This window comes from Bufo bufo, chromosome 10, assembly GCF_905171765.1.
Source record: "Bufo bufo chromosome 10, aBufBuf1.1, whole genome shotgun sequence".
In the NCBI taxonomy this organism is placed as follows: Eukaryota; Metazoa; Chordata; class Amphibia; order Anura; family Bufonidae; genus Bufo; species Bufo bufo.
Window position 1 is genome coordinate 5,714,574 of NC_053398.1, and position 144,179 is coordinate 5,858,752.

The window sequence follows — 144,179 nt, forward strand, 5'->3', positions numbered from 1 at the left end:
CGGTGACGTCATCGCAGGTCCTTCTATCTTCATTCAGCAGGACCTGTCAAAGGGCCTGCGATGACGTCACCGCGCTCAGTGACATCATCGCAGGTCCTTTGGCAGGTCCTTCTGAAAGAAGATAGAAGACATTGCGGCAGCGCAATCATTTTATACTGGAAAATAATAAAATGACCCGAACCCAGACTTCAGTGAAAAAGTCCCGGTTCGGGTTCAGGTACCCGAACTCGCAAAGTTCGGTCCGAACCTGAACTTTGCAGTTCGGGTTCCCTCATCCCTAATCAGTCCACCCGTCTCCTGGTGGCCGCTGTGGGGACTTCATGCTCAGCTTCTTCCTGTTATATGAACTTTGTGCTACATTGTATCTTTCCATCATTGACTAGGCAACATTGTTATTAGTGAGATACAAAGAAGATCACATGGAGCAGATGCAGCCAATAAATGAAGAGGATGAAACCTCATCCCAGGAAGGTCAGAGGAAGTGTCAGACCTGGTGAAGGATGAGGAACACCGGCTGTACATGAAGTTCCTAAAGTCCAGCACCAGAACCGTGCTCAGTCCCTCATCCTTGCACCCAAAGTCCAGAGTGTTCTGATTTTAATTCAAAGTTCAGAATTGGTGGGACTGAGCATTGGTCCTCAGTGGGGCCCTGACAATAACCCTCTTCTCCTAGACTGCACAGTATTATCCTTTTTATAGCTGAAGTTTGTGCTTCACAGCTGCTTTTTTTGTTCTGTCAAAGGACACAAGACATTACAACAACCACTGCCCATGGGTCACCTACCTGCATTTAGGTGAGGAGGACCACGAAGGCCCCGTGATGATGTGACTGGCACTGGGGGCACCAGGTGATTCTTGGGGCCCTGAGGTAGTCTCTAAGGGCCACATGTCTGGCAAGGGGTAGATTGTAACTAACACTAGCAGCAAATGTGACTATATCAGTGAAGATCTTTCTTGCTGGCTTTCTTGCTTTGGTGCCATTAATGGACACAATTGTGGGGGCACCAAGTGACCATGCACAGGTCCCTCTGCAGCTCTGCCTGGCACGTGCCCCACTGGGATTGTTGTATGATGCGAAGTAGAAACCAGCATTTAGGCGAAGCGATTTGTGTTTTGGGTCTAAAAATACATTGCAGGAGATTTGTCATCCGGAGGTTTGAGCATCCATCATCCTGTACACAACAATCCCCAGAACTTTGCGCCTCGCCTCCTACGTGACTCTCAGCGACGCCTCGCTATATTATAATGCACTACTTTAAATACATTTTTAATTTGAGAACTATTTTGACAAGTGTCATCCGCCGATTTTTCTTGGCAGGAAAGAGGGGAAAATGTCACAACCGAATCTCGTAAAATTATAATGAAAAAATAAACCCCAGCGTCACCATGGCGAGAAACAACGTGTCCCATAATATAGTGAGGTGTAAGAGGAGGCGCTAAAATACAGACACTTCGAAGTCTGGGACGTCGGCCATAAATTAATAAAGTGTTATATTATTACCGGAATTATAAAGTCATATTACATCCGTGATTCACCCAAGAGCAGCAGACAGATATTAAAACCCTCATCATGTACTTACCCACACGGAGTAGTATTATAGCAGTTATATTCTCATACATAGGAGCAGTATTATAGCAGTTATATTCTTGTACATAGGAGGCGGTATTATAGTAGTTATATTCTTGTACATAGGAGCAGTATTATAGCAGTTATATTCTCATACATAGGAGCAGTATTATAGTAGTTATATTCTTGTACATAGGAGGCGGTATTATAGTAGTTATATTCTTGTACATAGGAGCAGTATTATAGCAGTTATATTCTCATACATAGAAGCAGTATTATAGTAGTTATATTCTCGTACATAGGAGCAGTATTATAGTAGTTATATTCTTGTACATAGGAGCAGTATTATAGTAGTTATATTCTTGTACATAGGAGCAGTATTATAGTAGTTATATTCTTGTACATAGGAGGCAGTATTATAGCAGTTATATTCTCATACATAGAAGCAGTATTATAGTAGTTATATTCTTGTACATAGAAGCAGTATTATAGTAGTTATATTCTTGTACATAGAAGCAGTATTATAGCAGTTATATTCTCATACATAGAAGCAGTATTATAGTAGTTATATTCTTGTACATAGGAGCAGTATTATAGTAGTTATATTCTTGTACATAGGAGCAGTATTATAGCAGTTATATTCTCATACATAGAAGCAGTATTATAGTAGTTATATTCTTGTACATAGGAGCAGTATTATAGTAGTTATATTCTTGTACATAGGAGGCAGTATTATAGTAGTTATATTCTTGTACATAGGAGCAGTATTATAGTAGTTATATTCTTGTACATAGGAGCAGTATTATAGTAGTTATATTCTTGTACATAGGAGCAGTATTATAGTAGTTATATTCTTGTACATAGGAGGCAGTATTATAGCAGTTATATTCTCATACATAGAAGCAGTATTATAGTAGTTATATTCTTGTACATAGAAGCAGTATTATAGTAGTTATATTCTTGTACATAGAAGCAGTATTATAGCAGTTATATTCTCATACATAGAAGCAGTATTATAGTAGTTATATTCTTGTACATAGGAGCAGTATTATAGTAGTTATATTCTTGTACATAGGAGCAGTATTATAGCAGTTATATTCTCATACATAGAAGCAGTATTATAGTAGTTATATTCTTGTACATAGGAGCAGTATTATAGTAGTTATATTCTTGTACATAGGAGCAGTATTATAGCAGTTATATTCTCATACATAGAAGCAGTATTATAGTAGTTATATTCATGTACATAGGAGGCAGTATTATAGTAGTTATATTCTTGTACATAGGAGGCAGTATTATAGTAGTTATATTCTTGTACATGGGAGCAGTATTATAGTAGTTATAGTCTTGTACATAGGAGGCAGTGTTTTAGTAGTTATATTCTTGTACATAGGAGGCAGTATTATAGTAGTTATATTCCTATACATAGGAGCAGTATTATAGTAGTTATATTCTTGTACATAGGAGGCAGTATTATAGTAGTTATATTCTTGTACATAGAACAGTATTATAGTAGTTATATTCTTGTACATAGGAGCAGTATTATAGTAGTTATATTCCTGTACATAGGAGCAGTATTATAGTAGTTATATTCCTGTACATAGGAGCAGTATTATAGTAGTTATATTCTTGTACAGAGGAGCAGTATTATAGTAGTTATATTCTTGTACATAGGAGCAGTATTATAGTAGTTATATTCTTGTACATAGGAGCAGTATTATAGTAGTTATATTCTTGTACATAGGAGCAGTATTATAGTAGTTATATTCTTGTACATAGGAGGCAGTATTATAGTAATTATATTCTTGTACATAGGAGGCAGTATTATAGTAGTTATATTCTTGTACATAGGAGCAGTATTATAGTAGTTATATTCTTGTACATAGGAGCAGTATTATAGTAGTTATATTCTTGTACATAGGAGCAGTATTATAGTAGTTATATTCTTGTATATAGGAGCAGTATTATAGTAGATATATTCTTGTACATAGGAGCAGTATTATAGCAGTTATATTCTCATACATAGAAGCAGTATTATAGTAGTTATATTCTCGTACATAGGAGCAGTATTATAGTAGTTATATTCTTGTACATAGGAGCAGTATTATAGTAGTTATATTCTTGTACATAGGAGCAGTATTATAGTAGTTATATTCTTGTACATAGGAGGCAGTATTATAGCAGTTATATTCTCATACATAGAAGCAGTATTATAGTAGTTATATTCTTGTACATAGAAGCAGTATTATAGTAGTTATATTCTTGTACATAGAAGCAGTATTATAGCAGTTATATTCTCATACATAGAAGCAGTATTATAGTAGTTATATTCTTGTACATAGGAGCAGTATTATAGTAGTTATATTCTTGTACATAGGAGCAGTATTATAGCAGTTATATTCTCATACATAGAAGCAGTATTATAGTAGTTATATTCTTGTACATAGGAGGCAGTATTATAGTAGTTATATTCTTGTACATAGGAGCAGTATTATAGCAGTTATATTCTCATACATAGAAGCAGTATTATAGTAGTTATATTCTTGTACATAGGTGCAGTATTATAGTAGTTATATTCTTGTACATAGGAGCAGTATTATAGCAGTTATATTCTCATACATAGAAGCAGTATTATAGTAGTTATATTCATGTACATAGGAGGCAGTATTATAGTAGTTATATTCTTGTACATAGGAGGCAGTATTATAGTAGTTATATTCTTGTACATGGGAGCAGTATTATAGTAGTTATAGTCTTGTACATAGGAGGCAGTGTTTTAGTAGTTATATTCTTGTACATAGGAGGCAGTATTATAGTAGTTATATTCCTATACATAGGAGCAGTATTATAGTAGTTATATTCTTGTACATAGGAGGCAGTATTATAGTAGTTATATTCTTGTACATAGAACAGTATTATAGTAGTTATATTCTTGTACATAGGAGCAGTATTATAGTAGTTATATTCCTGTACATAGGAGCAGTATTATAGTAGTTATATTCTTGTACATAGGAGCAGTATTATAGTAGTTATATTCTTGTACATAGGAGGCAGTATTATAGTAATTATATTCTTGTACATAGGAGGCAGTATTATAGTAGTTATATTCTTGTACATAGGAGCAGTATTATAGCAGTTATATTCTCATACATAGAAGCAGTATTATAGTAGTTATATTCATGTACATAGGAGGCAGTATTATAGTAGTTATATTCTTGTACATAGGAGGCAGTATTATAGTAGTTATATTCTTGTACATGGGAGCAGTATTATAGTAGTTATAGTCTTGTACATAGGAGGCAGTGTTTTAGTAGTTATATTCTTGTACATAGGAGGCAGTATTATAGTAGTTATATTCCTATACATAGGAGCAGTATTATAGTAGTTATATTCTTGTACATAGGAGGCAGTATTATAGTAGTTATATTCTTGTACATAGAACAGTATTATAGTAGTTATATTCTTGTACATAGGAGCAGTATTATAGTAGTTATATTCCTGTACATAGGAGCAGTATTATAGTAGTTATATTCTTGTACATAGGAGCAGTATTATAGTAGTTATATTCTTGTACATAGGAGGCAGTATTATAGTAATTATATTCTTGTACATAGGAGGCAGTATTATAGTAGTTATATTCTTGTACATAGGAGCAGTATTATAGTAGTTATATTCTTGTACATAGGAGCAGTATTATAGTAGTTATATTCTTGTACATAGGAGCAGTATTATATTAGGTAAATATGTAATTTGTGCTGTATATTAGAACATGATGGCGCTCATATGATGTTCTGTTTTATGGTTGCAAGTTTAGGATGTGGATATAATGAGGCAGGGTAATTGTTCGTCCTGATATAGTTTGTTGAAAATGTACCCACTGGTCTCAGCTTTCTGCTCCTTTTTCAGACTCTTATGGTCACACTTGCTCTTTGGTTAATAAGCTTATTTATCCCTTCAGGGTTCATGAACCTCTATTACCTTCTATGGATATAACTGCAGTGTATATAACGTTACACCTCTTATGGTGATTATAATAATTAATGCTGGTCACTCGTTTACAGCGACTAATTATCTCTTAGTTATTTTGTCTATATCTCTTATCTTTACCTATTGCATCTCCTTAAAGGGCCAGTCCAATCTTCTGTAATAAATATTAATAATTGTATAATTACAATTTTTGCAAATTTCTAATATCTTTTGCGTTTTAACTCCTCAACATCTTTAAGATCTCTGTATGCTGTCAGAGAAAATGCTAAAAATTCTGAGGCTAAAAACCTGCAGTAGATTAAGGGTTATCCGAGTTATGGAAAAAATAAAAACCTTATAAAACTCATCAGGACATACATATACATTAGTTAAGCTTGATTTCTTAAGAGAAAACCCCATACTTATACCTTTGCCTGGTTCTGTTATTCATGCTTTGTTTACATGCTGCAGCAAAGCTGTGGGGGGGCGTGTACCAACGATGCCTGAGCCCGCCCCCATGGATATTTGTAGGTTTGAATAATCTGCCCTTCCCCGCCCCCTGCACTGCACACTGCACACTGCACACTGCACACAGTCACATGATCATCTCCTGGCTCACACAGGCAGAAGATCTTCCTGTCACATTGCAGATCGATCTATAACTCTATATATTCCATATATATCTATATATGTCGCAGGGAAATGATGAAAATGGATGTACCTAAGGTAGATAGAGGCCCATTAGATGGAAATAACATTGTAGGGATCGTATTAGATATAAAAAAAAAATTATACCAAATTGGTCCCTCAGTTGGAATTATAAAAGATTGGCTACCTAGAGACGCTCTTCAAATAGCTGCCACAACATTTACCGAAACAGTTCCCCGAACTAGCCTAAGTCTGCGTGATTATCCTTATTTGAAGGTCAAGGATTTAAGAAGTGTTCTTGTGAACAATCCAAAACACAATGTAAAACAAAAAGATGTGCCTGTAAAAAAAGTAACGTACTTTGTAACTCGAGATGCCACAAAAAATGAATAAACATTATTATTTATTAATTACATTCACTAAAAATGTTTAAATTTCACTAAAAATATCCTTTTTGTTTTTAAAAGTATCAGCTTAAGTACCTATTTCTTACAATATTATTTCATATTATTATTATATAATCAAAAATATTAAACTTTTAACTAAAACAGTTTAGGGATTTGATGATCACTTACTTTCTTTAAGGAACATCAACTTCCGCGAATTGATCATCACCCTTAGGGATTTGATCAAATCTCAATTTTCTTCTTAGGGATTTGATCAAATCTCCATTTTCATCATTTCCCTGCGACATATATATATATATAGAGAGAGAAAGATGTAGATATATCATATATGTACATAGAGATATAGATCAGTAAATATCATCTATATATATATGTATATAGTTACTGATCTATCTCTCTATGTACATATATGATATATCTACATCTTTCTCTCTCTCTATACATACAGTCAGGTCAATAAATATTGGGACATGGACACAATTCTAACATTTCTGGCTCTATACACCACCACAATGGATTTGAAATGAAACGGACAAGATGGGCTTTACCTGCAGACTGTCAGCTGTAATGTGAGGGATTTACATCCAAATCAGGTGAACGGTGCAGGAATTACAGCAGTTACATATGTGCCTCCCACTTGTTAAGGGACCAGAAGTAATGGGACAATTGTCTTCTCAGCTGTTCCATGGCCAGGTGTGTGTTATTCCCTCATTATCCCAATTACTATGAGCAGATAAAAGGTCCAGAGGTCATTTCCCGTCTTCTATTTGCATTTTGAATCTGTTGCTGTCAACTCTCAAGATGAGATCCAAAGAGCTGTCACCATCAGTGAAGCCATCATTAGGCTGAAGAAACACAACAAACCCATCAGAGAGATAGCAAAAACATTAGACGCGGCCAAAACAACTGTTTGGAACATTCTTAAAAAGAAGGAACGCACCGGTGAGCTCAGCAACACCAAAAGACCCGGAAGACCACGGAAAACAACTGTGGTGGATGAGCGAAGAATTATTTCCCTGGTGAAGAAAACGCCCTTCACAACAGTTGGCCAGATCAAGAACACTCTCCAGGAGGTAGGTGTATGTGTGTCAAAGTCAACAATCAGGAGAAGACTTCACCAGAGTGAATACAGAGGGTTCACCACAAGATGGAAACCATTGGTGAGCCTCAAAGACAGGAAGGCCAGATTAGAGTTTGCCAAACGACATCTAAGAAAGCCTTCACAGTTCTGGAACAACATCCTATGGACAGATGAGACCAAGATCAACTTGTACCAGAGTGATGGGAAGAGAAGAGTATGGAGAAGGAAAGGAGCTGCTCTTGATCCTAAGCATACCACCTCATCAGTGAAGCATGGTGGTGGTAGTGTCATGGCGTGGGCATGTATGGCTGCCAATGGAACTGCTTCTCTTGTATTTATTGATGATGTGACTGCTGACAAAAGCAGCAGGATGAATTCTGAAGTGTTTCGGGCAATATTATCTGCTCATATTCAGCCAAATGCTTCAGAACTCATTGGACGGCGCTTCACAGTGCAGATGGACAATGACCCAAAGCATACTGCAAAAGCAACCAGAGAGTTTATAAGGGAAAGAAGTGGAATGTTCTGCAATGGCCGAGTCAATCACCGGACCTGAATCCGATGGAGCATTTCACTTGCTGAAGACAAAACTGAAGGCAAAATGCCCCAAGAACAAGCAGGAACTGAAGACAGTTGCAGTAGAGGCCTGGCAGAGCATCACCAGGGATTCCTGCACCGTTCACCTGATTTGGATGTAAATGCCCTCAAATTACAGCTGACAGTCTGCAGGTAAAGCACATCTTGTTCGTTTCATTTCACATCCATTGTGGTGGTGTATAGAGCCAGGAATGTTAGGATTGTGTCCATGTCTCAATATTTATGGACCTGACTGTATATATGCCGTATATATATATAGATAGTATATGTGTATATATATATATATATATATATATATGTATATAGAGATATCAATTGGTAAATATATATCTCCATATACTTATATATACATTGTCTGTGTGTGTATATATATATATATGTATATAGAGGCGAAGAAAGTAGGACTGCACTCCAGAATAATGGTGAAATAAAGTGTTTAATCACCCATAGTATGGCAAACTTATATCTTTATATACATATACAGATGAAGTATATAGATATATATGTATATAGAGATATAGATCAGATACACATATACAGTATATAGATGATATATATAGATCTATCTATCTCTAATCTAAGCTATATCTAAGCTATACATAAGCTATAGCTTAGATATAGCTTAGGTATAGCTTAGGAATAGCTTAGATTTAGTTTAGGTATAGCTTAGGTATAGTTTAGGTATAGCTTAGATATAGCTTAGGTATAGTTTAGGTATAGCTTAGATTTAGATATAGCTTAGATATAGCTTAATTATAGCTTAGATATGGCTTAGGTATAGCTTAGATATAGCTTAGGTATAGCTTAGATACAGCTTAGTTATAGCTTAGATATAGCTTAGATTTAGATATAGCTTAGATATATTTTAGGTATAGCTTAGATATCGCTTAGGTATAGCTTAAATATAGCTTAGATATAGCTTAGATATAGCTTAGGTATAGCTTAGATTTAGATATAGCTTAGATGTAGCTTAGGTATGGCTTAGATATAGCTTAGGTATAGCTTAGATTTAGATATAGCTTAGATATAGCTTAATTATAGCTTAGATATTGCATAGGTATATCATAGATATAGCTTAGATTTAGATATAGCTTAGATATAGCTTAGGTATAGCCTCAAGTATAGCTTAGATATAGCTTAGGTATAGCTTAGATTTAGATATACCTTAGATATAGATTACTTAAACCTTAGATAAAGCTTAGGTATAGCTTAGATATAGCTTAGATATAGCTTAGGTATAGCTTAGATATCGCTTAGGTATAGCTTAGATAAAGCTTAGGTATAGCTTAGATTTAGGTATAGCTTAGATATCGCTTAGGCATAGCTTAGATATAGCTTAGGTATACAATCACCTAAAGAATTATTAGGAACACCTGTTCTATTTCTCATTAATACAATTATCTAGTCAACCAATCACATGGCAGTTGCTTCGATGCATTTAGGGGGGTGCTCCTGGTCAAGACAATCTCCTGAACTGCAAACTGAATATCAGAATGGGAAAGAAAGGTGATTTAAGCCATTTTGAGCGTGGCATGGTTGTTGGTGCCAGACGGGCCGGTCTGAGTATTTCACAATCTGCTCAGTTACTGGGATTTTCACGCACAACCATTTCTAGGGTTTACAAAGAATGGTGTGAAAAGGGAAAAACATCCAGTATGCGGCCGTCCTGTGGGCAAAAATGCCTTGTGGATGCTGGAGGTCAGAGGAGAATGGGCCGACTGATTCCAGCTGATAGAAGAGCAACGTTGACTGAAATAACCACTCGTTACAACCGAGGTCTGCAGCAAAGTATTTGTGAAGCCACAACACGCACAACCTTGAGGCGGATGGGCTACAACAGCAGAAGACCCCACCGGGTACCACTCATCTCCACTACAAATAGGGAAAAGAGGCTACAATCTGCACGAGCTCACCAAAACTGGACTGTTGAAGACTGGAAAAATGTTGCCTGGTCTGATGAGTCTTGAGTTCTGTTGAGACATTCAAATGGTAGAGTCCGAATTTGGCGTAAACAGAATGAGAACATGTATCCATCCTCTGATGGCTACTTCCAGCAGGATAATGCACCATGTCACAAAGCTCCAATCATCTCACATTGGTTTCTTGAACATGACAATGAGTTCACTGCACTAAAATGGCCCCACAGTCACCAGATCTCAACCCAATAGAGCATCTTTGGGATGTGGTGGAACGGGAGCTTCGTGCCCTGGATGTGCATCCCTCAAATCTCCATCAACTGCAAGATGCTGTCCTATCAATATGGGCCGACAATTCTAAAGAATGCCATCAGCACCTTGTGGAATCAATGCCACGTAGAATGAAGGCAAAATGGGGTCCAACACCGTATTAGTATGGGGGCACTAAGAATTCTTTAGGTGAGTGTAGCTTAGGTACAGCTTAGATATAGCTTAGGTACAGCTTAGATATAGCTTAGGTATAGCTTAGATATCGCTCAGGTATAGCTTCAATTTATCTTAGGTATAGCTTAGGTATAGCTTAGATTTAGATATAGCTTAGGTATAGCTTAGGTATAGCTTACATATAGCTCTATATCTAATCTAAGCTATATCTAAGCTATACTTTGTTTTGCTCCTGGGCCTGGCTTTTGGTTCTGATGGCTAGTGGAATAGGGCAATGCTGATTTGATAAGGCTGCTGGCGGCCACACAGAGCTCTGACGTTTTGTGTACAGAGCCGGGCCGCTCACTAAGGCAGGGATAGCCTGTACACGGGGAGCTCGCTGGATGACGTTGCAGGTCCCGTGAGCCACATCAGCACAGAAGAAACAAGACATTATAGATAAAGAGAGTGATTTACACAGGTAATAGTAGATATGTTATAATGCGTATTGGCCTATATTTATATGACTCGGACAACCCCTTTAACTCTCTATTGCTGGGGGTTTGCTATATTTATATCAGTACTTTGATACAAAGTAATAGGAGAGATTAGTGTTGATCTCAGAGAGGATGGTTTAAACTTTTACATTGTAACAAACCCTCTGCTTTGAGAGCAAGAAGAGTTCAGCGTGGATTGTAAGGCTACTTTCACACTAGCGTTTTAGTTTTCCGCTATTGAGATCCGTCACAGGGGCTCAATACGGTAAAAAAAAACGCTTCAGTTCTGTCCCTATTCATTGTCAATGGGGACAAAACTGAACTGAGCAGAACGGAGCGCTCCAAAATCCATTCCGTTCCGTTTAGTTGCGTTCCCAGACCGAAGAGCAATCCGCAACATGTTGTAGTTTGCTTTCCGTCCTGGGATGCGGAGCGAGACGGATCCGTCATGAACTCCAATAAAAGTCAATGTTGCGGATCCGTTTTCTCTTACACAATTTGTCACAATAGAAAACGGATCTGTCCTCCAATGACTTTCAATGGAGTTCACGACGGATCCGTCTTGGCAATGTTAAAGATAATACAACCGGATCCATAACGGATGCAGGCGGTTGTATTATCAGTAACGGAAGCGTTTTTGCTGAGCCCTGCCGGATCCAGTAAAGACACTAGTGTGAAAGCAGCCTTAGCGTTTTAACATTGCATGTTTCGATTCCCTGATCGGAAGCGGAGATCTTTAATTTGGTGAGAAGTTGGAACCCACAGTCTATTAGATTTTAACCCCAGCACTGCCAGCCGCACCCTATAGGTGTTCTCATTCCTTATAGCCATGGCTGCTGCTCTCTGGGATTTGCTTGAAATACAGCTGGTCCTTGGCACCGCAGGTTCTCACATGCCCACCCCGGCGGCCGCTCTCTGCCTCCATCTTCCTGGCCACCTGACGGCATGGTTGCTATCGTAGTGATGCTAAGGCCTCATTTCCAGACCCCAGATTTTGTATTGGGTGATAAGGTCACATACCCCAATAATCCCAGGTGTGAGGTAGTCAGGTGGGTCCATACACACTTACTTTCTTATAGAATTATACATGTTCCCCTTTAATAGTGGAGCTGACGTGTGAGCAGCAGGACCGGGAGCAGTCGCTTCCCTGCTGTCGCCCCACAACAAGCGTCAGGACCAGACTGCCATCATGTAAACAGTGAGAGCGAGACTTGGACACGATCGCCTCCTCCCACTCGGCTCTGCTACATCCAACTAGAGATCGGAGACCAATGGAACAAAGTCTCCCCTCCAGACAAACAACTATTGGGGGACAGATGTAACCCCTAGAGTGACCCTTGGGTGAGGGAGCTCTGTGCACATTCACCCCATCCATCTAGCAAGAAACTGTTGGCGGACATGTTTCATTTCTTCATTTTACAAGATCTCTTGATTGCTGTAGGTGAATAGGAACATTACTGTTCAGAGGCCGACCCACCCTGAGCCAGTTTTGCTTACAGAGCTGAGGGTTTGTTGCTATGTATCAGTGCAAGTCAGAGCTACATATCAGCCTGGTTTGTCCTGCTGCCATGTATTGGATTGTCTGCGCTGAAACATTGTAACTTGTTATGTTGCTGCATTGAATATGCCACACTCCATAGGCTCCATAGGCGAGGCGAGTGATGATGAAGATGATGAGGGTTATCATCAGGATGAATAGGGTGATGATGCTGTTGATGATGAAGCTGTTGTTAAAGGTGATGATAATGATGATGCCGATAATGTTAACAATGTGATGATTAGGCTGAGGATGAGCAAATCAATTTGTAACAAACCGGGTCCATTACGAGTTTCACAAAAATGTATCCCAAAGCTTATCAGGTTCACTTTGGATGAATCCAGTAAAACAGTGCATGGCAGCATTCTCCTGCACATGCTGGTGGGCAAAACCATGAGGGAGTAAGAAAAAGGAAGCTGACATGACCCTGGAAGGAAGTGGGGGGGGGGGGGGCTTCCCCTGATTGGCTCATAATCTGACAGGGAGAAGCGAGCGCAGCGTCATTCTGTGTTGAGCTGTTGATGAAGGTGGATGTAGTGTCTGACATCTAGTCTTGTGTAACAGCGACAGTATAGGGACAGAATAGAAGGAAATAATTGTGTAGAAAATAGAGGCTTGATCAGGGAAAGCTGTTTGAGGGAGTGAGGGGCTGGGGTGCAGTGCTTAATAATACAGCTGCTGCAGAACCTCATCCTAGCAGTTCTGTGTTACAAAGCCAGCCACATTTCTTTTGTCATTTGAATAGAGAGAAAGCAGTTTTTTTCCCCTTAAAACCTCAGGTTTCTACACAGGCTTATTGCCAGCACAGCACCTCAATAGCATTCTGCTGCTGAGCAACTGCATTCTTTAAAAAAAAAAAAAAAGAAATGTTTTATTTTAAAAGCACATTTTTAAAAAAATGCATTACTTCATAGCAAAAGCATTTTATGGCAATAACATAATTTTTGTACCAGTGAAGTTAAACACAAATTATACCATAGACAGAAATATTAACAGCCTTTCCTACATCGTTATATTGGTGGTGGGGGGAGGGAATAATTACAATAGAGGTTTGCGACTTGTTGAACCCCACTGATTAGATATCTGATCTATCCAGAGCATAGGTAATCACAATTTTTTTTTTTTACAGAAAACAACCTTGCAATTTTTGTAGAACTGTTTCATAACTTTTGTGACTGTACCAAACTTGTGACTATTCATTTAGGAACATTGTGAGTTTTCATGGGACCTCGTAATAAAATATCTGGAGTAAGGAAGGTTTAAAAATGAAAGACCGAGGCCTTATCATCCCAGAGCCAGAATGTGGGTAGCAGCAATAGCCATCTGGCCAGAAATAGTAGCAGCAGCAGGAGTAATAGTAGTAGTAACAACAGCAGCAGTAGTAGTAGTAATAGTAGCAGCAGTAGTAGTAGTAGCAACAGCAGCAGCAGTAGTAGTAGTAATAGTAGCAGCAGTAGTAGTAGTAGTAGTAATAGTAGCAGCAGTAGTAGTAGTAGCAACAGCAGCAGTAGTAGTAGACTGCCGCTGTCTGCCTGACTAACATCATGTTTTATACTGTATGGCTGCTGCTAATCTCCTACTGCAACCACTATAAATGCTACTACTACCACTGCTACCACTACTACTGCCACTGCTACCACCACTACTACTACTACTCCAACATTACTACCACTACTACCAGCACTACTACTACTGCCACTGCTACTACTACTACTACTACCATCACCACTACTACCAGCACTACTACTACTACCACTACTACCACTACTGCTACCACTACCTCTACTACTGCCACATTGCTAACACTAATACTACTACCACCACCACCACTACTGCCAGCACTACTACTACTGCCACTGCTACCACCCCTACTACTACCACTACTACTACCACTACTGCTGCCACTACCACCACTACTACTACCAGCACTACTACTACTACTGCCACCACTACCACTACCACCACTACTACCAGCACTACTACTACTGCCACTGCTACCACTACCACTACTACTACCAACACTACTACTACTGCCACTGCTACCACTACTACTGCTACCACCACCACCACTACCAGCACTACTACTCCCACTACTACCACCACTACTACTACCACTACCACCACCACTACTACTACTACTGCCACTGCTACCATTGCTACTACTACTGCCTTGTATGTTCCATGCTGCTTCTGCTGTCACTACTATTGCGGCCAATGCCTCCTATTACCCCACTCTTTCCACATCTACACTACGCTGCTCCCATTTAAAAGGGAGAATTTTTCCAGGCTTGCTCAGAACAAGCTGCTGTTTCTTTTGACAATTAACACTTGTGTGTATAAATATGGTCATTTTGCCCCCTTAACACATCATTTTTGGATGCTGGTGCAGAATAAGCCACTTCTGACAATTATCACTTGTGGTAGAACAGCATAAAGCAGGAGGAATGGGATAAAATCAGAGAGAATTTCAGAGAATGGGGAGGAATGAGATATGATAGGAGAGGATGGAGATAGAACAAAATCTAATTGGAGGCAATGGGTGAGAACAGTAGAGGTTGGGGCCATTAGAGAACGGTGTGTAATGGGAGATTATGACAGGGAATGGGACATAATGGGAGAGAAGGAGATGGACTGGGAGGGAAAGGGATAGAGTGAGAAGAATGAGAGCAATATTAGGGGAAATAGGCAGTAATATAGTAGTAATGCCTCCTGTGCCCCCTTCACAGTAGTAATTCCCTCTATGTCCCTTCATAGTAGTAATGCCCATTGTGCCCCCTTCATAGTAATAATGCCCATTGTGCCGCCTTCATAGTAGTAAGGCCCATTGTGCCCCCTCCATAGTAATAATGCCCATTGTGCCCCCTTCATAGTAGTAATGCCCATTGTGCCCCCTTCACAGTAGTAATGCCCATTTTTCCCCTTCATAGTAGTAATGCACTCTGTGCCCCCTTCATAGTAATAATGCCCATTGTGTCCTTATCATATTAATAATGCCCATGTGTCCCTTCATAATAATAATGCCGATTGCACCCCCTTCATAGTAGTAATGCCCTCTGTACCCCCTCATAGTAATAATGCCCATTGTGCCACCTTCATAATAGTAATGCCCATTGTGCCGCCTTCACAGTAGTAATGCCCATTGTGCCCCCTTCACAGTAGTAATGCCCATTTTGCCCCTTCATAGTAGTAATGCCCTCTGTGCCCCCTTCATAGTAATAATGCCCATTGTGTCCCCATCATATTAATAATGCCCATGTGCCCCCTTCGTATTAGTATTGCTCATTGTGCCCCCTTTACAGTAGTAATGCCCATTGTGTCCCTTCATAGTAATAATGTCCATTGCACCCCCTTCATAGTAGTAATGCCCTCTGTACCCCCCTCATAGTAATAATGCGCATTGTGCCACCTTCATAGTAGCAATGTCCTCTGTGCCCCCTTCATAGTAATAATGCCCATTGTGTCCCCATCATAGTAATAATGCCCATTGTGCCCCCTTCGTATTAGTAATGCCCATTGTGCCCCTTCATAGTAATAATGCCCATTGCACCCTCTTCATAGTAGTAATGCTCTCTGTGTTAAAAAAAACACAGTAACTACTGACCTTGTCCCGTTCCTGAAGATCACATCCAGCTCTCTCCTACAGACACACATCACTCTGCATTCCTGTGTGGGAGGAGCTTAGGCAGATTCCCAGGCTGCAGGCTCCTCCCACACAGGCCAGCAACGCGATCTGTGTCTGCAGGCTGAATGGTGGAGCAGAAGGCTGGGGGAGGGAAGGAGCGCGGGGGCAGCTCTGTATTGATGGCAGCGCTCATTGCTTCTGGGCTCCGGCACCCCCCTGACAGTGGGCACCCGGGGCAGATCACTACCCCCCTTCCCCTTAGCACAATCCTAGACATATAGCAGCAGGGAGCGGGCACAGCATATCTAGTCATAACTTGACTACTACCACTTCTACTGGCAATCCTCCCCCTACTACTATGATTACTCCTACACCTAATATTACTACTACTTCTACTCTCACTACTGTTATTACTACTACTTCTACATCATTTATAACTACTCTAACTACTACTACTCCCAACACTGCTATTAATATTACTCCTAATACTACTTCTATTATAACTACTACCACTGCATATTATTACTACTACTCCTACTACTTCTATTACCACTCCTTCTACTCCCACCATATTTACTACTACTACACCTACTATTACTCCTCTACTACTATAACTACTACACCTACAAATACTATTACTCAAACTACCTCAACTCTCACTACTGCTATTACTATTGCTCCTACTACTACATCAATTATAACTATTACTACTCCCAACACTGCTACTGCTATTATTCCTACTACTATTTCTACTATAACTACTCCCAACATTGATATTCTTACTACTACTACAACTACTTCTGTTCCCACTATTACTCCAACTGAATATTACTATCACTGCTACAATGAATACTACTATACTACTCCTATTACTACTCCTACTATGATTACTCTTTCTTCTCCTTCCTCTACTACTAATAGTAATAATTGCATGCTTTCCCTCTCAACCTTATCTTTAGGCCTCTTGCTCGCGACCATATGTATTTTGCGGTCCGCAAAAAATACGGATGACATCCGTGTGCATTCCGTATTTTGCGGAACAGAACAGCTGGCCCTCATAGAGCGGAAAGGATATACGGAAATACGGAAACGGAATGCACACGGAGTACCTTCTCTTTTTTTTGCGAACCCATTAAAATGAATGGTTTTGTATACGTTCCGCAAAAGAAAAACGGAACGGAAACGGAATGAAAATATATTTGTGTGCAAGAGGCCATCAGTAGTCCTGACCATGGCAAACTTATTTTTCCCATCCACTGACAGCAAGCAGAGATCTTGATAATGGTAAGGAATGGATGAACAATTTTTAACAGTAGCTTGTGATTATTTACAGGGACGTCCTCCGCTGCGCTTACTGTGAATCCATACGTCCTGACGATCGCACCGCGCCAACGTCCTCCCCTCGGCTTGGCAGCCAGAACGCCAGCTGTCCCCGTCACTTCTCTCACACACAAGGTGCGCTTTGAAGATAATACTCGCCATTGCCAAAAGTGCGACTTCTCTGCTGTCAGCCTCTGTGCGGTAAATCCAGGCGCCCGGATTAAGAAAAATTACTGGGGATTCGAGATTCGTAAGCACAAGACAAAAGGAAAAAATTCAATGTAGCGCAGCAATCCCCGAGCAGAGGAAGAAGAGAACAAAACCAAAAGTGCGCGGGATGAGCAGCACAAAGCCAGCGCGGAGTCAGACCGCTCCTCGGATTAACGGAGGAGGACGCTCAGCCCCAAGAGACGCCCCAGCTCCTCCAAGACAAGGGGACAATTCCTCAGTGTCACCTTAGATTTTATTATGTCGTGTACTATGGGAATTAGAGAGCAGCGTACAACCGAGAGAAAGAGAGAACGACAGAGAGAAATAGAGAGCGAGACAGAAAGGGAGTAAGAAATAGAGAGCAGCGTACAACCGCATCCTGAGAGACAGAGAGAAAGAGAGAGCGACAGAGAGAAAGAGAGAGCGAGACAGAAAGGGAGTAAGAAATAGAGAGCAGCGTACAACCGCATCCTGAGAGACAGAGAGAAAGAGAGAGCGATAGAGAGAAAGAGAGAGCGATAGAAAGGGAGTAAGAAATAGAGAGCAGCGTACAACCGCATCCTGAGAGACAGAGAGAAAGAGAGAGCGACAGAGACAGAGAAATACAGAGCGAGACAGAAAAGGAGTAAGAAATAGAGAGCAGTGTACAACCGCATCCTGAGCGACAGAGAGAAAGAGAGAGCGACAGAGAGAAATAGAGAGCGATAGAAAGGGAGTAAGAAATAGAGAGCAGCGTACAACCACATCCTGAGAGACAGCAAAAGAGAAATAGAGAGCAAGACACAGGCGAGAGATAGAGAAAAATAGAGAGTAGAGTACAACCACATCCTGAGAGGTGGCAAGAGAAAGAGACAGACATAGAAAGAGAAAGAAAATTAGAAATAGAGAGACAGAGAGAACCAGAGATAAAGAGCCAGAAGCAAAGACACTAAGAAACAGAAAAATAAAGAGTGAGAAAAAGAAACAAATTGAGAGACAGAACGAGAAAGAGAAATGAACAAAAAGGAACAGAGAGAGACAGAGAAATAGAGACAGAGAAAGTGAGAGAGCAAGAAACAGATTAATATATATATAGAGAGAGAAATAGACAGATAAATGGAGAGACAGAGTGGGAGATGGAGAGAGCGAAAAAGAGAAAAAGAAATAGAGATACACAGAGAGCAAGAAACAGAGCGAAAAACAAAGAGACGAAGGGCGAAAAATAGAGAGAGAGCGAGAAAGCATGAAATAAAAAGAGAGTGAGAGACAGAGAGAAAGAGAAATTAGAGAGAGAAATAGAGAGAGAAATAGACAGCTGGAGCTCAGATGACATCATTCTGTGACACTGGAGAGTTGCAATCACTTCAATTACTGAGGGCGGCAGAGGGGATCACCGGCCCTTGCTCAGGGGCCACGGGCCCTCCTGCCTCACAGGACGCAGTCATCCTTGACCTGCAATAACTGCAGCCTGATGTCATAACTCTGGGAACGCCATCGTTGTGATCATGACTGTGCCATTGTAACAGCTGATACTCTGTGATGTCATCACATACCCCAGTGATGTCACTGCCCCAGGAGCTTCCAGGAGCACCTTTCCTGGGCTTAGGCTCAAGCAGCCCCTTCTGCATAAGGGGCAGTGTTATAGAGCAGCCCAGATCTCAGCTTCCTCCTCCTGTATAAGAGGAAATGTCATAGAGGAGCTCAGATCTCAGCTTCCTCCTCCTGTGTAAGAGGAAGTGTCATAGAGGAGCCCAGATCTCAGCTTCCTTCTCCTGTATAAAAGGCAGTGTTATAGAGCAGCCCAGATCTCAGCTTCCTCCTCCTGTATAAGAGGAAGTGTCATAGAGGAGCCCAGATCTCAACTTCCTCCTCCTGTATAGGGGCAGTGTCATAGAGGAGGCAAAATCTCCGCTTCCTCCTTCTGTATAAGGGGCAGTGTCATACAGGAGCCCTGATCTCAGCTTCCTTCTCCTGTATAAGAGGAAGTGTCATAGAGGAGCCCTGAGCTCAGCTTCTTTCTCCTGTATAAGAGGAAGTGTCATAGAGGAGCCCTGATCTCAGCTTCCTCCTCCTGTATAAGGGGAAGTGTCATACAGAAGCCAAGATCTCAGTTTCCTCCTCCTGTATAAAAGGAAGTGTCATATAGGAGCCCTGATCTCAGCTTCCTCCTCCTGTATAAGAGGAAGTGTCATAGAGGAGGCCAGATCTCAGCTTCCTCCTCCTGTATAAGGGGAAGTGTCATACAGAAGCCAAGATCTCAGTTTCCTCCTCCTGTATAAAAGGAAGTGTCATATAGGAGCCCTGATCTCAGCTTCCTCCTCCTGTATAAGAGGAAGTGTCATAGAGGAGCCCAGATCTCAGCTTTCTCCTCCTGTATAAGGGGCAGTGTCATAAAGGAGCTCAGATCTCAGCTTCCTCCTCCTGTATAAGGAACAGTGTCATAGAGGAGCCCATATCTCAGCTTCCTCCTCCTGTATAAGGATCAGTGTCATGGAGGAGCCCAGATCTCAGCTTCCTCTTCCTGTATAAGAGGCAGTGTTATAGAGCAGCCCAGATCTCAGCTTCCTCCTCCTGTATAAGGATCAGTGTCATGGAGGAGCCCAGATCTCAGCTTCCTCTTCCTGTATAAGAGGCAGTGTTATAGAGCAGCCCAGATCTCAGCTTCCTCCTCCTGTATAAGAGGAAGTGTCATAGAGGAGCCCATATCTCAACTTCCTCCTCCTGTATAGGGGCAGTGTCATAGAGGAGGCAAAATCTCAGCTTCCTCCTTCTGTATAAGGGGCAGTGTCATACAGGAGCCATTATCTCAGCTTCCTTCTCCTGTATAAGAGGAAGAGTAATAGAGGAGCCCTGATCTCAGCTTCCTCCTCCTGTATAAGGAGAAGTGTCATACAGAAGCCAAGATCTCAGTTTCCTCCTCCTGTATAAGAGGAAGTGTCCTAGAGGAGGCCAGATCTCAGCTTCCTCCTCCTGTATAAGAGGAAGTGTCATACAGAAGCCAAGATCTCAGTTTCCTCCTCCTGTATAAGAGGAAGTGTCATATAGGAGCCCTGATCCCAGCTTCCTCCTCTTGTATAAGAGGAAGTGTCATAGAGGAGCCCAGATTTCAGCTTACTCCTCCTCCTGTATAGGGGGCAGTGTCATAAAGGAGCTCAAATCTCAGCTTCCTCCTCCTGTATAAGGAACAGTGTCATAGAGGAGCCCATATCTCAGCTTCCTGCTCCTGTATAAGGCGCAGTGTCATAGAGGAGCCCAGATCTCAGCGTCCTCTTCCTGTATAAGGGGCAGTGTCATAAAGGAGCCTGGATCTCAGCTTCCTCCTCCTGTATAAGGGGCAGTGTCCTAGAGGAGCCCATATCTCAGCTTCCTCCTCCTGTATTAGGGCTCATGCACATGAACGTATTTTCTTTCCGCTTCCGTTCCATTTTTTTTGCGGAACCATTCACTTTAATGGGACTGTAGAAAATACGGAAGTTAGTCCGTGTGCATTCAGTTTCCGTTTGTCCGCATGGCCGTTCCGCAAAGAAGTAGTGCATGTCCTATTATTGTCCGCAAATCACGGTCCGAGGCCCCATTCAAGTAAATGGGTCCACAAAAAATACAGAACACACATGGAACACATCCGTATGTCATTCGTATTTCATCCGTATTTTGCGGATCCATACTGTAGAAATGCTATGACCCGCCCATATTGCTCATGTGTTTGGTGATTAATAAGTTACTGTTTCCGACCTGAAAAAAAAGGATCAAATACTGAAACTATACGGATATGTTTTGTGCAATAACGGAACGGAAGAGGACTTAAATCAGAGAAAAAAAACTCAGATACGGAACAACGGATCCGTAAAAAACAGACAGCAAAACAACAATGGTTGTGTGCATAAGCCCTAAGAGGCAGTGTCATGGAGAAGACCAGATCTCAGCTTCCTCCTCCTGTATAAGGGGCAGTGTCATACAGGAGCCCAGATCTCAGCTTCCTCCTCCAGATCTCAGCTTCATCCTCCTGTATAAGGGGCAGTGTCATACAGGAGCCCAGATCTCAGCTTCGTCCTCTTGTATAAGAGTCAGTGTCATAGAAGAGCCCAGATCTCAGCTTCATCCTCCTGTATAAGGGGCAGTGTCATACAGGAGCCCATATCTCAGCTTCCTCCTCCTGTATAAGAGTCAGTGTCATAGAAGAGCCCAGATCTCAGCTTCATCCTCCTGTATAAAAGGCAGTGTCATACAGGAGCCCAGATCTCAGCTTCCTCCTCCTGTAAAGGGAGCCCAGATCTCAGCTTCCTCCTCCTGTATAAGAGCCAGTGTCATAGAGGAGCCCATATCTCAGCTTCCTTCTCCTGTATAAAAGGCAGTGTCATACAGGAGCCCAGATCTCAGCTTCCTCCTCCTGTATAAGAGCCAGTGTCATACAGGAGCCCAGATCTCAGCTTCCTCCTCTTGTATAAGAGTCAGTGTCATAGAAGAGCCCAGATCTCAGCTTCATCCTCCTGTATAAGGGGCAGTGTCATACAGGAGCCCATATCTCAGCTTTCTCCTCCTGTATAAGAGTCAGTGTCATAGAAGAGCCCAGATCTCAGCTTCATCCTCCTGTATAAAAGGCAGTGTCATACAGGAGCCCAGATCTCAGCTTCCTCCTCCTGTAAAGGGAGCCCAGATCTCAGCTTCCTCCTCCTGTATAAGAGCCAGTGTCATAGAGGAGCCCATATCTCAGCTTCCTTCTCCTGTATAAAAGGCAGTGTCATACAGGAGCCCAGATCTCAGCTTCCTCCTCCTGTATAAGGGGCAGTGTCATACAGGAGCCCAGATCTCAGCTTCCTCCTCTTGTATAAGAGGCAGTGTCATAGAAGAGCCCAGATCTCAGCTTCACCCTCCTGTATAAGGGGCAGTGTCATACAGGAGCCCATATCTCAGCTTCCTCCTCCTGTATAAGTCAGTGTCATAGAAGAGCCCAGATCTCAGCTTCATCCTCCTGTATAAAAGGCAGTGTCATACAGGAGCCCAGATCTCAGCTTCCTCCTCCTGTAAAGGGAGCCCAGATCTCAGCTTCCTCCTCCTGTATAAGAGCCAGTGTCATAGAGGAGCCCATATCTCAGCTTCCTTCTCCTGTATAAAAGGCAGTGTCATACAGGAGCCCAGATCTCAGCTTCCTCCTCCTGTATAAGGGGCAGTTTCATACAGGAGCCCAGATCTCAGCTTCCTCCTCCTGTATAAGGGGAAGTGTCATACAGGAGCCCAGATCTCAGCTTCCTCCTCCTGTATAAGAGGCAGTGTCATACAGGAGCCCAGATCTCAGCTTCCTCCTCCTGTAAAGGGAGCCCAGATCTCAGCTTCCTCCTCCTGTATAAGAGCCAGTGTCATAGAGGAGCCCATATCTCAGCTTCCTTCTCCTGTATAAAAGGCAGTGTCATACAGGAGCCCAGATCTCAGCTTCCTCCTCCTGTATAAGGGGCAGTGTCATACAGGAGCCCAGATCTCAGCTTCCTCCTCCTGTATAAGGGGAAGTGTCATACAGGAGCCCAGATCTCAGCTTCCTCCTCCTGTATAAGAGGCAGTGTCATATAGGAGCCCAGATCTCAGCTTCTTTCTGCCCCTGGGGTAATTAGTGTCCTTGCAGTTAAATAATCCTCAGACCCGGAGCTCAGCCAATTATGTTTGTGTATTGAATAATTGATTCCGAGGAAGGGGGGGGGGGGGGGGGGGGGGGGGGGATAATCAGATCCCGGGATAATGAAGTGATTTAATTAACGAGGATCTGAGGGTCTCTGGGAGGAAAAGCATTTCTCCGGCAGCAGCAGTACAAGCAGAACCAGCAGCACAGGCAGCAGAACCAGCAGCACAGATAGCAGGACAAGCAGAACCAGCAGCACAGGCAGCAGAACCAGCAGCACAGATAGCAGTACAAGCAGAACCAGCAGCACAGGCAGCAGAACAGATAGCAGAACAAGCAGAACCAGCAGCACAGATAGCAGTACAAGCAGAACCAGCAGCACAGGCAGCAGAACAGATAGCAGAACAAGCAGAACCAGCAGCACAGATAGCAGAACCAGCAGCACAGGCAGCAGCACAGATAGCAGAACAAGCAGAACCAGCAGCACAGATAGCAGAACCAGCAGCACAGGCAGCAGCACAGATAGCAGAACAAGCAAAACCAGCAGCACAGGCAGCAGCACCAGAACCAGCAGCAGAACAGATAGCAGAACAAGCAGAACCAGCAGCACAGGCAGCAGCACAGATAGCAGAACAAGCAGAACCAGCAGCTCAGGCAGCAGCACAGATAGCAGAACAAGCAGAACCAGCAGCTCAGGCAGCAGCACCAGAACCAGCAGCAGAACAAGCAGCTCAGGCAGCAGCACCAGAACCAGCAGCAGAACAGATAGCAGAACAAGCAGAACCAGCAGCTCAGGCAGCAGCACCAGAACCAGCAGCTCAGTCTCCGGGAGATCATTTACTATTATTGCTCCTCAGAATAGGAGCAGCGGCTCCTCACATGACAGGGGGGCCCCGGCTGTAGTTTCCGCGGCGGAGCGGACGGTCTGTGGATGTGATCCGGCTCCGTCTTCTCTCCTCTCCGTGTTGGAGGCTCCCGGTGACGGCGGAGCGGCCGGGCTCCCTGCAGCCCCCGGGGGGATGGTGCTGGACAAGGAGGACGGTGAGTGCACGGACGCTTCTTCCTTTCTACCGCTGTGTGTATTGGGGGGCTCTGTACCCTGCTCCGGACTGTCTCTGCTGACTGCTCTCCTCTGTTCCCCGCTGTCTCTGCACTCCACTGTGCTGCTCTGCTCACCTCTCTGTTCCCTGGCTGCACACCTCTTCACAGTGCTCTGTACTCCAAAATGTTCCCTACTTTTCCATCACTTTGCTCTGCACCCTGCTGTGCACCCCACTCTGTGCATATCTATGCACACCATTTTGCTCTCTACTCTCTCTGCACTCAATTCTTCCCCCTGCTGTGCACCCCTCTCTGCACCCTGCTGTGCACCCCTTTTTGTACTTCTCTGTGCACCCCTTTTTGAACTTCTCTGTGCACCCCTCTGCGCACCCCTCTCTGCACCCTGCTGTGCACCCCTTTTTGCACTTCTCTGTGCACCCCTGTCTGTACTTCTCTGTGCACCCCTTTTTGAACTTCTCTGTGCACCCCTCTGCGCACCCCTCTCTGCACCCTGCTGCACACTCCTTTTTGCACTTCTCTGTGCACCCCTGTCTGTACTTCTATGTGTTGCCCTCTCTGCACCCTGCTGCGCACTCCTCTCTGCACCCTGCTGTGCACCCCTCTCTGCACCCTGCTGCGCACCCCTTTTTTACTTCTCTGTGCACCCCTGTCTGTACTTCTCTGTGTTGCCCTCTCTGCACCCTGCTGCACACTCCTTTTTGCACTTCTCTGTGCACCCCTGTCTGTACTTCTCTGTGTTCCCTTCTCTGCACCCTGCTGCGCACTCCTCTCTGCACCCTGCTGCGCGCCCCTCTCTGCACCCTCCTGCGCACCTCTCTCCGTACACCTCTCTGCACCCTCCTGTGCACCCCTCTCCATACACCTCTCTGCACCCTCCTGTGCACCCCTCTCTGCACCCTGCTGCGCACCCCTCTCTGCACCCTCCTGCGCACCCCTCTCCATACACCTCTCTGCACCCTGCTGCGCACCCCTCTCTGCACCCTCCTGCGCACCCCTCTCCATACACCTCTCTGCACCCTCCTGTGCACCCCTCTCTGCACCCTCCTGCGCACCCCTCTCTGCACCCTCCTGTGCACCCCTCTCTGCACCCTCCTGTGCACCACTCTCCATACACCTCTCTACACCCTCCTGTGCACCCCTCTCCATACACCTCTCTGCACCCTCCTGTGCACCCCTCTCTGCACCCTCCTGTGCACCCCTCTCCATACACCTCTCTGCACCCTCCTGTGCACCCCTCTCCGTACACCTCTCTGCACCCTCCTGTGCACCCCTCTCTGCACCCTCCTGTGCACCCCTCTCTGCACCCTCCTGTGCACCCCTCTCTGCACTCCACTTTCCCTACTTCCCTAGCCTTGCACAGATGGCGGTGCTGTGATTGCAGCGTGACTCTGTCTCTCCGGGGCTGCGGGCTCCTTCGCTCTCTCAGCTCTGGGTTTTTTGGGCTCATTGATTCCCGGTGTCTGCAGATTCCTCCTATTAATAGACTGGAGCAGGAGGCATCAGACGCCGCTGAGGGAGAAATCCTTGGGCTGTAGCGGAACTAATTTACTTTTCAAATGAGACATGTGAAGGACGGGAAGCAAGTTTGGGGTTGTCGGCAGATCTCGTCTGGCTGCAGGGACTGGGAAGGGCCGAGGGGGGGCAGACGATTCTCAGGGAGAGATGCAAATTATTTCTTAATTGAAGAATAGGAAATTTTGCAAAGGTTGAAAATCCAGGGTTGAAAGAGGCGACAATGAGACAGAATGGGCGACGTTGTGTGGAGAGTCATGGCTTGTGCACAACCGGACATCCATTCTCACGATGAGCTGTGCGCCTGACACTTGGTTTACTGTAGTCAGATATTAGGGGACCTGCGGACAAGGAAGGGTTAATGGAGTTGAGTCAACAGTTATTGGCCTTAGTTTGTCATCACCCTCATCATCCATGTCCCTCATCATCCTCACCACATTCCGAGTTGTGTACTTGCAGACGCTGGGTTTACTGTAGTCAGATATTAGGGACCTGCAGGCAGGGAAGGGTTAATGGAGTTGCCGGTTCCTCGGTTTCGGCCTCGGCAGCTGGTGAGGGGCATTTCACCTTTCAGGATCAGTGTCAGCGCCAGCACTTTACTTAAAATCTTTCCAATCCATCTCCAAAAGAGGCTTCTGTGGCTGCAGCCGTCGCTTTTAATGGCCGGCCAGATGTCTGACATTGATCTCCTGTTAAAAAGGTGCAATTATCGGAGAGTAGAGAGCGGCGGCTTCAGATCTGAGAGGGTCGTTATTTGCACTTTAGGATAAGACGGGGGCAGGTGTCTCCAAGACGACAAATGCACGAGAAGGATGAGCTGTGCGCCTGGTGATGGAGTGTGCACCGTATGCTACATCAGGGGGAGCGGGGGGTACGGTGCTTCGCCCCCTCCAGCGGCTCACTATAAGTTCTGGAGATGGTCTCTCCAGTTCTACTGGTCTCCAAAGTCCAGAACTGGACAGAGAAACTCCATCCAAGAACTGTGTAGAACTATATGTAACGGTGCGGGACTGTATGTAACGATGTGGGACTATATGTAATGGTGTGGGACTGCATGTAACGGTGTAGAACTATATGTAACGGTGCGGGACTGTATGTAACGGTGTGGGACTATATGTAATGGTGTGGGACTATATGTAACGGTGTAGAACTATATGTAACGGTGCGGGACTATATGTAACGGTGCGGGACTGTATGTAACGGTGCGGGACTGTATGTAACGGTGCGGGACTGTATGTAACGGTGCGGGACTGTATGTAACGGTGTAGAACTATACGTAATGGTGTGGGACTGTATGTAATGGTGTGGGACTATAAGTAACAGTGTGAGACTGTATGTAACGGTGTGGGACTGTATGTAACGGTGCGGGACTGTATGTAACGGTGCGGGACTATATGTAACGGTGCGGGACTGTATGTAACGGTGCGGGACTGTATGTAACGGTGTGGGACTGTATGTAACGGTGCAGGACTGTTTGTAACAGTGCGGGACTATAAGTAATAGTGTGAGACTGTATGTAACGGTGCGGGACTGTATGTAACGGTGCGGGACTATATGTAACGGTGTGGGACTGTATGTAATGGTGTGGGACTGTATGTAACGGTGTGGGACTATATGTAACGGTGTGGGACTATATGTAACTGTGTGGGACTATATGTAATGGTGTGGGACTATATGTAATGGTGCGGGACTATATGTAAAGGTGTGGGACTGTATGTAACGGTGTAGAACTATACGTAATGGTGTGGGACTGTATGTAACGGTGCGGGACTGTATGTAACGGTGCGGGACTGTATGTAACGGTGCGGGACTGTATGTAACGGTGTGGGACTGTATGTAACAGTGTGGGACTGTATGTAACGGTGTGGGACTATATGTAACGGTGTGGGACTGTATGTAACGGTGAAGAACTATACGTAATGGTGCGGGACTGTATGTAACGGTGTGGGACTATATGTAACGGTGCGGGACTGTATGTAACGGTGTGGGACTGTATTTAACGGTGTGGGACTGTATGTAACGGTGTGGGACTGTATTTAACGGTGTGGGACTGTATTTAACGGTGTGGGACTGTATGTAACGGTGTGGGACTGTATGTAACGGTGCGGGACTGTATGTAACGGTGTGGGACTATATGTAACGTTGTGGGACTGTATGTAACGGTGTGGGACTATATGTAACGGTGTGGGACTGTATGTAACGGTGAAGAACTATACGTAATGGTGCGGGACTGTATGTAACGGTGTGGGACTATATGTAACGGTGTGGGACTATATGTAACGGTGTGGGACTATATGTAACGGTGTGGGACTATTTGTAACGGTGTGGGACTATATGTAACGGTGCGGGACTGTATGTAACGGTGTGGGACTATTTGTAACGGTGTGGGACTGTATGTAACGGTGCGGGACTGTATGTAACGGTGTGGGACTATTTGTAACGGTGTGGGACTGTATGTAACGGTGTGGGACTGTATGTAACGGTGTGGGACTGCATGCAATGGTGCAGGGCTATATGTAACGGTGCAGGGCTGTATGTAACGGTGCGGGACTGTATGTAACGGTGTGGGACTGTATGTAACGGTGTGGGACTATATGTAACAGTGTGGGACTGTATGTAACGGTGCGGGACTATATGTAACGGTGTGGGACTATATGTAATGGTGTGGGACTATATGTAACGGTGCGGGACTGTATGTAACGGTGCGGGACTGTATGTAACGGTGTGGGACTGCATGCAATGGTGCAGGGCTATATGTAACGGTGCAGGGCTGTATGTAACGGTGCGGGACTGTATGTAACGGTGTGGGACTGTATGTAACGGTGTGGGACTATATGTAACAGTGTGGGACTGTATGTAACGGTGCGGGACTATATGTAACGGTGTGGGACTATATGTAATGGTGTGGGACTATATGTAACGGTGTGGGACTGTATGTAACGGTGTGGGACTATATGTAATGGTGTGGGACTATATGTAACGGTGTGGGACTGCATTCAATGGTGCAGGGCTATATGTAATGGTGCAGGGCTGTATGTAACGGTGTGGGACTATATGTAACGGTGCGGGACTGTATGTAACGGTGTGGGACTATATGTAACGGTGTGGGACTATATGTAACGGTGTGGGACTATATGTAACGGTGTGGGACTATATGTAACGGTGCGGGACTATATGTAATGGTGCGGGAGTGTATGTAACGGTGAAGAACTATACGTAATGGTGCGGGACTATATGTAACGGTGCGGGACTGTATGTAACGGTGCGGGACTATATGTAATGGTGCGGGAGTGTATGTAACGGTGAAGAACTATACGTAATGGTGCGGGACTATATGTAACGGTGCGAGACTATAAGTAAAACGCTTGTGAGAGCCTTCAAACGGAACTCACAAGCGGAGCCCCGAACGCTAGTGTGAAAGTAGCCTAACAGTGCAAGACCATAAGTAACAGTGTGGGACTATATGTAACAGTGTGGGACTATATGTAACGGTGCGGGACTATATGTAAAGGTGTGGGACTGTATGTAACGGTGTAGAACTATACGTAATGGTGTGGGACTGTATGTAATGGTGTGGGACTATAAGTAACAGTGTGAGACTGTATGTAACGGTGTGGGACTGTATGTAACGGTGTGGGACTGTATGTAACGGTGCGGGACTGTATGTAACGGTGCGGGACTATATGTAACGGTGCGGGACTATATGTAACGGTGCGGGACTGTATGTAACGGTGTGGGACTGTAAGTAACAGTGTGGGACTGTATGTAACGGTGTGGGACTGTATGTAACGGTGCGGGACTGTATGTAACGGTGCGGGACTATATGTAACGGTGCGGGACTATATGTAACGGTGCGGGACTGTATGTAACGGTGTGGGACTGTATGTAACGGTGCGGGACTGTTTGTAACAGTGCGGGACTATAAGTAATAGTGTGAGACTGTATGTAACGGTGCGGGACTGTATGTAACGGTGCGGGACTATATGTAACGGTGTGGGACTGTATGTAATGGTGTGGGACTGTATGTAACGGTGTGGGACTATATGTAACGGTGTGGGACTATATGTAACTGTGTGGGACTATATGTAATGGTGCGGGACTATATGTAAAGGTGTGGGACTGTATGTAACGGTGTAGAACTATACGTAATGGTGTGGGACTGTATGTAACAGTGCGGGACTATATGTAACAGTGTGGGACTGTATGTAACAGTGTGGGACTGTATGTAACAGTGCGGGACTGTATGTAACAGTGTGAGACTGTATGTAACAGTGTGGGACTGTATGTAACGGTGCGGGACTATATGTAACGGTGTGGGACTGTATGTAATGGTGTGGGACTGTATGTAACGGTGTGGGACTATATGTAACGGTGTGGGACTATATGTAACTGTGTGGGACTATATGTAATGGTGCGGGACTATATGTAAAGGTGTGGGACTGTATGTAACGGTGTAGAACTATACGTAATGGTGTGGGACTGTATGTAACAGTGCGGGACTATATGTAACAGTGTGGGACTATATGTAACAGTGTGGGACTGTATGTAACAGTGCGGGACTGTATGTAACAGTGTGAGACTGTATGTAACAGTGTGGGACTGTATGTAACGGTGCGGGACTGTATGTAATGGTGTGGGACTGTATGTAACAGTGTGGGACTGTATGTAATGGTGCGGGACTATATGTAAAGGTGTGGGACTGTATGTAACGGTGTAGAACTATACGTAATGGTGTGGGACTGTATGTAATGGTGTGGGACTATAAGTAACAGTGTGAGACTGTATGTAACGGTGTGGGACTATATGTAACGGTGCGGGACTATATGTAACGGTGCGGGACTGTATGTAACGGTGTGGGACTGTATGTAACGGTGCGGGACTGTATGTAACGGTGTGGGACTATAAGTAACAGTGTGGGACTGTATGTAATGGTGCGGGACTATATGTAAAGGTGTGGGACTGTATGTAACGGTGTAGAACTATACGTAATGGTGCGGGACTGTATGTAACGGTGCGGGACTATATGTAACGGTGTGGGACTGTATGTAATGGTGTGGGACTGTATGTAACGGTGTGGGACTATATGTAACTGTGTGGGACTATATGTAATGGTGTGGGACTATATGTAACGGTGTGGGACTGTATGTAATGGTGCGGGACTGTATGTAACGGTGCGGGACTATATGTAACGGTGTGGGACTGTATGTAATGGTGTGGGACTGTATGTAACGGTGTGGGACTATATGTAACTGTGTGGGACTATATGTAACGGTGTGGGACTATATGTAACTGTGTGGGACTATATGTAATGGTGCGGGACTATATGTAAAGGTGTGGGACTGTATGTAACGGTGTAGAACTATACGTAATGGTGTGGGACTGTATGTAACAGTGCGGGACTATATGTAACAGTGTGGGACTGTATGTAACAGTGCGGGACTGTATGTAACAGTGTGAGACTGTATGTAACAGTGTGGGACTGTATGTAACGGTGCGGGACTGTATGTAATGGTGCGGGACTATATGTAACAGTGTGGGACTGTATGTAACAGTGCGGGACTGTATGTAACAGTGTGAGACTGTATGTAACGGTGCGGGACTGTATGTAACGGTGCGGGACTATATGTAATGGTGTGGGACTGTATGTAAAGGTGTAGAACTATACGTAACGGTGTGGGACTGTATGTAACGGTGCGGGACTATATATAACGGTGCGGGACTATATGTAACGGTGTGGGACTATATGTAATGGTGTGGGACTGTATGTAACGGTGTGGGACTATTTGTAACGGTGTGGGACTGTATGTAATGGTGTGGGACTGTATGTAACGGTGTGGGACTATATGTAACGGTGTGGGACTATATGTAACGGTGCGGGACTGTATGTAACGGTGTGAGACTGTATGTAACGGTGCGGGACTGTATGTAACGGTGCGGGACTATATGTAATGGTGTGGGACTGTATGTAACGGTGCGGGACTGTATGTAACGGTGCGGGACTATATGTAAAGGTGCGGGAGTATATGTAAAGGTGCGGGACTGTATGTAATGGTGCGGGACTATATGTAACAGTGTGGGACTGTATGAATATACGTAACAATCTGACACTATATATATACATATATATGAGCCTACGTACGTGTAATATGAGGTATATTATGTGTATCTATCTATGACTTTGCAAGACTGCATATAACATGAGACTATATATAATCTAGGTGGGACTATGGGGGGTATTTATTACAGGCAGCGTTTTACGCACCCACCTTTATCCGTCTCCCGCTGGTGTCAGATGCACCGCAGTTATTTACAGCTGTACAACTCTATAGGGGCCATCCGAGCACCAGACCTGAACCTCGGCCAGGAGGTGGCGGGTGTACATCTTGGTTATGGTTTGTCAGTCTTCTGATGTAAATTATAATACATGTGCTGGGCTGTCTGTCCCACGCCGCCCACTTTCTGCCTCGTGCTGCCCACTGCATTAGTTTAAGTCGCTCCAAAATTTGTGAAGTGGAGGGACTGACATTTCCTCTATATATATATATATATATATATATATATATGTCAGATTCTATATAACGTGACAAGGATATTATGTAGGACATTATGAAACAATGGGGGTCATTTATGAAACTGGTGTTATGTAGAACTGGCTTAGTTGCAACCAGTCCGATTCCACATTTTATTTTTGACAGCCCCTTCGGAAAATGAATGGTGGAATCTGATTGGATGCTATAGGCACCTAAACCAGTTCTACTTCATAATGGCCTCCATTACTTCCAGGGGATGCAGGTAGTGGGCTCGGAATGCATGTTGGTACCTGCATCCCCTTGAAGTAATGGAGGCCATTATGGCACCATAAATGGTAAAAGGCAGCGTGGACCCAACATGCACGTGGAACCAACACTTTCTGAACTTTATGGCGGCCATTATGGCGCATAACAGGTAGTATTTTGTGTTAGGTTCCCGTCTTACAGAGATCGCCTTGACGTTTGGCAGACGGGCCAAAATGGTTTTGTACAAAATGCATTTGCCAAGCATCTCACTTGATAAATAAGCGCAGCATTAGCACTATAATATTTTTTGTGACTATGGCATTATTGTACTTTATCTGGTTTGCAGGCTGCTGTTGCATTGTCTTTTTTCTCTATGTTTCTAGCCATGGCAGCGTGCACCTGCGCATTGGGATGTGCTGACTAACCCCCTTTTGTTTTTGCAGTAGACCATATGTAACATTGTGGGACTGTACATAGCGACAGTAAACTGTATGTAACATTGTTGGACTGTATATAGTGATTGTAGATTAAATGTAACATTATGGGACTGTATATAGTGACAGTAGACTATATGTTACATTGTGGGACTGTATATAGTGACTATAGACTATATGTAACATTGTGGGACTGTATATAGTGACTGTAGACTATATGTAACATTGTATGGCTGTATATAGTGATAGTAGACTGTATGTAACATTGTGGGACTATATATAGTGACAGTAGACTGTATCTAACAATGTGGGACTGTATATAGTGACTGTAGACTATATGTAACATTGTGGGACTGTATATAGTGACAGTAGACTATATGTTACATTGTGGGACTGTATATAGTGACTATAGACTATATGTAACATTGTGGGACTGTATATAGTGACTGTAGACTATATGTAACATTGTATGGCTGTATATAGTGATAGTAGACTGTATGTAACATTGTGGGACTGTATATAGTGACTATAGACTATATGTAACATTGTGGGACTGTATATAGTGACTATAGACTATATGTAACATTGTGGGACTGTATATAGTGACTGTAGACTATATGTAACATTGTATGGCTGTATATAGTGATAGTAGACTGTATGTAACATTGTGGGACTATATATAGTGACAGTAGACTGTATCTAACAATGTGGGACTGTATATAGTGACTGTAGACTATATGTAACATTCTGGGACTGTATATAGTGATTGTAGACTGTTTGTAACATTGCAGGACTGTATATAATGACTGTAGACTATATGTAACATTGTGGGACTGTATATAGTGACTGTAGACTACATGTAACATTGTGGGACTGTATATAGTGACTGTAGACTATATGTAACATTGTGGAACTGTATATAGTGACTGTAGACTGTATGTAACATTGTGGGACTGTATATAGTGACTATAGACTATATGTAACATTGTGGGACTTTATATAGTGACAGTAGACTATATGTAACATTGTGGGACTGTATATAGTGACAGTAAACTATATGTAACATTGTGGGACTGTATATAGTGACTGTAGACTGTATGTAACATTGTGGAACTGTATATAGTGACAGTAGACTATATGTAACATTGTGGGACTGTATATAGTGACTGTAGACTGTATGTAACATTGTGGGACTGTATATAGTGACAGTAGACTATATGTAACATTGTGGGACTGTATATAGTGACAGTTAACTATATGTAACATTGTGGGACTGTATATAGTGACTATAGACTATATGTAACATTGTGGGACTTTATATAGTGACAGTAGACTATATGTAACATTGTGGGACTGTATATAGTGACTGTAGACTGTATGTAACATTGTGGGACTGTATATAGTGACTGTAGACTGTATGTAACATTGTGGGACTGTATATAGTGACAGTAGACTATATGTAACATTGCCGGACTGTATATAGTGACTGTAGACTGTATGTAACATTGTCGGACTGTATATAGTTACAGTAGATTATATGTAACATTGTAGGGCTGTTTATAGTGATAGTAGACTGTATGTAACATTGTGGGACTGTATATAGTAACTGTAGACTGTATGCAACATTGTGGGACTGTATATAGTGACTGTAGACTATATGTAACATTGTAGGGCTGTATATAGTGACAGTAGACTATATGTAACATTGTAGGACTGTATATAGTGACTGTAGACTGTATGTAACATTGTGGGACTGTATATAGTGACAGTAGACTATATGTAACATTGTAGGGCTGTATATAGTGACAGTAGACTATATGTAACATTGTAGGACTGTATATAGTGATTGTAGACTGTATATAAATTTGCAGGACTGTATATATTGACAGTAGACTATATTTAACATTGTAGAGCTGTATATAGTGACAGTAGACTATATGTAACATTGTAGGACTGTATATAGTGACTGTAGACTGTATGTAACATTGTGGGACTGTATATAGTGACTGTAGACTGTATGTAACATTGTCGGACTGTATATAGTGACAGTAGACTATATGTAACATTGTAGGACTGTATATAGTGACTGTAGACTGTATGTAACATTGTAGGGCTGTATATAGTGACAGTAGACTATATGTAACATTGTAGGACTTTATATAGTGACAGTAGACTATATGTAACATTGTAGGACTGTATATAGTGACTGTAGACTGTATGTAACATTGTAGGACTTTATATAGTGACAGTAGACTATATGTAACATTGTGGGACTGTATATAGTGACTGTAGACTGTATGTAACATTGTGGGACTGTATATAGTGACTGTAGACTGTATGTAACATTGTGGGACTGTATATAGTGACAGTAGACTATATGTAACATTGCCGGACTGTATATAGTGACTGTAGACTGTATGTAACATTGTCGGACTGTATATAGTTACAGTAGATTATATGTAACATTGTAGGGCTGTTTATAGTGATAGTAGACTGTATGTAACATTGTGGGACTGTATATAGTAACTGTAGACTGTATGTAACATTGTGGGACTGTATATAGTGACTGTAGACTATATGTAACATTGTAGGGCTGTATATAGTGACAGTAGACTATATGTAACATTGTAGGACTGTATATAGTGACTGTAGACTGTATGTAACATTGTGGGACTGTATATAGTGACAGTAGACTATATGTAACATTGTAGGGCTGTATATAGTGACAGTAGACTATATGTAACATTGTAGGACTGTATATAGTGATTGTAGACTGTATATAAATTTGCAGGACTGTATATATTGACAGTAGACTATATTTAACATTGTAGAGCTGTATATAGTGACAGTAGACTATATGTAACATTGTAGGACTGTATATAGTGACTGTAGACTGTATGTAACATTGTGGGACTGTATATAGTGACTGTAGACTGTATGTAACATTGTCGGACTGTATATAGTGACAGTAGACTATATGTAACATTGTAGGACTGTATATAGTGACTGTAGACTGTATGTAACATTGTAGGGCTGTATATAGTGACAGTAGACTATATGTAACATTGTAGGACTTTATATAGTGACAGTAGACTATATGTAACATTGTAGGACTGTATATAGTGACTGTAGACTGTATGTAACATTGTAGGACTATATATAGTGACTCTAGACTGTATGTAACATTGTGGGACTGTATATAGTGACTCTAGACTGTATGTGACATTGTGGGACTGTATATAGTGACTCTAGACTGTATGTAACATTGTAGGACTGTATATAGTGACTCTAGACTGTATGTAACATTGTGGGACTGTATATAGTGACTCTAGACTGTATGTGACATTGTGGGACTGTATATAGTGACTGTAGACTGTATGTAACATTGTGGGACTGTATATAGTGACAGTAGACTATATGTAACATTGTAGGGCTGTATATAGTGACAGTAGACTGTATGTAACATTGTAGGACTGTATATAGTGACAGTAGACTATATGTAACATTGTAGGGCTGTTTATAGTGACAGTAGACTATATGTAACATTGTAGGACTGTATATAGTGACTGTAGACTGTATGTAACATTGTGGGACTGTATATAGTGACAGTAGACTATATGTAACATTGTAGGACTGTATATAGTGACAGTAGACCATATGTAACATTGTAGGGCTGTTTATAGTGACAGTAGACTATATGTAACATTGTAGGACTGTATATAGTGACTGTAGACTATATGTAACATTGTCGGACTGTATATAGTGACAGTAGACTATATGTAACATTGTAGGACTGTATATAGTGACTCTAGACTGTATGTAACATTGTCGGACTGTATATAGTGACAGTAGACTATATGTAACATTGTAGGACTGTATATAGTGACAGTTAACTATATGTAACATTGTAGGGCTGTATATAGTGACTGTAGACTGTATGTAACATTGTAGGACTGTATATAGTGACAGTAGACTATATGTAACATTGTAGGACTGTATATAGTGACAGTAGACTGTATGTAACATTGTCGGACTGTATATAGTGACAGTAGACTATATGTAACATTGTGGGACTGTATATAGTGACAGTAGACTGTATGTAACATTGTCGGACTGTATATAGTGACTCTAGACTATATGTAACATTGTAGGGCTGTATATAGTGACTCTAGACTGTATCTAACATTGTAGGGCTGTATATAGTGACTGTACACTATATGTAACATTGTAGGACTGTATATAGTGACAGTAGACTATATGTAACATTGTGGGACTGTATATAGTGACAGTAGACTGTATGTAACATTGTCGGACTGTATATAGTGACTCTAGACTATATGTAACATTGTAGGGCTGTATATAGTGACTCTAGACTGTATCTAACATTGTAGGGCTGTATATAGTGACTGTACACTATATGTAACATTGTAGCACTGTATATAGTGACTCTAGACAATATGTAACATTGTAGGGCTGTATATAGTGACTGTAGACAATATGTAACATTGTAGCACTGTATATAGTGACTCTAGACTGTATGTAACATTGTGGGACTGTATATAGACATATATAAGGAGTAGTAATACACATATAATATACACCTCCATCATCAGAGCACAATGCTATAAACCAGGCACAGACATTATGAGGAAACTCCACAATAAACTTGACAGCGACAATCTCCCCAGACAGCCCTTGACCCAGGAGCTTACACTCTTTTGATAGTGATGTCTATACATAGAAATCCCTGGCAGCTTTATAAGATATGGAGCTGATAATCACGACACTTTCAGGATCTCTGTTTCTGTCCTTTGGTCGGAGTGCCACCTGTGGTATTACTCCAGTCCATGACTCCAGGTGGAGTTCCCCTTGATTTCCAGTATCGGCCACACCTTCACCCCGGCTCCATCTTGTCTGGCGGCGGCAGAGGTCACCTTGCTGCTCCATTATAGCTGGAGTGGACATGATTGCACCTCCACTAATGCCACTTTACATTCTGTGCCAATCTGTTCTTTCCGGTAATAAAAATTTATACAGACGGCGAATCCTGCATGGCGGCCGCGCTGGAAGTAATTGGAGATTCTGTTTTAAGTAGCATATTTTTCATTACGCCGCAATGAAATGACTTAAAAAGATTGCAGGCCGCGCTGATCAATACTCCTGTGCGTAACGCTTCCTTTAATCATGCAAAGTAAGTGACATTTTCAGTACGTGTAGCTGAGGGCTACGAGCGGAGGGCGCGCTGCCGTAGAGCCTGTCAGGAGCCCAGCGGGGAGCCTCCCCAGCCAAGAGCAAAGCCGCACATCTGACGGTCAGCTCGCAAGAGTTCCTACTTTCTTTCAAGACATCGCAGTGAACTTGGAAAACTCAAAGCCAGAAAGATGACTGGATGATGAGGGTTGTCACACTGGAAGATCTCATGAAAGGTGCAGGAGATGCTACTGATCGTCTACAAATATATAAAGGCCTAAAGGCCAAAGGATGAGACACCCCCCCCCCCCCCCCCCCCCCCACTCCCGCTCCCAGACCTGAACAGCCTGCGGGTACATGTGAAGCACAGCTGGAAGTAGTACTGTGCCCTATATGTCACCTGCAGTCCCAAGTAACACACTGCTGGACTTTTAGCAATTCATATGTCTTGGCCACAGCAAACATGAGTCACACTGCAAACCCATTCATTCCTGTAGCAGCTCTGCTACACTGTGATACTTGACACTGACACATCACACCCAGAATCGCCCTGTAGCCGTACCCTAAAGCTTTAAAGAGTGATTTTTGTTTGAAGTTTTTGTCAAAAGTTAATTTTACAAGTGAATATGAGAAAATCAAGATAAATGCCTCTTTCTCCACTTATCAAACTCCTCTGTCTCCTGTGGTGATCACTCGCCCTCAATTTACAGCTAAAATCTGTCTGCAGTGAATACAAGTTATAATATAATGGATCTATCTATCTAATATCTATCTCATATCTATCTATCTAATATCTATCTCATATCTATCTCATATCCATCTATCTCATATCTATCTCATATCTATCTATCTAATATCTATCTCATATCTATCTATCTAATATCTATCTCCTATCTATCTAATATCTATCTATCTATCTATCTATCTATCTATCTATCTAATATCTATCTATCTATCTATCTATCTATCTATCTATCTATCTATCTATCTATTATCTATATCTATCTATCTATCTATCTATCTATCTCCTTATCTATTATCTATTATCTATCTATCTATCTATCTATCTATCTATCTATCTATCTATCTATCTATCTATCTATCTCATATCTATATATCTATCTATCTAATCTATCTAATCTATCTATCTATTATCCATCTATCTCATATCTATCTAATATCTATCTATCTATCTATCTATCTATCTAATATCTATCTATCTCTCATATCTATCTATCTATCTATCTATCTATCTATCTATCTATCTATCTATCTATCTACGGTATCTCATTTTGATCTATCTCATATCTATCTATCTAAAGCAAATATCTGGCAGCACTACGTCCAACTTAAATAAAAAACTAGACTATTGCCCAATACACAAAGTAGCAAACAAGCAGCTCTCCATAATCAGTAAAAAATGAAGAAAATGCTCTTATTCACTCATGTGGATCCGCGACGTTTCGGCTCAACACTTCTCCAGCTTGAGAAAGGCTCTAGTGTTGAGCCGAAACGTTGCGTATACACATGAGTGAATAAGAGCATTTTCTTCATTTTTTACAGCTTTTTTGCTACTTTATCTATCCTGTATTGTATCTATCTCATATCTATCTGTCTTTCATGTCTGTCTCTTACGTGAGGTCAGGGATATAATATTTTCTGCTGCAATTTGTGTGCTCTGGATTCTCGTACCGGTCGCTGACACATCATTTCCCTTTAAATATTTTCTCTTATTTTCCTTTTATTAAAAATAAGAATCATTTTATGAAACTCACAGCCGAGCGGCGGGGACCGCGGAGGGGAGCGTTGGCGATTGGTGGGGAGCGGCGGCCGCGCTTTTGTTTGTTTGGTTCCAGCATAAAACTGAAATTGGCAGAATCCTTTTATTTTTGGGTAGAGTAATCTTTATGTGAAAATATTTGACTTATTACGATGCGTCATAAACCTGTCACTCGGCTTTATGTCAGACAGATGAGCGGCAACAACACGATTAGTTACATTTATAGAGCGAAACCACAGTGTGGGGTTAACCCCGTCACTGCCAGAGCCCGCGACGCAGGCGAAATCCCAATCCACTCCAGGAACATTGTAGAACATGGCAAGAGTGTTTGTTATTATATTGTTACTATTATTATTTTATTTATTTATTTATCTTTTCCGTTTATAACTCGTGTGACCTCAAGTTCTAACGTTTGGACAGGAAATCATTGACCAGATTTTTTAGTTTTTCCAAAAATTTCATTTCATTTATTCCATCCGTTTAATTTCTCCTGCAGTTTTCTATAGAAATGACCCTGGAGCTCGTTATCGTGGTGTCTATGGCGGGAGATGATAATACATTAGATGATGATAAACACTTAAGTTGAAAGTAGCCGGGACATTTTTCCCCCCTCTCCACGACTCTTTTTGCTTCTGTAGGTTACACTCCTGATTTTGGCTGATACTGATGCACGGAAGGGGCCAAGTTCTCTGAATCTTTGCATTATGTTTGAGACTTTTTGACATTACAAGGAACCAACTTCTGAGACATTTTCACATGATGGGATCGTCACAGCCAAGGAGGGGACAGCAAATATTCATATAGTTTTTCAATGTGTGAATGTCAGTGAATGGAACCAGGGAGGATAGCAAGCAAAAGTGACCTGACTGAGAATGAAAAATCTGGTATATTTATTTGTTATTTGTTGTTTTACATTTTCATATTTCTTAAATGTATTTACTTAGAAAAATTAGTATCTTATTAGTAAATAATAACTATTTGGTTTTTAACATGGTTTTCATATTAGAAATTGTGCATGGAAATTTGTGGCCTTAAAGGGAAAGTCCTGTCAGAAATTAACATGTACTTTTTCTTTATTTTTTGTGGCTATACGAAACTTGAAAAAGTTTTTACTGTAGCAGACAATTCCCAGATCCCACAGCGTACTTTTCAGCTACACTGTGTAGACTGGGACAGGGTTAGCAGAGTCCTCTCATCTTATTATCATTAGAGGGTAGGGTCAGAAGAGTCAACTTGTTTCATTAGAGGTTGGGGTCAGCAAAGTCATCTCATTTTCATCCAAGGACCGAGTCACCAGAGTCGTTTCACAGTTATTAGAAGGCAGCAGTATCATCTCATGGACATTAGAGATCAGAGTCAGCAGAGTCATCTCATCTCTTTAGAGGGTAGGAACAGCAGAGTCATCTCATTTTCATTAGAGTGTGAAGTCAGCAGTCATCTCATTATCATTAGAGGGTGAAGTCAACAGTTATCGCTTTAGAGGGTGGTTTCAGCTGTCATCTCATCACTTAAGCACAGGGTCAGTAGAGTCATCTCATTTTTATTAGAGGACATGGTCAGCAGGATCATCTCATTTGATTATAGGTTGGGATCAGCAGTCATCTCTTCATTAAAGTGCAGGGTCAGCAGAGTCATCTCATTATCATTATAGGGAGGGGTCAGCAGAGTCATGTCATTTGTTTAGAGGGCAGGGTCGGCAGAGTCATCTCAGCATTAGATCAGCAGCAGAGTCATGTCATTTGTTTAGAGGGCAGGGTCGCCAGAGTCATCTCATTATCATTAGCGGGTGGGATCAGCAGTCATCTCATCATTAAAGCATAGTGTCAGCAGCGTCCTCTCATTTGATTAGAGGTGAGGTCAGCAGTCATCTCATTATCGTTAGAGGTGGGGTCAGCATACACAGCGTTATGTGTCTCCATAATGGCCGCCACCAGGGAAGTTCTAAACTATAAATAGTATAATTCTCTTCTCTTCTTGTTTTTTTGGATTTTTTGCCTCACTAATTACCTGGTCAGTGTGTCGCCAGATGTTGTGCGCGCGCCGCCTCATACATTACGCTTGTCAGGAACGTCCCAGGAGATTCGTTAATAGGTTGCAGCACCTAGAATTTGCTTTATGGAAAACAGCGACTAATTAACACTATGGGGGAATTTATCATGAGGGCAATATCTGCAGTCAGCGTTGTCGCACTTTGTCGCATGTTGTTTGATGAATTTGTCCCATCCTTAACCCTTACACTTCTGTCTGGAGGAGCTGCTCCAGCTTTCCTATTCCGCCTCCTACTGAAGTCAGATCGTAACTTTTTAAAAGTGATAAATGTGAAGTGAATCTCATAGACGTAGCAGGCCACGCCCACTTCCACGCCCATATTTCAAATGTGAGCGGTGGAAAAATGCAAAAGCGTCGATAAGTCCAAAAAGTCACAAACTCCCCATTTTGCTACTTTTTGAACTTTTTAAAGCATGATAAATCAGGGCCTATATATCTATAGATGGTGGCGGCCGCCAGTGGGGGCAGGGCTTGCAGATGGCGAATAGCTCTACAACCGCTCCTACAATAAGAGACTGTGGCCACAACCGCTCGGTGTAAATGGTGCCAGTGATTGGATACATTGTATCATCATCATGCACATTTCCTGCTAGCGGAGGAAGAGGAAACAAAAACGCATTTCCGATTCTCCTAATGAGATCAATGCAACAAGCATCTAAAATAAGTTACACAGGAGCAAAAGTAGGACACAGCTATGCTCAGGGCTCCAGGTTGTATGATCAGAGGCTGAACACCTCCATACTTTACACTGCAGCTGTCAGCACATAGAGGGATGATTACATTATAGCAAGGATGGAAGATTCTAAACGACACTCCTGACACAGCGCTGCACACCGGGTAGTGGCCATGACTGATTCTGCAGCTCTTCTTCCATTGGATGGGAAACCCCTTTAAAGGTATAAATAGCATTGATCATGTAGAGAAAGTTACTACCAGGCACTTCCTAATGTATTGTGATTCTCTATATTCCCTCCTTTGCTGGCCGGATTCATTTTTTCATCACATTATACACTGCTCGTTTCCATAGTTACAGACCACCCTGCAATCCGGCAGCAGTGGCTGCGCTTGCACACTATAGGAAAAAGCAGGAGCCTATGTGCGCTCCCACGGTCCTGGCCACCAGAGAAGCCGAGGCCTACGCAAGCACGACCACCGCTGATGGAGAATCACAATACATTAGTAAGTGCCTTGTATTAACTTTCTCTACATGTCAAATGCCACTTACTGAAGGTGAGAGGACCCCTTTAAGGCTAAATGCGCACGATCAGGATTGCCTGTGGAAAACATTGTATTCTATGAGAATTCTAGAAATTCTCGTGTACACAATGCAGATTTTTTTTCTGTGCGGATTTTAAAATCTGCAGTGTGTCAATTTATTGTATTTTTCCTGACCGGATTTTCTCCATTCACTTCAATGGGGAGAGAAAAAATCTGGACCGAGTGATGCGGATTGTCCACATGGATTTCCCTGCGAACACCTACGGATTTCAGTGCGCACATAAATCCTGAATGTGAGCATTTACCCGAACGCTTCTGATGGGGAACAAGTGCTAAAACAAAGCCGCATCAATGGTGGCGCCAGATGTATTATATAGCGTCACCAATTCTTAGGTTTTACACAATTTGCACCAATTCAAACAGTCGCTTTCACTGGGAAGGTCGAGTAATAGTCGAGGGGATCAGCGGCGGGAGATGCGGGCGAAGACGTAAGTAAGAAGGGAATTGCTCATAGTGCAATCCCCTAATATATACATGATGGCTTCACCAGGGAAGAAACGCGGCAGCTGATGTAAGACGGTGACGACAGCCGAGACGTCTGCACTTAGATTTGCCGTTTTTAGTCCTCATCATTTTTAAGATCTCGGCTTGGAAACATTTCTGAATGTTCACATCTGAGGGTTTGCTACCATGGAATCCATTCTAGATAATCCTGTCCTGACAGTTTGTTACAAATGTATCAGTGCCAGTAAAATGTGTCAGTCTGGACAGGAGAGAGCGCCGAGTGCTGCTGCGCTTAGGTCCCCGAAGATTGTCTGCACTGGATACAACTGTAGCAAACCCTCAGCTGTGAAGCGTCTAAGGCTACTTTCACACTAGCGTTTCTATTTTCCGGTATTGAGATCCGTCATGTGGTCTCAATAACGGAAAAAAAATTGATTGTCAATGGGGACAAAACGTAACTGAACAGAACGGAGCGCGCCAGAATGCATTCTGTTCCGTTTGGTTGTGTTCTCATGCGCGCTGCGGTTTTCTTTCTGTCATGGGATGCGGATCGGAGGCAAACTGACGCGTTCTGAGCGGATCCTTTTCCATTCAGAATGCATTAGTGCCAACCTGATCCGTTTTGGAACGCTGAGCCCTGAACGGATCTCGCAAACGGAAAGCCAAAACACCAGTGTGAAAGTCAGTAACGGAAGCGTTTTTGCTGAACCCTGCCGGATCCAGCAAAAACGTAAGTGTGAAAGTCGCCTTAGGTCTGTGCAGGTGGAAACAAGGCATTTACTTTCCATTCCTGATAATGGGATTTCTGGGATCGATACATTGAGGATAAAATGTTGCAATTCCTCCGATTTCTCATTTACAGCTTTTTAGATCCATTATCCAGGCAACAAGTAGAGACAAGAAAACTGGAAACCTCATCATTAAGTAAATGCCCCCCCGGCCAGGAGCTGGCTCTGCTTAGTAGTGATGGCGCTGTGGCGTCTGCAGGTGGCGCTGCGCAGCAGCCTTCAGCCCCCATTAAACCGTGTCAGTAGGATAAAGGCTCTATGGGAAGAGATTGGAATTTATTCAGTAGCACGAGTACAAAGCTGATAAATTGAGGCAGGAGCAGCGGCGGCGGCAGCACCCCCGCTCTGGCTCCGTTCTCTCTTCCTTTTTTTTCTCCCCCTTCCCCGTTTTTTCCTTTTCTTTGCTCGGTTGATTGCGTCTTTAGCTGCCGGGTGATCCAGGAAGGATCCAGCATTTACCGGGGACAGACACTTCCAAAGAAGCCGCCTGCGAGCTGCAGTTGCATTGAGACAGATGATTGTGGGCAGCGGAGGAGGGTCCTCGGCAGAGCCCTGATCTCGCCCGCAGTCTCCCTGCTGCTGGTAAAGTGGGGCGCGATCGCTCTTGTAAAGTGCTTTCCTGAAGGATGTAATTCTCGCTGAGTGCCCTCTAGGTTAAAAGCTGGACAAGTTGGTAATCAGAGAGCCGGTGCTCGGCGGTGGCGGCGGCGGCGGACGCTCTGCTTGGCTGCCTGTGGTTTGTCTTTGCTGTTTTCCTGGGACTGGTTGAGTTGTGTCGGAGATTAAGCGCTGACCCCCGGGACGGACTCCTCTCGGCTCCTGAAATGATGGTGCTAGACAAGGAGGACGGTAGGTGGGCTGATGGCGACCTCTCCTTAATGCATTATAGATGTGCTTCAATATATATGCAAATGGGGCCGGGATAAATATGTATGCGTGTGGCCGGCGAGCTTTATAACAATGGCTCCGCTAAGGCTGGAAGTTGTGGGGGTGACGGCCGAGCGCCGATTGTCTCCATCGCTATGAAGCTGACATTAGTCCCTAAAAGCTGCCGGCTGCGGATGAACTGCTCCGAGGCCAGACGGGACATTTCCATTTTATATTTAGGAGGAGGAGACAGGGTTAATGAGCGAAGCACTGCACCCCCCAGACCTCCCACCATATGTCTGTTGTAAAGTTATATAGGGATCGCCAAGGTGATCATCACCCCCATCATCCCCTCCTCTTAGTAACGGAAGATGGGATTTTACCCATAGGAAGATAAATTGCTCAATAGAAGAGTACCGGAGATTAGAGAGTAATATGGAGAGCGGTGATTAGAGAGTAATATGGAGAGCGGAGATTAGAGAGTTATATGGAGAGCGGTGATTAGAGAGTTATATGGAGAGCGGAGATTAGAGAGTTATATGGAGAGCGGTGATTAGAGAGTTATATGGAGAGCGGAGATTAGAGAGTAATATGGAGAGCGGTGATTAGAGAGTAATATGGAGAGCGGTGATTAGAGAGTTATATAGAGAGCAGAGATTAGAGAGTTATATGGAGAGCGGAGATTAGAGAGTTATATGGAGAGCGGTGATTAGAGAGTTATATGGAGAGCGGAGATTAGAGAGTTATATGAAGAGCGGAGATTAGAGAGTAATATGGAGAGCGGAGATTAGAGAGTTATATGGAGAGCGGTGATTAGAGAGTTATATGGAGAGCGGTGATTAGAGAGTTATATGGAGAGCGGTGATTAGAGAGTTATACGGAGAGCGGAGATTAGAGAGTTATACGAAGAACGGTGATTAGAGAGTTATACGGAGAGCGGAGATTAGAGAGTTATACGGAGAGCGGAGATTAGAGAGTTATACGGAGAGCGGTGATTAGAGAGTTATATGGAGAGCGGAGATTAGAGAGTAATATGAGGAGCTATTATAAATGCTGACAAGGTGACACATGTGTCAGTACTATTCACACACAATGTATATTCTGGTACTGTAATCAGCACAGCGATTAACGGTAATGAGCGCAGAGATTGGAGGGCAGTCCTTGTGTCCCCACCTGTTATAGAAGTGTCAGGATCCAATGGTCATAAACGGAGAGTTATCAGTAATAAAACGACCACCATCTATATGACTGTAATGCTCAAAGTATCCATCTGTCTGTGCAGCAATGGTGTATTATTAGTATATTGTCCCATGACATGTATTATATACAGCAGTTTATATGATTTATTATAGGAGGTCAGCTGGAGAGAGGATGACTGTAGGACAGGAGAATACAGTCTATTGCCCCCTGTTATCAGCCATTTCAGGGGAGAGGATGACTGTAGGACAGGAGAATACAGTCTATTGCCCCCTGTTATCAGCCATTTCAGGGGAGAGGATGACTGTAGGACAGGAGAATACAATCTATTGCCCCCTGTTATCAGCCATTTCAGGGGAGAGGATGACTGTAGGACAGGAGAATACAGTCTATTGCCCCCTGTTATCAGCCATTTCAGGGGAGAGGATGACTGTAGGACAGGAGAATACAATCTATTGCCCCCTGTTATCAGCCATTTCAGGGGAGAGGATGACTGTAGGACAGGAGAATACAATCTATTGCCCCCTGTTATCAGCCATTTCAGGGGAGAGGATGACTGTAGGACAGGAGAATACAATCTATTGCTCCCTGTTATCAGCCATTTCAGGGGAGAGGATGACTGTAGGACAGGAGAATACAGTCTATTGCCCCCTGTTATCAGCCATTTCAGGGGAGATGATGACTGTAGGACAGGAGAATACAATCTATTGCCCCCTGTTATCAGCCATTTCAGGGGAGAGGATGACTGTAGGACAGGAGAATACAATCTATTGCCCCCTGTTATCAGCCATTTCAGGGGAGAGGATGACTGTAGGACAGGAGAATACAATCTATTGCTCCCTGTTATCAGCCATTTCAGGGGAGAGGATGACTGTAGGACAGGAGAATATAGTCTATTGCCCCCTGTTATCAGCCATTTCAGGGGAGAGGATGACTGTAGGACAGGAGAATACAATCTATTGCCCCCTGTTATCAGCCATTTCAGGGGAGAGGATGACTGTAGGACAGGAGAATACAGTCTATTGCCCCCTGTTATCAGCCATTTCAGGGGAGAGGATGACTGTAGGACAGGAGAATACAATCTATTGCTCCCTGTTATCAGCCATTTCAGGGGAGAGGATGACTGTAGGACAGGAGAATACAGTCTATTGCCCCCTGTTATCAGCCATTTCAGAGGAGAGGATGACTGTAGGACAGGAGAATACAGTCTATTGCCCCCTGTTATCAGCCATTTCAGGGGAGAGGATGACTGTAGGACAGGAGAATACAGTCTATTGCTCCCTGTTATCAGCCATTTCAGGGAGGAGGATGACTGTAGGACAGGAGAATACAGTCTATTGCTCCCTGTTATCAGCCATTTCAGGGGGGAGGATGACTGTAGGACAGGAGAATACAGTCTATTGCTCCCTGTTATCAGCCATTTCAGGGGAGAGGATGACTGTAGGACAGGAGAATACAGTCTATTGCCCCCTGTTATCAGCCATTTCAGGGGAGAGGATGACTGTAGGACAGGAGAATACAGTCTATTGCCCCCTGTTATCAACCATTTCAGGGGAGAGGATGACTGTAGGACAGGAGAATACAATCTATTGCCCCCTGTTATCAGCCATTTCAGGGGAGAGGATGACTGTAGGACAGGAGAATACAGTCTATTGCCCCCTGTTATCAGCCATTTCAGGGGAGAGGATGACTGTAGGACAGGAGAATACAGTCTATTGCCTCCTGTTATCAGCCATTTCAGAGGAGAGGATGACTGTAGGACAGGAGAATACAGTCTATTGCTCCCTGTTATCAGCCATTTCAGGAGAGAGGATGACTGTAGGACAGAAGAATACAATCTATTGCCCCCTGTTATCAACCATTTCAGGGGGGATGATGACTGTAGGACCGGAGAATACAGTCTATTGCCCCCTGTTATCAGCCATTTCAGGGGAGAGGATGACTGTAGGACAGGAGAATACAGTCTATTGCTCCCTGTTATCAGCCATTTCAGGGGAGAGGATGACTGTAGGACAGGAGAATACAGTCTATTGCCCCCTGTTATCAGCCATTTCAGGGGAGAGGATGACTGTAGGACAGGAGAATACAGTCTATTGCTCCCTGTTATCAGCCATTTCAGGGGAGAGGATGACTGTAGGACAGGAGAATACAATCTATTGCCCCCTGTTATCAGCCATTTCAGGGGAGATGATGACTGTAGGACAGGAGAATACAGTCTATTGCCCCCTGTTATCAGCCATTTCAGGAGAGAGGATGACTGTAGGACAGGGGAATACAGTCTATTGCCCCCTGTTATCAACCATTTCAGGGGAGAGGATGACTGTAGGACAGGAGAATACAATCTATTCCCCCTGTTATCAGCCATTTCAGGGGGGAGGATGACTGTAGGACAGGAGAATACAGTCTATTGCCCCCTGTTATCAACTATTTCAGGGGGGATGATGACTGTAGGACAGGAGAATACAGTCTATTGCTCCCTGTTATCAGCCATTTCAGGGGAGAGGATGACTGTAGGACAAGAGAATACAATCTATTGCCCCCTGTTATCAGCCATTTCAGGAGAGAGGATGACTGTAGGACAGGGGAATACAGTCTATTGCCCCCTGTTATCAACCATTTCAGGGGAGAGAATGACTGTAGGACAGGAGTATACAGTCTATTGCTCCCTGTTATGAGCCATTTCAGGGGAGAGGATGACTGTAGGACAGGAGAATACAGTCTATTGCCCCCTGTTATCAGCCATTTCAGGGGAGAGGATGACTGTAGGACAGGAGAATACAGTCTATTGCCCCCTGTTATCAGCCATTTCAGGGGAGAGGATGACTGTAGGACAGGAGAATACAGTCTATTGCCCCCTGTTATCAGCCATTTCAAGAGAGAGGATGACTGTAGGACAGGAGAATACAGTCTATTGCCCCCTGTTATCAGCCATTTCAGGGGAGAGGATGACTGTAGGACAGGGGAATACAGTCTATTGCTCCCTGTTATCAGCCATTTCAGGGGAGAGGATGACTGTAGGACAGGAGAATACAGTCTATTGTCCCCTGTTATCAGCCATTTTAGGGGAGAGGATGACTGTAGGACAGGACAATACAGTCTATTGCCCCCTGTTATCAGCCATTTCAGGGGAGAGGATGACTGTAGGACAGGAGAATACAGTCTATTGCCCCCTGTTATCAGCCATTTCAGGAGAGAGGATGACTGTAGTACAGGAGAATACAGTCTATTGCCCCCTGTTATCAGCCATTTCAGGAGAGAGGATGACTGTAGGACAGGGGAATACAGTCTATTGCTCCCTGTTATCAGCCATTTCAGGAGAGAGGATGACTGTAGGACAGGAGAATACAGTCTATTGCCCCCTGTTATCAGCCATTTCAGGGGAGAGGATGACTGTAGGACAGGAGAATACAGTCTATTGTCCCCTGTTATCAGCCATTTCAGGGGAGAGGATGACTGTAGGACAGGAGAATACAGTCTATTGCTCCCTGTTATCAGCCATTTCAGGGGAGAGGATGACTGTAGGACAGGAGAATACAATCTATTGCCCCCTGTTATCAGCCATTTCAGGGGAGAGGATGACTGTAGGACAGGAGAATACAATCTATTGCCCCCTGTTATCAGCCATTTCAGGGGAGAGGATGACTGTAGGACAGGAGAATACAGTGTATTGCCCCCTGTTATCAGCCATTTCAGGTGAGAGGATGACTGTAGGACAGGAGAATACAGTCTATTTCTCCCCGTTATCAGCCATTTCAGGGGAGAGGATGACTGTAGGACAGGAGAATACAGTCTATTGCTCCCTGTTATCAGCCATTTCAGGGGAGAGGATGACTGTAGGACAGGAGAATACAATCTATTGCCCCCTGTTATCAGCCATTTCAGGGGAGAGGATGACTGTAGGACAGGAGAATACAATCTATTGCCCCCTGTTATCAGCCATTTCAGGGGAGAGGATGACTGTAGGACAGGAGAATACAGTCTATTGCCCCCTGTTATCAGCCATTTCAGGGGAGAGGATGACTGTAGGACAGGAGAATACAATCTATTGCCCCCTGGTATCAGCCATTTCAGGAGAGAGGATGACTGTAGGACAGGAGAATACAGTCTATTGCCCCCTGTTATCAGCCATTTCAGGAGAGAGGATGACTGTAGGACAGGAGAATACAATCTATTGCTCCCTGTTATCAGCCATTTCAGGGTAGAGGATGACTGTAGGACAGGAGAATACAGTCTATTGCCCCCTGTTATCAGCCATTTCAGGGGAGAGTATGACTGTAGGACAGGAGAATACAGTCTATTGCCCCTGTTATCAGCCATTTCAGGAGAGAGGGTGACTGTAAGACAGGAGAATACAATCTAATGCCCCCTGTTATCAGCCATTTCACGGGAGAGGATGACTGTAGGACAGGAGAATACAGTCTATTGCCCCCTGTTATCAGCCATTTCAGGGAGAGGATGACTGTAGGACAGGAGAATACAGTCTATTTCCCCTGTTATCAGCCATTTCAGGAGAGAGGGTGACTGTAGGACAGGAGAATACAATCTATTGCCCCCTGTTATCAGCCATTTCAGGGGAGAGGATGACTGTAGGACAGGAGAATACAGTCTATTGCTCCCTGTTATCAGCCATTTCAGGGGAGAGGATGACTGTAGGACAGGAGAATACAATCTATTGCCCCCTGTTATCAGCCATTTCAGGGGAGAGGATGACTGTAGGACAGGAGAATACAATCTATTGCCCCCTGTTATCAGCCATTTCAGGGGAGAGGATGACTGTAGGACAGGAGAATACAGTGTATTGCCCCCTGTTATCAGCCATTTCAGGTGAGAGGATGACTGTAGGACAGGAGAATACAGTCTATTTCTCCCCGTTATCAGCCATTTCAGGGGAGAGGATGACTGTAGGACAGGAGAATACAGTCTATTGCTCCCTGTTATCAGCCATTTCAGGGGAGAGGATGACTGTAGGACAGGAGAATACAATCTATTGCCCCCTGTTATCAGCCATTTCAGGGGAGAGGATGACTGTAGGACAGGAGAATACAATCTATTGCCCCCTGTTATCAGCCATTTCAGGGGAGAGGATGACTGTAGGACAGGAGAATACAGTCTATTGCCCCCTGTTATCAGCCATTTCAGGGGAGAGGATGACTGTAGGACAGGAGAATACAGTCTATTGCTCCCTGTTATCAGCCATTTCAGGGGAGAGGATGACTGTAGGACAGGAGAATGCAGTCTATTGCTCCCTGTTATCAGCCATTTCAGGGGAGAGGATGACTGTAGGACAGGAGAATACAATCTATTGCTCCCTGTTATCAGCCATTTCAGGGGAGAGGATGACTGTAGGACAGGAGAATACAGTCTATTGCCCCCTGTTATCAGCCATTTCAGGGGAGAGTATGACTGTAGGACAGGAGAATACAGTCTATTGCCCCCTGTTATCAGCCATTTCAGGGGAGAGGATGACTGTAGGACAGGGGAATACAATCTATTGCCCCCTGTTATCAGCCATTTCAGGAGAGAGGGTGACTGTAAGACAGGAGAATACAATCTAATGCCCCCTGTTATCAGCCATTTCACGGGAGAGGATGACTGTAGGACAGGAGAATACAGTCTATTGCCCCCTGTTATCAGCCATTCCAGGGAGAGGATGACTGTAGGACAGGAGAATACAGTCTATTTCCCCTGTTATCAGCCATTTCAGGAGAGAGGGTGACTGTAGGACAGGAGAATACAGTCTATTGCCCCCTGTTATCAGCCATTTCAGGGAGAGAATGACTGTAGGACAGGAGAATACAGTCTATTGCCCCCTGTTATCAGCCATTTCAGGGGAGAGGATGACTGTAGGACAGGAGAATACAGTCTATTGCCCCCTGTTATCAGCCATTTCAGGGGAGAGGATGACTGTAGGACTGGAGAATACAGTCTATTGCCCCCTGTTATCAGCCATTTCAGCGGAGAGGATGACTGTAGGACAGGAGAATACAGTCTATTACTCCCTGTTATCAGCCATTTCAGGGGAGAGGATGACTGTAGGACAGGAGAATACAGTCTATTGCTCCCTGTTATCAGCCATTTCAGGGGAGAGGATGACTGTAGGACAGGAGAATACAGTCTATTGCTCCCTGTTATCAGCCATTTCAGGGGAGAGGATGACTGTAGGACAGGAGAATACAATCTATTGCCCCCTGTTATCAGCCATTTCAGGGGAGGTTGACTGTAGGACAGGAGAATACAGTCTATTGCTCCCTGTTATCAGCCATGTCAGGAGGAGAGGATGACTGTAGGACAGGAGAATACAGTCTATTGCCCCCTGTTATCAGCCATTTCAGGGGAGAGGATGACTGTAGGACAGGAGAATACAATATATTGCCCCCTGTTATCAGCCATTTCAGGGGAGAGGATGACTGTAGGACAGGAGAATACAATCTATTGCTCCCTGTTATCAGCCATTTCAGGGGAGAGGATGACTGTAGGACAGGAGAATACATTCTATTGCCCCCTGTTATCAGCCATTTCAGGGGAGAGGATGACTGTAGGACAGGAGAATACAGTCTATTGCTCCCTGTTATCAGCCATTTCAAGGGAGAGGATGACTGTAGGACAGGAGAATACAGTCTATTGCCCCCTGTTATCAGCCATTTCAAGGGAGAGGATGACTGTAGGACAGGAGAATACAGTCTATTGCTCCCTGTTATCAGCCATTTCAGGGGAGAGGATGACTGTAGGACAGGAGAATACAGTCTATTGCCCCCTGTTATCAGCCATTTCAGGGGAGAGGATGACTGTAGGACAGGAGAATACAATCTATTGCTCCCTGTTATCAGCCATTTCAGGGGAGAGGATGACTGTAGGACAGGAGAATACAATCTATTGCCCCCTGTTATCAGCCATTTCAGGGGAGAGGATGACTGTAGGACAGGAGAATACAATCTATTGCCCCCTGTTATCAGACATTTCAGGGGAGAGGATGACTGTAGGACAGGAGAATACAGTCTATTGCTCCTGTTATCAGCCATTTCAGGGGAGAGGATGACTGTAGGACAGGAGAATACAGTCTATTGCTCCCTGTTATCAGCCATTTCAGGGGAGAGGATGACTGTAGGACAGGAGAATACAGTCTATTGCCCCCTGTTATCAGCTATTTCAGGGGGGAGGTGTTTTATTTATTTATTTCCCAAAAAATCACCGCAGACCAACATCCGCTAAACATCTGCACATGATACATTAGGTATCCTTCAAAAATTCTTTAAAAACAGCAAAGAAAAATGAAGATATCATTGTATATTACACCTGGATTTTTTTGCCTTATAACTAAAGATGACCCGTCCACACCGTGTGACATGCGTACGTTGTGTAGGATGACCCCCTGACACATGACCCCACTGTGTGCGCAGACGCTGCGCCGTCTCTTGTCGATATCTATTGATTTTTCTGTAGATCATTTATAACAATAAATGGAAAATCACCAGAAAAATTTGAAAAACGTCTCAGATCAAGTAGATTCATCGCGGGTGGCACCGTCCTGCAGTTTGGCCGCAGACCCATTCATTTCTATGGGACTGCAAGAAATGCGGACAAGGCACGGATCTCATTCATGTGTCAGTCCTGCAAGTTATAGATATAATAAATGTCCTATTGGTTAGAGACAAGAATACGCCGTTCTACTATTACACCCGTGAAGAAAGCGGAGTGCACATGGTCGGTATCTGTATTTTGCGGTCATGGAGATGTTCTCCTCTGTTGGCCATGCTTTCTTGTATCCCAATAAGGCCTCATGCATACGGCCTTTGTTGTGGTCCGCATCCGAGCCGCATTTTTTGCGGCTCGGGTGCGGACCCATTTACTTTAATGGGGCCGCAAAAGATGCGGACAGCACTCCGTGTGCTGTACGCATCAGTTGCTCCGTTCCTTGGCCCCGCAAAAAAATATAACATGTCCTATTCTTGTCTGTTTTGCGGACAGGGATGGGCATTTCTACAATGAGCCGCCCGTTCCGTTACGCAAATTGCGGAAGGCACACAGGCGGCTTCCGTATTTTGCGGATCCGCGGTTTGTGGACCGCAAAAAACGAAACGGCCGTGTACATGAGGCCTAAGGCTGCGCCAGTGTTGCATGCCTCCATTTTCTTTCGTAGTCACACAGGTGTAGATTGGGCTCAAAGATTAAAGTCGTGTATTACAGCGCAGTATTTCTCGGGGGTCGTTATGGGGCCATAGTACACACATGTGGGGGCGCAGTGTATCCTGCAGAGCCAAGCAGTAGGGGGAGCAGGGCCCCTTTCCGCTGCTGCGTTTTGTTAGATTTCTTTCAAAATATTAGAGAAAAACTAGTTTATTGAAATGTTAAAAATATCACTTAAAAAATCAAAACACTTAACACGATACATGAGAATCCAGCAATACCGAGACGGCACACCCGGAATTATTATTATTATTATTATTATTATTATTATTATTAGCTTTTTTATAGAACCATGAAATTGTTGAGTAACTTATGATACTGAGAATCAATATTATTATTAATTGTGTCATTTTATATTCTCATCATTATGATTTGGTTTCTAATTTTATTTTGTTATATTTTCTTTCTATTAGTTACATTATTATCTTTATTGCCGTCGTCTGGCTTTGGAAGGATTAAGAGAGAACTCACATCACCGTCATTTTTTTGTTCTTTTGATCCATCAAAAGAACAGAAAAAGAAAGAAAAAAGCTGATACTGTAAAAAAAAACGGATCCGGTGTATGTGATATGTACATTTGGCATCCGTTTGAGGCATTTCTTGTCTGAGATCCGTTTTTTAGACAAAAAAAATGAATACGGATTTCAGGTGGAAATGGCTCAGATGTATGGCAGATGTGCATAACTGACGCATAGGATCATTTTTTTGTTTTTATCTGTTCTTCTGACGGACCAGAAGAACAGAAAATTAACGGTGAAGTGAACTCTCCCTGATACAGCCTTTTCTTTTCTGCTCCGAGGGCCACACTGTCTGATTGTACCGCCACAAGAAAACTTGAAGGGGTTCTCCAATAGTGAAAAGCATCATGGCTGCTTTTGTCCAAAACCAGTGCCAGCCCTGTCCACAGTTTGTGTGTGATGTAATATACTGATCACTTCATTGGAGCAGAGCTGTAATACCAGACGCAGCCTGCAGACAGGGGTGGCACTGTTTCTGGAAGTGAACAGACACATTTTTCAGATGTGAAGAGCCTTATGGAAGACATTTCTGGCATATGGACAGTATATACCGGGCATATATGATAGGTGGGGGTTGACCACTACTTTAGATTTGGGATTCCCTGTGCTAAAATATCTGCAGAAACCATAAAGACACTTTGTGCATCAGAATCGATTTTAGGATATTCCCCTTGGTGCGTTGGCGGTCTCAGGTGTCCAGTGTGACCTCTAGGGGGCGCTAGTTGGAGGAGTCCGGTTTGTCATGTGCGGTGACATTTTTTGTGTCTGTTGATTGACACATTTGTTGTAACATTGTAACTTCTTAGCCACACCCCCTGTACTTGGGGTAACGCAGTGTTTACAGCTCGCTTCCTAGCGTCCCCCGTCCACCATCAGATGTAACAACCAATATGGCCACCATGGATTATTATTACCCAGCTTTCCCAGAGGCAGATAAAAATAGGAATACAAATATTACACAATGATGAGGATTGATTCTGATTCAGGATTTGGGGTTTAGTGGCCGATACATTGCGACAAACACACCTCACTATAGTCTATGAAAACGCAGATCCTCCTGAGAGCGTCATGTCCTATGATGGAGATATAAACCGTGGGGCAGATGTCTGACGAGGGAGGAGAACAACAGGTCCCAGATCAGATCCCCATAATCATGTCTGGCTAAGACCCAGAGATGGGAGTAGTCCGCCACTCTGCTGTGATGGATAGACTTGCATTGTGCTCATGTCCAGTGGTTGGTTCATGTTGGGAGTTGTAGTGCTCGGAGTATATAGTATAGTATTAGAATTGTATCATGGTCATGTCCAGTGGTTAGTTCATGTTGGGGGTTGTAGTGCTCTGTGTATGTGGTATAATAGAATTGTATTATGGTCACATCCAGTGGTCAGGTCATATTGGGGGTTGTAGTGTTCTATGTCAGCATTGATTGGTACACTAAGCTCTGCTGCTCCTGTTACATCCTCCAGATCCCATTCATTTATGATTTGCAAACTTCTAAAGACTTTGTCGGTGAGAGGTGGATGTTTAGGAAAAAAGAGCATCTGCTTATTGCACTTAAGAAAAAAATGTTCTTCACAAAAAAAGGCGCAAGTGGCAGAAGAGAAAATGGACTCTGATCATCAAAGCTGTGAATGAACAGGTCAGAGTGATGGCAGCGCAGTCACAGCATAAGAGGAGCCAGAGACAGTAGATTGCAATGGGTTGCAGGACTGAAATGTTATTTCTTTGTCTACTATGTAGCAGATAACACAGCCCTGTGCATCATAGAGAGACAGTCTACTATATAGCAGATGATACAACCCTGTGCATCATAGAGAGACAGTCTACTATATAGCAGATGATACAACCCTGTGCATCATAGAGAGACAGTCTACTATATAGCAGATGATACAACCCTGTGCATCATAGAGAGACAGTCTACTATATAGCAGATGATACAACCCTGTGCATCATAGAGAGACAGTCTACTATGTAGCAGATAACACAGCCCTGTGCATCATAGAGAGACAGTCTACTATATAGCAGATGATACAACCCTGTGCATCATAGAGAGACAGTCTACTATATAGCAGATAATACAACCCTGTGCATCATAGAGAGACAGTCTACTATATAGCAGATAATACAACCCTGTGCATCATAGAGAGACAGTCTACTATATAGCAGATAATACAACCCTGTGCATCATAGAGAGACAGTCTACTATATAGCAGATGATACAACCCTGTGCATCATAGAGAGACAGTCTACTATATAGCAGATAATACAACCCTGTGCATCATAGAGAGACAGTCTACTATATAGCAGATGATACAACCCTGTGCATCATAGAGAGACAGTCTACTATGTAGCAGATAACACAGCCCTGTGCATCATAGAGAGACAGTCTACTATATAGCAGATAATACAACCCTGTGCATCATAGAGAGACAGTCTACTATATAGCAGATAATACAACCCTGTGCATCATAGAGAGACAGTCTACTATATAGCAGATGATACAACCCTGTGCATCATAGAGAGACAGTCTACTATGTAGCAGATAACACAGCCCTGTGCATCATAGAGAGACAGTCTACTATATAGCAGATGATACAACCCTGTGCATCATAGAGAGACAGTCTACTATATAGCAGATAATACAACCCTGTGCATCATAGAGAGACAGTCTACTATATAGCAGATAATACAACCCTGTGCATCATAGAGAGACAGTCTACTATATAGCAGATGATACAACCCTGTGCATCATAGAGAGACAGTCTACTATGTAGCAGATAACACAGCCCTGTGCATCATAGAGAGACAGTCTACTATATAGCAGATGATACAACCCTGTGCATCATAGAGAGACAGTCTACTATATAGCAGATAATACAACCCTGTGCATCATAGAGAGACAGTCTACTATATAGCAGATAATACAACCCTGTGCATCATAGAGAGACAGTCTACTATGTAGCGGATAACACAGCCCTGTGCATCATAGAGAGACAGTCTACTATATAGCAGATGATACAACCCTGTGCATCATAGAGAGACAGTCTACTATATAGCAGATAATACAACCCTGTGCATCATAGAGAGACAGTCTACTATATAGCAGATAATACAACCCTGTGCATCATAGAGAGACAGTCTACTATATAGCAGATGATACAACCCTGTGTATCATAGAGAGACAGTCTACTATATAGCAGATGATACAACCTTGTGTATCATAGAGAGACAGTCTACTATATAGCAGATAATACAACCCTGTGCATCATAGAGAGACAGTCTACTATATAGCAGATGATACAACCCTGTGCATCATAGAGAGACAGTCTACTATATAGCAGATGATACAACCCTGTGTATCATAGAGAGACAGTCTACTATATAGCAGATAATACAACCCTGTGGTCATAAAAAGATGGTCTACTATATAGCAGATAATACAAGTCTGTACAGAGAGACAGTCTGCCATAGAGCAGATTATAAAAGTATGTGCATCACAGAGACACAGTCTCCTGGACAGCAGATAATACAACCTTGTGCATCAAAGAAAGACAGTCTATAGTACAGTACATGTAGAGGCAGTGTACGGTACAGTAGATAATACAAGTCTGTAGTATGGAGAGGCAGTGTACTGTACAGAAGATAATACAAGTCTGTGTAGTATGTAGAGGCAGTGTACGGTACAGTAGATAATACAAGTCTGTAGTATGGAGAGGCAGTGTACTGTACAGAAGATAATACAAGTCTGTGTAGTATAGAGAGGCAGTGTACTGTACAGCAGATAATACAAGTCTGTAGTATGGAGAGGTATTGTATTGTACAGCAGATAATACAGGTTTGTGTTGTATGGAGAGGCAGTGTACTGTACAGTAGATAATACAGGTCTGTGTAGTATAGAGAGGCAGTGTACCGTACAGCAGATAATGCAGGTCTGTGTAGTATGGAGAGGCAGTGTACTGTACAGCCGATAATACAGGTCTGTGTAGTATAGAGAGGCAGTGTACCGTACAGCAGATAATGCAGGTCTGTGTAGTATGGGGAGGCAGTGTACTGTACAGAAGATATTACAACTCTGTGTAGTATGGAGAGGCAGTGTACTGTACAGCAGATCATACAAGTCTGTAGTATGGAGAGGTATTGTACTGTACAGCAGATAATACAGGTCTGTAGTATGAAGAGGCAGTGTACTGTACAGCAGATAATATAGGTGTGTGAAGTATGGAGAGGTAGTGTACTGTACAGCAGATAATACAGGTCTGTGTAGTATGGAGAGGCAGTGTACTGTACAGCAGATAATACAGGTCTGTGTAGTATGGAGAGGCAGTGTACTGTACAGCAGATAATACAAGTCTGTGCAGTATGGAGAGGCAGTGTACTGTACAGCAGATAATACAGGTCTGTGTAGTATGGAGAGGCAGTGTACTGTACAGCAGATAATACAGGTCTGTGTGGTATGGAGAGGCAGTGTACTGTACAGCAGATAATACAGGTCTGTGTGGTATGGAGAGGCAGTGTACTGTACAGTAGATAATACAAGTCTGTGCAGTATGGAGAGGCAGTGTACTGCACAGCAGATAATACAAGTCTGTGTAGTATGGAGAGGCAGTGTACTGTACAGCAGATAATACAAGTCTGTGTAGTATGAAGAGGCAGTGTACTGTACATCAGATAATATAAGTGTGTGTAGTATGGAGAGGTAGTGTACTGTACAGCAGATAATACAAGTCTGTGTAGTATGGAGAGGTAGTGTACTGTACAGTAGATAATACAAGTCTGTGTAGTATGGAGAAGCAGTGTACTGTACAGCAGATAATACAAGTCTGTGTAGTATGAAGAGGCAGTGTACTGTACAGCAGATAATACAAGTCTGTGTAGTATGGAGAGGCAGTGTACTGTACAGCAGATAATACAGGTCTGTGTAGTATGGAGAGGCAGTGTACTGTACAGCAGATAATACAGGTCTGTGTAGTATGGAGAGGCAGTGTACTGTACAGCAGATAATACAAGTCTGTGTAGTATGAAGAGGCAGTATACTGTACATCAGATAATATAAGTGTGTGTAGTATGGAGAGGCATTGTATTGTACAGCAGATAATACAAGTCTGTGTAGTATGGAGAGGCAGTGTACTGTACAGCAGATAATACAAGTCTGTGTAGTATGGAGAGGCAGTGTACTGTACAGCAGATAATACAGGTCTGTAGTATGGAGAGGCAGTGTACTGTACAGCAGATAATACAGGTCTGTGGTATGGAGAGGCAGTGTACTGTACAGCAGATAATACAAGTCTGTTTAGTATGGAGAGGCAGTGTACTGTACAGCAGAAACTGTGCAACAACTACAAGTGGATTTATGTTGCTTTTTTCATACTTTTTGTGGATGGTCACTTACCTTCTGCCCGTCTTTGCTGATCTTCGCGTAGAAAAAACTGATGAATACATTAGACGCCATACTGAAGAAATAATGGGATGAGAGAGAAGAGTCAGGAATAGATGTGACTGTAGTTAATGGGACAGAAATAAAAGTCCTTCGTCTATCGATCTATTGATTGTGCCGCTCTTTTTATTACTTCAAGTGAATGTTCCTCTTCAGTCTTGAGCACAGCTCTGGAGACGCCGTAAATGTCTGCTGCACGCTTCATTCATTGAAACGTCATTTACTAAAAATTTAATTTATTGTATGATTCATAGTCACTGCAGTGCCGCACTTTACTATCTGAAAGGATTGTATAGCTTCCTGGTTTATGAACAGAATGCCAGAACCACAGTGAAGACTGACACAAAGCACAATAAGACGGTATAACACTACAGGATGATGCGCCATTTTGGGTGGGTGGAAACTACTATGGGATCTGTAATTCCGCAGACACAGAACATGAAAATTTGCAGCAAATCCTAAAATTCTATGTGGATCTATCAGCATGAGCACAGCTGATATTCTGATAGTCGTAAATTAGGCGCCTCCTCCGGCAGTCCGCGTGCCTATTATGAAATCTACTCCAGTCCCTGACTGGAAACAGATGTCAATAATGTTAGTGAAATTTTTTTTGGGGTGATGTCCTTACGCCCCCGCCGCTCCCCAGTAGCAAGGACTGAGTAAAAACTACTATGTGACAAAATTTTGTCGCATTGGTATTTAAAAAGTTGCAAAAACGGACCTTGCCACTTTTTTACACCAAGCTGGTGTTAAGTAAATGAGTTAGTAAATGACCCCCAATGTGTGACTGTTTCCTCCCAGAGGATTGGATACATTGCAACAAACCTTCCCTGTGAGCAAGTCTAGGTCAGGGCAGGCTTTTAGCTTCTGACTGTAAACAAGAATGTCTCCATTCACTGACAGCAAGCAGAGATTTTACCAGCAGTGTTTTAGAAAGTTGCAGAACGCTTTATTCACTGTCAGCACGTGACTGGCGGATGCTTCCTACGAGGCTTCCATACTTGGCCCTTGGTGTCCCCGGGGCCCCACACCTGTCTCTTCTGCACTTGCCTGTACATCAGCAGCGCTCCATGTCTGGCTAATGTACCCGGATTAACTCAGCTGTAAATTGTGTCTTCTGGACATCTTTCTGGAAGATTCCTGGTGATTCATGATTTGCTTTTAACGGCTATTGGTAAATGTAGGAGGTGATGCGATGGGCATTAGCGGAGAGGATGCACAGGAGCATGTAATGCAGTCAATACTCCGCATTAACTACCGGGGCCCAATTACAGGAGCGGGAGAGTGGCTTTTAAGAGCATTAGGACTTGCAGAAGAGCTGAGATCACCTGCCGCTTCTTACCTAAAAGCTTCACCCTTTAGAGTCCGGGGAGCAGCTCAGCCGAGGACACCGCAGGCGCGCCGAGCACCAGGGACCTGCCCCGGCGTCCGCAGGACTGATGCCCCCCACCTCCAAGGGAGTATATATGGAATATTCCTGCACAGTTTTGCCGGAGATCACGTTTGCAGAATTTGTGTCAAATTTATCAAATGTTGCAGCTTGTTTGATACATTTGTCGCATCTTTAAACCTGACCCTTTTTTGTCTAGAAATCTTTCTCCAGTTTTTACGCCGCCGCCTAATGGGTTTTCCAGAAGTCACATGATAAATCTGGAGTGAAACATGTCTGAACACACAATGTAAAATTGGCAAAAGTCACACAGTTGGGCGCAAAACGGCACCTGCGCCAAAATTTGTGACTAATTTTCTACCAGAAAACGGACGCAGAACTGTGGAGCTTTCCCCTCTGAGAGAAACAGGGATCAGTCTAGGGGTGCAATGCTCTGCAATCTTCTAGAGGGGCCCACATAGACCCTATTATAGCCTACATTTAGGCTGGGTTCCCACCTGAGCGTATTCGATAAGCGCTTTTTACAGGCGTTTTTATCGGGCGTTTTGGAGGCGTATTTTGGGGCGTTTTTGTATTTTGGAAACGCGCGTAGCACGCGCGTTTGTGTGATTGAACACAGAGGCATCCAATGAATCTATGGGCGGGAACGCGCGGACAATACGCCCCAAAGAAGCTCCTGTACTTCTTGGGGCGTAGGGCGTTTTACAGCGCGTTTGTACGCTCTGTAAAACGCTCAGGTGAGAACCATGCCCATAGGGAAACATTGGTTTTGCCTGTTGAGCGTTTTACAGAACGTAGGAACGCGTTGTAAAACGCTCAGGTGTGAACCCAGCCTTAGAGCACTCTGGCCTCTGGTGCCCCCTATAGTCACTGCAGTGTAGACTGGGGATCCGGGGGGAGATCATTCTCAGGCCCCTCTCCCCCCAAATACTAGGTGACCTTCACAGTACAGGGTCCCGGGTCCCCAAAGGAATCTCTGGTCTTTGGAGAGGATATTCCAGTCCAGCACAGCAAGCGGGTTTCATACTGCATAAACTGTGTCTTTGTCTGCTTGCTGTTGGTGAATAAAAACATTCTTGACCTAGTCCTGTACAGACAGCTGCTTCCTACAGGCAGACCACAGCTATTAGCCTGGAGCCCAGGAGACAAGAGGGACAGGAGAATACAGTCTATTGCTCCCTGTTATCAGCCATTTCAGGGGAGAGGATGACTGTAGGACAGGAGAATACAGTCTATTGCCCCCTGTTATCAGCCATTTCAGGGGAGAGGATGACTGTAGGACAGGAGAATACAATCTATTGCCCCCTGTTATCAGCCATTTCAGAGGAGAGGATGACTGTAGGACAGGAGAATACAGTCTATTGCCCCCTGTTATCAGCCATTTCAGGGGAGAGGATGACTGTAGGACAGGAGAATACAGTCTATTGCCCCCCGTTATCAGCCATTTCAGAGGAGAGGATGACTGTAGGACAGGAGAATACAGTCTATTGCTCCCTGTTATCAGCCATTTCAGAGGAGAGGATGACTGTAGGACAGGAGAATACAGTCTATTGCCCCCTGTTATCAGCCATTTCAGGGGAGAGGATGACTGTAGGACAGGAGAATACAGTCTATTGCCCCCTGTTATCAGCCATTTCAGAGGAGAGGATGACTGTAGGACAGGAGAATACAGTCTATTGCTCCCTGTTATCAGCCATTTCAGGGGAGAGGATGACTGTAGGACAGGAGAATACAGTCTATTGATCCCTGTTATCAGCCATTTCAGGGGAGAGGATGACTGTAGGACAGGAGAATACAGTCTATTGCCCCCTGTTATCATCCATTTCAGGGGAGAGGATGACTGTAGGACAGGAGAATACAGTCTATTGCTCCCTGTTATCAGCCATTTCAGGGGAGAGGATGACTGTAGGACAGGAGAATACAGTTTATTGCCCCCCGTTATCAGCCATTTTAGGGGAGAGGATGACTGTAGGACAGGAGAATACAGTCTATTGCCCCCTGTTATCAGCCATTTCAGGGGAGAGGATGACTGTAGGACAGGAGAATACAGTCTATTGCCCCCCGTTATCAGCCATTTCAGGGGAGAGGATGACTGTAGGACAGGAGAATACAGTCTATTGTCCCCTGTTATCAGCCATTTCAGGGCAGAGGATGACTGTAGGACAGGAGAATACAATCTATTGCCCCCTGTTATCAGCCATTTCAGGGGAGAGGATGACTGTAGGACAGGAGAATACAGTCTATTGCTCCCTGTTATCAGCTATTTCAGGGGAGAGGATGACTGTAGGACAGGAGAATACAGTCTATTGCTCCCTGTTATCAGCTATTTCAGGGGAGAGGATGACTGTAGGACAGGAGAATACAGTCTATTGCTCCCTGTTATCAGCCATTTCAGGGGAGAGGATGACTGTAGGACAGGAGAATACAATCTATTGCCCCCTGTTATCAGCCATTTCAGGGGAGAGGATGACTGTAGGACAGGAGAATACAGTCTATTGCTCCCTGTTATCAGCTATTTCAGGGGAGAGGATGACTGTAGGACAGGAGAATACAGTCTATTGCTCCCTGTTATCAGCTATTTCAGGGGAGAGGATGACTGTAGGACAGGAGAATACAGTCTATTGCTCCCTGTTATCAGCCATTTCAGGGGAGAGGATGACTGTAGGACAGGAGAATACAGTCTATTGCCCCCTGTTATCAGCCATTTTTAGAGGAGAGGATGACTGTAGGACAGGAGAATACAATCTATTGCCCCCTGTTATCAGCCATTTCAGGGGAGGGGATGACTGTAGGACAGGAGAATACAGTCTATTGCCCCCTGTTATCAGCCATTTCAGGGGAGAGGATGACTGTAGGACAGGAGAATACAGTCTATTGCTCCCTGTTATCAGCCATTTCAGGGGAGAGGATGACTGTAGGACAGGAGAATACAGTCTATTGCCCCCCTGTTATCAGCCATTTCAGAGGAGGGGATGACTGTAGGACAGGAGAATACAATCTATTGCCCCCCTGTTATCAGCCATTTCAGAGGAGGGGATGACTGTAGGACAGGAGATTACAGTCTATTGCCCCTGTTATCAGCCATTTCAGGGGAGAGGATGACTGTAGGACAGGAGAATACAGTCTATTGCCCCCTGTTATCAGCCATTTCAGAGGAGGGGATGACTGTAGGACAGGAGATTACAGTCTATTGCCCCTGTTATCAGCCATTTCAGGGGAGAGGATGACTGTAGGACAGGAGAATACAGTCTATTGCTCCCTGTTATCAGCCATTTCAGAGGAGGGGATGACTGTAGGACAGGAGAATACAGTCTATTGCCCCCCTGTTATCAGCCATTTCAGAGGAGGGGATGACTGTAGGACAGGAGATTACAGTCTATTGCCCCTGTTATCAGCCATTTCAGGGGAGAGGATGACTGTAGGACAGGAGAATACAGTCTATTGCTCCCTGTTATCAGCCATTTCAGGGGAGAGGGTGACTGTAGGACAGGAGAATACAGTCTATTGCCCCCTGTTATCAGCCATTTCAGGGGAGATGATGACTGTAGGACAGGAGAATACAGTCTATTGCCCCCTGTTATCAACCATTTCAGGGGAGAGGATGACTGTAGGACAGGAGAATACAGTCTATTGCCCCCTGTTATCAGCCATTTCAGAGGAGGGGATGACTGTAGGACAGGAGAATACAATCTATTGCCCCTGTTATCAGCCATTTCAGGGGAGAGGATGACTGTAGGACAGGAGAATACAGTCTATTGCTCCCTGTTATCAGCCATTTCAGAGGAGAGGATGACTGTAGGACAGGAGAATACAGTCTATTGCTCCCCGTTATCAGCCATTTCAGGAGAGAGGATGACTGTAGGACAGGAGAATACAGTCTATTGCCCCCTGTTATCAGCCATTTCAGGGGAGAGGATGACTGTAGGACAGGAGAATACAGTCTATTGCCCCTGTTATCAGCCATTTCAGAGGAGAGGACGACTGTAGGACAGGAGAATACAGTCTATTGCCCCTGTTATCAGCCATTTCAGGGGAGAGGATGACTGTAGGACAGGAGAATACAGTCTATTGCTCCCTGTTATCAGCCATTTCAGGGGAGAGGATGACTGTAGGACAGGAGAATACAGTCTATTGCCCCCTGTTATCAGCCATTTCAGGGGAGAGGATGACTGTAGGACAGGAGAATACAATCTATTGCCCCCTGTTATCAGCCATTTCAGGGGAGAGGATGACTGTAGGACAGGAGAATACAGTCTATTGCCCCTGTTATCAGCCATTTCAGAGGAGAGGATGACTGTAGGACAGGAGAATACAGTCTATTGCTGTTATCAGACATTTCAGGGGAGAGGATGACTGTAGGACAGGAGAATACAGTCTATTGCCCCCTGTTATCAGCCATTTCAGGGGAGAGGATGACTGTAGGACAGGAGAATACAGTCTATTGCCCCCTGTTATCAGCCATTTCAGGGGAGAGGATGACTGTAGGACAGGAGAATACAGTCTATTGCCCCTGTTATCAGCCATTTCAGGGGAGAGGATGACTGTAGGACAGGAGAATACAGTCTATTGCTCCCTGTTATCAGCCATTTCAGGGGAGAGGATGACTGTAGGACAAGAGAATACAGTCTATTGCCCCCTGTCATCAGCCATTTCAGAGGAGAGGATGACTGTAGGACAGGAGAATACAATCTATTGCCCCCTGTTATCAGCCATTTCAGGGGAGAGGATGACTGTAGGACAGGAGAATACAGTCTATTGCCCCCTGTTATCAGCCATTTCAGAGGAGAGGATGACTGTAGGACAGGAGAATACAATCTATTGCCCCTGTTATCAGCCATTTCAGAGGAGAGGATGACTGTAGGACAGGAGAATACAGTCTATTGCCCCCTGTTATCAGCCATTTCAGAGGAGAGGATGACTATAGGACAGGAGAATACAATCTATTGCCCCTGTTATCAGCCATGACTTTGCTCCGCTCCGATCTGTTCTGCTGTTGACCTCTTATTAGGTGCTGATTTTCAGGGTTGGCTCTGCGGCTACGTTCAGCCTTACATGTAGTTAGTACATCATTAGTAGAATCTAACGATGGCGGCACATGACACTTTCCGATAACCTGCACCTGGCGGCGGAGCCTGCGGTCTGGGAGGTTGCGGTCTCTGGCTCCTCCTCCTATGGCGTCTTTGATGTTCGTCTGGTCATGGATTCTTCTCCCTGAAGCAGCCGCGGACCACTCAATGCTCCTGTCCCCAAAATGGATTATAACAAGCAGCTCTCAGAAGCGGCCGGCCTTTGCCCCAGTCACACGAAATGCGATTACCGTCTGCGCCGCCGTGGCGACTCTCATTAAAGGCGCCTTCACTTTGCCTTAAATAAAAGTAAAACCTCAGCGCCTCCTTGGATGTTTCCCTTCCCCCGCTCTCTCTTTTTATTATTTACTTAAATTCTTCAAGCGCGACACTTGGCGAAATTTGTACATTCATGAAATGATTGATTTGGAAGCAATATTTCACATAAATACGCGGCGGCGATCTATCAGCGGCTGTAATAAAGCCGGGCTGCAGGCTGTGATTTTATTTTCAAATAATAAGAATTGCTTTATTCTTTTTACTCGGGTTTCCATGGTAATTTGGTCGCGGCGCGGTGTTATATTGATTCAGAAAGTGGACAGTAATATTTCTTTTGTGTTATTCCATTTCTTGGGGTTGATTTCTAATTTCCACTCTGAGATTACTTTTATAAATTTCTTAAGTCCTTCCACGTTTTTTACCTCCTCGCGAGGACGGGTAATTTTCTCCTGTTCACCGCTATTTGGCGAGCTTATTGGTTTGCTCTTCTTTTAAATTAAACTTGCAGCTTTTCAAATACCACAATGACATCGACGTCTCTGTCTGCACCATTATTGGAGAGGAAATATGGGTCTGTTCAGTGGCTGACGATTTGCACTCGTGCCTTTGTTCGGACGCCGCACGTGGAGGAAATCGCTTGACGTTATTATTTTATTATTATGTACATTTTTCAGATTACTTTATTGTTTAGTCTTCGGCCCCTGCAGATTACTGTCGCCATTATCTCTGGAGCATGACCGCCATGGCCAAGGGCAGCTGGATGGTTCCCTCTTCTCTATCCTCCTTCTATGTCGTACTGACAAATAACTGTTTATTTATATAATCTTTATATAAGAAGTGCGTAAATAATACTGCCTTACGCTGGCCGCCATGTATGATGCCATCACCATATACTGCACAAATGTTGTACTCCATCTTGCCCAAATGACCATAAAATTGCTCCAGATATAAGAAAATCTAATAACAGATTTATATCGTAAGGCCTCATGCACACGGACGTTTTTTTTTTCGGTCCGCAAAACGGATTTCCGTTGTTCCGTGATCCGTGACCGTTTTTTCGTTTTTTGGTGTCCGCCTGGCCGTGCGGAGCCAAACAGATCCGTCCTGACTTACAATGCAAGTCAATGGGGACGGATCCGTTTGACGTTGACACAATATGGTGCAATTGCAAACGGATCCGTCCGCCATTGACTTTCAATGTAAAGTCAGGAGTCCCTATTATACCATAAGATTGGAGTTTTCTCCAATCCGATGGTATATTTTAACTTGAAGCGTCCCCATCACCATGGGAACGCCTCTATGTTAGAATATACCATCGGATTTGAGTTAGATCGTGAAAACTCATATCCGACAGTATATTCTAACACAGAGGCGTTCCCATAGTGATGGAGACGCTTCAAGTTAGAATATACTACGAACTATGTACATGACTGCCCCCTGCTGCCTGGCAGCACCCGATCTCTTACAGGGGGCTGTGATCCGCACAATTAACCCCTCAGGTGCCGGACCTGAGGGGTTAATTGTGCGTATCATAGCCCCTTGTAAGAGATCAGGTGCTGCCAGGCAGGAGCGGGCACCCCCCTCCCTCCCCAGTTTTAAATTCATTGGTGACCAGTGGGCCCCCCCTCCCTCCCCCTCCTAATTAAAATCCCCCCCCCCCATCATTGGTGGCAGCGGAGAGTTCCGATCGGAGTCCCAGTTTAATCGCTGGGACTCCGATCGGTAACCATGGCAACCAGGACGCTAATGCAGTCCTGGTTGCCATGGTTACTTAGCAATTTTTAGAAGCATTATACTTACCTGCGAGCTGCGATGTCTGTGACCGGCCGGGCGGTCCTCCTACTGGTAAGTGAAAGGTCTGTGCGGCGCATTGCTTATAGCACAGACCTGTCACTTACCAGTAGGAGGAGCGCCCGGCCAGTCACAGACATCTCAGCTCGCAGGTAAGTATAATGCTTCTAAAAATTGCTAAGTAACCATGGCAACCAGGACTGCAGTAGCGTCCTGGTTGCCATGGTTACCGATCGGAGCCCCAGCGATTAAACTGGGACTCCGATCGGAACTCTCTGCTGCCACCAATGATAGGGGGGGAAAATTTTAATTAAGGGGGGGGGAGGGGGGCCGCACTGGCCACCAATGAATGTACGGCACCTGAGGGGTTAATTGTGCGGATCACAGCCCCCTGTAAGAGATCGGGTGCTGCCAGGCAGCAGGGGGCAGTCATGTACACAGTTCGTAGTATATTCTAACTTGAAGCGTCCCCATCACTATGGGAACGCCTCTGTGCTAGAATATACTGTCGGATATGAGTTTTGACGAAGTTAAAACTCATCTCTGAAAAAGCTTTTATGCAGACGGATCTTCGGATCCGTCTGTATGAAAGTAGCCTACGGCCACAGACCACGGACGCGGGTGCCAATCTTGTGTGCATCCGTGTTTTTTAACGGACCCATTGACTTGAATGGGTCCGTGAACCGTTATCCGTCAAAAAAATAAGACAGGTCCTATTTTTTTGACGGACAGGAAACACGGATCACGGCCGCGGATGAACAACGGTGCATTTTTTCGAGTTTTCAACGGACCCATTGAAAGTCAATGGGTCCGCAGAAAATCACGGAAAACGGAACAACGGCCACGGATGCACACAACGGTCGTGTGCATGAGGCCTAGTCCTGGTGTAATCGTGCATTAGCGGATGCTGTGGATCTGTTATCGGTGAATTGGCAGCTTGGAGCGGTGACCGTTCCCGGACTCCGGACTCTTCTCGCTGTCGCCTTCTCCTGCTCTTGGAATATATTTATATGCAGGATCCGTCTGACAACCGCTGACAGCCGCCACTGCTGAGCAGTTACCCCTCCCCCACCTGTACTATTACCATGTGTAATATTTATAGTGAAATAACGTTTTATGTAAAGAGGTTTTTTTCGTAGCCCTGCACTGTGCATAAAATACATGGGTCGATGACGTATTCAGCTCTGCTACATCAGTATAATAGTATCATATAAAGAAACACGCGGCAGACATTGTAATCTGTCATATCCTCAATGTGCAGAAGCTCGTCGGCTCAGGCTCATCTATTCATTTCAGGAGTCGCCCATGAAGCTCAGTTCACCTGATGGGATTTGATAATTGGACAGTTGAGCGGTAATCTCCCCCCTCACCGGAGCCATGTTTACAAACTGATGCTGCAGTGTGGAATGTGCGCAGAGCCCCCGGGAATGTGATTAACAGGCAGCAAGATTCTCTCTACTTGGGTGAAATGAAAGGGGTCATCGGAACCTGCTGCATCCACAGGGAATTAGGTTATAGCGGAATCAAGTCCGATTCAATGTGTGAAGCGATAAGTGGAAGGCTTACTGCAGATAGCAATAATACTGCTCCTCTGTACAAGAATATAACTTCTATAATACTGCCTCCTATGTACAGGAATATAACTACTATAATACTGCTCCTATGTACAAGAATATAACTACTATAATACTGCCCCCTATGTACAAGAATATAACTACTATAATACTGCTCCTCTGTACAAGAATATAACTACTATAATACTACCCCCTATGTACAAGAATATAACTACTATAATACTGCCTCCTATGTACAAGAATATAACTACTATAATACTGCCTCCTATGTACAAGAATATAACTACTATAATACTGCTCCTATGTACAAGAATATAACTACTATAATACTGCTCCTATGTACAAGAATATAACTACTATAATACTGCTCCTATGTACAAGAATATAACTACTATAATACTGCTCCTATGTACAAGAATATAACTACTATAATACTGCTCCTATGTACAGGAATATAACTACTATAATACTGCTCCTATGTACAAGAATATAACTACTATAATACTGCTCCTATGTACAGGAATATAACTACTATAATACTGCTCCTCTGTACAAGAATATAACTACTGTAATACTGCCCCTATGTACAAGAATATAACTACTATAATACTGCTCCTCTGTACAAGAATATAACTACTATAATACTGCCCCTATGTACAAGAATATATCTACTATAATACTGCACCTATGTACAGGAATATAACTACTATAATACTGCTCCTATGTACAGGAATATAACTACTATAATACTGCCTCCTATGTACAGGAATATAACTACTATAATACTGCCTCCTATGTACAGGAATATAACTACTATAATACTGCTCCTCTGTACAAGAATATAACTACTATAATACTGCTCCTATGTACAGGAATATAACTACTATAATACTGCCTCCTATGTACAAGAATATAACTACTATAATACTGCCTCATATGTACAAGAATATAACTACTATAATACTGCCTCCAGTGTACAAGAATATAACTACTATAATACTGCTCCTATGTACAAGAATATAACTACTATAATACTGCTCCTATGTACAAGGATATAACTACTATAATACTGCTCCTATGTACAAGAATATAACTGCTATAATACTGCTCCTATGTACAAGAATATAACTACTATAATACTGCACCTATGTACAAGAATATAACTACTATAATACTGCTCCTATGTACAAGAATATAACTACTATAATACTGCTCCTCTGTACAAGAATATAACTACTATAATACTGCCCCTATGTACAAGAATATAACTACTATAATACTGCTCCTATGTACAAGAATATAACTACTATAATACTGCTCCTCTGTACAAGAATATAACTACTATAATACTGCCCCTATGTACAAGAATATAACTACTATAATACTGCTCCTATGTACAAGAATATAACTACTATAATACTGCTCCTATGTACAAGAATATAACTACTATAATACTGCTCCTCTGTACAAGAATATAACTACTATAATACTGCTTCTATGTACAAGAATATAACTACTATAATACTGCTCCTATGTACAAGAATATAACTACTATAATACTGCTCCTATGTACAAGAATATAACTACTATAATACTGCTCCTATGTACAAGAATATAACTACTATAATACTGCTCCTATGTACAAGAATATAACTACTATAATACTGCTCCTCTGTACAAGAATATAACTACTATAATACTGCTCCTATGTACAAGAATATAACTACTATAATACTGCTTCTATGTACAAGAATATAACTACTATAATACTGCTCCTATGTACAAGAATATAACTACTATAATACTGCTCCCTATGTACAAGAATATAACTACTATAATACTGCTCCTATGTACAAGAATATAACTACTATAATACTGCTCCTATGTACAAGAATATAACTACTATAATACTGCTCCTATGTACAAGAATATAACTACTATAATACTGCTCCTATGTACAAGAATATAACTACTATAATACTGCCTCCTATGTACAAGAATATAACTACTATAATACTGCTCCTATGTATAAGAATATAACTACTATAATACTGCTCCTATGTACAAGAATATAACTACTATAATACTGCCTCCTATGTACAAGAATATAACTGCTATAATACTGGCCCCTATGTACAAGAATATAACTACTATAATACTGCTCCTATGTACAAGAATATAACTACTATAATACTGCTCCTATGTACAAGAATATAACTACTATAATACTGCTCCTATGTACAAGAATATAACTACTATAATACTGCTCCTATGTACAAGAATATAACTACTATAATACTGCTCCTATGTACAAGAATATAACTACTATAATACTGCTCCTATGTACAAGAATATAACTACTATAATACTGCCTCCTATGTACAAGAATATAACTACTATAATACTGCTCCTATGTACAGGAATATAACTACTATAATACTGCTCCTATGTACAAGAATATAACTACTATAATACTGCCTCCTATGTACAAGAATATAACTACTATAATACTGCCTCCTATGTACAAGAATATAACTACTATAATACTGCTCCTATGTACAGGAATATAACTACTATAATACTGCTTCTATGTACAAGAATATAACTACTATAATACTGCTCCTATGTACTCCTTTATGGCCATTTAAAAGTGTAAATTGATCGCTCTTATACTGGTCAGTAGTACATGTTGTGTATACATTTTTTTCTGTTACATTAAGTTGATTCAAGAAATTTGTTTTTTTTTCTCTCTTTCCTTCTTTGTCTGATTCTCTATTTCTCTCTGGTTGCGTCTTTCTTTCTCTGTCTCTTTTTCTCTCTAGGCCTCTTTCACACGACCGTGTGGCATTTTCAGTGTTTTGTGGTCCGTTTTTCACTGATCCGTTGTTCCGTTTTTTTGTTTCCGTTGTGTTTCCATTTCTGTTATGTTTTTCAGTTCCATTTTTCCGTAAGTCATATACAGTAATTACATAGAAAAAATTGGGCTGGGCATAAAATTTTCAATAGATGGTTCCGCAAAAAACGGAATGGATACGGAAGACATACGGATTTGCGGGCAATAATAGGACATGTTCTATCTTTCAACGGAACGGAAAAACGGAAGTACGGAAATGGAATGCATACGGAGTACATTCCGTTTTTTTTGTGGAACCATTAAAATTAATGGACCATATACGGAACGCAAAAAACGGCCCATAAACGGGGGGAAAAAACTGAACTCGTGAAAGAGGCCTAACTCTCTTTTTCTCTCTGTCTCTCTCTGTCTTTTTCTCTTTCTGACTCTCTTTTTTCTCTGGCTGTCTATCTCTCTCTGGCTCTCTCTCTCTCTCTGGCTGTCTCTTTCTCTCTCTCTGGCTGTCTCTTTCTCTCTCTCTCTCTGGCTGTCTCTCTCTCTGCCTCTCTCTCTCTCTCTGGCTGTCTCTTTCTCTCTCTCTCTCTCTGGCTGTCTCCCTCTCTGGCTGTCTCTGGCTGCCTCTTTCTCTCTCTCTGGCTGTCTCTCTCTCTCTGCCTCTCTCTCTCTCTCTCTCTCTCTCTGGCTGTCTCTTTCTCTCCCTCTCTGGCTGTCTCTGTCTGCCTCTTTCTCTCTTTCTCTGGCTGTCTCTCTCTCTGCCTCTCCCTCTCTGGCTGTCTCTGTCTGCCTATTTCTCTCTCTCTGGCTGTCTCTTTCTCTCTCTCCCTCTCTGGCTGTCTCTTATCCTGGTGTAATCGGGCATTAGCGGATGCTGTGGATCCGTTATCTGGCGGTGAGCGGGGTGAATTGGCAGCTTGGAGCGGTGACCGTTCCCGGACTCCGGACTCTTCTCGCTGTCTATCTCTGTCTCTCTCTCTCTGGCTGTCTCTTTCTCTCTCTCTCTGGCTGTCTCTTTCTCTGGCTGTCTCTTATCCTGGTGTAATCGGGCATTAGCGGATGCTGTGGATCTGTTATCGGTGAATTGGCAGCTTGGAGCGGTGACCGTTCCCGGACTCCGGACTCTTCTCGCTGTCGCCTTCTCCTGCTCTTGGAATATATTTATATCCAGGATCCGTCTGACAACCGCCGACGGCCGCCACTGCTGAGCAGTTACCCCTCCCCCACCTGTACTATTACCATGTGTAATTATACAGGTGCATTGACTGGGGCCCGGATTGAGGGGCCCTGGGGCCCTTGTAGTATCTTTCAGTTTAGGTCAAGACCTCAGATTTAGGTGTTTGTTAAACCTACTTTCACACTAGCGTTTTAGTTTTCAGGTATTGAGATCCGTCATAGGGGCTCAATACCGTAAAAAAACGCTTCCGTTTTGCCCCTATTCATTGTCAATGGGGACAAAACGTAACTGAACAGAACAGAGCGCTTCAAAATGCATTCCGCTCCGTTTAGTTGCGTTCCCAGATCGGAGAGCAATCCGAGACTTGTTGTAGTTTGCTTTCCGTCCTGGGATGCGGAGCAAGACGGATCCGGCATGACCCCCAATGCAAATCCGTGCAAGACGGATCCGTTTTCTCTGCCACAATCTGCCACAAAAGAAAACGGATCCATCTTGGCAATGTTACCGATAATACAATCGGATCCATAACGGATGCAGGCGGTTGTATTATCAGTAACGGAAGCGTTTTTCCTGAACCCTGCCGGATCCAGTAAAGACACTAGTGTGAAAGTCGCCTTAGGTTCCATTCACATGTCCGTAGAATGTGTCTGCACCCGTTCCGCAATTATCTGGGACGGGTGCGGACCCATTCATTCTCTATGGGGCAGGAATGGATGCGGACAGCACACAGTGTGCTGTCCGCATCCGCATTTCCGGAGCGTGCCCCCGATCAGCGGCTCCGGAAAAAAATAGAATATGTCCTAATCGCAATTGCGGACAAGAATAGGCAGTTCTATGGGGTGCCGGCCGGGTGTAGTGCGGTTCCGCAGAACACTACGGACGTGTGAATGGACCCTGAGTATAATACAGAATGTAACCGCAGCTCTGGATGTGATGAGTGTATAAAACTTTGGGGCCAATTCTTTTTATTATTGACTAGTATTAATTTTGAGCTAAAAGTTATTTATCAAATGGTTTTCATAAAAAAAAGGTGAACCCCTGTCTTTGTGCAGCCTTGAGTTTCTGTAGTAGCAGGATCTGAATTTTCACTCTGTTCCGTCAGGCAGCTCAGCTGATGGCCCCTTATCTGTGATCAGAAAAAAGTGTAATTCACATCTCCAGAAAAACAGGTAACCCTTTGTGACAGAGCGGCTCAATATTTTTATAAACCATAGAAAAAACATATTTTTAGTCCAAAATAAGTAAAATAAAATCCTAAAAAAGAATTGCCCCCCAAAGGTGTACATAGCCTTTATGAAAAATAATTGTTGCAGCAGCTCTGGTATTGAATATGGTACGATGCATGATGTAGAGTATAACATGGAACAGCAGAAATGTGAATGCAGCTCTGAAGGTGATAAAATTATGTTATAATAACAGAATGTTGAATGTAATAACATATGCATAAGGTAAGATGTAAAGCAGAACGGTGAATGCTGCTCTGGATGCGATTACAATTAGGACATGTTGAACTAGAAGAAGTGGGAATGTAGCATGATGAAATAGCATTATTGTGACTGCAGCTCTGGATGAGCCTGGAGTATAACTCATAAAGTAAGATGAGGTTTTTCACTGCAGCTCTGAATGTGGCTGGTGTATAACTTAATGTAAGAGCCGGTTTTTGACAGCAGCTTTTGATGTGACTGGAGTATAACTCATAATGTGAGAGCAGGTTTCTGACTGCAGCTCTGGATGTGACTAGAGTGTAACACCATGTAAGAGCAGGTTTAAGATTGCTGCTCTGGATGTGACTGTGTAAGAGCAGGTTTATGACTGCAGCTCTGGTTGAGACTGGTGTATAACTCGTCATGCAAGAGAAGGTTTATTAATGCAGCTCTAGTAGAGACTGGAGTATAACTCATGTAAGTAGGTTTAATATTGCAGTTCTAGACGTGACTGTGTAAGAGCAGGTTTATGACTGCAGCTCTGGTTGTGACTGGAGTATAACTACATTTAAGAGCAGGTTTATGACTGCAGCTCTGGATATCTCTGGAGTATATGTCATAAAAGTAAGAGCAGGTTTATGGCTGCAGCTCTGGTTGGGACTAGAGTATAACTCTACATTTAAGAGCAGGATTAGTAATGCAGCTCTAGATGTAACTAGAGTATGTGTCATAAAGTAAGAGCAGGTTTATGGCTGCAGCTCTGGTTGTGACTGGAGCATAGCCCTATGTGATGTGATGATGCCAGGGGTTCTGTGTTGTCTTAATTCCTTGTGTGCCGCCCTCCGCTGCCTCGTTCCTCTTAATAACATAATATCCTGCATCTCCGGCAGTTCATAGAAAGTCTCACAAATCCCTAATAGAATCTCCTCACCGGCTGCCATCAAAGCAAATATGCTAATTACCTCCGTCAATGGAGATTACTCAGGGAAATCGCTGCTTCTAACGATGAAGATGACATTAACAATATCGTTATTCACAGACGTTCGCATCAGTATCTGGGGGGTAACGCCATAAATCCCGCTGCATTAGAGGGACGCGCCGCAACAGCAGACTTTATAACTGAGCCTGACACATAGTGACAAATACTTCAATAATTCTACACCCAAAGTGGAAACGTCGCCCGGAGGCGAAAGCGAGAAATTCTCATGTTCTTCGTATCCATAGATGATACAGGCGTGACCCGGGGAGGGGAAATCCAGGAAATTGATGTCCGTTTTCAACCCCTTATAGAGGAGCTCGACCTGCACCTACAGGGAGTCACTGTGTACAGTGCTTCCCATCTTCTATTATACTCCAGAGCTGCACTCACTATTCTGCTGGTACAGTCACTGTGTACATACATTACTTATCCTGTACTGATCCTGAGTTACATCCTGTATTATACTCCAGAGCTGCACTCACTATTCTGCTGGAGCAGTCACTGTGTACATACATTACTTGTCCTGTACTGATCCTGAGTTACATCCTGTATTATACTCCAGAGCTGCACTCACTATGTTGCTTGTGCAGTCACTGTGTACATACATTACTTATCCTGTACTGATCCTGAATTACATCCTGCATTATACTCCAGAGCTGCACTCACTATTCTGCTGGTGCAGTCACTGTGTACATACATTACTTACCCTATACTGATCCTGAGTTACATCCTGTATTATACTCCAGAGCTGCACTCACTATTCTGCTGGTGCAGTCACTGTGTACATAAATTACTTATCCTATACTGATCCTGAGTTACATCCTGTATTATACTCCAGAGCTGCACTCACTATTCTGCTAGTGCAGTCACTGTGTACATACATTACTTACCCTGTACTGATCCTGAGTTATAGCCTGGATTATACTCCAGAGCTGCACTCACTATTCTGCTGCTGCAGTCACTGTGTACATACATTACTTATCCTGTACTGATCCTGAGTTACATCCTGTATTATACTCCAGAGCTGCACTCACTATTCTGCTGGTGGAGTCACTGTGTACATACATTACTTATCCTGTACTGATCCGGAGATATATACTGGATTATACTCCAGAGCTGCACTCGCTATTCTGCTGGTGCAGTCACTGTGTACATACATTACTTATCCTGTACTGATCCTGAGTTACATCCTGTATTATACTCCAGAGCTGCACTCACTATTCTGCTGGTGCAGTCACTGTGTACATACATTACTTATCCTGTACTGATCCTGAGTTACATCCTGTATTATACTCCAGAGCTGCACTCACTATTCTGCTGGTGGAGTCACTGTGTACATACATTACTCATCCTGTACTGATCCTGAGTTACATCCTGTGTTATACTCCAGAGCTGCACTCATTATTCTGTTGTTACATCCTGTTAAATATGCTAATAACATCTAGAGCTGCATTTACAATTCTGCTGCATGTCATATACTGCAGTCCTCAAAGAAAAGCTGCCACTTAAATATGGCTGATGTTGTTGGCTGCTTATGTGATGACTGTTGGGCTGATCGCGGGTGATCTGCCCTCTCGTTAGATGACGTCATAGTCCTGCAGAGGGCGCTCTGATAAATTAACATCTGTTTTTATTATTATTTCTCTGATACATTGTTACATTAGAATGGAGAATAATCTCTTCATTCACGGAGGGGGGGTTGGCGATTATTAGAAATGTTCTGATTGGTTCACAATGGGGAGGGGCCTATGTGAAGAGCTGTTTTCCAGCCCTCGGATTGGACGGGTTGTTTAGAGGGCCCCGTAGTGCCCTGTAGTTTCTCCAGATTCCGGTTCTTACAGATGGAGCCGGTGCAGCATTTCAGTGAGGGTTCGTTTCCGGATTATCAGAATTCCTGAGCCTTTCTATAGCGGACTCTTACTACATATATTTACCATCCCAGGCCCTGCGCGGGGGGAGTGGCCGCCTCTCTCCATGACCCTGCGCCCCTCACGTACGGGGTCTCCCCAGCCCCTGCCGCAGGACCAGCTTTGTTCACCGCTGTTGTAATAAAACAATTAAAATTTATTGTGACATTCAGATTTAATTAAAAAGTGCAGAGTTAGAAAAGTAAAGCACAACGAGACGCGCGACCGCCGCCCCGAAAAACTAATTAGACTTGTATTTTAAATAGTTTATGAGCCGCTAATCATGGCTGTAAATCATCGGTAGCGAAGGAGACGCCATTAACGCTGCGCTGTTTACTTCCTGACTATCAGGAACAAATTGATCTGGAAGTGAATTTATTAACCTCTGGGGAAGAAATCATTAGCTCTTTCTGTAAATATTCCCCAGGTGCCTTTATTACCGCGCTCGCCGCCTCCTCATTATACTCCGAGACGTCGAGGTGCTCTGCCAGCCACCGGGAAGTTTCAATGTCATCAAAAGGTTAAAAAGTTGCCATCCAATCAACTTCCAGCCGCATTACATGATCGCGTCCTGTGTGATGTCATCGGCGTAACCAGACTGCCATGAAGTCAGCTGGTGAATGTGTCCTTAGCTCCTCCTCTCTGGGAAAATTCACAGCAGCACAGAGGATTTCAGGAGTGTGCTGATCTTGTGGGGGTCACAGATTGAAAGTTACATAGTGGAAGGAGCAGGTTTCCAGCAGCACATAGTATTTCAGGAGAGAAATGCGCTGATCCTGTGGAGGTCACAGGACGAGAGTACATAGTGGAAGGAACAGGGTCCCAGCAGCACAGAGGATTTCAGGAGAGCAGTGCGATGATCTTGTGGAGGTCACAGGCTGAGAGTTACATAGTGAAAGGAACAGGGTCCCCAGCAGCACAGAGGATTTCAGGAGAAAAGCATAACAGATTTCGCATGCATCTTCTTTTACTTATTACTGTAGTCAATGAGATGTGTAAAATTTTGCAATAGTTGTAATAATAAATACATTTTATATTCATCACCGTGCTCAGTAAGGTGGTGAGCGGTTCAGGCCTCACCCAGGTTTTTTCCTACTCTTCCTCCACCACTGATATATTTACAATCTGGAAATATTATAAAGAGTAGTAGACTTTCTACCCTTCAGAGCTGCACTCACTATTCTGCTGGTGGAGTCACTGTGTACATACATTACTTATCCTGTACTGATCCTGAGTTACATCCTGTATTATACTCCAGAGCTGCACTCACTATTCTGCTGGTGCAGTCACTGTGTACATACATTACTTATCCTGTATTGTCCTGAGTTCCATCCTGTATTATACTCCAGAGCTGCACTCACTATTCTGCTGGTGCAGTCACTGTGTACATACATTACTTATCCTGTACTGATCCTGAGTTACATCCTGTATTATACTCCAGAGCTGCACTCACTATTCTGCTGGTGCAGTCACTGTGTACATACATTACTTATCCTGTACTGATCCTGAGTTACATCCTGTATTATACTCCAGAGCTGCACTCACTATTCTGCTGGTGCAGTCACTGTATACATACATTACTTATCCTGCACTGATCCTGAGTTACATCCTGTATTATACCCCAGAGCTGCACTCACTATTCTGCTGGTGCAGTCACTGTGTACATACATTACTTATCCTGTACTGATCCTGAGTTACATCCTGTATTATACTCCAGAGCTGCACTCACTATTCTGCTGGTGCAGTCACTGTGTACATACATTAATTATCCTGTACTGATCCTGAGTTACATCCTGTATTATACTCCAGAGCTGCACTCACTATTCTGCTGGTGCAGTCACTGTGTACATACATTACTTATCCTGTACTGATCCTGAGTTACATCCTGTATTATACTCCAGAGCTGCACTCACTATTCTGCTGGTGCAGTCACTGTGTACATACATTACTTATCCTGTACTGATCCTGAGTTACATCCTGTATTATACTCCAGAGCTGCACTCACTATTCTGTTGGTGCAGTCACTGTGTACATACATTACTTATCCTGTACTGATCCTGAGTTACATCCTGTATTATACTCCAGAGCTGCACTCACTATTCTGCTGGTAGGGTCACTGTGTACATACATTACTTATCCTGAGTTACATCCTGTATTATACTCCAGAGCTGCACTCACTATTCTGCTGGTGCAGTCACTGTGTACATACATTACTTATCCTGTACTGATCCTGAGTTACATCCTGTATTATACTCCAGAGCTGCACTCACTATTCTGCTGGTAGGGTCACTGTGTACATACATTACTTATCCTGTATTGTCCTGAGTTACATCCTGTATTATACTCCAGAGCTGCACTCACTGTTCTATAAATGTTCCTACAGCAGAGATCAGTAACCTTTGGCATTACATCTGATGTGCACCTACAACTCCCAGCATGCACACTTACTTGGCTGTTTTTGGAACTCCCACAGAGGTGAAAGAAGGATTCTGAGAGTTGTAGTTTTAGAACAGCCAGAGGTTGCTGATCCTTGTGGATCTCATGTCATTATATCAGTGATGTCATCAGCAGGGGGCGGGGCCGTGACAGCCTCTCAGACATGATATAGAGGCCGGTTTTCGGCAGTAACTATAGCACTATGTACATATCACATTGTCGGTGTTGTCTGATGTGTTTTCTTATTAACCCCCCCTCTATGAGGCCTCTAGACATACATTGGGGGGGGGGGGGGGGGGGGGCAGCGGCTGGCTAGTGCTCGGCCGGTGATAAGAGCCTCGTTTGTTTCTTCCGCTTCTCCCCATTTCTCGGCTCCTATCACTGAGAGAACAGAAAAGGGTTTTACAAAATGTTTCAAACATCGGAATTGTCGCTAATTAATTCCCAGCTTTAATATATTAACCTCAGAATGGCTGCGCCGTGTTGTGTTTCCCAGGGGAGCGCTGCTCTGGAGTATGTATGCAGATTCACTGTTTCAATAGAAATAAAGTTTATTGCCATGGAAACTATTAGAATCTCATTAAATATATTTTTGGAAAGATTAAGAGAAGGATGTAATTTACTGGTTAGAACGCTGAGCAAATATAGCTTCAGAGCTGAACTCACTGGGATACAATATCTGTAATGGTGACAGCCGCTCCGTACATGTGATGCTGCCTTTGTTTTCTCTAAAATGCTGCAATCAGTGGAAATCGCTTCATATGAGAAAAAGTTTATGATCCATTCAGAGAGAACTGAGGAGGATTTACCAGAGCAAAACCAGGAGCCAAGAGCCCCCGTGTACAGGAGGAGCCTGAGCATGGCACACATCTGACCTGCTGCTATAACCCGGGCATCAAGGAGCATGCTGGTATTACCTGGGTATGTCCTGTATATAATTATATATGTACAGCTGGTATAACCTGGGTATGTCCTGTATATAATTATATATGTACAGCTGGTATAACCTGGGTATCTCCTGTATATAATTATATATCTACAGCTGGTATAACCTGGGTATCTCCTGTATATAATTATATATCTACAGCTGGTATAACCTGGGCATCTCCTGTATATAATTATATATGTACAGCTGGTATAACCTGGGTATCTCCTGCATATAATTATATATGTACAGCTGGTATAACCTGGGTATCTCCTGTATATAATTATATATGTACAGCTGGTATAACCTGGGCATCTCCTGTATATAATTATATATGTACAGCTGGTATAACCTGGGTATCTCCTGTATATAATTATATATGTACAGCTGGTATAACCTGGGTATCTCCTGTATATAATTATATATGTACAGCTGGTATAACCTGGGCATCTCCTGTATATAATTATATATGTACAGCTGGTATAAGTTATACATCTTCCTGTATATAGTGATACGGACCATGCTGGTATAACCTGGGTATGTAGATTAGATTATTTTCAATTTCAGAAACATTACTTTTTTATCAATAGTTGAAGTTTTCAGCATCATACCCGTTCCCTGTATATAGCAGAGTTCACCTGTAGACACTGGAGGAGGTTCTCATATATGGGTGACATTAGATCTTGAGGTCTTTATTCGGTTTTTATTTTGCTGTAAATTACATATATAGTTAAAAATGGACTCTACAAGTAATCTGAGGCCTCGTTCACACTTCAGTGAGACACGAACAGCGCATGTACCCATTTACCCATTGACTTCAATGTGTTCACACCAGTGGTTTTCCATTGACCATGGGTGAGGGGAAAAATCATGGCGGCCTGCACTACTGTGGTCCGTGATGTGGAGAAGCGTCGCCCATTCACACAGGAATACAAATGACACATGGAGGCCAGAAAAAACGGACACATGGACTAAACACGGATTCTTCATGGATATTCAACGCCATTCAAGATGAGGACGTCACAGGTTTTAGATGGCGTCTGTGGGCAGCGCCCTTCATAATGTGTTTTCTTCTTATATCGTCTCCATTGCAAACAGCACATGTCAGATGGACGCTACCGGCAACCACGTTCTCAAAAACTGCGTAGAAATGGCTTTCTTATTATATCTATGTATAATCTACTTCATTAAAAACCATCAGTAATGTCTGAACGGTTGCTATGGGCAACTACATTTCAGAAAAATGTCTGAACTGATTTTAGAATAATTTTTCTTTATAATCTGCTCCGATGAAAAGTCTGTTGTGAACGGTTGCTACGGGCAACCACATTTCATTAGCTTTATAATGATCTATCCTCCATGAGGTGCCTGGCAGAACGCCACCAATCTACACGACCTAACAGCAGCGCGACGGGAGCGAGGAATCCAAATGAAATCACGTACAATAGAAGGCACCCTGGGGCGGGGGCGCCACCCTGGGAGGGACCAGCCGGGAGATCCAGATTGATGTAGGTTGTCAGAAGTTTATTAAGCAGAAAGATACAACGCGTTTCAGGCAGTTATCTCCCCTTTATCAGGTAAAAACTGCATGTATAACACATTAAAAAAACACTAAAAAAGGGGTCAAAGGTCGGGGGTGTGTTTGGGGGGGGGGGTCCAGGGGTGTGGTCCCCCAAGAAGAAGCACCAAATGCAGACCAAAATGGTAAAATAAACAGGCACATCGATAAAATACACTTAGACATTGGTGGTTCAAACATAAGAATTATTTATACTCAATAAATAAATCCGTATAAAAAAATAAATAAAATGGCTGAGAAGGGTCACATGATCAAGCCGGGATCACGTGACCGCAGTGGAGGTCACGTGACGTCTGGTTTCCTTGGTTACCAGATGCATAGTATGCAGGCTAGGCTGGAAAGGCCTGGGAGGAGGAGCGCCGTGGTCACGTGACCTCAGGGCCGATCATGTGGATACCACGTTGCTAGGCAATCTGACGCAGATGTCAGAGCTGTATGAGGGAGCGGCAGTGACAAGAGGACCCCATGGGGAAAAGGAAGAAACTGTGGGCAAGGAAGTAATGAAGGAACGTGGGCACTGGTTAACTAATAATAATAATAATAATATATATCAAAAAATAAAAATTAATAATAATCTATAAAAAATTTATATTGGTCGAGGGGTTAGATGATATTCGCAAATGTGGGGTAAGAGTGTAGACTAGGGACATAAGGATTATAAAGGAACAGGGATGATGACTGATAATAATAATGATGGAGGTGACGGGTGGTGAATAAGAGTAAAAATATAATAATCGGGACAGTCGGACAATTGGTGAACTACGACCGGGGAAATTGTTACATGACTGGATCAATTATTGCAAGAATAAATGAGATGCGAGGGACATTATTAATAAAACAAGGTGTTACGGGATCGGTGAAATAATAGCACCGACAAATAATGAGACAATGCTAATAAAAAGATGATAACAATAGCAAAAAGTATTACGTGGTTGAATACATTTTTTTAATTAAAAACAGATAAGTAAATAAATGAATAAAAAATGTTCGGAAGTGGAGGCCCTATCTTCCAGCTTGATTTCGAAGGCCTCATTCAGACCATGTGGGTTGAGGCGGTTGAGGTTATAGATGTCTGGATGATGTTACGGCAGTCCGGTGTCCAGCGGCATGCCTAGAGACTCTGCGCTGGAGATACTTCTTCTTAATATTAGACCTGTGTTGGTTGAGTCTCTTGTGTAAAGTCTGGATAGTCCGTCCTATATATTGTAGGCCGCACGGGCATTCCAATAGGTAAAGGACATTGGCCGATCCACAGTGTAGAAGGTCACCCTTATAGTTGCTACGATAAACAGTAGATGTGCAGATAGAGCTACAGCAGAGACACTTGAGGAGGTGGCACTTAACGCTGCCCAACGGTTGCCCTGGTGGAGACAGAGACTAAACGCACTGTCTCTGAGGTCGTAAGGTACTAGGGGCCAGGATGTTCTTGAGGGTCTTGGCCCTCCTGAACGTAAGTGGGGGTCGGGTGGGCAGAATTTTGGCTAAGTGGGTATCTAGCTTGAGAATATGCCAGTGGTTTGATGGCCCTAATATCATTATGGTGACTGTGGTATGTGGTGATAAAGTTAGTACTCCGTACGCCCTTTGCATTACTGCCGCTTCCTCTGGTATTGTTAATAGGTTTCTTTTCAGTATTGTTTTTAGATAAACAATCATTTTGTGAAAGGCTTTGGCTCTATCAAAAGCTGCTTCGATGATTGTGGGCGGGAATCCTTTTTGAAGAAATCTTGTGCGGATAATTTTGCTCTGAACAGTGAAATCCTCATCCCGAGAGCGGTCACGTCTCCCCCGTCTGAGCTGACTCGGTGGGGGGGTTTGTCTTCCACTTCTTATGATGAGAGCTGGCGTGGTCTACACAGCTATTGCAGTCAACATTCTTGAAAAAAGTGCGGGTCACTATTTCCTTTGCATTAATACTTAGTTCCAAATCTAGATATTACATTTTTGAATGATCGTGTGACCCTGACAGGGTGATGCCCCAGTTGGCAGCATTCAGGTGTGAAATCAAGTTTTCGATTGAAGGGGTATCACCATTCCATATAAATATTAGATTGTCGATGTAGCGACAATAGAAAATAATGTTGTCTGTCCAGAAATGTGACTTGTAGATAAATGTGTCTTCAAAGACCCCCATGAAAAGGTTTGCGATACTGGGCGCGAAACAGGTGCCCATCGCGGTCCCTTTGGTTTGTAGATACAGAGTGTCTTCAAAGGTGAACGTTATGCGTCAGGATGAATCTGATACAATCTGCAATAAATATTCTCTGTGTGTCCGGTAATAATGGGTCATTATCTAGAAAATGTTTGGTGCATTGGATGCCTAAATCGTGCTGGATGTTGGAGTATAAGGCGGTAACATCCAAGGTTAGCCAACGGTAGGTGTCCCTCTACCTGACATCTTGTAGGACCTTTATAGGGGAAGTGCAATCCGAGGTAGGAGGGTCAATTTATGACATATTTCTGTAGGAGGACATCGATATAGTGGGATGAATTACATGTGAGTGATGATATCCCCGAAATGATGGGGCGACCCGGTGGATTGGTACTGTTCCTATGAATTTTGGGTAGATGGTAGAAAGTAGCTGTTACAGGGTCTGTGACGAGAATGACTCCTGTTCTTTTTTACTGAGTATATGGGATGCTGAACCGATGAGGGATTTGAAAGCTAGGTGATACTCTGTCGCTGGGTCTTCAGTGAGTGGTAGATAGTACTCGGTATCGGACAGAATGCGGAGTTCCTCTAATCTCCTCCATTTTGGATGACTACTTCACCTCCTTTGTCTGCTGCACGGATGACGATATCAGGGTTATCCTCTAGCTGTTTGATTGCTAGCTTCTCTTTGATGCTGATTGTTATTAGAGATGGTTTTTGGTGGATGGTTCGGAAAGTGTCAACAAAATTGCCCTTGTGGTGGATGGGGGCCTCGGATTTGTGGTGACGTACTGGAGTGTTTCGGAAGTTGGACCAACTACAGGGGTGGGAATGGAGGACTCTTTGGCTCAAGATGCTGAAGTTCCTCTTGAGAGCGCGCCGCTCACAGCCAGGGAGAAGAGAACCGCTCCAGTATAACCAAGTCGGCTAATTAGAATATAAGGCGCCGAAATCAACGGGGGCCAAAAAAAGGTGCGATGACATAAGTGGGGGCCGCCCTATAAGGTAAGACCCTAATTAGACTAAACAGATAAAAGGTCCTCTTTAAAGGGGTTGTGTCACTCCAGCAGACGGCATTGATCATGTAGAGAAAGTTACTACCAGGCACTTCCTAATGTATTGTGATTCTCCATATTGCCTCTGATGCTGGGAGGATTCATTTTTCCACCACATTATTATACACGGCTCGTTTCCATAGTTACGACCACCCAGCCTTTTCCTGTAGTGTGTAAGCATGACCACCGCAGACGGATTGCAGGGTGGTCATAACCATGGAAACAAGCAGTGTAAATGTGATGGAAAAATGAATCCAGCCAGGAAAGGAAGCAATATGGAGAATCACCATACATTAGTAAGTGGTTTGTATTGACTTTCTGTACCTGATAAATGCCATCTGCCGAAGTGAGAGGACCCCTTTAAGGGCCCCCTTCTCGTGGCTCCTGTGCATCGGTCCTTTTATGTCTTATGTTGTGCTGGCGGCGCCGCTCGTCTCCACCATCTCTCAGGGACATGAAGACTTATTACTTTCTATTAAGACAGATGGAATCTATTTCTTCCGGAGAATTGCGGGGAGTGGCGGTGCGGCTATCGCCAGGCGCGGGGCGTTATTCAGCTCCTCCGGCCAGGGCTGCACATCTTCGCGCCTCTCTAAGCCTTTCTTCGTTCGTTTTACTTCATCATCTGAAGAGGCCACTTTTTCATTTTGAGGAGATTACGGGTAATGTCACATGTGGAGCAGCGGGAGTCTCGTCCGCTTTCTACTTCACACATCAATCAATCGCTCCCGATTCCCGTCCTCTATAATTTCAGGTGAAGGCAGTGGGGGGGGGGGGGCTCCGCACGGGGACAACTTCAGGAGAAGGAGGCTCATCATTTCCTGCACAGACTGGGGAAGATGTACTACTCCTATAGATGGTGCTCTAGACCTACGCTCTGACTGATTTCTTTACTTTGGGAGAGAATTTTCCGCTAGAATTATTTTACGTTCTAATTATGGGACAATTCTAGCGCAAAATCTTTCATGTTAGATCACACCTAATTCTATTAAGGGGTTTATCCCATGACTAATGTAAAAAAAGAAAATCAGACATCATACAGCACATGACAACCTCTTTCTAACAAAGCCAGAACCAGCCCCGGACCTGACACGGGTCCAGAGATCTCCCCATTTACTGCTCTGATAGATTTATATCAAGCTGACTGCTCAGGGGCGTGTCCTTTCGGCTGAAGCTCAGGGGGCGTGTCTCAGCTCTCCCTATCACAGCTCAGGGGGCGTGTCTCAGCTCTCCCTATCACAGCTCAGGAGGCAGATGCAGGATGAAACTGAGCATGTGCGGCCTTCTCAGTGAGCAGGTCAAAGAAATAAGAAAAAAACTAACAGCAGGTGGCGCCATACAGATATACTTTATTAGATAACTCTGCAGCTATACTACATTTTTAATTACATGCAATTACAAAAGTATTCAGATCCAGGAGCTGGTTTGAAAACTGTAGAATATTTTTCATGGGACAACCCCGTTAACCCCCTCAGCCCCCAGTGCTTAAACACCCTGAAAGACCAGGCCACTTTTTACACTTCTGACCTACACTACTTTCACCATTTATTGCTCAGTCATGCAACTTACCACCCAAATGAATTTTACCTCCTTTTCTTCTCACTAATAGAGCTTTCATTTGGTGGTATTTCATTGCTGCTGACATTTTTACTTTTTTTGTTATTAATCGAAATTTAACGATTTTTTTGCAAAAAAATGACATTTTTCACTTTCAGTTGTAAAATTTTGCAAAAAAAACGACATCCATATATAAATTTTGCTCTAAATTTATTGTTCTACATGTCTTTGATAAAAAAAAAATGTTTGGGTAAAAAAAAAATGGTTTGGGTAAAAGTTATAGCGTTTACAAACTATGGTACAAAAATGTGAATTTCCGCTTTTTGAAGCAGCTCTGACTTTCTGAGCACCTGTCATGTTTCCTGAGGTTCTACAATGCCCAGACAGTACAAACACCCCACAAATGACCCCATTTCGGAAAGTACACACCCTAAGGTATTCGCTGATGGGCATAGTGAGTTCATAGAACTTTTTATTTTTTGTCACAAGTTAGCGGAAAATGATGATTTTATTTTTTTATTTTTTTTTCTTACAAAGTCTCATATTCCACTAACTTGTGACAAAAAATAAAAACTTCTATGAACTCACTATGCCCATCACGAAATACCTTGGGGTCTCTTCTTTCCAAAATGGGGTCACTTGTGGAGTAGTTATACTGCCCTGGCATTCTAGGGGCCCAAATGTGTGGTAAGGAGTTTGAAATCAAATTCTGTAAAAAATGACCTGTGAAATCCGAAAGGTGCTCTTTGGAATATGGGCCCCTTTGCCCACCTAGGCTGCAAAAAAGTGTCACACATCTGGTATCTCCGTACTCAGGAGAAGGTGAGGAATGTGTTTTGGGGTGTCATTTTATATATACCCATGCTGGGTGAGAGAAATATCTTGGTCAAATGCCAACTTTGTATAAAAAAATGGGAAAAGTTGTCTTTTGCCAAGATATTTCTCTCACCCAGCATGGGTATATGTAAAATGACACCCCAAAACACATTCCTCAACTTCTCCTGAGTACGGAGATACCAGATGTGTGACACTTTTTTGCAGCCTAGGTGGGCAAAGGGGCCCATATTCCAAAGAGCACCTTTCGGATTTCACAGGTCATTTTTTACAGAATTTGATTTCAAACTCCTTACCACACATTTGGGCCCCTAGAATGCCAGGGCAGTATAACTACCCCACAAGTGACCCCATTTTGGAAAGAAGAGACCCCAAGGTATTCGCTGATGGGCATAGTGAGTTCATGGAAGTTTTTATTTTTTGTCACAAGTTAGTGGAATATGAGACTTTGTATGAAAAAAAAAAAAAAACAACAGCATTTTCCACTAACTTGTGACAAAAAATAAAAAATTCTAGGAACTCGCCATGCCCCTCACGGAATACCTTGGGGTGTCTTCTTTCCAAAATGGGGTCACTTGTGGGGTAGTTATACTGCCCTGGCATTTTCCAGGGGCCCTAATGTGTGGTAAGTAGGTAAATGACCTGTGAAATCCTTAAGGTGCTCTTTGGAATATGGGCCCCTTTGCCCACCTAGGCTGCAAAAAAGTGTCACACATGTGGTATCGCCGTATTCAGGAGAAGTTGGGGAATGTGTTTTGGGGTGTCATTTTACATATACCCTTGCTGGGTGAGAGAAATATCTTGACAAAAGACAACTTTTCCCATTTTTTTATACAAAGTTGGCAGTTGACCAAGATATTTCTCTCACCCAGCATGGGTATATGTAAAATGACACCCCAAAACACATTCCCCAACTTCTCCTGAGTACGGCGATACCAGATGTGTGACACTTTTTTGCAGCCTAGATGCGCAAAGGTGCCCAAATTCCTTTTAGGAGGGCATTTTTAGACATTTGGATACCAGACTTCTTCTCACGCTTTGGGGCCCCTAGAATGCCAGGGCAGTATAAATACCCCACATGTGACCCCATTTTGGAAAGAAGACACCCCAAGGTATTCAATGAGGGGCATGGCGAGTTCATATAAAAAAAAAATTTTGGCACAAGTTAGCGGAAATTGATATTTTTAATTTTTTTCTTACAAAGTCTCCCGTTCCGCTAACTTGGGACAAAAATTTCAATCTTTCATGGACTCAATATGCCCCTCACGGAATACCTGGGGGTGTCTTCTTTCCGAAATGGGGTCACATGTGGGGTATTTATACTGCCCTGGCATTCTAGGGGCCCTAAAGCGTGAGAAGAAGTCTGGAATATAAATGTCTAAAAAATTTTACGCATTTGGATTCCGTGAGGGGTATGGTGAGTTCATGTGAGATTTTATTTTTTGACACAAGTTAGTGGAATATGAGACTTTGTAAGAAAAAAAAAAAAATAATTCCGCTAACTTGGGCCAAAAAAATGTCTGAATGGAGCCTTACAGAGGGTGATCAATGACAGGGGGAGTGATCAATGACAGGGGGGTTATCAGGGAGTCTATATGGGGTGATCACCACAGTCATTGATCACGCCCGTGTAAGGCTTCATTCAGACGTCCGGATGCGTTTTGCGGATCCAATCCATCTATCAGTGCATCCGTAAAAATCATGTGGACGTCTGAATGGAGCTTTACAGGGGGGTAATCAATGGCAGGGGGGTAATCAATGACAGGGGGGAAATCAATGACAGGGGGGTGATCAGGGAGTCTATATGGGGTGATCAGGGGTGATCAGGGGCTAATAAGGGGTTAATAAGTGACGGGGGGGGGGGGTGTAGTGTAGTGTAGTGGTGCTTGGTGCTACTTTACTGAGCTACCTGTGTCCTCTGATGGTCGATCCAAACAAAGGGGACCACCAGAGGACCAGGTAGCAGGTATATTAGACGCTGTTATCAAAACAGCGTCTAATATACCTGTTAGGGGTTAAAAAAAACACATCTCCAGCCTGCCAGCGAACGATCGCCGCTGGCAGGCTGGAGATCAACTCTCTTACCTTCCGTTCCTGTGAGCGCGCGCGCCTGTGTGCGCGCGTTCACAGGAAGTCTCGCGTCTCGCGAGATGACGCGTATATGCGTCCAGGCTGAATGAATCAACCACCTCCAGGACGCGTCTGTGCATACAGCGGTCCGGAGGTGGTTAAAGGGAACCGGTCACCAGTTTTATGGTGTCCTAACTAAGGGCAACATAAATAAGTGACTGATTCTCTTAGCACAATGCTGGGTCACTGTCTGTAATTGACCCGGTCAATCTGCTAACATCTTGTATTGAAAAGCTCCAGCTGATAATGATGAGTCCTGAATATTCATGAGCTCCTGACTCTCCCCGCCCACCTGCTGCTGAATGACAGTTTTTTCCATATGAACCAGCAGCAGGTGGGCAGGGGAGTGGCTATAGCTCTGAATTAAGTATACGCTGGACTCAATGACATCACGCTGGACTCAAATCAGCTCATTAGCATGCGGCATCTTTGTGTGTATATTATGAGGTGACCATCTGTCACGCCAGTAAGTGAATACATCTAAGGTACTTTTTAGTAGTTAATGATTGTATATAATTAGTTCGATTATAATCAAATATCCACATGACAGGTTCCCTTTAAGGGCTCTTTCACACCTGCGTTCTTGTCTTCCGGCATAGAGTTCCGTCGTCGGGGCTCTATGCCGGAAGAATCCTGATCAGGATTATCCTAATGCATTCTGAATGGAGAGTAATCCGTTCAGGATGCATCAGGATGTCTTCAGTTCCGGTACGGAACGTTTGTTGGCCGGAGAAAATACCGCAGCATGCTGCGCTTTTTGCTCCGGCCAAAAATCCGGAACACTTGCCGCAAGGCCGGATCCGGAATTAATGCCCATTGGAAGGCATTGATCCGGATCCGGCCTTAAGCTAAACGTCGTTTCGGCGCATTGCCGGAGCCGACATTTAGCTTTTTCAGAGTGGTTACCATGGCTGCCGGGACGCTAAAGTCCTGACAGCCATGGTAAGTGTAGCGGGGAGCGGGGGAGCAGTGTACTTACCGTCCGTGCGGCTCCCCGGGCGCTCCAGAGTGACGTCAGGGCGCCCCAAGCGCATGGATCACGTGATCGCATGGATCACGTCATCCATGCGCATGGGGCGCTCTGAGGTCATTCTGGAGCGCCCCGGGAGCCGCACGGACTGTAAGTATACCGCTCCCCCGCTCCCCGCTCCTACTATGGCAACCAGGACTTTAATAGCGTCCTGGGTGCCATAGTAACACTGAAAGCATTTGGAAGACGGTTCCGTCTTCAAATGCTTTCAGTACACTTGCGTTTTTCCGGATCCGGAGTGTAATTCCGGCAAGTGGAGTACACGCCGGATCCGGACAACGCAAGTGTGAAAGAGGCCTAAGTCCTATGTTCCTTCATGGGTAAGGGGCAGATATTTTCTGTAAACTTAGATGGAACAAATTGTGCGACACTTTGTTGAATTTACATTAAGACTTAGGTTCACTGACATGAGTACAGCTCTGGAGTATAGTAAACAACTGAGGATCAGTACAGGATAAGTAATGTATGTACACAGTGACTGCACCAGCAGAATAGTGAGTGCAGCTCTGGAGTATAATACAGGATGTAACTCAGGATCAGTACAGGATAAGTAATGTATGTACAGAGTGACTGCACCAGCAGAATAGTGAGTGCAGCTCTGCAGTATAATACAGGATATAACTGAGGATCAGTACAGGATAAGTAATGTATGTACACAGTGACTGCACCAGCAGAATAGTGAGTGCAGCTCTGGAGTATAATACAGGATGTAACTGAGGATCAGTACAGGATAAGTAATGTATGTACACAGTGACTGCACCAGCAGAATAGTGAGTGCAGCTCTGGAGTATAATACAGGATATAACTCAGGATCAGTACAGGATAAGTAATGTATGTACACAGTGACTGCACCAGCAGAATAGTGAGTGCAGCTCTGGGGTATAATACAGGATGTAACTCAGGATCAGTACAGGATAAGTAATGTATGTACACAGTGACTGCACCAGCAGAATAGTGAGTGCAGCTCTGGAGTATAATACAGGATGTAACCCAGGATCAGCAGAGGATAAGTAATGTAATGTATGTACACAGTGACTGCACCGGCAGAATAGTGAGTGCAGCTCTGGAGTATAATACAGGATGTAACTCAGGATCAGTACAGGATAAGTAATGTATGTACACAGTGACTGCACCAGCAGAATAGTGAGTGCAGCTCTGGAGTATAATACAGGATGTAACTCAGGATCAGTACAGGATAAGTAATGTATGTACACAGTGACTGCACCAGCAGAATAGTGAGTGCAGCTCTGGAGTATAATACAGGATGTAACTCAGGATCAGTACAGGATAAGTAATGTATGTACACAGTGACTGCACCAGCAGAATAGTGAGTGCAGCTCTGGAGTATAATACAGGATGTAACTCAGGATCAGTACAGAATAAGTAATGTATGTACACAGTGACTTCACCAGCAGAATAGTGAGTGCAGCTCTGGAGTATAATGCAGGATGTAACTCAGGAGCAGTACAGGATAAGTAATGTATGTACACAGTGATTGCACCAGCAGAATAGTGAGTGCAGCTCTGGAGTATAATGCAGGATGTAACTCAGGATCAGTACAGGATAAGTAATGTATGTACACAGTGACTGCACCAGCAGAATAGTGAGTGCAGCTCTGGAGTATAATGCAGGATGTAACTCAGGATCAGTACAGGATAAGTAATGTATGTACACAGTGACTGCACCAGCAGAATAGTGAGTGCAGCTCTGGAGTATAATACAGGATGTAACTCAGGATCAGTACAGGATAAGTAATGTATGTACACAGTGACTGCACCAGTAGAATAGTGAGTGCAGCTCTGGAGTATAATACAGGATGTAACTCAGGATCAGTACAGGATAAGTAATGTATGTGCATAGTGACTGCACTAGCAGAATAGTGAGTGCAGCTCTGGAGTATAATACAGGATGTAACTCAGGATCAGTATGTACACAGTGACTGCACTTTCTATACAGATAATCTACATTTCCTTGTGTAATACAGAGATGAATATTTGCATTAAGCTTTGGTGTGTCGCTTCCATTTACCGGAGCCTCGCCTACAGTTACCCGGAATACTGCGCCGTTTTCTTCACTTCCTCCTAATCTTTTGAAGCTTCTGGCAGCACCTGAGCGCCTGCTCTGAGGTCTCACCAGGATGATGATTTAGAGCTGGGATTCCGTGTTAATAAAAGCTGTGATGTCAGGGGGCACAGGTAGGACTGTGAAAATCCGCTTCACATTTACTGACACTTTACAGACGCAAAAAGCAATTAAGCGGAGTCAACAAGCAGTGCAGCCCCTTCATGTAGACAGTAAGCAGTGGTAAGCGTCCGGGGGAGGGGTGCAGCGCGATGTAGGAGCGCTGATGACATCACAGGAAGACGGTACGATGAGAGATCACATTAGTGCCCCTCGTTATTGGGCTGCGGTGGTCTGCACTGCCACCTCCAGTTGTACTACAGCTCCCAGCATGCACTCTTGATTGGCTGTTTTTGGAACTCCAATACAGTGGGATGGAGCCTGCTAGGAGTTGAATTTGGGGGTCATTTATTAAGGCTGGTGTTTTAGACTCCGTGTGCTAGTGGTGGATCCACCGGAGTTCTGCAGAGGCGCCGGCCTCTACATGACTTTGGCGCATCCACCGCAGGTCTAAATGAACGACAGCGCCCTTGCGAAGGCAGCCTACTGTCCCTGCCCCCTTTTTACACCTGGTGTGAGCAGGAAAAATATCTGTTTCAGATATACGCAAAAAAACCTGGCATATATCTGGCAGTAAATGACCCCCAAAGTGTTTTGGATAAGATTCCGGACAAGACCCTTTAATGATTTCAGGGGAAGTCTCAGCGTAGACATCACACCTCTGGGGCATACTGTCCATGTCTGGCGGGACGGAGTCACTAGAATGGCGCAGTGGGCGTTAGCATGATGTCGTGCCACTGTCGGCGCCCGGTCGTCTGTTAGAATTAATAACGGAGCGTGGAAAAAGTTCTTAACATAAATAATCTGATGTGGGACTTTATAGGTGACGTCTGTTTTTGGCCATAAAATTTCCCCGGTGTATTTCCCCGGCCGTTGATGAATTAGACTCGGCGTCTCGTTATTAGTCCGCCCTCTGGTGGTCGCTTTTCAGTATGACAGGTTCATATTCACGTAGACTGGTCTCATTTATTTGTGCATCTGTGCGGAGAAAAGTCCCGCGTCTCCCGGAAAGTGCGACCTTTACTGAAAAAATATAATAATGCGCAACTCATCACTGAAAACCCCTGGGGTGGAGCAGAAATTAGACTGTTTTTAAATAGGTCAGAAAAAAGTAGCAAAAGTTAGAAAACATCTAAAAAATCAAAATAGGCAAACGAGGCCCAAAAGCCTCCAAAACAGGCGCAATTTCAGTAGTAAATGCGACTGCAAAAATAAGACTAGCAGCATATTTTAGATTAAAAACAGGCGCAAACACTTGAGTAAATGTCGCCGAATGAATAATCCGATTTTCCTGCCTCCGCGGTGTGATGTCAGTGTGGCGACTCTCGATACATCGGTGCTGCCCGTCCCGCCACTCACACGTCTCTGCTACACTGTATAATGTGCCGGGGCCTGACATAAATCCGTGTACGTAATAGTCCATTAGGTGCGACGTCTCCGAGTGCCGCTGGTCTATTCTCTGCAGCGCTCCGGACGGGGACAGCGGCTGATTATATATTATAAAGGATCACGTGACAATTTCACGGGTGAGTAGTAATTACCGCATATTTCCTGCTGGATTCCTTCTAGAGCTGCGTACACCAGGTAGATCGGATTTCTAGACTCACTGTCAAAGGGATCCCAGTTGATTTCTGGAAAAGGGACGCTATCGCTTTAATAGGACACGCCGCCCTGACAGCCCCCACTGCAAATGGTTCGGGCGCAAATGACTTTTTCGTATGACAACCAGGACGCAAATGACAGTTTTCAGTTCTGTGTCCTAACGGCTCAGGAGGCAGCGCGGAGACGCCCTCGCTGTAAATCCGGCCATTAATAACATGCGCTTTGTGACACCCAGGATGGAAGCCATTTTTGACGATGCAATTTCTCACCGCGGCTCATGGAGGCCCGTGATGCATTGCAACGTTTAGCAGTACATCACCCACAGGAGGCAGCACGGGTGCAAGACCAGGCTAGATGGCATCCTACGGGCTGACGTGTAAGTATGTGCGCCCCCTACTGGTGTCCTACAAGACTCTGGTCACATCCAGAGCTGCATTCCAAAGTGCGCTTCCTTCCTGTCAGTCTGAATGAGCCCCTGCGTCGGCGATGCGACCACGCTTCCACTGATCATCCTTTTCATTTTAAGGGAATATATTGTGCAAATGTGAACTTTTTGCGTCTGTGTAATTCGTACCAAATGTGTCGCACGTGATCAATGTGGCGCCACTTTAAATATGTCTACGGATGTCACTGGAGTGAAATTGTGACTTTTTCAGTAATTTTTTATCTTTTTTTTTAAAAAGAGGCATTTCTTCTAGCGTCGCCCTCCACGCCACATTCACACCCCCTTTTCAAAAGTAGCAAGAGAGACATAAAGTCATAATTTCATGAAAAGGTCGGTGAGGTGACATCATAGAACCGACAGACAAGACTTAATACATCCCCCTTCAATTCAACATTTTCAAGATCTCACAGCTGGAGATTTGTTACAATGTATGTTGTACTATGAGCCTCAGGCTTCGTTCACATCAGCGTTCAGCCTTTCCGTTAAACGGAGCAGGAGAACGGAAAGGACGTATTCGGCACATAACTGAGCCGAACGGAACCTAAGGACCCCATAGACTATAATGGGCAGGGCCGGCCACCGCGTAGAGCGCACTCTTGCTGGGGGCGCCGGCGCTCTGGAGTCTGGCCGCAATAGAAGTCACAGTAGCAGACGGCTACTAGCAGTGGCGTTGCGAGGGGGGTGCAGCGGGTGTGGGCCGCACCAGGTGACATGTCTGTTGGGTGATCCCGGTCCGGACCCAACACGCACGCCTGCGCAGTCAGCCCCACCCTTTTAAACTTACACTGTCCCAGCTCCCTAGCGGTGGCGGCCCCGGCGCTGCACTATCCTCCTGAGCACGTGCAGCGTCAGGACGTAGTGAGGGCACGACTTGATGCTGCAGGCTGTCAGGTGACAGTGCAGCGCCGGCGGGAAGACGGGAGCGCGAGGAAGAGGAGCCGCAGCGCTCTAGGTAAGTATTGTAGTATGTAGTTAGCTCTGCCTGCCGCAATGATTTAAGTTTTGATGAGGGGGCATTGGGGGCTGAGTGGGGGGTCTTTGGGCTTATCTGAGGTCTGATAGGGTTCTGTGGGTTGATTTGAGGTCTGATGGGGGGTCTGAGTGGGCTGATCTAAGGTCGGATGGGGGGTCTGTGGGCTGATCTGAGGTCGGATGGGGGTCTGTGGGCTGATCTGAGGTCGGATGGGGGGTCTGTGGGCTGATCTGAGGTCGGATGGGGGGTCTGTGGGCTGATCTGAGGTCTGATGGGGGGGGTCTGTGGGCTGATGGGGGCTGAGTGGGCCGTTATGAGATCTCTCTGCTAGTCTGCCACTACACACTTGCCCTTGTTATGTTTGGAAATCTTGTTGGCACTTGATATATGTGCAATGCTGCTATTTTATGTTTTCCATATGAGAAAATGTTTACAATTAAAATGTTTTAATTAAATGTTTCTATTTTACTATTTTTATTATTTGGTCGAAAGGCTGATGGGGGGGGGGGGGGGATTGTAACGGGACTGCTGCAGAAGATCTAAAATTAGGTGGTCAAGTAAAATGTTGCATGCAACAATCATTAAATAGGTGGCCGACAAAAAAGGGGCGGTTCAAAGGGCGTGGTCAATGGGCGGAGTCAAGGGGCAGCAAAATTAGCTTTTGCCTAGGGTGGCAAAAATCCTTGCACCAGCCCTGATAATGGGGTCCATTAGGTTTCTGCTCAGAAGATGATTTTGGAGAACTTTTGTCTCTGCTTCAAAAATCTTCCTCTGAGAGGAAACCTAACGGACCCCAATATAGTCTATGGGGTCCTTAGGTTCCGTTCGGCTCAGTTATGTGCTCCGAGAACGGAAAGGCTGAACGGTGATGTGAACGAAGTCTTGTCTTTGCAGTCTTTACAGTTTGTTACAATGTGTCAGTACAGGTAACTTGTATCAGGCTGGAGTCCAGTATCTTTGCGATGAAATGTTCTAGAACTTTCTAGTGCAGGATTTGTGGCTCCAGGTCTCTGCTTCCTGTGTAGATACATTTGTATCAAGTCTTGTATCTTCTCAGTTAGTGAGTAGATACTTTGGGGGAGATTTATCAAAACTGGTCTAAAGGAAAAATTACTTAGTTGCCCCTAGCAACCAGTCAGATTCCACCTTCTATTTCGGAGCTTCTTTCGGAAAATGACAGCTGGAATCTGATTGGCTGCTGTGGTTTTACTTTACAGCAGTCAACCCTCTAGGCAAAACAGCAGCACAAATCTCTGTCCTGTTCTGGTGGTTTGTTACAGTGTATCAGTCTGGAGTCAAGGCTATTTAGCTCACACAGGATTGTCTAGACTAGATACAGTAGTAACAAACCCTCAGCTATGACAGGGCTTCAGCCTCTGGATTATTTTACATAAAGGGGATTATTTAGCAAAGACTGTATTTTTGCGCCGGTCCTCAGTGCCCCTGGAGGAGGCGCAGGTCTCCTCATAAATTAGGTGCACCTCCAGCGGTCCGTGCACCTGGAGTGAAAACGACGCCCGCGTCTGACGGGAGAAGTTTCCATTCTTTTACACCGGTTTCCAGGAGTAAATGTTAGTAAATTTAGTAAATGTTAGTAAATTTGTCAGGGACATCCCCCTCCCTAGTGGCAAGAATGGCGCAATAGTCTTGTGACTATTTTATGCCAAAAATGGTGTAAAAATGGCCTTAATAAACCTGACTGAATCACAGCACCTTTGTCTTTTGCGTATCTAAGCCTAGGATTTGGGACACTGTCTGCTGAGCTGCTGTATCCAATCATGTGTGATATGGTCTGCTGAACTGTGTATCTAAGCTAATGATGTGTGATACTATCTGCTGAGCTGCGTATCTAATCCTGTCCTGTGTGATACTATCTGCTGAGCTGCGTATCTAATCCTGTCCTGTGTGATACTGTCTGCAGAGCTGTGTATCTAAGCCCATGGCATGTGATACTGTCTGTAAACTGCTGTATCTAATCCTAGCATGTGTGATACAATCTTCTAAGCTGCATATCTAATAATGTGTGATACTGTCTGCTGAGCTGTGTATCTAATCCTATCCTGTGTGATACTGTCTGCAGAGCTATGTATCTAATCCTAGCAAATGCGATCCGGTGTAGAGAAGCTCCGCGCACTCCCTGCCCGATCCGTAATGTTCTGTAATGACTGCACTCTCTGACTTGGTAAAGTGCGGTTACTTTTTGGCAGCATCGCTTCGGATCGCAGTCAGTAAAGGTCGTTCATAGATTCTATTTTAGGCAAATACGCCGACAAAACAAAGCAGGAAGCGACGGTAACGAGCTATTCTTCCATACATGCATTAGTGACCCAGCGCGGCTCTACTCCGCTCTAATACCTGTCAGCTGCTTTCAGCCCTGGATCCATTATGTTCACTTCTCTAGGCTTTTTAAAAGGACATTATGGAAACATAAGGGGAAGGGTCCGGCTGAAATCAAAAACCTCCAGCGTCATGAAACACGGTGATGTACCCAACATACTACATACCGATAAACATAATCATGGATCGTGAGTATATAATACTGCTCCTATATACGATTATATAACTACTATAATACTGCTCCTATGTACAAGAATATAACTACTATAATACTGCTCCTATGTAGAAGAATATAACTACTATAATACTGCTCCTATGTACAGGAATATAACTACTATAATACTGCCCCCTATGTACAAGAATATAACTACTATAATACTGCCTTCTATGTACAAGAATATAACTACTATAATACTGCCTCCTATGTACAAGAATACAACTACTATAATACTGCCTCCTATGTACAAGAATATAACTACTATAATACTGCTCCTATATACAAGAATATAACTACTATAATACTGCTCCTATGTACAAGGATATAACTACTATAATACTGCTCCTATGTACAAGAATAGAACTACTATAATACTGCTCCTATATACAAGAATATAACTACTATAATACTGCTCCTATGTACAAGGATATAACTACTATAATACTGTTCTTATGTACAAGAATATAACTACTATAATACTGCCCCCTATGTACAAGAATATAACTACTATAATACTGCTCCTATATACAAGAATATAACTACTATAATACTGCTCCTATGTACAAGAATATAACTACTATAATACTACCTCCTATGTACAAGAATATAACTACTATAATACTGCCTCCTATGTACCAGAATATAACTACTATAATACTGCTCCTATGTACAAGAATATAACTACTATAATACTGCTCCTATGTACAAGACTATAACTACTATAATACTGCTCCTATGTACAAGAATATAACTACTATAATACTGCTCCTATGTACAGGGATATAACTACTATAATACTGCCTCCTATGTACAAGAATATAACTACTATAATACTGCTCCTATGTACAAGAATATAACTACTATAATACTGCTCCTATGTACAAGACTATAACTACTATAATACTGCTCCTATGTACCAGAATATAACTACTATAATACTGCTCCTATGTACAAGAATATAACTACTATAATACTGCTCCTATATACAAGAATATAACTACTATAATACTGCCTCCTATGTACAAGAATATAACTACTATAATACCGCCTCCTATGTACAAGAATATAACTACCATAATACTGCTTCCTATGTACAAGACAAGAATATAACTACTATAATACTGCCTCCTATGTACAGGGATATAACTACTATAATACTGCCTCCTATGTACAAGACAAGAATATAACTACTATAATACTGCCTCCTATGTACAGGGATATAACTACTATAATACTGCTTCCTATGTACAAGACAAGAATATAACTACTATAATACTGCCTCCTATGTACAGGGATATAACTACTATAATACTGCCTCCTATGTTCAGATTTTGGTTCTTTGCTCCCCTTATCTTTATGCTCTCAGGTGTCTTTTATACTTCAGACATGGACGCTGGAGATTAGTACATTTTTACTTCCTGGCGATTCTTGAGATTACCGCCACCCCTCTGTCCTTCCTGTGTGTGTGGGGGGGGGGGGGGGGGGGGTCTTTTTGCGGGGCAGATTTTAGGGCCTCTATTGTCACAGTACAGGAATGCTTTATGTAATTAGTCTTCTTAGAGTCTCTGTAGAATTAGCAATTAGTCTCCATTAATTGGGGGGGGGGGGGCACTTTTGCCAGCCCTGGGGGGCGGCGCGGTCTCCTGGGGATTGTGCGTCCTCCTCTTCCCCCAATTAGGGTTGTTTTTCCTGCACAGTAATGAGCCGCGGGTCCTTACAAGGTGTGAAGTGAAGGTGTTCATAGTGTGTGGCCCCCCAGGGGGATTCTGGGGGTCCCAAGTGGTCCCAAGCGCTGGTGGAACAGGATAGGAGGGACGATCATTAGGCGCACTTTTCTGGGCTAATGGGGGGAGGGGGTGACGCTCCCCACAGGGTTAACGACCTGAAATTCACTATTCTAATGAAAATTCTGACAAAGGGAGACTTCACAATTGACGTCTGCAACCTGCAGCTTCCCAGTGGTCGTAGAACTACTACTCCTAGCATCCCCTGACAATTCTCCCTTATTGCATCAGTGATGAGGAGTAATAATAGGGTCTTCTCACCGGGTGACGGGTGCGACCGCTACCACTGTGTCATGCCTCTGCTACTAAGCTGCCTGTGTGTCAGTCGGAACTTTAACTCTGGCATTCTGTTCATGTACAGGAAGCCATAGATCGTGTAATAGATATGGGGGAGAGGCAGAACAGCAGCCGGATCATCAGTGTGGATCTAAGACTCCAGTAAATCCGTGATTAGAGCAGTGAGCTAATGGAGCAGCGCTGCAGTGTAAAGCATGGGGGAAGTAGAGCAGCAAGCTGACAGGAGTTGGATTTCAGACTACCTACGCCTCCAATAAATGATGCAGATAATCTGGAATCACTGTTTAGAGCAGTGACCTAATGGAGCGGCAGTGCAGTGTAAAGCATGGAGAAGCAGAGCAGCAGCCTCAGCCTCTGATGTAAGAAGAGGAAGACTTCAGGCCAGTTTAAAGCAACTTATCTGGAGGGACTGTTCCTAGCTGCAGTGTAGAGCATGGGGGGCAAAGATGAGACAAAATACGGATGTTAGCCTTTAAAGCCTTCATAGCTGTGCCATAATGGAGCAGAACTGCAGTGTAAAGTATGTGGAGGGAAACGCAGGAGGTGAATTCCAGACTACTATGCACCCTAATAGACAATGGGGGTCATTTACAAACATGGTTATGTCAGTCTTTGGCATAAAAATGTTGCATGACCCCCTTATGCATATCGTGCGTTAGACGCTTAGAAGTGTTGAGGGTACGGCGGGGGCGTGCCGGGGGCGGGGCCAGGACTTCTGCCCCGACACATTTACCAACATTTACTCCTGGCAACAGGGACTGGTCTAGTTTATATGCCAGGTGCAAATGTTTGCAGAGGGTGCACCTAATTAATGACCAGGCTGAAATGACATTTATCGCGCCGCTCGACGTCCGCAAATCTCTATTTCAGAAAGTTTTAAGCGCCATTCTGTGACTTGCGCAAAAGAGAATCCGCCATTAATTCTGCAGAGAGGCCCCGGAGACGTCCTCACATACCTGAGACAGTAAGTGCTCGCACCCTATACATCACATATGGGAGGTCGCAGGTTCCCACTGCAACTTTACGCCATCTTCAAAACCTCAATGGATGATGTCATTTTGTGCCTCAGTTCCTCTGCATGCTGTCAGTGAATGGAAGCACTCCTGTTTCTCTGACCTAATGCTTGCCCTGAACATCTGTTACAATTGTATCTAATCCAGACGTCTCTTTTATCTGCCTTGATACATTGTTGCAAACTGTCAGGACTGGAGGAAGCTCTCGGCTGCAGAGGGGACAGTCACACGCGAAGGCCCCTCTGCCAGTATTTGGCGCCTGGTAGGGGGGTCCGGCCGCAGGATTGGCATTGGGACCCAGGGTTGAGGTTAACCCTCAGTAGGAACAGGTCATGTGCCCTCTGTGGCCCCTTAGAGTTGCTTTGTGTCTGAAGGGTTAAGATGCCCGCCTGATTGCCCTGTAGCGCTGCGCCCGCCGCCGTCCTTCCCGTCACATTGTCCCTTCCTCAAAGCCCGCTAAGCTCTTTGAGGAGCAGATGACAGGTGCGCGCAGATCCGGCCGATACGCTTCTCACTTTTATATTCTTCATCTCCTTTCGTTAATTAAAACTTTCCGGAGGTAAATTTAATTTCTATCTAGATGGAATGATTGAGGCGCGAGATGAAAACTGCGCAAATCTGGAGGCCGATAAGCGGCTGAGGAGGCGCCGAATTCATTAGGATCCTATGAAGATCAGACGTCTCAATGGAAAAGCGTTATCAGATGGTGGCGGGGGAAGGGCGCGACAATCATCTCCTCACCCGCAGTAATGGGAGAGCTGGGGAACAAGATCATGGGGGGGGTTAAGGGGCACATGAGGGCGACCCCTGTGTAACCCTGGCTGTTTCTGGGAAAGTTGGGTGAGAACCAAAAGCTTCACCCAGCGTCTCCACAGAGACCACAGCGCCTCCCAGTATCACTGTGTTACTGGTCATTCAGGAGTCTGGGAGAGCGGCCATATTGGTCATCACCCAGCTTTCCTGGAGACAGAAGTAACGGCTGGTGTCAGTCACTGGGATCCCTTCTGACAGGCGGAGGATTCTGGGAGCGTAACGCGCGTCGGGGAAGGGCTGGTTAACGCATTTCTCCAGCGGCGGCGAATACATTCAGCATTTAAATGTATTAACTGCGGGGGGGGGGGGTTCACAGACGGGAAGAGCGGCGTTTTAAATCATTAGTCGCGCCGGCGACATCTCCAGAAAAGGGACTTTTAAAGCCTTAAGAGGCTGGAGCGTTGTCGCCACGGCAGCGCGGATACTTTGTTACGATGGATCGATACGCTGTTTGTGTGAAGCGTCTTAAGTGCCGTCGTCGGAGGCTTTTAGCGGCGGGTCACCCATTACTGTAAGAAGTGTCCGCGCCTCACAAGCGGTGTCAGCCCGAGGAAGGCGGGCAAATGTCAGCGCCGCCATTGCTGAGCTCCCCAGCCGTCCGCCTCCATCTCTGCTCCATCCCACCTCCATGTAACAGTAATACGCGGCAGCGCCATGTTGTCTCCTGTAGATACTCACTGCCCCACGGACACTTACCTCCGGGGGCGATTGTCCTGTACGTGTCCCGTGGGTGCATGTGTCTATAGGACCTATGGGGCCCCGACATGCTCCTGCTGCCTCAAGAGACCCCCAGTATCATGTCATCTGCCAATGTGCCCTACAGTACTCAGTGACAGCACTTAGAATAGATTGGTCATGTCTGCTCTTCCTTCAGGATGGATTGGTCATGTCTGCTCCCCTTTTAGGATAGATTGATCATGTCTGCTCCCTCTCTGGGATGTATTGGTCATGTCTACTCCCACTTAGGGATGGATTAATCATGTCTGCTCCGCCTTCGGGATGGATTGGTCATGTCTGTTCTTCCTTCAGGAGAATTATTTATAATACACTTTCCTCACAGGGGCTCGGAGAGCAGGGATTGCTGTGTGTTCGCGGGATATCAGTGGCTGCTGCAGTGGTCGGGTTTGGGGTGGTCCCAACGATACGCTGGGTCCCCCGGACACCGTTGAGGTGTCACCACGTGTTGCTGCTCTCCAGGAGGGATGGAAAGGCATGGTGCACCCCAATGGAAAATAAGTCCAGAGAGTCGGGGTCTGCAGTAACCAGGGAGCTTCTTTACTGGAGGAATTCAGGTGCAAAAAAATACAGATGAGGCATAGGGCCGGCTTCTCCAGTCTCCTCCATGAGACGAGGCATAGGGCTGGCTTCTCCAGTCTCCTCCCTGAGACGAGGCATAGGGCCGGCTTCTCCAGTCTCCTCCCTGAGACGAGGCATAGGGCCGGCTTCTCCAGTCTCCTCCCTGAGACGAGGCATAGGGCCGACTTCTCCAGTCTCCTCCCTGAGACGAGGCATAGGGCCGGCTTCTCCAGTCTCCTCCCTGAGACGAGGCATAGGGCTGGCTTCTCCAGTCTCCTCCCTGAGACGAGGCATAGGGCCGGCTTCTCCAGTCTCCTCCATGAGATGAGGCATAGGGCTGGCTTCTCCAGTCTCCTCCCTGAGACGAGGCATAGGGCCGGCTTCTCCAGTCTCCTCCCTGAGACGAGGCATAGGGCTGGCTTCTCCAGTCTCCTCCCTGAGACGAGGCATAGGGCCGGCTTCTCCAGTCTCCTCCATGAGATGAGGCATATGGCTGGCTTCTCCAGTCTCCTCCCTGAGACGAGGCATAGGGCCGGTTTCTCCAGTCTCCTCCCTGACAGAAGAAGGGTTTGATGCTGAGGAAAGGCCTGAGCGAGATGTCCCTCTCTCAGAAGGCTGGTACCCTGGCCAAAGGCTGGAGGACCACGGTCTGTGGCAGAGTATCCCCATTTTATTGTCTTCTTCAGGTCACTCATACGGTTTGGCAGAGTCTCTCCTACTAAACACTGGTCCCTATCTGCAGACAACTAGGGGCTTAGAACCTTCTAGTGGGAGGTGGGGTGGAGAAGCACAGCCTAAACAGAAACAATGTTACAATTTCTGCCTATCATTTACGATACAAGTCTATGGCAATGATGCAGCAGTTTTTCCAGACGTAAACAACAGAACTAAACCAGACAATGAGAAGGTATATGAGATGTAAGGTGCAGATTTATGGTGACATGTCCGCTCTCTCCTCCTCTAGGCGTGCCGATGCTCTCCGTACAGCCCAAAGGCAAACAGAAAGGCTGCGCCGGCTGCAACCGGAAGATAAAGGACCGCTACCTGCTGAAGGCCCTGGACAAGTACTGGCACGAGGACTGCCTGAAGTGCGCCTGCTGCGACTGCCGCCTCGGGGAGGTCGGATCCACCCTCTACACAAAAGCCAATCTCATTCTATGTCGCCGAGATTACCTGAGGTGAGGACGAGAAGACGCTATACTGTATGTGTGTCACACTGATGATGTCATCACTGGAACCAACGATGTCATTGTTATGGAGCAGCAGGGATTTATTATTTCTCATTACTTATATATATCTACCAAAAAGAGAACTCCAGCAGTTATGATGCGGAAGGGTGAACTTTTATTGAAGTGCGGTCTTTACAAACAGTGACGTTTCGGCCTGATGTGGCCTTTATCAAACTGCTGCCGCTTAGAGAAGATGGGAAAGTGTAGGAAATAGCTGCGCTAAGAGAACCTGGGTAGTGTGCCGGCACATTTACCTACTTGTGCAACTGCACGCTACCCAGATTCTCTACACTTTCCCATCTTCTCTAAGCGGCAGCAGTTTGATAAAGGCCACATCAGGCCGAGACGTCACTGTTTGTAAAGGCCGCACTTCAATAAAAGTTCATCCTTCCGCATCATAACTGCTGGAGTTATATACGGGGTGGGAACCCGACTCCGAGCATTTATTGGCAGAGTGCCCTGAAGTTTTACGTTAGAATTATATATATATCTACTAGACAATAACGGGCGCTAGAACAGTAGTGCATAAACATTAGCAGGAACTGTCTATAATAAATGGCACTGACTGGTGGCTGTGGCTGAAACTGCTGGCACTGTGACTGGTGGCACTGACTGGTGGTGCTGAGACTGCTGGTACTGTGACTGGTGGCTGTGGCTGGTGGCAGTGGCTGGTGGCTGAGATGACTGGCACTGACTGGTGGTGCTGAGACTGCTGGCAGCAACTAGTGGCTGAGACTGCTGGCACTGTGACTGGTGGCACTGACTGATGGTTGAGACGGTTGGCACTGACTGGTGGCTGAGACTGCTGGCACTGTGACTGGTGGCACTGACTTATGGCTGAGACGGCTGACACTGACTGCTGGCAGCGACTGCTGTCTGTGGCTGAGACGGCTGACACTGACTGGTGGCTGAGACTGATGGCACTGTGACTGTTGACACTGACTGATGGTTGAGATGGCTGGCACTGACTGATGGCTGAGACTGCTGGCACTGTGACTGGTGGCACTGACTTATGGCTGAGACGGCTGACACTGACTGGTGGCTGAGACTGCTGGCAGCGGCTGCTGTCTGTGGCTGAGAGTGCTGGGACTGTGCGGCTGTCTGATGCATGAACAGTATTGGCGGCGCTCCGATGTGGAAAGCACACCATAACCTGCAAGCAGTGGCAGTGATTGGCCGATGCGTAGATGTGGGTGGTGCATGTAGCGCTGTGTGATGATTGGTTGGCGCGCCGTGTGCGGTGATTGGGCGGCGCACTGGTGTGGGTGGTGCGGGCGGCGCGCATGTGCAGTTCAATTATTGGCACACACGCACAGACACGCAGCCCTGAGCACTCACACAGGGCTTTTATGTTATATACCTCCCTCCTTCCCTATAGTGTCTCTGTGCCTGCGATGTGTCCGTGCATGTGTGCCGATGTTAAATGCGCATGCGCAGCGACCTATCAGCACACACGCTGCCCACACCTGCGCGCCGCTAGCATAGGCGGGACCTGCACTGGGGACCTGTCCTCATTGGCAGTACACCCGGCACAGTCTCTTCTCTATGGCGCCTCTTACACCTGGCACTGGCTGGGATCGCACTATGTGCTGAGGGCCTACTGGCTGGGGTGTGCGGCTCCACAGCGGACAGACTCCACCATGATTACACTACATTGTGGGCTGTCACCCGAGAAGGGGAGGAGCACGCTGTCCGCGGGGACGCGTCATTACCCGGCAGGCCCTGTGCGGGTGCCCAGGGCTGAGCTCTCACCTGAGACCGGCTTCCAGCGTGCGGGGCACGGAGTCCAGGACGCTGCAGCTCCTCACCGACTCATCTCCGCCGTCCTCCTGGTTACACGATGAGAGAGCCCAAGGCTCGGAGACTGAAACCTCCCCCAGGACACTCCCACAGCGGCGTCCAGCGGGCACCGGACCGGGCACCGGGAGTCTCTCACTGCGGCCGACCAATCTCCACCCCTGCAGCGAGCAGGAGAGATCATTCGCTCCAGAGCCGGGTCCTGGGGGGGCCCTGACAGCGCGGCGCACACAGTCCCCTCGAACATCTCTACACTCCAGGTGCTCTTCTCCCTGTACACACCGTGCGCGCAGGTATGGGCGGTGCAGGCGGTGTCCGTGCATGTGTGCTGATTAGTCGGCGCCGTGCATGGGCATTTAACATTGGCACACACGCACGGACACAGCGCAGGCACAGAGGGCTTTTATTATATAGTAGAAGATAGATTATTTTGAGGTGTAGATTATAATATGTGATCGGTGCAGGTTCCTCTATGTGATGTCAGCGGTCACAGCGCCTATAGATTATTGTATAGAGCGGAGCCGCAGCTGGCGGCCGGGCAGTGACAGGGCTGAGGGCGGTGGAGTCATGTAGGGACACTGGGGGAGTGGGCTCCATGAGGAGGGAGGACAGAGAGGAGGGGTCTCCGGGCTCCACACCCCTTTCCTCAGCAGCGGTTATAGCACCAACATATTCCCGGAAACTGCTTGTCGCTGTGATGTCACCGGTCATTATAAGCAGTATTATGGATTCACACTATTTTTTATTTTATTCCGCCGTCAGTCTTTTAGCCACGCCCCTTTCTGAATGGCGCTTAGTTCCTCTTCGATCGCGGCGCTCACCTGATTTCATCTCTGTGACGTTCTTTATAAATGACGCCATTGTGCACCTGGCGCGGTATTATTGACAATATGACGACGGTTGGACATGACGAGCGGCTTCGCAGGGCCCGATGCCTTCTAATAGGGCCACATATCATTCCTCAGCGCTGCGTGTTCTCGCTGTCTGAGATTTCCGCTCGCTCATATTTCCAGGCGGACACCGTATGTTATAACCGTAATTACACGAGACAAAAGTCGCCAAGGTCGCTGCACTGAATCTTCCGGCGGCACGCAGTTCTTCGCAATACTTTTATTTCTTCTTCCAACCTCATTCCCTCTCAGGATCATAAAAAAAAAAACGTAAAGGGCCGCGGCGGACGCCATTAGAGATCCTTTCTGCCAGGACATAAAAAAATACAGTTTTTCAGAATTTAGTCTCTCCGATGGAACGATTTAGGCCTCATGCACACGACCGTTGTTCTGGTCCGCATCCGAGCCTCAGTTTTTGCGGCTCGGGTGTGGACACAGTCACTTCAATGGGGCCGCAAAAGATGCGTGTGCTGTCCGCATCCGTTGCTCCGTTCCGTGGTCCGCAAAAAAAATATAACATGTCCTATTCTTGTCCGCGCTTTGCGGACAAAAATAGGCAGTTATATTAAAGGCTGTCCGTGCCGTTCCGCAAATTTCGGAACGCACACGGACGCCATCTGTGTTTTGCGGATCCGCGATTTGTGGACTGCAAAACACACAACAGTCGTGTGCATGAGGCCTTACGGTGTGACGACAGAGGGCGCCATTACCTCTGGGGGTATCTCGCCATCCTGTTATTAGGTGTCGCAGGAGGGGGGGGGCTGCCGCCATCACCAACATGCTCCTACATCCTATCTTATACCACAGTCACACCCAGAGCTGCAATCACAATTCTGTTGCTAAATCATCAGAACTTTGCTGTGTTACCAGCTGTACTGCAGTCACACCCAAAGCTGTATTCACAACTCTGGCGTTACGTCATGTCCTCTGCTCCAATCACCTCCAGAACTGTAGTCTCAATTCTTCTGTTACTCCATATCTTAAACTCCAGTCACACCCAGAGCTGCATTCACAGTTCTGTTGCCAATGTGCACCTCAGTGGGATCCAGCAGAACAGTGAATGCAGCTCTGGATGTGACTGGAGTTTGCTGTCCTGTGGGTGTTCCGTGTAATGAAGGCTTCTGTCTCCTCACAGGCTCTTTGGGACCACAGGAAACTGCGCTGCGTGCAGTAAACTCATCCCCGCCTTCGAGATGGTGATGCGCGCCAGAGAGAACGTCTACCACCTGGACTGCTTCGCCTGCCAGCTCTGCAACCAGAGGTGAGGACAGTGCCCTGGAGTAATGGGGGGGCGGCACAGCGCAGAGTATTACTCCACCTGGGGCGGAAAGCGTAATGGCCACCGACCTCTGACCTCTCTACAGACCTGCAGAACATCGCACTCTCTACCCCCTGTCAGATACCTAGTTATATATCCTGCAGACTTTTACACCACTGACCCCTCTAGAGACCTGCAGAACATTGCAACCTCTACCTCCTGAAGATACATATAGTGATATACCCTTCAGATTATCACACCACGGACCTCTCTAGAGATCTGCAGAACATTGCACTGTCTACCTCCTGTCAGATACCTAGTTATATATCCTGCAGACTATTGCACCACTGACCCCTCTAGAGACCTGCAGATCATCGCACCCTCTACCTCCTGACAGATACTTAGTGATATACCCTGCAGATTATTACATCACTGACCTCTCCAGACATCTGCAGAACATCGCTCAGTCCTCTCTACCTCCTGACAGATACATAGTTATATATCCTGCAGATTATTACATCACTGACCTCTCCAGACATCTGCAGAACATCGCTCAGTCCTCTCTACCTCCTGACAGATACATAGTGATATATCCTGCAGATTATTACACCACTGACCTCTCCAGAGATCTGCAGAACATCGCTCTGCCCTCTATACCTCCTGACAGATACATAGTGATATATCCTGCAGATTATTACACCACTGACCTCTCCAGAGATCTGCAGAACATCGCACTGTCCTCTCTACCTACCAACAGATACATAGCGATATATCCTGCAGATTATTACACCACTGACCTCTAGAGACCTGCAGAACATTGCTTTAGGCCTCATGCACACGACCGTTGTGTGTTTTGCTGTCTGCAAATTGCGGATCCGCAAAAAACGGATGGCGTCTGTGCGCATTCCGCAATTTGCAGAACGGCATGGACAGCCATTAATATAACTGCCTATTCTTGTCCGCAGGCAACAATGGGACGGGTTATATTTTTTTTGCGGACCACGGAACGGAGCAACGGATGCGGAAAGCACACGGAGTGCTGTCCCCATCTTTTGTGGCCCCATTGGAGTAATTGGTAAACAACGGCCGTGTGCATGAGGCCTTACTGTCAGTTGCAATTTTGCTGCGACCAAGGGCTCGTTCGTGGTTCGCAGGCCTCCTGTGCACTGATGGTTGGGATCTCCACATTCACATCTTCCTCCTCCAGTGAGAGAAGTGACTCTGGTCTTAGGGCACCACCTAGTGGCAGCCAGCAGCAGTGCACCATTCCTGGAGATATCCTGCACATGATAGGTGATGTAGTTGTATAGTTGTTGGGATCGCTGAGATCTGCAGGATTTCTAGATCCTTCTGATATTACTGGCTCTTGCGAGTGTTTGACGCTCTTCACCTACAGGGGGCGTCACTGATCTGATCTCTTCCTCACATGATTTTACTTTGATCCTGGATTTTCATTTAAAGGGGTTTTCCCACCCAAAATATTCAACCGTTTTCAGCCAGCCGCAGGATCTGATAATTTTGCAATTTCATGTCATTAAAACTGTTTTATAACTACTGACTTATTCACTGATATCTGTCGGTATAGCGCCACCTGCTGTTTGCTCATTTTCTAATTTCTTTGTCCACCTCACTGAGATGGAAGCACACGCTCCGCTCCATCCTTTAACCGCCACCAGCTGCAGTAGAAAGGACACGCCCCTGAGAAAGGACACCCCCCCTAAGAAGGGACACCCCCCTGAGAAAGGACACCACCCCTGAGAAAGGACACCACCCCTGAGAAAGGACACCACCCCTGAGAAAGGACACCCCCTGAGAAAGGACACCCCCCCTGAGAAAGGACACCCCCCCTGAGAAAGGACACCCCCCCTGAGAAAGGACACCCCCCCTGAGAAAGGACACCACGCCTGAGAAAGGACACCCCCCCCTGAGAAAGGACACCCCCCCTGAGAAAGGACACCACGCCTGAGAAAGGACACCCCCCTGAGAAAGGACACCCCCCCTGAGAAAGGACACACACCCCTGAGAAAGGACACACACCCCTGAGAAAGGACACCCCCCCCCTAAGAAAGGACACCCCCCCTGAGAAAGGACACCCCCCCTGAGAAAGGACACTCCACCTGAGAAAGGAGACCCCCCCTGAGAAGGACACCCCCCCTGAGAAAGGACACACACCCCTGAGAAAGGACACACACCCCTGAGAAAGGACACACACCCCTGAGAAAGGACACCCCCCCTGAGAAAGGACACCCCCCCGAGAAAGGACACCCCCCCTGAGAAAGGACACCCCCCCCGAGAAAGGACACCCCCCCTGAGAAAGGACACCCCCCTGAGAAAGGACACCCCACCTGAGAAAGGACACGCCCCCTGAGAGAGGACACGCCCCCCGAGAAAGGACACACACCCCTGAGAAAGGACACTCCCCCCTGAGAAAGGACACCTCCCTGAGAAAGGACACCCCCCCTGAGAAAGGACACCCCTCCTGAGAAAGGACACGCCCCCTGAGAAAGGACACGCCCCCTGAGAAAGGACACTCCCCCCTGAGAAAGGACACTCCCCCCTGAGAAAGGACACGCCCCCTGAGAAAGAACACGTCCCCTGAGAAAGGACACGCCCCCCTGAGAAAGGACACTCCCCCCTGAGAAAGGACACTCCCCCCTGAGAAAGGACACTCCCCCCTGAGAAAGGACACTCCCCCCTGAGAAAGGACACTCCCCCCTGAGAATGGACACACCCCTGAGAAAGGACACGTCCCCTGAGAAAGGACACGCCCCCTGAGAAAGAACACGTCCCCTGAGAAAGGACACTCCCCCCTGAGAAAGGACACTCCCCCCTGAGAAAGGACACTCCCCCCTGAGAAAGGACACTCCCCCCTGAGAAAGGACACTCCCCCCTGAGAAAGGACACTCCCCCCTGAGAAAGGACACACCCTCTAAGCTGTCAGTTCAAAATAAATCTAGCTGAACCATTGGAGCAGTGAGTGGGGAGATCTCAGGATCCATGTGAGGTTGTCACGAACTATATGGAGTCTGATTTTCATTTTTACATTAATTATTGGAAAACCCCTTTAATTTTTTTAAAGAAAATGTTGAATTGAAAACTGGAAACGAAGTGAATATTAATTGTTACATAAACGCGAAGGCCGAGGCTCCTTAAAGGGCCAGTCCTCTATAAATAAAGCCATACCGAACTAACACCTTTGTAACCTTCGCTCCTGTTTTTCTTGCAGATTTTGTGTGGGTGACAAGTTTTTTCTGAAGAACAATATGATCTTGTGTCAGATGGACTATGAGGAGGGGCAGCTGAACGGAAGCTTCGAGTCCCAGGTTCAATAACCACCGCAGAACGGACGTGACCAGCGCCTGGGGGCTTGCCTGCAATATCTTTTGAATTCTCGGCCCCCCACCCCAAGGACTGTGTACAGTGTAGTCGCCTGTCTGTCTGTGGGACCCGGGAGGGGGTGGGGGGCCGCGGCCCACCCTGTACAGCCCGTTTTATGTATATAAACTGAACATTTATTTTATGAAGATGTAATGCAATTTTATTACTGTGTGAAATTAAAGATTATGAATGTTTACTGATCGGAGGTCACGTCAAGGTCATACGCGCCATTGTCCGAACGTCCATTGCTGTGTGCCGGACATAGGCTGGGGTCATCTATAAGGAGGGGCCCCACTATAGCCAAGACCCCCAGAGAGCCAACGTCATCAATCCCCTGCTCCTGGGCGCTTTGTCTTATATGTCAGTTCATCCTCAGCTTCCAGGTTCATAAATAGAATGTTAGAATTGCAGTGCAGACTGACACTTGTAGCAGAGCGGGGTGATGGTGCTGTACACAGCAGTCTAGCTTTATGTGCCATTTAGGGTTTCTGAAAGCTGGATGACAACTACTATGATGGCGGCTGTAAGTGGTGGTGTTGATCAGCGCAATCCTCTCCTGAAATCTTCTGTGCTGCTGGGAACCCTGCTCCTTCCACTATGTAACTTGCTGGTAACGTATGTGCGGCGTCCGGGACGGGTCGAGACCCATTTAACTTGAATGGGTCCATGATCCGTCCGCACCACAAAAAACTAGAACATGCTTCTATTAGTGCTTCCGCGGGGTTCCGTGCCTCCGTTCCGCACCGCATCTCCATATTGCGGACCTATTCAAGTGATGCGTGGTGCACGCGGCTGGTGCCTGCATATTACGGACCCGCTGTTTGGGGGCCGCAATATGGCCACGACCAGGCAACGGCCGTGTGCATGAGGCCTCATCCTGTGACCTCCACAAGATCCATCTCCTGAAATCCTCTGTGCTGCTGTGATTCCGCTGCGCATGAGAAGCATTTCGGTTAAGGTCCGGACATCAATCACCTGGCGCTGAGCAGTAGCGCACAGACATGACATATGGCGGGTTTGCACGCCAATCCTACAAGACGCACGTTTCCCTTTGTTCCCAGTTTAGGAGATGATCTGATGTTGGATCTAAAATCCTCGTCTTCTGAATGAACAGCGTCCGCTCGTGCCAGATCCTGCGCCGTGAAAAGACTGAAGAAACAGCCTCCGCTCGTACCAGATCCTGCGCCGTGAAAAGACTGAAGAAACAGCGTCCGCTCGTGCCAGATCCTGCGCCGTGAAAAGACTGAAGAAACAGCGTCCGCTCGTACCAGATCCTGCGCCACGAAAAGACTGAAGAAACAGCGTCCGCTCGTGCCAGATCCTGCGCCATGAAAAGACTGAAGAAACAGCGTCCGCTCGTGCCAGATCCTGCGCCGTGAAAAGACTGAAGAAACAGCCCCCGCTCGTGCCAGATCCTGCGCCGTGAAAAAAGACTGAAGAAACAGCGTCCGCTCGTGCCAGATCCTGCGCCAGGAAAAGACTGAAGAAACAGCGTCCGCTCGTGCCAGATCCTGCGCCGTGAAAAGACTGAAGACACAGCGTCCGCTCGTGCCAGATCCTGCGCCGTGAAAAGACTGAAGAAACAGCGTCCGCTCGTGCCAGATCCTGCGCCGTGAAAAGACTGAATAAACAGCGTCCGCTCGTGCCAGATCCTGCGCCGTGAAAAGACTGAATAAACAGCGTCCGCTCGTGCCAGATCCTGCGCCGTGAAAAGACTGAAGAAACAGCGTCCGCTCGTGCCAGATCCTGCGCCAGGAAAAGACTGAAGAAACAGCGTCCGCTCGTGCCAGATCCTGCGCCGTGAAAAGACTGAAGAAACAGCGTCCGCTCGTGCCAGATCCTGCGCCGTGAAAAGACTGAAGAAACAGCGCCCGCTCGTGCCAGATCCTGCGCCGTGAAAAGACTGAAGAAACAGCGTCCGCTCGTGCCAGATCCTGCGCCAGGAAAAGACTGAAGAAACATCGTCCGCTCGTGCCAGATCCTGCGCCAGGAAAAGACCGAAGAAACAGCGTCCGCTCGTGCCAGATCCTGTACCGTGAAAAGACTGAAGAAACAGCGTCCGCTCGTGCCAGATCCTGCGCCGTGAAAAGACTGAAGACACAGCGTCTGCTCATGCCAGATCCTGCGCCACGAAAAGACTGAAGAAACAGTGTCCGCTCGTACCAGATCCTGCGCCGTGAAAAGACTGAAGAAACAGCGTCTGCTCGTGCCAGATCCTGCACCACGAAAAGACTGAAGAAACAGCGTCCGCTCGTGCCAGATCCTGCGCCGCAAAAAGACTGAAGAAACAGCGTCCGCTCGTGACAGATCCTGCGCCACGAAAAGACTGAAGAAACAGCGTCTGCTCGTGCCAGATCCTGCGCCACGAAAAGACTGAAGAAACAGCGTCTGCTCGTGCCAGATCCTGCGCCACGAAAAGACTAAAGAAACAGCGTCCACTCGTGCCAGATCCTGCGCCACGAAAAGACTGAAGAAACAGCATCTGCTCATGCCAGATCCTGCGCCACGAAAAGACTGAAGAAACAGCGTCTGCTCGTGCCAGATCCTGCACCACGAAAAGACTGAAGAAACAGCGTCCGCTCGTGCCAGATCCTGCGCCGCAAAAAGACTGAAGAAACAGCGTCCGCTCGTGACAGATCCTGCGCCACGAAAAGACTGAAGAAACAGCGTCCGCTCGTGACAGATCCTGCGCCACGAAAAGACTGAAGAAACAGCGTCTGCTCGTGCCAGATCCTGCGCCACGAAAAGACTGAAGAAACAGCGTCTGCTCGTGCCAGATCCTGCGCCACGAAAAGACTAAAGAAACAGCGTCCACTCGTGCCAGATCCTGCGCCACGAAAAGACTGAAGAAACAGCATCTGCTCATGCCAGATCCTGCGCCACGAAAAGACTGAAGAAACAGCGTCTGCTCGTGCCAGATCCTGCGCCGTGAAAAGACTGAAGAAACAGCGTCCGCTCGTGCCAGATCCTGCGCCACGAAAAGACTGAAGAAACAGCGTCCGGTCGTGTCAGATCCTGCGCCACGAAAAGACTGAAGAAACAGCGTCCGCTCGTGCCAGATCCTGCGCCACGAAAAGACTGAAGAAACAGCATCCGCTCGTGCCAGATCCTGCACCACGAAAAGACTGAAGAAACAGCGTCTGCTCGTGCCAGATCCTGCGCCACGAAAAGACTAAAGAAACAGCGTCCGCTCGTGCCAGATCCTGCGCCACGAAAAGACTGAAGAAACAGCGTCTGCTCATGCCAGATCCTGCGCCACGAAAAGACTGAAGAAACAGCGTCTGCTCATGCCAGATCCTGTGCCGTGAAAAGACTGAAGAAACAGCGTCCGCTCGTGCCAGATCCTGCGCCACGAAAAGACTGAAGAAACAGCATCCGCGCGTGCCAGATCCTGCACCACGAAAAGACTGAAGAAACAGCGTCCGCTCGTGCCAGATCCTGCGCCGCAAAAAGACTGAAGAAACAGCATCCGCTCGTGCCAGATCCTGCGCCGCAAAAAGACTGAAGAAACAGCGTCCACTCGTGACAGATCCTGCGCCACGTAAAGACTGAAGAAACAGCGTCTGCTCGTGCCAGATCCTGCGCCACGAAAAGACTGAAGAAACAGCGTCTGCTCGTGCCAGATCCTGCGCCGTGAAAAGACTGAAGAAACAGCGTCCACTCGTGCCAGATCCTGCGCCACGAAAAGACTGAAGAAACAGCATCCGCTCCTACCAGATCTTGCGCCACGAAAAGACTGAAGAAACAGCGTCCGCTCGTGCCAGATCCTGCGCCACGAAAAGACTGAAGAAACAGCGTCCGCTCGTGCCAGATCCTGCGCCACGAAAAGACTGAAGAAACAGCGTCCGCTCGTGCCAGATCCTGCGCTGCGAAATGACTGAAGAAACAGCGTCCGCTCGTGCCAGATCCTGCGCCGTGACTAAGATGGGAAATTGGAAGAAAAAACACAAAACAAAACTCTTCAAAAGACGGCAAAATCCTGCGCAGCCAAGAGACGCAGCGCGGCCGCCGAGCAGAATCTGCTTAACAACCGTCTCTCAGCCCAAACGCAGTAGGAGCCCCGCCTCTTGGCCGCCATTATGGCGATGTGTGTCACTCCAGTGATTACTGTGGAGGAGGCGGCGACCATGTGCAGCATGTATATGGCTCTATGGGGGACGACCCTGCGGGTATACATCTCCGCATTCTTATACTCTGCCTTTCCTATTGCTTGACCTCTGTGTCAGTCTTCACTGTAGTTCTGGCATTCTATTCATGAATCAGGTAGCACAGGATGAACAAATATCTAGATCCCCATCATCCATTTACACCAAGTGACTTCTGAAAATTAATCTTACATTTCCTGCAATGAAAAGTTACAACATTTCACTTTTTATAGAAATTTCTCACCTTTTCAATATCTCTGCTTGCTGTCATATAATAGGAACCTTTGTTAATTATGTCCAGTTTATAAATCAGTCCTGGTCATGTAAAGGATGTGGTGCGCGGCGCATTACTGTACAGTTATCAGAGCTGCGCCCTGTACCGCACCCTGCACCGCTGTGAGCGTCATGTGACAGGCAGCGCCACCTGTGCCCGCTGCATCTGACAGCAGAGAAGGTACCAGCAGCAGTGACACCATCCCAGGCAGTACTAGAAGAACTATGAATGCAGCTCTGGATGTGACTAAAGTACAGGACATGATGTAACGACAGAATAATGAAAGCAGCTTTGGATGTGACTGGAGTATATGCAATGATGAAGTGGCAGCATTGGAACTGCAGCTTTGGAAGGGACTGTAGTACAGGACATGATGTAACGGCAGAATAATGAATGCAGCTTTGAATGTGACTGGAGTATAAGGCATGATGAAGTGGCAGCATTGCAACTGCATCTTTGGATGTGACTGTAGTACAAGACATGATGTAACAGCAGAATAGTGAATGCAGCTTTAGATGTGACTGAAGTACAGGACATTATGTAACTGCAGAATTCTGAATGCAGCTTTATATGTTACTAGAGAAGAAGACACGGTGAAGTGGCAGCATTGCGACTGCAGCTTTGCATGTGACTGTAGTACAGGACATAATGTACCAGAAGAATAGTGACAGCAGCATTTGATGTGACGGGAGTATAAGACATAATGTAACAGCAGAATTGTGAATGCAGCTCTGGATGTGACTGGAGCATAAGATGATGGTTTCTCATCTGGATCCTGCAAGTTGAGGTTGGTATGTGAGTGGAGCATTTTCGCAGCTTCTGACAATATATCGACTCCTCTGATTTCTTGGCTGACAACTGAGAACATCGTCCATCAGAAGTTCTATCGGCAGCTCTCTGCCCGCTGCAGAACGCCAAGAGTTAATGACAGGCTGCTCACTGGGGAGGTTTTACGCCAGAGCGGAGCATCATTTAATGTCTTAAAGATGGCCGCCGGGCAGAAACGTTCTAGATCGCAATTTCCAGATAATGCGATCCGTTCCCTGGGGGCGTCCTCAAAATACAAGTTATCAGCGGTGAACGGCCGTCTGACCGCGCGCAGCCACAATCCCTGCTTGATGGGCTTTTAAAGCGGACAGTCGAGGGAAATTAGAGCCGCCAATCGCACAACCGCCGCCGCCACCGGTTCTGTTACTGGTTCTGCAGGTCACCAACCCAATTCCCCAAAGAGGATTAGCAGAAAGTCTCCGATCCATTCTTCATGTATGATCGCCCTGTGGCCGCGGATCAGACGCACGAAGCCGCGCATTCGCCAATGATCCGTTACAGAAAGAGGCCATAAAGTAATGTCTTCATTGTAGTTCTGGTGTTGTAGTGCTGAACCAGGAAGCGCAGGATGAGCAACTCAGAATCAGTACAGGATAAGTAATGTATGTACACAGTGACTGCAGCAGCAGAATAGTGAGTGCAGCTCTGGAGTATAATACAGGATGTAACTCAGGATCAGTACAGGATAAGTAATGTATGTACACAGTGACTGCACCAGCAGAATAGTGAGTGCAGCTCTGGAGTATAATACAGGATGTAACTCAGGATCAGCATAAGATAAGTAATGTATGTACACAGTGACTGCACCAGCAGAATAGTGAGTGCAGCTCTGGAGTACAATAGAGGATGTAATTGAGGATCAGTACAGGAAAATAATACATGTACACAGTGACTGCACCAGCAGAATAGTGAGTGCAGCTCTGGAGTATAATACAGGACGTAACTCAGAATCAGTACAGGATAAGTAATGTATGTACACAGTGACTGCAGCAGCAGAATAGTGAGTGCAGCTCTGGAGTATAATACAGGATGTAACTCAGGATCAGTACAGGATCAGTAATGTATGTACACAGTGACTGCAGCAGCAGAATAGTGAGTGCAGCTCTGGAGTATAATACAGGATGTAACTCAGGATCAGAACAGGATAAGTAATGTATGTACACAGTGACTGCACCAGCAGAATAGTGAGTGCAGCTCTGGAGTATAATACAGGACGTAACTCAGGATCAGAACAGGATAAGTAATGTATGTACACAGTGACTGCACCAGCAGAATAGTGAGTGCAGCTCTGGAGTATAATACAGGACGTAACTTAATGATTTTCCTATTTCATGACGTAAAGTCATAGTTTTATTAAAGACACGGAGGCGAGTATTGCTATCTCCTTCTTTACTTCCACCAATAGCAGCAAAGGAGAAATTAACATAAACAAAACAATAAAGGACCCTCCCCTAACAGATCCTATAATAAGCAGTGTCCTCTTTATATCTTCCTCTTTCTTTGAATCCACGACACCAACCGCCAAACCATAACCGAAAACGAACCGAACTGGAACTGGTTCCGACACCGACCATTCTTGTCCCTCCAACTGAAGAACTCAAGCCAACATGGCTAACATCTCAGGAAACCTGGAACAATGCGGAATTCCATCTGCCAAGGAGTTTTCAACCTGAAACAGAATAAATAATATAGCCAGTGTAAACACATGGGTACAAATGCGCAATCTCGACCCTATAACGGTCGTACATCAAAAAGGTCGCTGAAACAGAACCATAATAAACCTTAACGGTAAAACGTCATAAATAACAACAGAAGACAGAGTAATAGTCAATAATAACACCATAACAGTAATAATAAAAGGGGGGCAGGAGAAACCTAGGGCGGGCAATACTCGCCTCCGTGTCTTTAATAAAACTATGACTTTACGTCATGAAATAGGAAAATCATTAAGTTTTACATCAAGACACGGAGGCTTCGTATTGCAAGTTCAAAGCTGCTCAATAATAGCTGAAAACACATGAGGGGGCGGACGGAAATAAAACTCTGTGAACGTCGTGGCCCTAGACCAGTCAGCCAGACGCAGAATGTCCTCCAAACGAGCCCCCGAAACTGCCAGGGCAGTAGCAGCCGCGCCCCTGGCCGAGTGAGCGGTAAAGATCGTCGTATCAATCCCAGAAAGGGACATGACCCACTTCATCCAACGCGCTAAAGTGGGACTGGTAACCGGGCCAAAGGGATGACGAATAGAGAGGAAAAGCTGCGGAACGTCCGCAGACCGGTGAGAACGAGTGCGCAACTCATATTCCCGTAGACAAGCTACAGGACAGAGCGCCGGAGAAGACGGAAAACTGGGATAGGACACAGACCGAATATTGGTCTTGGTGCGCCGCGTGATGTTAAAAGTAACACCCTCGGGAGTAAAGGATCTCGCATCATGATCCAAAGCCCTGACATCAGAGACCCTCTTACAGGAAATCAGGCAAAAAAGGGTCAGCAACTTGGCCGACAGATGACGGAGGGAAAGAGCCGCATTGTCGGGCCAGGAAGAGAGGAAAGACAGCACCAGGGAAACATCCCACGTAGTGGTGAAACGTGCCAAGCGTGAGCCACGTAAAAGTCGAGACACCAAAGGGTGTTGACCAGCAGGAACGCCATCAAATCCCTGATGAGTCGAGGAAATCGCAGAACGGAACAAATTGATGGTCCGATAAGCTTTCCCTGCTTCAAAAAGAGATGTCAGGAATTGCAATAAATGGCTTACAGATGCCGAAACGGGATCCAGGTCCCGTTCCATGCACCAGCTAACCCAAGATCCCCAAGCTGCCCGGTAAGATTTTCGGGTGCCGGGAGCCCAAGCGTTGTCCAGGAGGCGTCTAGTTGCCTCCGAAATTCCCTCGACCTCTCCTGGAGTCCTGAGATTCGGCACGCTAGAAGTTGAAGGGAGCCCTCGACCAGCAGGGGATGTGGGGCACCCAGAGGGTCCTGGAGGAGATCCGTCCGCGTCGGGAGTAGGAGAGGAACATCGACTAGGAGTTCTAGGAGGATCGGGTACCAGGCTTGAGATCCCCAAAAGGGAATCACCACCACCAGTTCCGCCCCCTGACGCCGAGTCTGTAGCAACATCCTCGGAATCATGGCGAACGGTGGAAACGCGTAATGTAGGGCTGAAGACCAGTCCTGTAGAAACGCATCCACCGCTTCTGCTTCCGGGTCCGGCCACCAGCTGAAGAACCTGGGCAGGTGAGTATTGAGTCGGGAGGCGAACAGGTCTATGGAGCAAGGACCCCAGATGTCCGAGATTGTGGAGAACATTTCCGGATTCAGCCTCCAGTCGCTGCCGTCCGTGAAGCATCGGGAATTCCGATCCGCTTTGTAGTTGTGAAGACCCGGCAGGTACTCCGCTTGAATCATGATGTCCCTGGACAGACAGTAGGACCAGAACTCCTTCGCCAGTCGGGCTAAGGTGGCCAATTGAGTGCCGCCTAGGTGATTGACGTATCGGACCGCCGACACATTGTCCATGCGTAGACGGATGCATGCATGAGCTATGCCCTTGGTGAAACTCCTGATGGCAAACGAACCCGCTAGAAGTTCCAGCGCGTTGATGTGAAGATGGGTCTCGGACTCCGACCATCGACCCCCAGTGGAGATACCCTCGCAGTGGGCACCCCAGCCTTGGAGACTCGCGTCCGACTCTACCGTGAATTCCGGTTGGAATCCGAAGATTGCTCTGCCGTTCCAGGCTTCCAAATTGCTCAACCACCAACGAAGTTCCTCCTGAGCTTCCTGATCCAGAATCACCGCGTCTGCAAACGAGGCCCCGGCACGGAGGTGGGCGATCTTCAGGCGCTGTAACGCCCGATAATGGAGCGGAGCGGGGAAGACTGCCTGGATAGAGGAGGCTAATAGCCCAATGATGCGAGCCAGGTGGCGTAGGGATAGGGAGGGAGTTGAGAGAGCATGTCTCAACTCCTTGCGTATCGTCCGCAATTTCTCTGCAGGGAGACTGAGAGATTCCGCGACAGAGTCCACCGTGAAGCCCAGAAACTCCATACGTCGAGTCGGTGTGAGGCAGGATTTCTCGAGATTGAGTAGAAAACCCAGACCCGTCAGAAGATCCGAGGTCCACTGGAGATGTTGTAGCAGAGACGACTGACATTGGTGCATAATGAGGATGTCGTCCAGGTATATGACTAGACGAACCCCACGACTCCGCAGCCAGGCCATGACTGGGCGCAGTAACTTGGTGAAGCACCAAGGCGCTGAGGAAAGGCCGAACGGTAGGCAAGTGAAGCGCCACACTTCGCCCTTCCACAGGAAGCGCGGAAGATCCCTGGAGGAGGAGGCAATCGGGACCGTCAGATAGGCATCTTTGAGATCCAGCTTCACCATCCAGTCCCCTGGAATCAGCAAGTCCCGAAGGAGGTGAATCCCCTCCATCTTGAAGTGGCGGTAGCGCACCACAGCGTTCAGTGCCCGGAGATTTATGACCGGACGAAATTGTCCCCCTTTTTTCTGAACTAGAAAAATGTGGCTGAGAACGCCCCTTTGGGTAGGAGGGGCCCTTTCTATCGCATCCTTGTGCAAGAGGGAACAAAGTTCTACGTCCACTAGCTCCCTGTCCGGTAGCGCCAGGGGAGGGGGAGAAAGAACGAGATCTGGCGAACCCGTAAGTTCTATGTGAAACCCCTGCACAGTGTTCAGCACCCATGGATCTGATGTGATGCTGGACCAAACGTGGGAACATAGACGGAGTCTGCCCCCGACACAAGGAGCCAAAGAATTCCCCACTGGGGAAAGACTTACCGAAAGATTTTCTGTAGTTCGGATTTCCTCTAACCGACCTGGAACGCCATTGGCCGCCTCTGGCCGGGAAGAACGAGGGAGGGTTCCTTTGGTCCTGGAAAGGAGGTCTCTGGTTGAAGGAGCCTCTGCCCGAGCTGCGGGCTTGATAACTGGAGCGGCCGGACAGACGGCCCCTACTACTGCCGGCCCTAGTGGAGACCCGTCCCTGAAATACCCTTTTCATGGAGGACTGGGCCTTGTCCAATGCGGTAAATGCTCCAACGTACCTGCTGAGGTCCTTAATGAAGGAATCCCCGAACAGTTGACCCTGAGCATCCTTCCCTGTCTCAGTGAGTGCCAGGTTGGCCAATTTTGGGTCAATTTTAAAAAGAATGGCTTTACGCCTTTCAATGGACAGGGAGGAGTTGGTGCTGCCCGCAATGCAAATGGCTCTCTGTATCCAGCCAGTAAGCTCCTCCGGATCTATCGGAGAGCCATCCACTCTGGCCGATTCGGCCATTTCAAAGATTTTGGCGAGGGGGCCAAAAATGTCGAGGAGCTTGTCCTGACAACTCTTTATAGCGGAATCCAGCCCTTTACGGGGATTCCAGCCGGTTTTTGCCAAAAACTGCGTCATCTTTTGATCCACAGATGGCGTTTCACAGACCTTGTTGGGGATCAATGGTCTAGGGCATTCCGCACGGAGCTTGCTGCGCGCCTCTTTGCTGAGAGGACGACGCACCCAATGCTCCAGGTAGTCGCTCACATGAGCTACCGGCATCCACTCCGCCGACCTAGGGTGGTGGAGGGCATCAGGGTCAAATAGTGGGTTACCTGAGGGATCCACCAGGGTAGAAGCCGTGTTAGGGGTAGCGGCGGATGCGCCCACGGACCCAGATGTGGAAGGCCTAGGGCCTGAGGTGCTTGGAAACTCAGGTTCCATCTCCAACACTCCATCAGAGTGGTCACTTGCCTCCGCATAAGCCTCCATGTCAGATTCATTATCAGAATCTATGTCATTAGTTTGTGCTCTAGCACATTTCCACGTTCGCGCCCTTTCTGCCTGGCGCAGTAAGGCTCTTTTGCGCGATCTAAGCGCGCTATCATGGGTGGCTTGGATCACACCAGTCAATGTCTCCTGGGCATGAGGTTCAATGGTAGGCTGCGGGTTAGTAAGTACAGGCAACTGAGTAGAGGGACCAGGGGCATGGGCAGACAAGGCCTGAGATATGGTCTGAGAGATCATTGAGGACATGGATCCCATGGCCTGTATAATGGCACTAGACACTGAGCGTTGAAGCTCCAGGGCCTGTGCACTCATTACTGGCAGGCTGGGGTCCCCTGTGGGTGGGGGGATTAGGCCCAGAGGGAGAGCGGTCTGAGGACATGATCTCGTTTATTTTAGAGCTAAAATCTAAATGCAGAGTAACCGATGGGGGTACCTAGTCTAATGGTGCCTAATCTGTGGCAGAAAACTAACCTAAACAGGGGTTAATCACCCCAAGCGCCGCAGTGTAGCAGGAGCCGATCCGGAGCCGAGTGGAGCAGCAAGGCACTGGTGAATGCTCCGAAATCCCGCGAGAGGACGGGCGGGAGCTCCCAAGATGGCCGCCGAGATCTCGCGAGATCTCGGAGCCGCGGGAAGCAACAGAAATATGCCGCCGAAAACCTATGCCGCCGGAGACCAGCGGGGAGGAATCGGAGCGGCGACGAAGGTAGGGGGAAAGGAGGGGGGTCAAGGCAACACACCCCCAAAAAGGAAAGGATTTAGGAGATAAAAAACGCAGATGATCGCAAGGCAGAGGGGAAAGAGCGGGAGGGGGGGGGACGACCCCCAGATGAAGGCCGCAATAGATGTATGGGGAATACAGTAGTACTGTGATAAAAATCTCCAAATGAAGAGAAAAGGGAGCCCCTGTTACAGGTCAGAACAGTCTATATATATCTACTAGGCAAGTATTAAAACACCATGCAAAGACATAATTGCTTCCAAATCTAAAATCACATAATCGAACATATAGATCACTTAGCTTTGGTGGAGCAGCAAAGAAAGAGGAAGATATGAAGAGGACACTGCTTATTATAGGGTCTGTCAGGGGAGGGGCCTTTATTGTTATGTTTATGTTAATTTTTCCTTTGCTGCTATTGGTGGAAGTAAAGAAGGAGATAGCAATACGAAGCCTCCGTGTCTTGCTGTAAAACTCAGGATCAGTACAGGATAAGTAATGTATGTACACAGTGACTGCACCAGCAGAATAGTGAGTGCAGCTCTGGAGTATAATACAGGATGTAACTCAGGATCAGTACAGGATAAGTAATGTATGTACACAGTGACTCCACAAGCAGAATAGTGAGTGCAGCTCTGGAGTATAATACAGGATATAACTCAGGATCAGTACAGGATAAGTAATATATGTACACAGTGACTGCACCAGCAGAATAGTGAGTGCAGCTCTGGAGTATAATACAGGATGTAACTGGGGATCAGTACAGGATAAGTAATGTATGTACACAGTGACTGCACCAGCAGAATAGTGAGTGCAGCTCTGGAGTATAATACAGGATGTAACTCAGGATCAGTACAGGATAAAAAATGTATGTTCACAGTGACTGCACCAGCAGAATAGGGAGTGCAGCTCTGGAGTACAATAGAGGATGTAACTCAGGATCAGTACAGGATAAAAAATGTATGTTCACAGTGACTGCACCAGCAGAATAGGGAGTGCAGCTCTGGAGTACAATAGAGGATGTGATTTAGGATCAGTACAGGATAAATAATACATGTACACAGTGACTGCACCAGCAGAATAGTGAGTGCAGCTCTGGAGTATAATACAGGATGTAACTCAGGATCAGTACAGGATAAGTAATGTATGTACACAGTGACTGCACCAGCAGAATAGTGAGTGCAGCTCTGGAGTATAATACAGGACGTAACTCAGGATCAGTACAGGATAAGTAATGTATTTACACAGTGACTGCACTAGCAGAATAGTGAGTGAAGCTCTGAAGTAAAATACAGGATGTAACTCAGGATCAGTACAGGATAAAAAATGTATGTACACAGTGACTGCACCAGCAGAATAGGGAGTGCAGCTCTGGAGTACAATAGAGGATGTAATTTAGGATCAGTAGAGGATAAATAATACATGTACACAGTGACTGCACCAGCAGAATAGTGAGTGCAGCTCTGGAGTATAATACAGGATGTAACTCAGGATCAGTACAGGATAAGTAATGTATGTACACAGTGACTGCACCAGCAGAATAGGGAGTGCAGCTCTGGAGTATAATAGAGGATGTAACTCAGGATCAGTACAGGATAAGTAATACATGTACACAGTGACTACACCAGCAGAATAGTGAGTGCAGCTCTGGAGTATAATACAGGATGTAACTCAGGATCAGTACAGGATAAGTAATGTATGTACACAGTGACTGCAGCAGCAGATTAGTGAGTGCAGCTCTGGAGTATAATACAGGATGTAACTCAGGATCAGTACAGTATAAGTAATGTATGTACACAGTGACTGCACAAACAGAATAGTGAGTGCAGCTCTGGAGTATAATACAGGATGTAACTCAGGATCAGTACAGGCTAAGTAATGTATGTACACAGTGACTGCACCAGCAGAATAGTGAGTGCAGCTCTGGAGTATATTACAGGATGTAACTCAGGATCAGTACAGGATAAGTAATGTATGTACACAGTGACTCCACCAGCAGAATAGTGAGTGCAGCTCTGGAGGATAATACAGGATGTAACTCAGGATCAGTACAGGCTAAGTAATGTATGTACACAGTGACTGCACCAGCAGAATAGTGAGTGCAGCTCTGGAGTATATTACAGGATGTAACTCAGGATCAGTACAGGATAAGTAATGTATGTACACAGTGACTCCACCAGCAGAATAGTGAGTGCAGCTCTGGAGGATAATACAGGATGTAACTCAGGATCAGTACAGGATAAGTAATGTATGTACACAGTGACTGCACCAGCAGAATAGTGAGTGCAGCTCTGGAGTAAAATACAGGATGTAACTCAGGATCAGTACAGGATAAGTAATGTATGTACATAGTGACTGCACCAGCAGAATAGTGAGTGCAGCTCTGGAGTATAATACAGGATGTAACTCAGGATAAGTACAGGATAAGTAATCCATGTACACATTGACTGCACCAGCAGAATAGTGAGTGCAGCTCTGGAGTATAGTACAGGATAAGTAATGTATGTACACAGTGACTGCACCAACAGAATACTGAGTGCAGCTCTGGGGTATAATACAGGTTCACTCAGGATCAGTACAGGATAAGTAATGTATGTACACAGGGACTGCACCAGCAGAATAGGGAGTGCAGCCCTGGAGTAAAATACAGGATGTAACTCAGGATCAGTACATGATAAGTAAAGTATGTACACAGTGACTGCACCAGCAGAATAGTGAGTACAGCTCTGGAGTATATTACAGGATGTAACTCAGGATCAGTACAGGATAAGTAATGTATGTGCACAGTGACTGCACCAGCAGAATAGTGAGTGCAGCTCTGGAGTATAATACAGGATGTAACTCAGGATCAGTACAGGATAAGTAATGTATGTACACAGTGACTGCACCAGCAGAATAGTGAGTGCAGCTCTGGAGTATAATACAGGATGTAACTCAGGATCAGCACAGGATAAGTAATGTATGTACACAGTGACTCCACCAGCAGAATAGGGAGTGCAGCTCTGGAGTATAATACAGGATGTAACTAAATGATTTTCCTATTTCATGACGTAAAGTCATAGTTTTATTAAAGACACAGAGGCTCATATTGCTATCTCCTTCTTTACTTCCACCAATAGCAGCAAAGGAAAAATTAACATAAACATAACAATAAAGGACCCTCCCCCTGACAGATCCTATAATAAGCAGTGTCCTCTTGCATATCTTCCTCTTTCTTTGAATCCACGACACCAACCGCAAAACCGTAACTGAAACCGTAACCGAAACTGGAACTGGATCCGAAACCGACGACCATCCTGGTCCGTCCAACTGGAGAGCTCAAGCCAACATGGCTAACATCTCAGGAAACCTGGAACAACACGGAATTCCATATGCCGAGGGGCTTTCAACCTGAAACAGACTAAATAATATAGCCAGTGTAAAAATTGGGTAAAACTGAGTAATCTCGACCCGATAATGGTCGTACATCAAAAGGTCGCTGATAAACAGAACCATAAATAAACCATAATGGCAATAAATGTCATAAATAACAATAAAAGACAATGTAACAGTCAATAATATCACCATAACATCATAAAAACAGGGCGGGCAGGAGAAACCCAGGGCGGGCAATACTCGCCTCCGTGTCTTTAATAAAACTATGACTTTACGTCATAAAATAGGAAAATCATTAAGTTTTACAGCAAGACACGGAGGCTTCGTATTGCAAGTTCAAAGCTGCTCAATAATCGATGAAAACACATGAGGGGGAGGACGGAAATAAAATTCTGTGAACGTCGTGGCCCTAGACCAGTCAGCCAGACGCAGAATGTCCTCCAAACGAGCCCCCGAAACAGCCAGGGCGGTGGCAGACGCGCCCCTGGCCGAGTGAGCGGTAAAGACCGCCGTATCAATCCCAGAAAGGGACATGACCCACTTCATCCAACGCGCCAAAGTGGGACTGGCCACCGGGCCAAATGGATGACGAATAGAGAGGAAAAGTTGTGGGTTGTCCGCAGAGCGGTGAGTCCGAGTGCGCAACTCATATTCCCGTAAGCAAGCTACAGGACAGAGCGCCGGAGAAGACGGAAAACAGGGATAGGACACAGACCGAATATTGGTCTTGGTGCGCCGCGTGATGTTAAAAGTAACACCCTCGGGAGTAAAGGATCTCGCATCATGATCCAGAGCCCTGACATCAGATACCCTCTTACAGGAAATCAGGCAAAAGAGGGTCAGCAATTTGGCCGACAATTGACGGAGGGAAAGAGCCGCGTTGTCAGGCCAAGCAGAGAGGAAAGAAAGGACCAGGGAAACCTCCCACGTAGTGGTGAAACGTGGCCGAGGAGGCCGAGCCAAGCGTGAGCCACGTAATAGGCGTGACACCGAAGGGTGTTGACCAGCAGGAACACCCTCAAAACCCTGATGAGTAGAAGAAATCGCTGAACGGAACAAATTGATGGTCCGATAAGCTTTTCCTGCTTCAAAGAGAGAAGTAAGGAATTGCAACAAATGGGTCACAGGTGCCGAAATGGGATCCAGGTCCCGTTCCACTCACCAGCTAACCCAAGATCCCCAAGCTGCCCGGTAAGCTTTTCGGGTGCCGGGAGCCCAAGCGTTGTCCAGGAGGCGTCTAGTTGCCTCCGAAATTCCCTCGACCTCTCCTGGAGTCCTGAGATTCGGCACGCTAGAAGTTGAAGGGAGCCTTCGACCAGTAGGGGATGTGGGGAACCTAGAGGGTCCAGGAGGAGATCCGTCCGAGCCGGCAGGAGGAGAGGTACATCCACTAGGAGTTCCAGGAGGATCGGGTACCAGGCTTGAGACCCCCAGAAGGGAATCACCACCACCAATTCCGCCGCCTGACGACGAGTCTGTAGCAGCATCCTCGGAATCATGGCAAACGGTGGAAACGCGTAATGTAGGGCTGAAGACCAGTCCTGGAGAAACGCATCCACCGCCTCTGCTTCCGGATCCGGGCGCCAGCTGAAGAACCTGGGCAGGTAAGTATTGAGCCGGGACGCAAAGAGGTCTATGGAGCAAGGACCCCAGATGTCCGAGATTGTGGAGAACATCTCCGGATTCAGCCTCCAGTCGCTGCCGTCCGTGAAGCATCGGGAACTCCGATCCGCTCGGTAGTTGTGAAGACCCGGAAGGTACTCCGCCTGAATCATGATGTCCCTGGACAGACAGTAGGACCAGAACTCCTTCGCCAGCCGGGCTAAGGTGGCCGATTGGGTGCCGCCTAGGTGATTGACATACCTGACCGCCGACACATTGTCCATGCGTAGACGGATGCATGCGTGAGCTATGCCCTTGGTGAAGCTCCTGATGGCAAACGAGCCCGCTAGAAGTTCCAGCGCGTTGATGTGAAGATGGGTCTCGGACTCCGACCATCGACCCCCAGTGGAGATACCCTCGCAGTGGGCACCCCAGCCCTGGAGACTCGCGTCCGACTCCACCGTAAATTCTGGTTGGAATCCGAAGATTGCTCTGCCGTTCCAGGCTTCCAAGTTGCTTATCCACCAACGAAGTTCCTCCCGAGCTTCCTGATCCAGAACCACCGCGTCTGCAAACGAGGCCCCGGCACGGAGGTGGGCGATCTTCAGGCGCTGTAGAGCCCGGAAATGGAGCAGAGCGGGGAAGACTGCCTGGATAGAGGAGGCTAATAGTCCAATGATGCGAGCCAGGTGGCGTAGGGATAGGGAGGAAACTGCCAGAGCGTGCCTCAACTCCTTGCGTATCGTCCGCAACTTCTCTGAAGGAAGACTGAGAGATTCCGCAACAGAGTCCACCGTGAAGCCCAGGAACTCCATCCGTCGAGTCGATGTGAGGCAGGATTTCTCGGGGTTGAGTAGAAAACTCAGACCCGTCAGAAGATCTGAGGTCCACTGGAGATGCTGCAGCAGAGACGACTGACATTGATGCATAATGAGGATGTCGTCCAGATAGATGACTAGACGCACCCCACGACTCCGCAGCCAGGCCATGACTGGACGCAGTAGCTTGGTGAAGCACCAAGGCGCCGAAGAAAGGCCGAACGGTAGGCAAGTGAAGCGCCACACTTCGCCCCTCCACAGGAAGCGCAGGAGATCCCTGGATGAGGAGGCAATCGGGACCGTCAGATAGGCATCTTTGAGGTCCAGCTTCACCATCCAGTCCCCCGGAATCAGCAAGTCCCGAAGGAGGTGAATCCCCTCCATCTTGAAGTGGCGGTAGCGCACCACAGAATTCAGGGCCCGGAGATTTATCACTGGACGCATTTGTCCACCTTTTTTCTGCACTAGAAAAATGTGGCTGAGAACGCCCCCCGGGGTGGAAGGGGCCCTTTCTATTGCATCCTTGCGAAAAAGGGAAAACAATTCTACATCCACTAGTTCCCTGTCTGGCAGTGCCAGGGGTGGGGGTGAAAGGACGAGATCTGGCGAACCCGTAAGTTCTATGCGGAAACCCTGTACCGTGCTCAGCACCCATGGGTCTGATGTAATGCTGGACCAAACGTGGGAACATAGACGGAGTCTGCCCCCGACACAAGGAGCCAAAGAAGTCCCCACTGGGGAAAGACTTACCGAAAGATTTCCGGAAGTTCGGATTCCCTCTAACGGATCTGGAACGCCATTGGCCGCCTCTGGCCGGGAAGAACGAAGGAGGATTCCTTTGGTCCTGGAAGGGAGGTCTCTGGTTGAAGGAGCCTCTGCCCGAGCTGCGGGCTTGATAACTGGAGCGGCCGGACAGACGCCCCCTACTACTGCCGGCCCTGGTGGAGACCCGTCTCTGAAAGACCCTTTTCATGGAGGACTGGGCCTTGTCCAGGGCTGTAAATACTCCTACATACCTGCTGAGGTCCTTGATGAAGGAATCCCCGAACAGTTGACCCTGAGCATCCTTCCCTGTCTCAGTGAGTGCCAGGTTGGCCAATTTCGGGTCAATTTTAAACAGAATGGCTTTAATCCTTTCAATGGCCAGGGAGGAGTTGGTGCTGCCCGCAATGCAAATGGCTCTCTGAATCCAGCCAGTAAGCTCCTCCGGATCTATCGGAGAGCCGTCCACTCTGGCCGATTCGGCCATCTCAAAGATTTTGGCGAGGGGGCCAAAAATGTCGAGGAGCTTGTCCTGACAACTCTTTATTGCGGAATCTAGCCCTTTACAGGGATTCCAGCCGGTTTTAGCCAAGAACTGTGTCATTTTTTGATCCACAGATGGCGTTTCACAGACCTTGTTGGGGATCAATGGTCTGGGGCATTCAGCTCGGAGCTTGCTGCGCGCCTCTTTGCTGAGAGGACGACGCACCCAATGCTCAAGGTAGTCGCTCACATGAGCTACCGGCATCCACTCCGCCGACCTAGGGTGGTGGAGGGCGTCAGGGTCAAATAATGGGTTGCCTGAAGGATCCACCAGGGTAGAAGCCGTGTTAGGGGTAGCGGCGGATGCGCCCACGGACCCAGATGTGGAGGGCCTAGGGCCTGTGGTGCGTGGAAATTCAGGTTCCATCTCCATCTCCCCATCAGAGTGGTCGCTTGCCTCCGCATAAGCCTCCATGTCAGATTCAATATCCGAATCTATATCAGCAGTTTGTGCTCTAGCACATTTCCACGTTCGCGCCCTTTCTGCCTGGCGCGGTAAGGCTCTTTTGCGCGATCTAAGCGCGCTATCATGGGTGGCTTGGATCACACCAATCAAGTTCTCCTGGGCATGAGGTTCAATGGTAGGCTGCGGGTTAGTGAGTATAGGCAATTGAGTAGAGGGACCAGGGGCATGGGCAGACAAGGCCTGGGAGATGGTTTGGGAAATCATGGAGGACATTGATCCCATGGCCTCAATAATAGCGCTGGAGACCGAGCGTTGAAGCTCCAGGGCCTGTGCACTCATAGTTGGTGAGCTGGGGTCCCCAGTGGTTGGAGGGGGATTAGGCCCAGAGGGAGAGCGGTCAGAAGACATATTTAGGAATTCTAAATAACTATTTAAGTGGCAGAAAAACCTAATAGGGGATGCCTTATATATTAGGGGTAACTATGACTGAGGAGGTAGATACCTAAAGAGGGGTTAGTCACCCCAAGCGCCGCAGAGCAGGAGCCGATCCAGAGCCAGCGGCAGATGTGCACGGCAGAGAGCTCCGAAATCCCGCGAGAGGACGGGCGGGAGCTCCCCAAAATGGCCGCCGAGATCTCGCGAGAAACGAAGCGGAAGCTGCCGCCGACACCAAGACCGCCGGGAACCAGCGGGGTGGAATCGGAGCAGAGAATGAAGGTAGGGGAAAGGAGGGGAGGTGCAGAGAGCACCCCAAGAGAAGCGGAGCGACAAAATTCAATAACAACGTGGTGGTTGAAACAAGGATGGGATGGGGAAAAAGGGGGGGATACCCCCTGATGAAAAACGCAATAGGCGTAGGGGAAAACAGTTGGTAAGAAAGCAACTAGTCACATATGAGGGGGGGGGGAAAATAAAAAAACTGTCAAAGGGCAGAAACTATGTATAATAGACAAGCCCTAATAACACAGGGTAATAAAATATAGGCATAATTACATGCAAAAACACTTCATAAAATACAGATCACTTAGCTTTGGTGGAGCAGCAAAGAAAGAGGAAGATATGCAAGAGGACACTGCTTATTATAGGATCTGTCAGGGGAGGGGCCTTTATTGTTATGTTTATGTTAATTTTTCCTTTGCTGCTATTGGTGGAAGTAAAGAAGGAGATAGCAATACGAAGCCTCCGTGTCTTGCTGTAAAACTCAGGATCAGTACAGGATAAGTAATGTATGTACACAGAGACTGCACCAGCAGAATAGTGAGTGCAGCTCTGGAGTATAATACAGGATGTAACTCAGGATCAGTACAGGATAAGTAATGTATGTACACAGTGACTGCACCAGCAGAATAGTGAGTGCAGCTCTGGAGTATAATACAGGATGTAACTCAGGATCAGTACAGGATAAGTAATGTATGTACACAGTGACTCCACCAGCAGAATAGTGAGTGCAGCTCTGCAGTATAATACAGGATGTAACTCAGGATCAGTACAGGATAAGTAATGTATGTACACAGTGAATGTACCAGCAGAATAGTGAGTGCAGCTCTGCAGTATAATACAGGATGTAACTCAGGATCAGTGCAGGATAAGTAATGTATGTACACAGTGAATGTACCAGCAGAATAGTGAGTGCAGCTCTGCAGTATAATACAGGATGTAACTCAGGATCAGTACAGGATAAGTAATGTATGTACACAGTGACTGCACCAGCAGAATAGTGAGTGCAGCTCTGGGGTATAATACAGGATGTAACTCAGGATCAGTACAGGATAAGTAATGTCTGTACACAGTGATTGCACCAGCAGAATAGTGAGTGCAGCTCTGGAGTATAATACAGGATGTAACTCAGGATCAGTACAGTATAAGTAATGTATGTACACAGTGACCGCACCAGCAGAATAGTGAGTGCAGCTCTGGAGTATAATACAGGATGTAACTCAGGATCAGTACAGGATAAGTAATGTATGTACACAGTGACTGCACCAGCAGAATAGTGAGTACAGCTCTGGAGTATAATACAGGATGTAACTCAGGATCAGTACAGGATAAGTAATGTATGTACACAGTGACTGCACCAGCAAAATAGGGAGTGCAGCTCTGGAGTATAATACAGGATGTAACTCAGGATCAGTACAGGATAAGTAATGTATGTACACAGTGACTGCACCAGCAGAATAGGGAGTGCAGCTCTGGAGTATAATACAGGATGTAACTCAGGATCAGTACAGGATAAGTAATGTATGTACACAGTGACTGCACCAGCAGAATAGTGAGTGCAGCTCTGGAGTATAATACAGGATGTAACTCAGGATCAGTACAGGATAAGTAATGTATGTACATAGTGACTGCACCAGCAGAATAGTGAGTGCAGCTCTGGAGTATAATACAGGATGTAACTCAGGATCAGTACAGGATAAGTAATGTATGTACACAGTGACTCCACCAGCAGAATAGTGAGTGCAGCTCTGGAGTATAATACAGGATGTAACTCAGGATCAGTACAGGATAAGTAATGTATGTACACAGTGACTGCACCAGCAGAATAGTGAGTGCAGCTCTGGAGTATAATACAGGATGTAACTCAGGATCAGTACAGGATAAGTAATGTATGTACACAGTGTCTGCACCAGCAGAATAGTGAGTGCAGCTCTGGAGTATAATACAGGATGTAACTCAGGATCAGTACAGGATAAGTAATGTATGTACACAGTGACTGCACCAGCAGAATAGTGAGTGCAGCTCTGGAGTATAATACAGGATGTAACTTAATGATTTTCCTATTTCATGACGTAAAGTCAAAGTTTTATTAAAGACACGGAGGCGAGTATTGCTTTCTCCTTCTTTACTGAACCACCAATAGCAGCAAAGAGCAAAAAAATTACATATAAGGAACCATAGCAACCAAGGTCCCTCCCCACTGGCCCCTATAATAGGCCTCTCTTCCTCTGTGACTTCCTCTTTCTTTGAACCTCTGGTGCTGACATCCCGAACATCCCAACTGTAACTCCGAACTGAACCGACATCACGAACATCACAACGATGACTCCAAACTTCAACTGGAACAGACAGTCCAACGCCCAGAAGCGTAATCAACTAGCCAACCAGGCTAAACTGTAGAACATATCCTCCGGAAAACACGGCATCCTGTAACGGAAAGACTTCATCCTGGAAAATAAAACAGACCATAGGCCTAGGTGAAACAACATCTCAAGACAGAATGTCCAGAAGCCACCTTCGCCACTGGAAAAACAGGTGACAAGTGACCGAACACAATAAGAATTGTAATAAATAACATGAAATACAATGTCAATGCAAGAACATTAGGACAAAAAACCTAAAACACAATAACTTCAAAGGTTAATAATACCTAGAGGTAATGATACATGACCCCTGTAACAAAAACTGCGAGAAAAACCCCAAGGGAGGGAATAGGGCGGGCAATACTCGCCTCCGTGTCTTTAATAAAACTATGACTTTACGTCATGAAATAGGAAAATCATTAAGTTTTACAGCAAGACACGGAGGCTTCGTATTGCAAGTTCAAAGCCTGTCAATGATTGAAGCAAATAAATTAGGTGGAGGACGGAAATAGAACTCCCTGAAAGTGGTAACATTGGACCAATCAGCCAGGCGCATAGCATCCTCTAATCTGGCACCCGAAACCGCCAAGGCGGTGGCAGAGGCCCCACGCGCAGAATGGGCCGTGAAGACAGACGTGTCCACACCCGCTAATGACATGACCCATTTAAGCCAGCGTGCTAACGTAGGGCTAGAAACCGGTCCAAAAGGATGACGAATAGAAATGAACAGCTGAGAACTGTTCGGAGACCGATGCGCCAGAGTCCTGGACTCGTATTCTTTAAGGCACGCCACTGGACATAAGATCGGAGAGTCAGGAAAACTGGGGTAGGAAACGAAACGTATGTTGGTCTTCGTGCGACGCGAGATGTTGAAAGTAACCCCCTCCGGGGTAAAGGAATGCGCGTCGTGATCAAGAGCCCTCACATCTGAGACCCTCTTGCACGAAATAAGGCAAAATAACGTCAAAAGCTTAGCTGACAATTGCCTAATTGTGAGGTCAGAGTTCCCGGGCCAGGAGGACAAGAAGGTAAGGACCAGGGCCACGTCCCATGTTGTGGAAAAACGAGGACGCGGGGGACGAGATAAACGAGCCCCCCTTAAAAGGCGAGAAACAGACGGATGTTGGCCAGCCGCGACTCCCTCGAAGCCCGCATGGGTAGAAGAGATAGCGGACCTAAAAAGGTTAATGGTCCGATATGCCTTCCCCGCCTCGAAGAGAGAGGTGAGAAACTCTAGCAGATGGGTTACAGGTGCCGAAACGGGATCCAAGTCCCGTTCCACGCACCAGTTAGCCCAAGTTCTCCAGGCTGCCCGGTACGACTTCCTAGTGCCGGGAGCCCATGCACTGTCCAATAACTGTCGAGTTGCTGCCGAAACTCCCTCGAACGATCCAGGTGTCCGGAGATCCGGCATGCCAGCAGCCGCAGGGAACCGTCGAGTAGAAGGGGATGTTGTAGTCCCAGAGGGTTGTGGAGGAGATCCGATCGGGTCGGGAGAAGTACAGGAATCTCCACTAGAATCCTCAGCAACGACGGGAACCAGACCTGAGACCCCCAGAACGGTACCACAAGAACTAGGTCCGCCTGCTGACGAATCACCTGCAAGAGTGTCTTCGGAATCATCGAGAATGGTGGAAACGCGTACAGGCGGGATACCGACCAATCCTGGAGGAACGCATCCACTGCTAATGCTTCCGGGTCCGGACGCCAGCTGTAAAACCGGGTGAGCTGTCTGTTCAGCCGTGAAGCGAACAGGTCGATAGACATCGGACCCCACAATTTCCGAGATAGCTGAGAAGACCAGAGGGTCCAATTGCCAATCGCTGCCATCCGATAGGTAGCGCGAGTTCCAATCCGCCTGGACGTTGTTCAGCCCCGGTAGGTACTCCGCCTGGACCATGATGTCTCTGGATAGGCAAAATGTCCAAAAGTCCTTGGCCAGACGAGCCAACGTCGCTGAGCGAGTACCCCCCAAACGGTTGACATACTGGACTGCTGATATATTGTCCATACGTAACTTGATGCAAGCGTTGGCGATCCCGTTGGAAAAACTCCTCACCGCGAAAGATCCTGCCAGGAGCTCCAAAGCATTGATGTGCAGGAGGGACTCCTCCGCTGACCAGGGGCCTCCCGTAGATACACCATTGCAATGGGCGCCCCAACCCTGGAGGCTCGCATCTGATTCTATGGTCATTTCTGGCAGGGAGCCGAAAATCGCCCTGCCGTTCCACGCCTCCAGATTGGCGATCCACCAACTCAACTCCTCTCGGGCCTCCGAGTCCAGGACCACCGCGTCCGCAAAGGATGCACCGGTCCGAAGATGGGCGATCTTCAGACGCTGGAGCGCACGGTAATGTAACGGAGCTGGAAACACCGCCTGGATGGACGAGGCTAACAGACCGATGATGCGGGCCAGATGACGCAATGAGAGATGGGGTATGAGAAGGGCATGTCTCTGTTCTTTGCGGATCGCCCGCAACTTTGCCGTCGGCAGACTGAGGGACTCCGAGAGAGAATCCACCGTGAATCCTAAGAATTCCATCCTCTGAGTCGGGATGAGGCAGGACTTCTCTATGTTGAGGAGGAATCCGAGATCTGAAAGCAAATCCGACGTCCACTGGAGATGTTCCAGTAACCCCACCCTGGATTCGTGCATCAGAAGGATGTCGTCCAGGTAAATGATTAGGCGGACGCCCCGAGTCCTCAACCATGACACGACCGGACGCAGCAACTTGGTGAAGCACCAAGGAGCTGACGACAGTCCGAATGGCAGACAGGTGAACCTCCAGACCTCGCCGTTCCACCAGAACTGGAGCAGGTCCCTGGAGTGAGTGGCCACTGGGACCGTCAGGTAGGCATCCTTCAGGTCCAGCTTTACCATCCAGTCCCCAGGAACTAACAAGTCCCGAAGAAGATGGATCCCCTCCATTTTGAAATGCCGGTAGCGAACTACCGCATTCAGCGCGCGCAGATTGATAACTGGCCTCATCTGTCCACCCTTCTTCTGGACAAGGAAGATATTGCTGCTCACCGCCCCACGTGATGGGGACGCTCGTTCTATCGCCCGCTTCTGTCTGAGGGAGCACAACTCCGCGTCGACCAGAGCGCAAGCTGTGTGTGACAGGGGGACAAGTGGCGGGGAGGGAACAAGGTAGGGGGACCCCGTGAGCTCTATGTGAAATCCCTTGACCGTGGTGAGGACCCACGGGTCTGAGGTAATGACACTCCAAGCGTGGGAAAAACGCTGGAGTCTGCCCCCTACACAAGGAACCATAGAATCCCCGGTCAGGGGAGCACTTACCCAAGGGTCTGCGATGGTTGGGGTTGCCCCGGAAGGAACGAGAACGCCACTGGTTTCCTCTGAAGGCGAAGAAAGGAGACGGGTTTCGTTGCTCCTGGAAGGACGGACGATGTCCGCCAAAGCCTCTATTTGCTCCACGGGCCTGGAAACTAGAACGGCCGGACAGGCGGCCCCTACCACTGCCGGCCCGATGAGAGACCCGACCCTGAAATACTCTGCGCATCGAGCTCTGGGCCTTGTCAAGCGCGGTAAAGGTGCCCACAAACCGACTCATGTCCTTAATGAAAGACTCGCCGAAAAGGAGGCCCTGTGCTTCCTTTCCCGCTTCAGTGAGCGCTAGATTAGCTAGCTTCGGGTCTATCTTGAACAAGATTGACTTGCGCCTCTCAATCGCCACAGCCGTATTGGCGTTACCAGTAAGGCAAATGGCCCGCTGGGTCCAACCCCGTAATTCCTCGGGGTCTATTTGGGATCCCTCATTCCTAGCCCTCTCGGCCATCTCCAAGATCTTGGTCAGTGGACCAAGGACATCTAGAATCTTGTCCTGGCAGCTGCGGAGAGCTGAATCCAGGCCCTTCTTAGAGTTCCAGCCAGTCTTGGCCAGAAATTGCGCCATCTTGGGGTCAACAATTGGGGTGTCACACACCTTATTGGGTACTACTGGTCTGGGACACTCTGCCCTGAGCTTATTGCGTGACTCGCGGGTAAGCGAGTGACGGACCCAATGCTCTAAGTAAGCCCCCACATGGGGAGAGGGGAGCCATTCCGCCGAACGCGGGTGATGTAAGGACTCAGGGTCGAACATGGGTTCTCCTGAGTCATCTAACACGACCTCAGAACGGCTAGCATAACTGGAGGAAGCCACCTCCTTGGCAGAGGAGGCTGCAGTAGCGGAAGTAGAGGGGCCCTGAATCGGGGAGGTGACATCCTCCTCTGCCCCGTAATCCATGTCTGCATATGCCTCCTCGTCTGAAGCTCTGTCAGAGTCAGACAGTTCCGATAATTGCGCTCTCGCGCATTTCCATGTCCGCGCCCGTTCTGCCTGGCGGGAATAGGCCCTTTTCCGTGAGCTAAGCACGGTCTCTGGGGTGGCAAGATGCGCACCAGTCACAATCTCCTGAGTCACAGGAGGGTCATTAGAGGTAGGCTGCATAGTATCAATGGGGTCCTGCAAAGGTACAGTGGGAGGTGGTACTGACAGAGCCTGGGTAATGGTTTGTGAGAGAATGGATGACATGGAGCCCATGGCTGCCATGATTGCATCCGATACAGAGCGCTGCAGGGCCAGCGCCTGTGCATCCACCTCAGTGGAGAGACGTCCCTCAGAGGGGGAGGGGGGCCTACTGGCTGTCTGAGGGGGGGTATTAGATGACATCCCTAACTGGTCAGATGGAACAACCACTGCACTAGTATTAGGCCCAGAGGGTGGGAGAGGTCACCTGAGAGAGCAGCGCTGCAGCAGGGGAGCAGGAGCCGCCGACCGAGCCGTGTATAGTGGCCGAATGCTGGAGGAAGCAGGAAGTGCCGTAGCTCCGCCCCCAAAAGCCCGCGAATCGCGGCAGCCAAACGCAAGATGGCCGCCGAGATCTCGCGAGATCTCGCGGCCCTACCGCTCCGGGAGCGTCAGGGATGGTGCGGCGGTACAAGGGGAAGGAGGACCCGCCCACCGAGCACCGGGAGCCGCGCTATCATGCTGTAAGGTCAAATAAGGTAAAACTTAACTGATTGTGGCAGCGAACTGTCCCTGGAAGGAATAAGCAAAAAGGGGTCAGCTGAGGGAAAGCGTCCCTGGGAGCAATTAGCGCGGAGATAAGCGCAGGGGACTAGTGTAGTCGCCCCAACAGGGGCAGGCATACAAAAACAACAAATAGGAGCGCTGCAGGCAAGCAGGGTTAGTCACCCTGGGATACACAGCGCACAATATACACCAAACATCAATGACATAAGCAAGGAAGAAGATGTACTTAACTTGGTGGCAGCAGCAAAGAAAGAGGAAGTCACAGAGGAAGAGAGGCCTATTATAGGGGCCAGTGGGGAGGGACCTTGGTTGCTATGGTTCCTTATATGTAAATTTTTTGCTCTTTGCTGCTATTGGTGGTTCAGTAAAGAAGGAGAAAGCAATACGAAGCCTCCGTGTCTTGCTGTAAAACTCAGGATCATTAATAATAACTATGTTTATTTTATACATTTCATTTTAAGAAATTCGTCTATAAATTTTAGTTATTCTCTTTGTTAGGTCTTTTGCACACAAATGTATTTTTTTGCGGGTTGGATGAGGACCCATTCATTTCAATGGGGCAGCAAAAGATGTGGACAGTAAACCGTGAGCTGTCTGCATCTGTATATCCGTTCTGTGCCATCCACAAAAATATAGAACGTCCTATTCTTGTCCGCATTATGGAGAAGTATAAGACTGTTCTTTTATGGGCCTGATGTTCCGCAAAAACCAAAAACGCACATGGCGAGTATCCGTGTTTTGTTGATCTGCTATAGTAACAGACTCCAGTCGTGTGCATGAGCTCTTTTGAAGGGACACAAAATGTGTAATATGTGTCCTGTCATAATATACACATCAGCCCCCAAAAAGCCGTCTTCTCAATCCACCAGGGAATATTTATCCGGAGGTTACTGAATGAGTGAAAAAGGGCAGAATTATCCAGCAGTCGGGCGGCTGTAAATCATCATCTTTCTCTTTAGTTCAAGAGTTCACTGTGAGAATGAAGCCACAGTCACCAAAGCGTTATAATGTCCTCAACTCCATTTATTATCCAATTAACTTCATATCTTATTAAGAAACTGGATTTCTCATAAAATTCGAAAAAAAGTTCCTCACAGTATCTGGGGTGACATTTCCTGGTAACGTCAGAGATACAAACCTGTATAACAGCAGCCTAGGGAGATTATAATTTACAAGAGATTGATTAGAAAATTCCATCTATATAATGACTCCAGAAACAAAGTATAGAAATCAATGTTTACTTAAATAATAATGTTCCTCATGGGAAAAACTATAAAGAACGTGAGAGACGCTGTAAATTATCCACCCAAAAATGCACTGAGAGACAGCAATTCCTAAAACAAAGTATAAAGTCGCCTAATAAATTTCTAATGAAAAAGATACCTTATTTTCAACATACAACCTATGAAGAATACAAGAATATAACTACTATAACACTGCCTCCTATGTACAAGAATATAACTACTATAATACTGCTCCTATGTACAAGAATATAACTACTATAATACTGCCTCCTATGTACAAGAATATAACTACTATAATACTGCTCCTCTGTACAAGAATATAACTACTATAATACTGCCTCCTATGTACAAGAATATAACTACTATAATACTGCCTCCTATGTACAAGAATATAACTACTATAATACTGCTCCTATGTACAAGAATATAACTACTATAATACTGCTCCTATGTACAAGAATATAACTACTATAATACTGCCTCCTATGTACAAGAATATAACTACTATAATACTGCTCCTATGTACAAGAATATAACTACTATAATACTGCCTCCTATGTACAAGAATATAACTACTATAATACTGCTCCTATGTACAAGAATATAACTACTATAATACTGCTCCTATGTACAAGAATATAACTACTATAATACTGCTCCTATGTACAAGAATATAACTACTATAATACTGCCTCCTATGAACAGGAATATAACTACTATAATACTGCTCCTATGTACAGGAATATAACTACTATAATACTGCCTCCTATGTACAAGAATATAACTACTATAATACTGCTCCTATGTACAAGAATATAACTACTATAATACTGCTCCTATGTACAAGAATATAACTACTATAATACTGCCTCCTATGTACAAGAATATAACTACTATAATACTGCTCCTATGTACAAGAATATAACTACTATAATACTGCTCCTATGTACAAGAATATAACTACTATAATACTGCCTCCTATGTACAAGAATATAACTACTATAATACAGCCTCCTA

At 45.7% G+C, this 144,179-nt stretch overlaps 1 protein-coding gene across 2 annotated transcripts; it reads left to right on the forward strand.

Moving 5' to 3' along the window:
* The first annotated feature begins 24,247 nt into the window (after positions 1-24,247).
* On the forward strand, positions 24,248-114,745 carry LMO1 (LIM domain only 1). 2 transcript variants are annotated; one of them, XM_040409639.1, is made up of 4 exons: positions 24,248-24,419; positions 106,947-107,160; positions 111,034-111,159; positions 114,383-114,745. In XM_040409639.1, exons 1-4 carry the CDS (start codon positions 24,398-24,400, stop codon positions 114,486-114,488), a joined length of 468 nt encoding a protein of 155 aa, XP_040265573.1. In that variant the 5' UTR covers positions 24,248-24,397; the 3' UTR covers positions 114,489-114,745. The 2 variants fall into 2 exon arrangements, with proteins under 2 accessions (XP_040265573.1, XP_040265572.1); XM_040409638.1 differs by lacking the exon at positions 24,248-24,419 and adding an exon at positions 45,384-45,540.
* The last annotated feature ends 29,434 nt before the right edge of the window (positions 114,746-144,179 follow it).

Excerpts from the sequence above, each read along its gene's own strand:
- LMO1 (XM_040409638.1), top strand. The coding sequence starts at position 45,516 with ATGATGGTGCTAGACAAGGAGGACG. Across the intron at positions 45,541-106,946 it reads GGTGCTAGACAAGGAGGACG|GCGTGCCGATGCTCTCCGTA; the intron begins GTAGGTGGGCTG and ends CTCCTCCTCTAG. Across the intron at positions 107,161-111,033 it reads TGTCGCCGAGATTACCTGAG|GCTCTTTGGGACCACAGGAA; the intron begins GTGAGGACGAGA and ends GTCTCCTCACAG.